At 42.9% G+C, this 135,000-nt stretch overlaps 10 protein-coding genes across 13 annotated transcripts in view; 1 reads left to right on the forward strand and 9 right to left on the reverse strand.

Moving 5' to 3' along the window:
* LOC311359789 (ERC protein 2-like) overlaps nt 1-7,409 on the reverse strand; it is a gene marked incomplete at its 5' end in the record, with an annotated part of 131,118 nt that extends 123,709 nt beyond the window's left edge. The window contains 3 exons of the mRNA XM_084479828.1: nt 1,700-2,584; nt 2,844-2,867; nt 6,477-7,409. Of these exons, the coding sequence (XP_084335954.1) occupies nt 1,700-2,584; nt 2,844-2,867; nt 6,477-7,409 (1,842 nt within the window). The remainder of the gene's footprint in view (nt 1-1,699; nt 2,585-2,843; nt 2,868-6,476) is intronic.
* Nucleotides 7,410-10,030: 2,621 nt separating this feature from the next.
* On the reverse strand, nt 10,031-14,332 carry LOC311360025 (toll-like receptor 9). Its single transcript, XM_084480103.1, has 3 exons — nt 14,287-14,332; nt 10,581-13,520; nt 10,031-10,457 (listed from the first exon to the last, which is right to left on the reverse strand). The coding sequence occupies exons 1-3, from the start codon at nt 14,287-14,289 to the stop codon at nt 10,251-10,253; spliced, it is 3,150 nt and encodes a 1,049-aa protein (XP_084336229.1). The 5' UTR covers nt 14,290-14,332; the 3' UTR covers nt 10,031-10,250.
* Nucleotides 14,333-28,073: 13,741 nt separating this feature from the next.
* LOC311360026 (toll-like receptor 9) lies at nt 28,074-29,527 on the reverse strand (the record flags this gene model as incomplete). Its single annotated transcript, XM_084480104.1, has 2 exons — nt 28,074-28,798; nt 28,922-29,527. Coding segments are annotated over 2 exons (813 nt in total), but the record flags the coding sequence as incomplete, so codon positions are not given.
* LOC311359791 (toll-like receptor 9) lies at nt 29,396-31,327 on the reverse strand. The gene is made up of 3 exons (XM_084479829.1): nt 30,625-31,327; nt 29,879-30,372; nt 29,396-29,534 (listed from the first exon to the last, which is right to left on the reverse strand). The coding sequence occupies exons 1-3, from the start codon at nt 31,280-31,282 to the stop codon at nt 29,529-29,531; spliced, it is 1,158 nt and encodes a 385-aa protein (XP_084335955.1). The 5' UTR covers nt 31,283-31,327; the 3' UTR covers nt 29,396-29,528.
* Nucleotides 31,328-34,548: 3,221 nt separating this feature from the next.
* On the reverse strand, nt 34,549-38,695 carry LOC311359194 (toll-like receptor 9; the record flags this gene model as incomplete). Of its 2 annotated transcripts, XM_084479176.1 has the most annotated exons (5): nt 38,656-38,695; nt 38,478-38,538; nt 38,206-38,289; nt 34,879-37,830; nt 34,549-34,755 (listed from the first exon to the last, which is right to left on the reverse strand). In XM_084479176.1, exons 1-5 carry the CDS (start codon nt 38,667-38,669, stop codon nt 34,549-34,551), a joined length of 3,318 nt encoding a protein of 1,105 aa, XP_084335302.1. In that variant the 5' UTR covers nt 38,670-38,695. The 2 variants fall into 2 exon arrangements, with proteins under 2 accessions (XP_084335302.1, XP_084335303.1); XM_084479177.1 differs by lacking the exons at nt 38,206-38,289; nt 38,656-38,695 and having other exon boundaries at nt 38,478-38,493.
* Nucleotides 38,696-40,106: 1,411 nt separating this feature from the next.
* On the reverse strand, nt 40,107-45,238 carry LOC311359193 (toll-like receptor 9; the record flags this gene model as incomplete). Its single annotated transcript, XM_084479175.1, is given in 6 exon segments — nt 40,107-40,711; nt 40,831-43,776; nt 44,393-44,411; nt 44,413-44,451; nt 44,627-44,654; nt 45,133-45,238. Coding segments are annotated over 6 exon segments (3,345 nt in total). The 3' UTR covers nt 40,107-40,504.
* A 283-nt stretch (nt 45,239-45,521) lies between these two features.
* Nucleotides 45,522-55,449, reverse strand: LOC311359088 (acylamino-acid-releasing enzyme-like). Of its 2 annotated transcripts, XM_084479042.1 has the most exons (23): nt 55,140-55,449; nt 54,553-54,682; nt 54,301-54,427; nt 54,109-54,196; nt 53,829-53,904; nt 53,607-53,698; nt 53,351-53,428; nt 53,085-53,222; nt 52,877-52,968; nt 52,740-52,780; nt 52,406-52,527; nt 52,186-52,246; nt 51,962-52,059; nt 51,792-51,843; nt 51,520-51,608; nt 51,145-51,283; nt 49,392-49,475; nt 49,103-49,183; nt 48,797-48,885; nt 48,296-48,486; nt 47,846-47,948; nt 46,074-46,180; nt 45,522-45,963 (listed from the first exon to the last, which is right to left on the reverse strand). In XM_084479042.1, the coding sequence occupies exons 1-23, from the start codon at nt 55,149-55,151 to the stop codon at nt 45,858-45,860; spliced, it is 2,196 nt and encodes a 731-aa protein (XP_084335168.1). In that variant the 5' UTR covers nt 55,152-55,449; the 3' UTR covers nt 45,522-45,857. The 2 variants fall into 2 exon arrangements, with proteins under 2 accessions (XP_084335168.1, XP_084335167.1); XM_084479041.1 differs by lacking the exon at nt 55,140-55,449 and having other exon boundaries at nt 54,553-54,775.
* A 331-nt stretch (nt 55,450-55,780) lies between these two features.
* On the forward strand, nt 55,781-60,374 carry capza1b (capping actin protein of muscle Z-line subunit alpha 1b). Its single transcript, XM_084480287.1, has 10 exons — nt 55,781-55,877; nt 56,722-56,785; nt 56,900-56,951; nt 57,090-57,153; nt 57,229-57,435; nt 57,761-57,840; nt 58,003-58,081; nt 58,250-58,321; nt 58,476-58,538; nt 58,929-60,374. Exons 1-10 carry the CDS (start codon nt 55,839-55,841, stop codon nt 59,067-59,069), a joined length of 861 nt encoding a protein of 286 aa, XP_084336413.1. The 5' UTR covers nt 55,781-55,838; the 3' UTR covers nt 59,070-60,374.
* A 212-nt stretch (nt 60,375-60,586) lies between these two features.
* Nucleotides 60,587-76,835, reverse strand: cttnbp2nlb (CTTNBP2 N-terminal like b). Its single transcript, XM_084480171.1, has 5 exons — nt 76,247-76,835; nt 73,945-74,052; nt 64,730-64,990; nt 64,115-64,222; nt 60,587-62,924 (listed from the first exon to the last, which is right to left on the reverse strand). Exons 1-5 carry the CDS (start codon nt 76,250-76,252, stop codon nt 61,575-61,577), a joined length of 1,833 nt encoding a protein of 610 aa, XP_084336297.1. The 5' UTR covers nt 76,253-76,835; the 3' UTR covers nt 60,587-61,574.
* A 256-nt stretch (nt 76,836-77,091) lies between these two features.
* On the reverse strand, nt 77,092-80,670 carry LOC311360083 (cytochrome P450 3A30-like). 2 transcript variants are annotated; one of them, XM_084480173.1, is made up of 13 exons: nt 80,532-80,670; nt 79,865-79,958; nt 79,720-79,772; nt 79,473-79,572; nt 79,234-79,347; nt 79,020-79,108; nt 78,667-78,815; nt 78,443-78,570; nt 78,251-78,329; nt 78,007-78,167; nt 77,676-77,902; nt 77,398-77,560; nt 77,092-77,303 (listed from the first exon to the last, which is right to left on the reverse strand). In XM_084480173.1, exons 1-13 carry the CDS (start codon nt 80,600-80,602, stop codon nt 77,223-77,225), a joined length of 1,509 nt encoding a protein of 502 aa, XP_084336299.1. In that variant the 5' UTR covers nt 80,603-80,670; the 3' UTR covers nt 77,092-77,222. The 2 variants fall into 2 exon arrangements, with proteins under 2 accessions (XP_084336299.1, XP_084336298.1); XM_084480172.1 differs by having other exon boundaries at nt 78,251-78,338.
* Nucleotides 80,671-135,000: the final 54,330 nt, after the last annotated feature.

Here is a 135,000-nt window from a genome sequence, read left to right on the forward strand (position 1 = left end):
CACACACACACACACACACACACACACACACACACACACACACACACACACACACACACACACACACACACACTTCTACCTCAAGAGCAAAAGGGGAAGAGAGGAAGTGATCCAAGAACAACAGTCCCGTCTCTCCTCTCAATCACGGCGGTCCGTGTTTTTCCTCATTAATCATATCATTAATATTCAGACAAACAAACTCTTGTTTTTCTACCTTACAAAAACACTCTCTGTCTATGCCTCTCTCTCTCGCTCTCTCTCGCTCTCTCTCTCGACGCACCTGGGACCGTGGTCCTCCCTCCCTCTCGCCCCCCTCTAGCACACACAGAGTCTTGAGCCGTCGGACAGGTTAAAAATAGCATGACACAGAGAGAGAGAGAAAAAAAAGTGTGAGGAGGCGTGTACTCACCTCTTACACACACACAGCTAGACGAGGTCCCGCATAGTGTGTGCACACACACACACACACACACACACACGCACAAACCTACCCTTGATTAGTGGAGCTCGCATTCCGATTCAGCATGGACTAGAGCACCTAAAGTCCACCTCTGATAGAATCACCACGGCAACCAAACAATCCTAACAGGTGGATTTCCCATCAGCCACCTGGAGCAGGGAGTCGGTGTCCTTGCGGGGAAAGCTAAGCCGCGCAGGACCCAGATGTGCACGCACACCACACACAAACACACACATACACACACCACGCACACACAAGAACACACTCTCTCTCTCACACACACACACACACACAAATGATTCTGATAGGAAAAAGCATGCATACAAAAAACACATTGGCACCCAAACAAGATTGACAAAAACATTTGCACATGCACACACAGACACTCACACACACACACACACACACACACACACACACACACACACACACACACACACACACACACACACACACACACACACACACACACACACACACACACACACACATGCAAATGAAGGGCTAAGAAGATTTAGGAGTTAAAAATAAACTGGGCTGGACTGCTGTGCAAAGAGCAACCCGTTCTGAGCCGTTGTGTCAGAGGAACACTTGGCTTAACAGTCAGCAGTATAGCACACTGAAACTGTGATTAGTTAAATTCATGAATTAACTAATACACAAACAATAGATACACAGACAGACCAACAGAAAGAAAGATATTCTGAGATTAAAGAAAATGTTTTCTCCACACCCACCAACATCATATTGTGATACTATTCATATATATATATATATATATATATATATATATATATGGGGATAATATATCTCCTACAATAGAACAAGTGAAAAATTACACTCATTCACACAGACAGCTGAAGTGTAAAGCTGAACATGGGATTAGAGTTTTCACTGTTAATCTGGTCCATTGATAATACCTGCTGAGCTGGTTTGTCTCTCACACACTGCTTAACCCCCCCCCCACACACACACACACACACACACACACACACACACACACACACACACACACACACAAACATACACACACAGAAAAACAGACGGGCAGAGAGACACACATGCACACAAATGCACAGAAACCCAGACACACAGCACTGCAAACATTTAAGTGCTGCCCTTAAGTGTTCCTTTGTGAACGTCTTAAGAGCCAGACCAATGTTGAATTCACACAAAACGTCCCCCATGAACAAACTGATCAACACGAATGAACCAAGAACCCCAGCTTGAGCAACCCACCTCTCTGACGTGCAGGTTCTCGATATGGGCCTGGGCGTCTTGCGTTGCCATGGTGATGATCCCGGGCTGGGGCGCCCGGCCCCCTTGCCCCCCCTGACCCTGCAGCATCTCCAGCAGCCTCTGGATGCTCTCATCCCGCGCGCCCAGCGTGTTCTTCTGCACCTCGATCCGCACCTCCATCTCCTCCATGGTCCTCCTCAGCAGCGACAGCTCCTTGGCCTTGCGCTCGTGCTCCGTCTGCAGCCGCTGGAAGCCCTCCTCGGCCGCGGCGGTGGCGGGATCCAGCGGGGGCGGGGAGGCGAAGCCGTCGCACCCCGGCACCAGGCAGGGGCTGCGGGGGGCCGGCTGCCTCTGCGGGGTGCCGCCGCCGCCGCTGCTGCTGCGCCGCCCCGGGGCCGGACAGCCGCCGCCGTCGTAGTGCGTGTGCTGGCCGTGGCCGCTGCTCTGCCCGCGACGCAGGCTGTGGTTCTGGGTGCCCTGCGTGGGTCCGTCCGCATCGGCAAGGCAGGACCCGGGGCTGTGGATGATGATGTCTGCTTGCTGATTCTGCTGCTGTGTCCTGGGGCTGTAGGCGTTGGACGGACTGTGGGCCCGGGGGCTGAGGGACCGGGGGCTGTGGGCCCGGGGGCTGTGTCCAGGCAGGGGGCTGAGGAGAGAGCTGGAGCCCAGGCCGGAGCTCGGCCTGGGGCTGTGGCCTGGGCTGGAGGCTCCTCTGGGGTCCTGTTCCGCCTGGAGGTCCCTGTAGCAGTTGCTCTGTTGCTGCTGCTGTTGATGGTGCTGTTGTTGTTGTTGTTGTAGTTGTTGTTGTTGTTGTTGCAATCGGCTGTTCATCTCCCGGTGAGCTCGGAGCTCCTCCTGCAGTTCCTGCACTGTTAACGGAAGCTGCTGCTGAGATAGACGACAGAATGATCAGAAATCCCTCCTTTCCTCACATTTCCAAAATTACATTTTAATTGTGTTTTAGACAAATTCAGTGCATATGTATACACATATTTGACCAACCTCTATCCCTTATTCATTCTGTTTATCTTTGTTTTTGAATTATTTTAAAGGTGTGTAGAAAGTTGATTATTATTTATTATAATTATAGACACATACAGGTGGAAATTCAAGAATACCAAGTTTTGAGGTAAGAGCTACACACCTTGCTTCTTCTGGGTTCCCCAGGCTTCAGAGAGTGTTGTGATGAATAGATATAATAAAGGTAAAACACAAACATAAAGAAAAACTGTATTATTTATAAATATTCAGTGTTGTTATGATCACCCTCCACAAGGGGGCAGCAATTGCTGTTTAAGATCCAGGAGTAGGACTGAAAGGATTTGAGCTGAAGATGGCAGACATTTAACACGATATACTGTAAAAAGTTGAAGTATGCAATGCATATAGAAAGAGAATAGCCTATTGCAATGAAAATGTCTATATTTATATAATAATATAATCATTAGAACATTGAATCCTCAAATATTGCCTTAGTAAACTGCAACTGTGTTTAGTTTTAAACAAAGCATTTAACGCTAGTAGTAACATCATCTATTGCAGATATACAAAATGCACATAAAAATATATACAAAAATGTGGCAGGTCTTCAACTGGCAGATAGAAACGCACCGGTCCAGTACTTGAAACCATGGAGACCACATTCTCTTTAAGGTGTGAGGTTAGAATAAGAAATCAGAAGAATAAAAAAGAACAAGTTGAAAGCAACACAAAATCAAACCCCCCCCCACATCAGAGACGATGCAAACGGGCGACTCCCAACGCCGCGGCCTCAACATCAGACAACAAAGGGGAACGCCAAGGACTCAAGGGTCGGGATTTTGGGAAGGAAGTAAGAAGGAATAACATACACATATAATCAATGCAAAAAGCTGCCGCTGATTACATATAGATCAGCCCTGGCGGAACACACACACACACACACACACACACACACACACACACACACACACACACACACACACACACACACACACACACACACACACACACACACACGTACACCCAGACGCGTTAAAACACAGCCTAAACAAACAGATGGCGAGGGGAGCAAGCCCTGGTCACTGGCTGCTAAAGGAGAAGGTGACATTGCTTATGGTAATGGCGGTATGATACGGTGTCAAGATGCCTCTCCCAGCCTGGCTGTGTCAGAGGTAGAAAAAAAAACACACAGAGGGAGGAGAGTGTGAGGAGGGAAGGTAGGGAATAATAATTTAAAGAGAGGGAGCGGGGCGATGCCTTGAGGCACAAACATAAGGTCAGCAGTATCTGATAAGAAAGAAATAGATGTCCCCAATGGTATGGGACATGACTGCCGTCTCTGTGAGGATGAAATGGTGCCTTGAGACAGTGGTATATACTCAAATGGGGATGGAGCTGAGGATGGTATTTGTACCAGTTTAAGGATCAATCGATAATGGGTTGGCATGGGCTAACGCTGCTGTCGACCAGAGTGGAGTGATGAGCTGCTGTGTGCGTGCGTGCGTGCGTGCGTGTGTGTGCGTGCGTGTCATTGAAGAACAGACAGAGACAGAGCAGCAGGGGGGATGGAAAGAGATGAGTAAGAGAGAGAAGGAGAGAAAAACAGAGAAAAACCGAAAGATTGACAGGGACAGAGAAAGAGAGAGAGAGAGGGAGAGAGAGAGGGAGTGGGATGGGGCAGAGAGAGGGCTAGGGAAAATGGGAACAAGGGAGAAGAAAAATGGGAACAAACACTGAAGAACTAATGGACTATATGGTCTCATGGCCTTGAGAGGAAGAAGCCAAAGGCGGCCAGCCCAGTGGAGGATAAGCTGGGACAAGTCTGCTAGGCTGGCAGATAACCTTTACTTTGCTTCCCCCCCCCGCTTTTTGTACTGTGGACATAAGGCGCTCAATGAATGGAACAACACTTTTGATTTAAGACTCTCTAGCCAACTCCATAACCTGAGGCTCGCAGCACGGACAATGCTGCTAAAATGTATGTATGTGAAAGTGTGTGTGTGTGTGTGTGTGTGTGTGTGTGTGTGTGTGTGTGTGTGTGTGTGTGTGTGTGTGTGTGTGCGCGTTTCAGGGTTGTGTGTGTGTTGTGCGTGGGTGCGTGCTTGCGTGCCTGTGTTCAATTTTGAGGTCGTAAGTTTGTTATGAACAGCACTCAAAGGAAACAACTGATGTAACAGTATCATCAAACTCACAATACTTTCAAGGGTTATCTGGCTTGTCTTTGGTGGCGCAGAATTTATGGTTGTCCAAAAAACACATTCAACAAGCAGTGTCATTTATCTGTATTAGACACAGACATGCTATGAGATACTTTTTTACTAAAACATCTGTGTTAAGCCATAGGGAGGGAGATGACTTTAAAAAAGCTTCTCACGTGTGTTTTTTCTTCTGCCAAGGAACACTCAACACAAATATTTGGGGAAAATGTATGACAGGACAATTGATCTCATGGATGGATTCCTCCTTGACCAAGGCATTTGGACTGTTCTGTGTCTTAAGGGGGCAGCATACTTCAAAATAAGTGGATTTTATTTGAGCTGGCCAAGGCCATTACTTTGCAGACAATCTTGTTTTATACTCAATGCAGTTTCGGTTTGGTCACCAAACTTCCTTAGTTAATCCGATCACAGCACATCACATGCGCCTTGCTCTGACTTATCACACATTGACACATTGAATGACACATTCACAGCAATACGAGAATATTCAACCTGTGTAATACTGTGCACCTAACACGTACGCACAAACAGCCCAGCCATGAGGGAGAAGTGAAACTTCCCTAAAATGGAATCATGCTGACAGCCTGAGAAAAGGAACGATATGCAGATTTGATTAATGTGTGTGTATGTGTGTGTGTGTGTGTGTGTGTGTGTGTGCATGCGTGCAAGTGTGTGCGTGTGTGTGTGAGCATGTGTGCATGTGTGCGTGTATGCGTGTGTGTGTGTGTGTGCGTGTGTGAGCATGTCTGTGTGTGTGTTGCGGGGGGTTGGGAGGGGGCGTATTTTTGAATTCAACTCTCTCAATGAGGAATATACTTTTCTCAGTGGAGCAATAAAGATATATACAATTTTACCTGGAAAATTAGAGACAACACTTAAGACTAAATGGAGTCAGACAGACATATAGGCAGAAAAGCAGGCAGAAAGGGGAGAGACAGATGGAGCGAGCGAGCAAACGTGGGAGCGAGACATAGCGATGACAATATGTCTACACACACCAAATGAAAAACATCCATATGCTTGCCAAGCGAGCATACGAGCCTGGGTGACACAAAGCTTCAGAGGAGCTGTGAACATTGATAGAGTCTGGGTACCACCAAAAACGCCCAACGGTACGTAGGCATTCTAGTTGCTATCTGTGTTTCCATGGGAACATCAGTTATTTTATCAAAGCGCCACAGAAGACTTTACCTGAACACACCCTTGGAGACACAACTAATGAACAGATGAAAATGGATTCTGGCTTTGATTGACCTGATTTACACTTCAGACAGATATTATTATTATAAGTAATAGTACGTTATTGTTGTTTTTATTTGGTCATCTATCAAACAATGTATATCTTTTTGAGAAAACAATCAAATATTACAAATATACGTATTTATAACACCTACTATATGGTTGGATGCTTACCACTTTTTGTCGTGTTGCATTGTATGCAATGACAATAACATTGAATTTAACCTGTTTTGTCATTGATATTTAGTATTTAACTTGTAAAGGGCATGAGGTGTAAAGGAATATATGGTTTTTTAAACCATATTGTATTTCTGTCAGACATGGGCCATTGTGCTCACCTGCCAGTCCTCTTGGTTATCTCGGTACTGGTCCTTGGGCATCGAGTCCCTCACACCTTCCTCCCGCCTGACCCCCCTGTCTCTCTTCATCTCAGTGGCCCAAAAGTTGACACTGTTCACTGTGCCGGATTTCCTCCTCCCATCTCTCCCAACGTCCATCTCTCTCCGAAGCTGCTCGTTCTCCTTCTGAAGTTCTCGGAGCTGGGCCTGCATATCCAGCGTGGACCCTTCTCCGTCCCCCAAACTGTCCTGTGCTAGCTGATGTCTACTCGACTGGCCTCTCAGGCTAGCAGGGCCTCCTGGATGCGGGTGATGGTTCTCGTTTCCATAGGGGTCTGATGGTGGAGGGATCCCGGAGAAAGTGATGTTGGGGCTGCTGCCTGTCGCAGTAGAGCGCCCGGTGTACGAGGCCCGACCGGTGCTCCTGCCCAAAGTCATGGTGCCTTTTGGGAACCCCCCTGAGGGCTCCAGCACGTCATGGTCACTGGGGTACGGGGTGCCTTTGGGGTAACTCCCTGAGGGCTCCAGGGCATCATGATCGCTGGGGTACATGGTGCCAGATGTCGCGTAGGCAGCGCTGACCGACTGGATGTTCTCCATGGAAAATGTTTTACCGCCCGGGGCTGTGGCCGAATTGGAGGCTCTCCTTGCGTCGGACGCTGCTGCCCCTCTGGGTTTGGGTTTTGACCCGGTCCTCGCCGAGGGCCCTGGTCTAGCGGCTGGTTTAGTGGCCGGAGAAGGCCCCCCACCGGACACCGAGCCCGGCTCCAGCCCCGAGCGGCAGCCCGGGGTAGAGATGGACCCCTCCTTAGACTTGCTCTGCTTGGAAGACCTAGTGAAGCGTGAGGCAGTGCTTCCATCGCTGTGACCCGCGGTCTTTGATGCGGCAGATAACTTGCTCTGGGCGGGCTTAGCTCGGATGTTTAAAGGCATCGTTGATTGGGACAAAACTACTGTAGATCATGGGGTCATTTCCCTTCATTGGGGAAACATTGTTTTGCTTTGTTTCTTAATGAAGGCCACCTCTTGGCCTCTTAGATTTCACCTGCCCATCAGTGCAGCTAGGATTGCAGAACTCAGAGGCAGGTTGTTAGTTTGAGGAGATTGCATGAGGGATCAGTATTGGATCTTCAGAGGTTCTCGAAGAACAACGTGACACTCACAATGCCGTATTTCCAGGCGGACGCTACGCCATTCATCTCAGTAAAAAACAAGAGCATTGTTCTTTCTAGATAGGACAGACAAGGACACATGCTGAAGGAAAGGACATAAAGATAATAACAGAGTCAATAGCAAATTTCATAAGGGACAGTGTGAAACACAACATTTCCTCTGGTCCAGAATGTATCCCTGCATGGCTGCAATTCATATATTTCACAGTAAATGCAAGAGCTTAAGTTTATATATTCAGTTATTAACATATCCACATCAAAGAAATGTATCGGGAGTATTTGTCCCCAACATAGACATGCATTTTTTTATCACAACTATTAGTTTAAATGGTTCTCTGTTATTGATTCAATCAAGTGTAATGATGTGGTCTTGATATAAGTCGTTGCTATATGACTGGTAGGCGGTAGGCCTATTTATTTTTATTTTTATTTATTTTTTTATTTTAAGTCTGGAATGCAAACCCTTTCAGCACCATGGACAGCACATCATCTCTATGCACAGGTTCACATACCTCGCAATACAAATGGTCGGAAAGATAACTTATATTTACATTTAATTTAAGGCAACTATTAACGTAATGCACAATTATTAATTGTATACATCTGTGTAGGTAGGCGTGTATTGGCCAGGAATGTTGAATTGGCACTAAGTAAAAAAAATCTCAAAACTTTGTAATGAATTATAGACTAATCCGAAAACCAGAACACTAATTATAACAATGCTTAAACATGCCTATACAAGCGTAGATACCAAAATAGTCAAATTCAGTGGTCCAGACCGTAGGGACTGGTTGCAGAGTGGATGCAAATCCAATTCATAATCCCTCCTCTAATCTAAGAGGATAGGGTGCAGTACGCTGTCGCTGAATGGGATGCAACTGAGAGAATGGTCAAATGTACTTGTCAATCATACCCGAGCTGCCAATCCTTTATCCATCATTGTATGAGACAATGAATTAAGCCTTGCGACGGAAAAAGAAGGAAATCTACTATATCTATTCTAGTGAAAGCCATGACTCATATCGCCTATAGAGAGGCTACTGTGAAAATTATGTAGGGCCTTTTTTAGATGATGTTAGAAATATAGAATATATATAAACATATATATACATTTCTGAAAATGCTTCGACTCCTCTTAGGTCGTCATGAAGTATGCGTAATTTATTCGTAATGCATATTTGACGTCAGTTAAACAAATAGGCAATTTAGTGGCGGGAAGCGAAAGTTTACGCATAGCATATCCGTAAAATTGCCTAAATGAGTGTGAAATAAACTTATTCACGTGTGTATATATATGACATATAATTGGCAAAACGCTACATTGCATTTTGGACGAAGAATAACCGCGTCCTCCTCCGATATGATTTGGCCGTCAGTTTTTGGTGTAAGTTGATACCAACACAACTAAATGATCGTATGGCGTTTGTGTGTCAAGCAAGATTTACTCTGCAAGAACTATGGACTTTCACTATGAAGCACCGATAAACTAGACATGACATCCTATTTTTCGGGAAAAGGGGAGTGGTTGACGGCGTGCATGCAGACGCCATGCAGCCAGAAGCCAAATAACTCTACTATGACCATGGCTCGAGAGGGGATTAGTTGTTGTCATATGCACACGACTGCATGAGTTAGTGCATTACATAAGAATTAGGCTACCGCACGGAATAACACAGTTGCACTGATTTGAATGGCAAAGTTATTGCAAAAAAAACACATTTACACGAGCTACCTTACGGGACAGGAGACGCTCCATCTCTCCCCATCACTGTGGAAGTCCGGCTCGTACCCATTGCAACGTTGGCGTCATATCACCAACTGCTCAGCTTCTTCCTGTGACCTGTGTCCTGCTAGCGTTGCCGCGTGAGCGCGCACCCTGTCCAATGCGCGCCGCGCACAGGGTCGTTTCCACGACGAGGAAGCCATTATTGGGTTGTCTCTCTTTAACATTTGATCGCAAACAATAATCGATCATTTCATATGTATTAAAATTGTTTTCTAGAAACAACACTCACTTTTTTAACAATTCATTGCATGAAATACAATGTCTACAGGATAAACATACCTTTTTCAAATATTCTACAAGGCATTCAACAGGTCTAAATAGCTTTTATGTTCCTCAGAAGGAGTCGGCAGAAGTGCATTTTTTGGATAGGCCTATTGCCATAAATATCCTTGGCCTAGAGATTTTGGATCACATCGTTAAATAAGGAGATTGGAATACTATAATACTAAAACATATTCTAACCCTAGTCTTGTATTCTTACCAAAATAGTTAAGATAGGCTATAATCAGTTCTCAGCATCCATGTATGTTCCATCATTTAATGTGATACATATCATGCATTGCAATGAATCATCTCAATGGAAGCATAGCAAGTCCTACGTGTGTTTTACATGTTTACATTAGAAAGCGTCACATGACGTTATTGTACACCCTTCAATGCTAAATGAGAAGGGATACATACCTTATATTTAACATCTCACAAGATTCACATAAATTATTGAACAGTCTATATTGAATATTAATTTGGCCTATATATACACATTTTCATCACATTTTTTGAGAAACAGTAGTTGCTATTTTGTTGAAACAGTTGGATTTATATGAAACTTTCACTAATGTTGTTGTCATATAATTGAAGATTGTCTGATGACAGTGCTGTCCTCATTTGGTTCCAGAATAGGGGTTGGGCCTGTGGGTTTCTAGGCCAGGATATCACTGACTTCCTGCACAACCTCGTCCTTAGTTGGAGGTACTTCAGCTTGGGATACATCTTGTCCAGCAGTATGAGAACGGCTACGTCCACCTTGTTAAGATGAAATCAAAGAGAGATTTATAACAACTTGCCACAATATAATGATGACAGGAATGCTAATGAATGTAAACAAATTAATTAAAGCATTTCCTAAACATTTATTTCATTGTATACCTTCTCATCCAGAAGCCTCTGCTGAACCATGAAAAAGGTCTGCCTTATTACACCGTTGACCGTTGCTTCACCAACGCCATTTCTTGTGCCGTTGGACAGCACAAACACTGTCTTTTCGCTGCTATGGACAGCATTGTGGAGGTTTTCAATGCAGGAAAGCCCAGGGATCCAGTCCCTCTCTTCTAAACAGAGAGAGAATCTTCTGTAGCCAGAGCTCTCCAAACGGACAACCAACTCATTGTAAACCCAGTCTCTCACGGCCTGGTTGTTTGTGTCAAATACCACGAAAGCATCATAGTGTTTTGGCGAGCAACTGGCAGAAGGATGCAGGTAGCCCTTACATCCTGCCCATAGGATCTGTAGGCAGTACCACACATCCCAGCCATACAGATGTCTTAACAGGGGCAGAGCAATAAATGCACATGTGAAGAGTGTACTTAAGAGGAAGGCCAAGCCACCATAGATCTCCTGACAGGAACGCTGGTCAATGGTCAGCACACTTTGACCCTGCAGGGACTCTGGGAATCCACAGTGGACAGCAGTGGTCATGTAAGGAATACGTGTGTTGCTGGTCCGCAGAAATCCCTCCAATTCTGAATTGTAACATTCACAGCTGAAAGGGTTATTATGTAGGGTAAGCAACTGAACAGAAGTGCCATTTATCAGCTGGAATGGGATTGACTGATGGTTCAACACTTTGAGAAAGTTGTCATTGAGATAGAGACACTGCAAAACGTTGGCTCGACTGAAGAACTTATCAGAAAGATTGCTTATCTGATTGTTACTGAGGTCCAAGACGGAAAGATTTTGTGGAAAATCTGTAACACTATTAGGTAGAGATGAAAGGTGATTTCCACTGAGATTTAGATGGTTAAGTTTGCCGAGACATGTGAGGTTCAGCCATGGAAAAGTAATGAGGTAATTATTGCTAATGCTGATGGCCTGAATGCTCACTGGTAGGTTACAGAGGATCCGTTGTTCGAATGAATGTAGCATGTTCTGAGAGATGTCCAAGTAGATTAATTTCTTGAGGTCCTGGAAGAAATGAATGTAGGTCTGGCCCTCTTTACCCCACATTGTATCTAGGTGATTCCCAGAAAAGTACATATACTTCACAGAGTTGCTGCTCAGTCGTGGAGTAATTCGCATTCCAATGCCATTATTTGCAAGATTTAAAACTTCCAGATTTTTGAGACTGCCGAACTCAAGACGATGACCCATGCCCATCATACGAAAGTGATACTCGTTGTGACTGAGGTCCAGTACCTTCAGAGTCTTGTTCAACTCACTGAATGCCTCTCTATAATATAGGTCAATTCTATTGTATGACATATCTAAGTAAACTAAGCTTTTCAAGTGACTGAAAAGTCTTCCTCTTAAAGCCTGGCTTGCATAATTGTAAGACATGTTTAAACACACAACCTTTTCCATACCATTGAAAACATCTTCGTGAAGGAAAATAACATTATTTTGAGAAAGATCAATTGTCAAGTTATTTCGGCAGAATTTCTGGTTGAAATACCACATTTCAAACACAACATTGTTAGGTGTTCTACAAGTCTCATTTTCAGTCTCAGTTTGATACATGTGTGCTGATACTAGTATCATGGGTGAATCAGAATAATCTTTAAAAACATTTGAATCCTGAGAGCCTTTTTCTAAAGATGACACATTGCAAGGGAGATAACTCAGTGTGTTCTGGGAGAGGTCTAATCTGGTGAGGGAAGGCAACATTCCCAGAGTACTCATATTGAAATAGCTGAGGAAATTCATGCGCATCTCCAGCTTTTTAAGTTGTTTAAGTCTGGACAGAACCACAAGGCTTTGTTCTGAAATTGTGCGGAAAAAGTTCCCGCTTAACAAAAGGGTTTTTAGATTTGAGACATTGCCCAGATGTGGTGAAAGGATCAGCTCAGGGAATATCCTTAGTGGTTGAAAGTTATAGATGAGGCTGATCCATGTTAACTGCTTTAGCTCTGTAAAGAAGGTACCATTACGGATGGTGTGGGCCAGGAAGTTGTCGGAGAGATCTAACCTCCCCAAATTTGTCAAAGGGAGAAAAAGACCCTTTGGAATATTGTTCAAAGAGTTTCCTCTCAAGATCAGATATCTAATAGAGCTGTTTTTTGCATAGAATGAGTTTGGGTGAAGCTGTAGGGAGGCATTGTTAGGGCAAGGTATACAACGTCGGGCTGCGTGGTCACAACGCTGACAATTCCATTCCAGATTTAGTTCCTCCAGGTTAGGGAAATGGGCGAATGCCCCTTCTGGAATCTCAGGTATTGTATTCTCTTTCAAGTCCAGAGCAATAAGTGACGCTGGCAACCTTTGTGGTAGTGATGTCAAATTGTTGTATCCCAGGGTTAGATTTTTTAAATGTGATAGCTCCTTGTAAACATCCTCATGGATGTTAAGTGGCTGGTAACAAGGGTTTTCATAATAACAGTTCATTGTGAGGAGAAGCTGCTCTAGATGTGGAGTTCCAAAAGGGATGATGATGTTGAAAATGCGGTTACACTCGAGATCCAGGACCTTAAGGCTTTCAGGTAACCAGGGTAACGTGGTAAGGCTGTTTCCAGCCAGATATAGATAAGTGAGGTTGTGCAGACTCTTGAAGGCATCCTTGTCTATTCTGACTCCACAGGGGAGGTCGTTTGTATTTTCAGAACTTCTAGGATCACAATTCCACGTCATTTTCAGAGTGATAAGATTTGGAATGCCAGAGAATTTATGCTGTCTCACTTCCCGTATCTTGGTGTGACTTAGGTCGAGAAACGTGACATTCATTGAAGTAAAAAAAGGGATGTCGTCGAGCGGCCTGTGAGTGCAGTATACCTCAGTACCGTTTTCATTATTGTCACATGGGAAAAACAGGGGGGTTCTTCCTCTCAATGAAGGGAGTTGGCTCAGTAATAGAAAAATCACTTTCTGAAAGATACCCTGAAAAGAAAAATGGGAAATAAGTTATAAATTGACTATTTCATCAGTGACTTCATTCTTGACTGGCGGTTTTGTATTGTATAAATAAGTAAAAAGAGCAGTATAATCAGTTATGGTCATTTTTCTATGTGACTTTCCAAAGGTGTAAAGAGAGGGTTACGTATGGAAAGCCATTTTCATAATTAATCGAAGTGCATTCCTATCATAATTTTAGACTAGTAAACATGTAATTACGGATATCAACAATTAGCATTATGACTAGAAACAATGCAATTGCAGGTATCCACAAATGTATTGTGGATATCTGTTAACGGTAATTTAATATACTTTTCTGGATATCCAAAAACAATAATATAATATATGAACATTAATAAGGGCCAAATAAGGCATAGGCTACAATCATTGTATTGTACACTTTATACACTGCATCTCCTCCTCAATCATCATTTATAATTTATATCTAATTGTTATATTGGTTAGTTTAATAGGCTACAGCAAATACATATATTAATATATTTAGCACCTTCAATTAGTGTATTTGGCTATGTGTGAATGCTCAGTTCAGATTGCATTTCGCTCTGCAAATTTTTTAGTGAGATGTAAATTAGGGTTACGCAATTTCAGCACAGGGAATTATCTTCCATTCTTTTTGTTAGGGTTATAGTCTTTGGCGTTCGAATCAGGTAAAAAAAAAAATCCTATATCATTAGCTTGGCATAATACAATTTGATAGATTAACAGTGAAAACAAAATATAAATTACATACCATTATTTCTTCTGGACTGATCTTAAAGCAGAGTCTGAGCTGTGTGACCGTGATAACAGCTATGCAGAAGTGAAACATGCTGGTTATGTCCTGCTATGTTACTCAGATTCCCTTTGAACCGCAATGGTGTGTGAAAAAAGGGAAGAGCACCCTGGGTTATTCAATGCAATTTATGGAAGATTATGGATGGGGAAGTTATCCCAAGATTATTTCCAAAAATAGGAAAGAGTGATGTCCAAGTTGGACATCACTCTTTCCTGAAAAACAGCGTCTTATTTCACCTCCAGGGTACCCTGATATCGTAGCCATTTATATGCATGATATCCACTGCTTTTATCTGTCTTAATCTAGACGTTCATGAAACCATCCGACTCTGTATCCACTTTGGGGAGTACTTGTTGCCCAAGTATAGACTACCGGCTACCTGACAAGTAGGGGAAACACAGAATTGAAATTAGCAGGCAAGCAATACATTAGAATCTGATATTTCTTCTCGTTATTTACTGAATTAAAAGTAGGCTACATGTTTTCCAATATGTTTGTTATCAACGAGGTTGTTACGAAGTCATTTGTAGCACATCTGTCAAAATGTATTGTGGCGAGCAGCAGCACGTCATAAAACTCTTGCGCCCCATACACCACTCGAGAGTTGCCTTTATTTGAACACACGCATTACACACAAAAACACATGGCTCAACAGATCGCCATGACCATCACACTGACGGTGTCGGACTAAATAACTAAATAAACTACAGCAACACTAACACACCCACAGAGACAAACCCCACACAATGTCTCTGCTGCAAAGGACTTAGGAGGGCGCCAGAGGTCCAACTTGCGATTGCTCCAAACCCCCCCAGGATCCGTTGCGGCACCCTGGACACGGCGACCACGCCCACGGTCGCCACCGTATGTTTTTATTCTTCCTACGTGTTTACGATCTTTATTCATTCATTGCACCGCGGCCGAACTGACAGCTGTCCGCTGGAACAAGCTGATCGTATTTTATACCTATAGGCTAATCTACATTTCAGTTGCAAAATCTGGGGATAACTATAACATTGATCATGGTAGGCCTATCGCAATTATAGACCTAGTGCATTTCATTACCCCACACAAATAAATTCGAAAAATAGCAAAAAATAAGTATCCCTTCTCTATAATGCATACTGAAGGAAGAATATACATGAATAGATTCTTCTTTCCTAGACAAGTTTATAGGGAGACACACATTTTGTCAGACCTGCCAAAATATGTATCCCCTACTTAAAACGGACACTGTCTGTCCTACCATCAAGTGCTTTATTTTACACATAATTCAGATCATTAATAATAACTATTGATAATATAAACATGTTTCCTCTTTCCTAGCCAAAATAATAGGGGAACACACATTTTATCAGACTACTTTCGACCTGCCAAAATATGTATCCCCTACTCAAAATGAACACTCTGTCCTACCATCAAGTGCTACCATCAACACGTTTCCTCTTCACCAGTAGTTAAGCCTTTTGAATCAGTAGTTAAGCTTTTTGAATCAGCAGTTAAGCTTTTTGAACCATTCGTTCAGCAGTAGTTAGCGGCTTGGAACGGCTAATCACACCACACCTGGTGGCATGTCATGGGACCTTTAAGCTTTTTGAATCAGTAGTTAAGCTTTTTTAATCAGTAGTGAAGCTTTTTGAGTTAAGCTTGTACCCTCTACTTAAAATGAACACTCTGTCCTACCATCAAGTGCTTTATTTTACACATACTTTCGATCATTAATAATAACTATTGAGAATATAAACATTTAAAGTTTCCTCTTTACTAGCCAAAGTAATAGGGGGGCACCAGTAGTTAAGACCATAATAGGTCCCATTTAAATACTGAATGATTCAAAAAGCTTAACTACTGGTGAATGAATGATTCAAAAAGCTTAACTACTGGTGAACGAATGGTTTGCGAAAGAGTAACAACTCAGTATGATGCATGACTTTGCATGAAGGTTGAAAGTACATAGGCCTACTGACAAAATGTTTGTCCCCTATAGCATTGGCTAGGAAAGAGGAAACATGTTTATATTTTCAATAGTTATTATTAATGATCTGAAGTTGTAGGGGATACAAGCTTAACTCAAAAAGCTTAACTACTGATTTAAAAAGCTTAACTACTGCTGAACGAATGGTTTGAAAAGCTTAACTACTGATTCAAAAAGCTTAACTACTGGTGTTCCCCTATTACTTTGGCTAGGAAAGAGGAGGAAACATGTTTATATTTTCAATAGTTATTAATGATCTGAAGTATGTGTAAAATAAAGCACTTGATGGCAGGACAGGGAGTGCTCATTTTAAGTAGGGGATACATATTTTGGCAGGTCGAAAGTAGGCCTATACAGTCTGACAAAATGTGTGTCCCCCTATAACATGTCTAGGAGAGAATAATCTATTCATGTATATTCTTCCTTCAGTGTGCATTATAGAGAAGGGATACTTATTTTTGCTATATTTCGAATTTATTTGTGTGGGGTAAAGAAATGCATTATAATTGCGATACCTACCTACCATGATCAATGTTATAGTTATATATCCGCAGATTTTGCAACTGAAATGTGGATTAGTCTATAGGAATAAAATACGATCAGCTGGTTCCAGCGGACAGCTGTCAGTTCAGCCGCAGTGCAATGAATGAATAAAGATCGTAAACACGTAGGAAGAATAAAAACATACATTTTGACAGATGTGCTATAAATGACAATTTTTATCGGGGGTAACTACATTGGCATGACACCGGCGCTTCCCCCCCCTCCCTTTTTTTCATGAATGAATACGAATACGGTTTGTTTGTAGGCCTACTGTGTATTAACGTAGATATTACACATTTTTGTGTGAGACCGGGTTGCCATGTGGGCAATCTGAGCACGTGCCCGGGGCCCCTGAGCATGAATGGCCCTCTGCGATGGGAGAAAAAGACGACACATCTAGGGCATAAATCTTGATAATTATCCAATCATTTGGATGATTATCAGTTTTAATCTTTATTCCATCCATTCCATTTGTTGTACACCTACAAATGTGCTTGGCTCTTGTATTGGACATTTCCATAAAATCCAAGACATATTGATCTGGGAACCCTTATTTATTATCCATAGTAACCATTTCACTGTTTACACCACGCATATTGCCCTTGAGGGGAACTGGGAACGCCTCGGCTGACTCAGACGCAGCAATACCACGAGCTACATCCTGAGATGGCCGAAAGGAGTAGTGAGTAGCGCTTCAACCTTTGTATATGCTTGTAGTGTTGTGTGGCCTCCCTGCTGAGACTTTTACGTTTATTTAGAGTTGCGTTGTCAATACAGTTCTAAGAATTTCCACCACTCTGGTCAAACAGTTTTTGCCAGCTTTTAACTAGGCAGCGATTTTTTTTTAGAGATTTAAGAAAAACATGAACATTTAACATTAGTTAGTGGCAGGGTAGGCTACTTTGTAACCCACTCACTGACTGTGTGGACTGTGAATGATTCTATGTTAAGTGATCTTTTGGAGACCAATGACTTTTTTTTTTTCAATGACAATGGCTCAGCATCTGCTCCCAAACAGCAGGATCAGGCAGACAAACATTTTCCATGCACCTGCACATATAGACAATGAAATCAGGGTTTCAACCAAGAACCTTCTTGCTGTGAAGAAACATTGCTAACCACTGCGCCACTGTGCCACCAAAAAGTTATACTTGAAAATATACATACTAGAGGCTAAAAGTCTACTTGAGAACATACATATATTCATAGGGTTTAATTAATATTAAACAATGCCGAGAGCATTTGGACTCCTCCATGTTATTATTGCAGTTTTTTAGCCACATTAATATCTTGTACATACTGGCTGTGCAGGTTGCTAGGTAACGAGGTGATGTTGTCCTGGCCATAGCTTATAGAGCCTTGATAGTTCACCAGGATGAAACTCAAGTCTTTACAAACCGCTTTAACAAACCTCCCGTAAGTAAGACTCCAACACTTATTTGTACCGAAATCTATACTTTAACTGTTAACAGGTAGGACTAATAATAATCGAAACAGGTATTTTTAGACATTTGTTATACTTGAAAATATACATACTAGAGGCTAAAAGTCTACTTGAGAACATACATATATTCATAGGGTTTAATTAATATTAAACAATGCCGAGAGCATTTGGACTCCTCCATGTTATTATTGCAGTTTTTTAGCCACATTAATATCTTGTACATACTGGCTGTGCAGGTTGCTAGGTAACGAGGTGATGTTGTCCTGGCCATAGCTTATAGAGCCTTGATAGTTCACCAGGATGAAACGCAAGTCTTTACAAACCGCTTTAACAAACCTCCCGTAAGTAAGACTCCAACACTTATTTGTACCGAAATCTATACTTTAACTGTTAACAGGTAGGACTAATAATAATCGAAACAGGTATTTTTAGACATTTGTGCTCCAAAAGTAAATGAATCTGTACAGTAACGTGTCCAGCTCCACAGGTAAGTGCTTAACTAACTAGAGATCATTGTCACTCCACTCTTGGTGTCATTAACTAATGATAAGAAATAAACCAATAAAGGAATACTATATCTATGAATATATATATATATATATATATATATATATATATATATATATATACAACTTAGAATGGCGATCATTACATCATCTAATTTCATGATAAAGGCTATTATTGCCCACGAGGCATTCTACAAAATACCATACAATGTATTACAATGTATCTCTAAATATAATATTTATTATTAGTTATTAGTTAGTAAGTACATTTTCAGTGAGCATGAAACACACATCTTCTCCTCAAGAAGTAAAAGAGCAAAGGCCATCCCACATAGTACAAACGAGTTGAGGAGCCACAATCACTGAATGGAGCTGAATAGTAAAAAAATTTATACAAAAGCTATTCATCTCCATGCAAGTTCAAACATGAGCAGCAGATACAGATTTGTGTTAAATTATTTATTTTCCAAAGAATATCTACAACAGAACAATCCAGGCATCATAAAGGACGAGTATATACTCCAGTATTTCTGAAAAAAATGATGTTGGTATTTTTTTTTTACAATTACGGTTTATAATGTTTGCCATATCTACAAGCAGAGCGAAGTCCCATCCTACTTTGACAAACTGTTAATACAATTTGATAAAAAATACCAATACACAGTATGCATACATCTTGAGATAAGGCAAACTGAATAAATAGACTGTGTGTGTAAAGTGAAATGGTCCCCAAAACATGTAGCCATATGCTTGACTATCATGTAGTACAAAAAATAAAAATTTCACCTTAATATCATGAAATTGACACAAATGATTGAACACAGTTGGATTACATTTGAATTTATTTTCACCATTTAGATTTTAAATGCAGCCCTTCTTTTCCTTGAAGAGATTAGTTTCAGTTGAGTCAGTGGAACCTCCTTAAATAATATATCTTCAGTATTATCTGTATAATTGTATAAAAGTGACAATAAATATTGTCAAAATGTTTTTAAATTGTTCTTCCTATATTGATCTGACAGTCAGTTGTTGATTACATGCAGACGTTGATACAACTACTAGGCTACTTCAATATACACTGAATCATAACGCAAGTTAGACATTATGATGTTCTGGACCTTTGCTTGAGGACATTTTCTCTAACTGGACCTATTTGAATTTTAGTTTAATACCCCTGTCCTAGACCATCAAGTTTGCATTTATTTTTGTTTATTTATTTGTTGTATGTTGCCTCTGTGAAGCGCTTTGAGTGCGAGAAAAGCGCTATACAAGTCCAATTTATTATTATTATTATTATTATTATTATTATTATTATTATTATTATTATCTCTACTGGACTGATGTTGAAGTGGAGACACAACTGTTGGTCCTGACAGCTCTGCAGAAGTGAAAGACGATGGTTTGGTCACGTTACCAAGATTCCTCATTACATTGACTATTACAGCATATTAATGATTATTTGTAAAAATGTATTATTTTGTTTTGAACATTTTGAACATTTTGTTTATTCAATGCAATTTATGGAAGCTTGTGGCCAAAGGCCATTGCTAAGAATTAAGACAATGTAGAGAAATTAAGAGAGCATACAACTTTAATATCATAGATAGTTTATAAGACATGTATTTATCAGAAATAGGTTCTTTCTTACTTAGCATTCTGGTGAAGACTGAGAAAGCAAAGACAGTTATTGCGTTCAGTTAAAATAAAATGAGGTAATTTAGGTACTAGATTAGTTTTCTGATATTTAGATCACACACAGATCAATTTACCATACAAGCATTTAACCAAAATCTGAAATTCCTTCTCATTACTGATTCCTTTGACAGGGATGTGAACTGCAGCCTGCTTGAGTTTGTGCATTCAAAGGACTGCACTGCGAGCTCTGTTGCTTGAGACATTAAAATCATACTAATACACAACTAATGTTAGCTCTAATCATAAGAGTAATCATTAAAGTACAAATCAAAAAGAAGTCATTGTTATCTACAAAGCTGAAGGTTGTAGCTTCAAACATTTTTGATGTAGTTAACGCTTTAGATGTAGTTATCTCCCCCCCACACAAAAATGCTGATCAGGAAAGAAATACTGCATTGCCTCACTGTAGCTAGTGTAATGTAGTTATTAAGTGTAATGATACGAAAGCGATCATCTAATGAAGTCTAATAAACTGTTGCTGTCTCTGTATATCTTTAGTCATACATAATAGTAAAACAAAATTGAAAAAAATGTATGGATCCCTACGCACAAGGAGATTCCGCAGAAGTTTATTTTTGCTTTGCTTCCCCCGAAAGGTTTATTTTATATACAATTAGTTTGTACAATCATGACAAATGAATACTACTTTAAATGTTTTTGAAGTGTGAATGTATCAATGAAGTAGAAGGAAGACGAAAAAGATTTTCAAAGACTACTAAAACGGTCAACATGAGGTTGACCATAGACAACCTACAGAAAGGAGCAAATGCAGAATGACAGAATGAGTAAGATAGAAACATCTGGTTTCTGTTTGAACACTTGCCTGCTGTGTGTACAAGCCTAAAGGCACACGTTTCTCTCTCCATCACACTGGAAATGGAGAAGTTTGGATGGGAATTAACTTCCTTCAACTTAACAATGACAAAACAGAAGTCATTATTTTTGGCCCTTCCAAATCTAAGGCCCCTCTCACGCCCAACCTAAGTATTCTCTCCCCCTACATCAAACCCCACACCAGAAACCTGGGTGTCATCTTTGACTCAGACTTTAACAAGCAAATTGCTGCTGTAGTCAAGAGCAGTTTTTACCAGCTCTGAGTCATTGCTAAGATGAAACCCCATTTAACATTTCACAATCTGGAAAAAGTAATCCACGCTTTCATCACATCACGGCTGAATTACTGCAACTCCCTTTACCTAGGACTCCCTCAATCACTCCTCTCTCGCCTTCAGCTGGTCCAGAACTTCGCAGCAAGGCTGCTGACTGGATCCAGAAAGCAGGATCATATTACCCCCATCCTAGCATCCCTCCACTGGTTGCCCATCCACCACGGAATTGATTTTAAAACCCTACTTATGGTTTTTAAAGCCCTAAATGGTCTGGCCCCGCCCTACATTACAGAGCTCAGCCATCACTGCTCAGCTCCCAGGTCCCTTAGATCATGTAGCATGGGTCTCCTGCACGTTCCACGCACTAGATTAAAACTTTTGCTGTGGCTGCACCGCTCCTTCCGTCATCATTTAAAAAAAAAAAAGGCTCAAAACACACCTCTTCTCCCTGGCCTTTCCTCCCCTTTTATGTTGTTATTTTTATGTTTTTCATATAATATAAAGTGGTCTGTGTTCTTTTATATGCCTTTGTTTGCACCATGTACGGCCCTTTGGCCAGTGAAAACTGTTTTCAAATGTGCCTTATAAATAAATTTTTCTTAGTAAGTGAAACCACCCAAGTTTTATATATAATAAGTATGGGATAATGTAAAGCGAGCCAGTCATCATTGTGAAATAAACCCAGACAGGACGATGCAGGATCTTGAAGCCCCCTAAAGGAGTTTAGTCCAGTGGTTTAGTCTAGATTTTGTAGTGGGTACTGGGTATACTCTCCTGGAACCGTCACCTTATCGTGGTGGAGAGGTTTGCGTGTCCCTGTGAACCTGAGGGCTGTGTTGTCTGGAGCCATGTGCTCCTGGTAGGGTCTTCCATGGCAGAGTGGTCTCAGGTGAGGGGCCAGACTAAGAATGGTTCACAAAGACCCCATGAAAGAACAAGAAAGAGGACGAGAGACCCTGCCTGGAGGAAGCCCGGGGCCCCCGTCTGGAGCCAGGCCCAGACGGAGGGCTCGCCGGCGAGTGCCTGGTGGCCGGGTTTGCCACGGAGCCCGGCCGGGCTCAGCCCGAACAAGCTACGTGGCACCCCCCTCCTCTTCGCCCTGTGGGCCCACCACCTGCAGGGAGACCCGCTGGGGTCGGGTGCGCTGCCACATGGGTGGCAGTGAAAGTCAGGGGTCCCGACGGACCAGACCCGAGCGGCAGAAGCTCGCTCTGGGGACGTGGAACGTCACCTCACTGTGGGGAAAGGAACCGGAGCTTGTGAGGGAGGTGGAGCGCTACCAGTTAGATCTGGTGGGGCTTACCTCTACGCACAGTCTCAGCTCTGGTACCGTACTCCTGGATAGGGGTTGGACTCTATTCTTCTCTGGAGTTGCCCAGGGCGTGAGGCGCAGAGCGGGTGTGGGGATACTCATAAATCCCCGGCTGAGCGCCGCGGTGTTGGAGTTTACCCCGGTGGACGAGAGGGTCGCCTCCCTACGCCTAAGGGTGGTGGGGGGGAAAACTCTGACTGTTGTTTGTGCGTATGCACCGAACAGCAGTTCAGAGTACTCTGCCTTCTTGGAGACCCTGAATGGAGTCCTGTATGGGGCTCCGGTAGGGGACTCCGTAGTTCTGCTGGGAGACTTCAACGCCCACGTGGGCAACGATGGAGACACCTGGAGAGGCGTGGTGGGGAGGAACAGCCTCCCTGATCTAAACCCGAGTGGTCGTTTGTTACTGGACTTCTGTGCTAGTCATGGATTGTCCATAACGAACACCATGTTTGAACATAAGGGTGCTCATAAGTGTACCTGGTACAGAGTACCCTAGGCCGAAGATCGATGATCGATTTTGTGATCGTGTCAGCTGATCTGAGGCCTTATGTTTTGGACACTCGGGTGAAGAGAGGGGCGGAACTGTCAACCGACCACCATCTGGTGGTGAGTTGGATCAGGGAATGGGGGAAGATTCTGGACAGACCTGGTAAGCCCAAACGGGTAGTGCGGGTGAATTGGGAACGTCTGGAGGAGGCCCCCGTCCTAGAGATCTTCAACTCACACCTCCGGCAGAGCTTTTCTAGCATTCCTGTGGAGGTTTGGGGCATTGAGCCGGAGTGGGCGGTGTTCAAATGTTTGTGATATTCATGGACAGGATATCGAGGCGTAGTCGTGGTGGAGAGGGGTTGCAGTTCGGTGAGCTGAGGATCTCAACACTGCTCTTTGCAGATGAAGTGGTCCTGATGGCATCATCGGCCTGTGACCTTCAGCACTCACTGGATCGGCTGGCAGCCCAGTGTGCAGCGGCTGGGATGAGGATCAGCACCACTAAATCTGAGGCCATGACTCTTGTTATGATATTTTTGTCCAGGAAAGGCAGCCGAGACAGGATCGCTTTTAACTCACTTTATTTGGTTAAGGTTTTGGTCTATTGTCTATCGTCTATGAAACAAAAGGAGGGGAATGGTATATAACACGCGCAGAGCATCTCTAAGCTTGGCATCTAAGATACGCCGCCGAGAGATTCTGCCCGCCTCTGTTCAGCTGTTGCTTTTTATAAACAGGTAAAAGTAAACTTCTTCTATGGCTCTAAAAACTTCCTCTGTGAACTTCCTCTTCTTCTATGGCTCTAAAAACTTCTCTCTCTAAACACTTCCTCTGTGTGTCCGTTGCTGCCCCTATGTGTAAATGTTGTAACTTTGTTAAATGTGCTCAGTACTGCCCTCTGAGGTTGTGTTAGAGTATTACTGGCTAATTTGTTAAATGTGCTCAGTACTGCCCTCTGAGGTTGTGTGAGAGTATTACTGCCTAATTTGTCAAATGTGCTCAGTGCTGCCCTCTGGCGATTGTGAGGGGAAATTACCTCTAAACTATGCTCGGTGCTGCTTTATGTGGCTATGTGAGAGTATTACAGCTAAAATGTATCACAAGGGAATATTACAACTAAAATATGTCACACTCTTAGCAGGAAACCGGTGGATTGCCTTCTCCGGGTAGGAAATGAGTCCTTAGCCCAAGTGAAGGAGTTCAAGTACCTCAGGGTCTTGTTCGCGAGTGAGGGTTCGATGGAGCGTGAGATTGGTCAGAGAATCGGAGCAGCGGGGGCGGTATTGCGTTTGCTTTACCGCACCGTTGTGACGAAAAGAGAGCTGAGCCGCAAGGCAAAGCTCTCGATCTACCGGTCGATCTTCGTTCCTATCCTCACCTATGGTCATGAGGGATGGGTGATGACCAAAAGGACCCAGGACTAGGTGGAGAGATAATATCTCAACACTGGCCTGGGAACGCCTCGGGATCCCCCCGTCAGAGCTGGTCAATGTGGCCCGGGAAAGGGAAGTCTGGGGCCCCCTGCTTGAGCTGCTGCCCCCGCGACCCGACCCCGGATAAGCGGATGACGATGAGGATGAGCGGGGTACTGGGTATACTGTGATAATTCCCTCCTAGCTCTTCCACACACATCCTATAAACACAGCCACACTCACTGTCGCATACAGTAGCCTACAACCACTATAAGTAATTGAAATTATTGAACACTCGTCATCAGTTTCTAGGACAATAAACAGTCAAATTAAAATCACCATTAGGCACTAGCATCAAATAATAATAAATAAATAACTGTTGTCTATATAAAGACTGTACTACTTTATGTAACCGGCCTGGCCTCAGTACTAATGTGCAAAGGAGACGACGGGATACTTGAGTCTTTTGCACAGGACAATTATTGCTTCTGCTGCATCCTCTGTTCAGAGTTTTAGAAACAAGAAAAAACAGTTGGGAATTTGTCAGAAACAATTACTCCAAATCATTAGTCTCCAACACTGGTTTACAGAGCCTCTAACCCATAGTTTCTGGTGGACAGACTCTGACGCTTCATTATTGCTGGACAGTCTGACGGTTCCTCATTGGTGGACAGCCTCCAACAGTTCCTCATTGGTGGACAGCCTCCAACAGTTCCTCATTGGTGGACAGCCTCCAACAGTTCCTCATTGGTGGACAGCCTCCAACAGTTCCTCATTGGTAGACAGCCTCCAACAGTTCCTCATTGGTAGACAGCCTCCAACAGTTTGTGATCCTCTCCTAGCTTGGGGATGGCCGCCCTGGGCCAGGTCACAGGCACTACTGGTGCAGGTGCTGGGGCCGGTGCATGTGGAGGTGCCAGTGCTGGAGCTGGATCAGGAGCTGGTTCAGCTGCATCTGGACACTCATCCAGCGCTGCTTCTGCTTGAACGCCGGTTCAACAGACAGCCTCTGCTCCATTCTGTGGCAGCTTCGACTTCGTCCTCACTGTCCACCGATTCCTCGTCTTCCCCCTCGTCTCTCCAGTTTCTCAGATGACGTCACGATCCCACCACTACCACCAAATGTGAGGAGCGATGTGGTCACCCCACTTTGGAAAAAAGAGTGAAGTTTAATTTCCTTCAAACAAAAATGCAAAAATAAATAAACATAAATAAAACCACGGTTCAAAATATGAATGAAAGTTTAAAAAATAGCTTTTAGCAATTTAGCCTAGGTTAGCATAATCATAGCTTAAATTAACATATGGTTCCTCGTACTGGCCTCGCATCAAGCCAGCACCTACCTTGACCCATAGATACAGAACACTAGATGTCTTACGGCGGAGTCTAGAACGTCATCACAGGTGGCCATCTTGTCACAGGAAAGCTTTCTGGTGGTACCTGAGGTCAGTGATCTGCACAAATGCTAATACTCTTATCACGCTGAAATCTTGATGGATTTACAAACGGTTTGGTTTCTTACAAACTACTACTATTTGTAAAGGGAAATCTTGTACCTATTTTAGATTATTCTTTTTTTTAGAACATAACATAATTATTCATAAGTATGCAGTGTCATAACTACATCTCTGACATTTAGAACAAACCAAACCGTTTGAAAATCGTAAAAAGTACATGTACCACTACCAACACATGTTATGGGTGAGTGAGCTAACTGTGGCAAGATGGCCCCCAGTGTGGACGTTCGACTCCATTGCCCAGCAGAGCAGACGAGACATCTAGTGTTATTTATTTATTTTTTTATATATATATATATATATATATATATGCCTTGCCCTACCAACACAAAATGAGACACCCCCTAAATAAGCAAAGCAATTAGTCCCAGGTGGAACAATCAAAGCCAGTCGGGCCATACCATGTACATGGGGGAACATTTCATGGCCAAGGCTAGATAGACTAAGATACTGCCCCCTACTGCGACGGAAGTACAAATATGACAATTGCCTGGAATGGGAGAGACAGTGAGAAGGGTTTTCACTTTCTCACAGTACTGTAGCGCTTCTGAATGGCATCGCGATTAAAACATGTTCTCCTCAAACTCTTCTTTAACTTGTGAGCATAACTTGGGAGCATATACCATTGTTTAATAATATTCTGGCTCATAGTAAGTATACCTTGGATGTTGACAACATTTAGCCTAATAATCTTCTAAACTTCTATACAGATTATGAATGGGTTTTTCAGTACCAGAATCACATTGTTACGCTCTGTACTACTACTTAGTATGGCATTCATTGCATTATCTAATTTCATGATGAGGCTTTTATTAATGACTATACTTTTTACACAAATACATATAGATAGATAGATAGATAGATAGATAGATAGATAGATAGATAGATAGATAGATAGAGGAGAGAAGCTGTGTTGTGTTAAACATACGAAAAGCATCTGTTTTGGCACTGCAATAGTGGAACGAGCTTCCTTTCGTTGTCAGTTCTGCAGAGTCGCTCACCAGCTTCCGCAAGAGACTCAAGACTCACTTGTTCGTAGTTCAACTGGACACTGGATAGCCCCTTCCCTTACCCCCCACTGCCCCTTCTCTTCTCTTACTCACCTAAAAACACCCCTCTTACACACTTATTGTATGTTGTAAACTTGTATGTCCTGGCACTTAAAAATAGTACTTAGCATTGTGTAGCGTCTTATCCTAGCTATCTTTGTTGTATACGAGGGATGGGTTAACATAGCAATCGTAAGTGCATGGCACTTGTTTCTATGAACATCTTTACTGTACAGACTGCAATATAGTGTTGTTCCTCTTTCTTCTGACAAATGTACTAAGTAAGTACATTGTCATAAAGTCAAAAAAAATAAGCGATAAAAGTAGTGTCTGCTTAATGTCCTAAATGTAAATAACAAAATGACGACTGCTTCAGTGGGTTTTGCTATTAGATATGCTATTATATCTAAAACTTTTTCCACCAAACTCACAAGAGCAGCTGAGACAAATTTGATTTTCATGATTGTTTAACAAAAAGTTACCAAAATAAAATGCAAAAAAACCCAAAAAGAAATAATGCAAATGAAGGACAAGGAAATACCCCAGTATGTCTACATGAATTACAATTCACAAAGTCCTTTTAATTTTTACAGTCATGGTTACTCTTACGCCATAAGTCCCAACCCAAATTGACAAACACTTTTATTAAAAAAACTAGATTAAAATACCAATCCACAGTATGCATACATCTTTAGATACAATAAACTGTGTCTGAACTGAAAAGGTCCCCAAAACATGTAGCCTTCTCTAGATCAGCACAAGAATGCATGTCAAGTTTAAAATCGTTTAATTGTATATCATGAGTTTCACAATGGTTTGATTAATCTTAATGGCAGCATAGCAAGTACATTGCCCAACAGTAGTTGTGTGTTCTTACATTAAAACGCTACATGAACAAGGATGCAAATGAGCAGGAACAGGAACCGTAAAAAGTAAACCGTTATTCAGCCTCTATATACACACGCACATTTCATCACATTTTTGAAACTTAAAACTTAAAAAAACTTAAAAAACTTAGTGAAACTTAAAAAAAAAGGATTATGCCAATTATATAAAACTTTTACTTATGCTATCTTTAACATCTGACAAGGTTCACATCAATTGTTGAACAGCGGTGATCTTCATTGAAAAGTAATTTGGCAAATTTACACACATTTTCAGAGAGACAGTAGTTGTTACTTTGTTACTTTGTATAACGAGTGGAATTTACATGAAACTTTCTCTAATGTTGTTGTCATATAATTGAAGATTGTCTGATGACAGTGCTGTCCTCATTTGGTTCCAGAATAGGGGTTGGGCCTGTGGGTTTCTAGGCCAGGACATCACTGACTTCCTGCACAACCTCGTCCTTAGTTGGAGGTATTTCAGCTTGGGAAACATCTTGTCCAGCAGTATGAGAACGGCTACGTCCACCTTGTTGAGATGAAATTAAAGAGAGATTTATAACAACTTGCCACAATATAACGATGACAGGAATGCAAATTAATGTAAACAAATAAATTGCAGCATTTTATAAACATTTATTTCATTGTATACCTTCTCATCCAGAAGCCTCTGCTGAACCATGAAAAAGGTCTGCCATATCACACCGTTGACCGATGCACCACCAACGCCATTTCTTGTGCCATTTGACAGCACAAACACTGTCTTCTCGCTGCTATGGACAGCATGGTGGAGGTTTTCAATGCAGGAAAGCCCAGGGATCCAGTCCCTCTCCTCTAAACAGAGAGAGAATCTTCTGTAGCCTGAGCTCTCCAAACGGACAACCAACTCATTGTAAACCCAGTCTCTCACGGCCTGGTTGTTTGTGTCAAATACCACGAAAGCATCATAGTGTTTTGGCGAGCAACTGGCAGAAGGATGCAGGTAGCCCTTACATCCTGCCCATAGGATCTTTAGGCAGTACCACACATCCCAGCCATACAGATGTCTTAATAGTGGCAGAGCAATAGATGCACATGTGAATAGTGTATTTATGAGGAAGGCAAAGTGACCATAGAACTCCTGACAGGAACGCTTGTCGACGGTCAGCACACTTTGACCTTGCAGGGACTCTGGGAATCCACATTGGACAGCAGTGATTAGGTGAGGAATACGTGTGTTGCTGGTCCGCAGAAATTCATCCAATCCAGAGTTGTGACAGTCACAGCTGAAAGGGTTATTATGCAGTGTAAGCAATTGACAAGTAGTGCCATTTGTCAGCAGAGGTGGGAGTGACTGAGGGTTCAACACTTTGAGAAAGTTGGTATTGAGATAGAGAAACTGCAAAACGTTGGCACCACTAAAGAACTTTTCAGGAAGAGACGTAATGTGGTTGCCACTGAGGTCCAACAGAGTTAGGGTTAGTGGTGGAAACTCTGCAGTACTGTTAGGCAGAAATGAAAGGTGATTTCCACTGAGATTTAGATGTGTTAGATTTCCGAGACATGTGAGGTTCCATGGAAAATAGAAAAGGTAATTATTGCTAATGCTGAATGCTGCCTGAATGCTTACTGGTAGATTACAGAGGATCTGTTGTTCGAATGAACGTAGCCGGTTCTGAGAGATGTCCAAGTAGATTAATTTCTTGAGGTCCTGGAAGAAATGAATATAGGTCTGGCCCTCTAGATCCCACATTATATCTAGGCGATTCCCAGAAAAGTACATATACTTCACAGAGTTGCTGCTCAGTCGTGGAGTAATTCGCATTCCAATGCCATTATTTGCAAGATTCAAAACTTCCAGATTAGTGAGACTGTGAATAAACTCAAGGCGATGACCCATTCCCTTCATACGAAAGTGATACTCGTTGTGACTGAGGTCCAGTACTTTCAGAGTCCTGTTCAACTCACTGAATGCATCTGAATAATATAGGTCAATTCTATTGAATGACATATCTAGATAAGCTATGCTTTTCAAGCGGCTGAAAAGACTTCCATTTAAAGCCTGGCTTGCGTAATTGTAAGACAGGTTTAAACACACAACATTTTCCATACCATTGAAAACATCTTCATAAAGGAAAATAACATTATTTTGAGAAAGATCAATTGTCAAGTTATTTCGGCAGAATTTCTGGTTGAAATACCACATTTCAAATATGAAATTGTTAGGTATTCTACAAGTGTCATTTTCAGTCTCAGTTTGATACATGTGTCCTGATACTCGTAGCATGGGTGAATCAGAATAATCTTTGAACGCATTTGAATCCTGAGAGCCTTTTTCTAAAGAGTACCCAGATGACACATAGCAAAGGAGATAACTCAGTGAGTTCTGGGAGAGGTCTAATCTGGTGAGGGAAGGCAACATTCTCAGAGTGCTCATGTTGTACTTGCTGATGAAATTCATGCGCATCTCCAGCGTCTTTAGTTTTTGAAGTTTGGACAGCACACCAAGGCTTTTTACTGAAACATTGCTGAAAAAATTCCCGCTTAACAGAAGGGTTTCTAGATTTGAGACATTTCCCAGATGTGGTGAAAGGTTCAGCTCAGAGAATGTCTTATTTGGGTGATAGTTATAGATGAGGCTGATCCATGTTAACTGCTTTAGCTCTGTAAAGAAGGTACCATTACGGATGGTGTAGGCCAGGTAGTTGTCGGAGAGATCCAAACTCTTCAAATTTGTCAAAGGGAGAAAAAGATCTTCTGGAATGTTTTTCAAAGAGTTTCCCCTCAAGCTTAGAAAACAAATGGAGCTGTTTATAATATTGAATGAGTTAGGGTGAAGCTGTAGGGAGGCATTGTTAGGACAAGGAAAACAAGGGCGGGCTGCGTGGTCACAACGCTGACAATTCCATTCCAGATTTAGATGCTCCAGGTTGGAAAAATTTGCAAATGCCCCTTCTGGAATCTCAGTTATTGTATTCTCTTTCAAGTCCAGTGTCATAAGCGAAGCTGGCAATCCTAGTGGTATTGATGTCATATTGTTGTATCCCAGGGTTAGATTTTTTAGATGCGATAGCTCCTTGTAAACCTCTTCATGGATGTAAAATGACTGGTGGCAAGGGTTTTCATAATAACAGTTTCTTGTAAGGAAGAGCTGCTCTAGATGTGGAGTTCCAAAACGGATGATGATGTTGAAAATGCAGTTACTCTCGAGATCCAGGACCTTAAGGCTTTCAGGTAACCAGGGTAACGTGGTAAGGCTGTTTCCTGCCAGATATAGATAAGTGAGGTTGTGCAGACTCCTGAAGGCATCCTTGTGTATTTCGACTCGACAGGTTTTACTAGTTCTCAGGTTTTTTGGATCACAATTCCCCGTCATTTTCAGAGTGATAAGATTTGGAATGCCAGAGAATTTATGCTGTCTCACTTCCCGTATCTTGGTGTGACTTAGGTCGAGAAACGTGACATTCATTGAAGTAAAAAAAGGGATGTTATCGAGCGGCCTGTGAGTGCAGTATACCTCAGTACCGTTTTCATTATTGTCACATGGGGAAAACAGGGGGGTTCTTCCTCTCAATGAAGGAAGTTGGCTCAGTAATAGAAAAATCACTTTCTGAAAGATACCCTGAAAAGAACAATGGGAAATAAGTTATAAATTTACTTTTTCATCAGGTACTGTAATCAAAGTGACAATGACAGTGATAATTTCTCCTAGGAAGGATGACGTTTAGGATATCTGAAATATAAATTGTTGATAGGATTTTGGTAACCTGAAAATTTCATTTATTACCAGGAAGAATTGAATCACATATCTGCAAAAATATCTAGCTATTAAATGTTCAAATGGCTGGCCTAGGCACTAGACGAGATACAGTAACTCAATGTATACATCATGTCCTCTAATCCTAAACATTTACATATTTTTGTATTATAATAATATTCCTAGAAACAATAAAATGCTTTCATCCTCATATGCCAAACACACACCACAACAATTTAGATTTGTTTTTAATTTAGAGCTCACTTTCAAATGACATTCTATATTTAATCCCTGCGTGGTACACTCCACACGTGGTCCGTTGTTTAGGTATGACGAATTACCCGCAATATTTCTAGAGGACTAAAATGTACATTTTCAGTCTAGCGCGAGTCAGAGCCATCAATATAAAGAATACAATGAATGTATAACGGTTTTAAATGATCCTAGGCTCCTTTGACGATGTCCAGACAGATTGAATCTGAAATAATCACATCTTTTATCATTTCCGATAAGAGAACCTTTGGAACCAGGATTTGTTTCTGATTTTTCAAGAGTAATATAGGTGTTGACAATTTAATTTCAGCAAATTCATGTCCTTATTGTTTAGATATCTGATTTTATAGATTGCAGGTTTATATCTTACTGTTTAATAGGCAATAGCATATTCTATTATACATTTAGCACCTTAAAATACTATAGTTGGAATCAAATAAAAACAAATTGTGTTAAACTTTAGATATGTGTGAATGCTCCTTCTATCCTCAATTTGTGATATATTCTATACTATTTGTCTAAGAGTAGTCTACCAGAAGCAAGTCAAAATTCCTGTAGCGTTAACTTGGCATAATACAATTTGAGAGATCAATAGTGGAAACATATTAGGAAATATCATAAATGACCTACCATTATCTCTACCGAACTGATGTCTAAGCGGAGACAAAACTGTTGGGCATGACAGCTCTGCAGAAGTGAAACACGATGGTTTGGTCAAGTGACCAAGATTGTGTAGTGTACACTTTGTAGTGCTACACTTTGTGTGCTCTCTGCTTTCTATCTTCATTTTGGAGTAAAGAAGTGTATGCAGGGTTTAAAGGGGAAGGTCAGGTTTCAGGTTTCTAATCTCCAACCTTTACTTCCTCGCAGATTAGCTTTACCTGCCTATTCACCATTCAATCTTTTTTCTCTGTTCTCTTTTAAAGATCGGATGAGGTGGGCCCCATACATACCTTCGCTTTGGGCCCCCAATTTGCTAAATCCGCCACTGCATGTGACCTCCCTTTTCCGTGACCTCCACTGTAGTTGCTTGCATCAGATTCGAGACAATGGTACTAGCCTACAAGGCGTCAATTGAACTGCACCTGCCTCCCTCCAAGCGTTGGTCAGACCACACACCCCAGCTCAACTGCTCCGCTCAGATATCTCAACTTGACGCCTGGTACCTTCATCGCTAAGAGCAGCCAAAAGTTGAACAACAAAGTCTCTGTTTTGGCACCACAATGGTGGAACGAGCTCCCTGCCAATGTCAGGACCACAGAGTCGCTCACCAGCTTCCGCGAGAGACTCAAGACTCATTTGTTCACTCATGAGTTCACCTGGATTCTGCATTGCCTCCTACCTTACCCCCCACTGCCCCTTCTCTTCCCTTACTCTCCTAAAAGAAAACCTCTTACAAACTCATTGTATGTTGTAAGTCATGGCACTTAATGTACGCACTTATTGTATGTTGTTGTACGCCCTGGCACATAAAAATAGTACTTAGCATTGTGTAGCGTCTTATCCTAGCTATCTTTGTTGTATACGGGGAATTGGTTAACATAGCAATTGTAAGTGCTTGGCACTTGTTTCTATGAATGCACTGTAATGTACTGACTAAGTAAGTACATTGTAAGTCGCTTTGGATAAAAGCATCTGCAAAATGTCCTAAATGTAAATGTAAGCCACACAGCGGCAATCACAGAATGAGGACCGCCTGAGTTGGTTTTACAATTAAATATGAACACTTTTTCCTCCAACTCTATTCTATGCACGTATAAACTCACAAGAGCAGCAGATACAGATTTGAATTTAATGATTGTTTAACAAAAAGTTGAAAAGTTTCATTGCATACACATTAGTTTCATGAAGGTTTGATTTATCTAAATGGCAGCATAGCCAGTACATTGTCCAACAGTAGTTATGTGTTTTTACATTAAAACGCTACATGAACAAGGATACACATGAACAGGAACAGGAACAATAATCTCAAATTTAACACAAATTATTGAAAGGATGTGTTCCACATTGAAATGTTATTCAGCCTCTATATACACACATTTCATCACATTTTTGAGAAACAGTAGATGTTAGTTTGTTAAACTAGAGACAAAAAAAAAAGATTATGTTAATTATATAGAACTTTGACTTATGGTATCTTTAACATCTCACAAGGTTCACATCAATTAATGAACAGCAGTGGTTTTCAATGAAAAGTAATTTGGCCTATTTACACACATTTTCAGAGAGACAGTAGTTGTAACTTTGTTACTTTGTATAACAACTGGAATTTATATGAAACTTTCACTAATGTTGTTGTCATATAATTGAATATTGTCTGATGACAGTGCTGTCCTCATTTGGTTCCAGAATAGGGGTTGGGCCTGTGGGTTTCTAGGCCAGGACATCACTGACTTCCTGCACAACCTCGTCCTTAGTTGGAGGTACTTCAGCTTGGGATACATCTTGTCCAGCAGTATGAGAACGGCTACGTCCACCTTGTTGAGATTAAATTAAAGAGAGATTTATAACAACTTGCCACAATATAATGATGATAGGAATGCTAATGAATGTAAACAAATAACTTTAAGCATTTTGTAAATATTTATTTCAGTGTATACCTTCTCATCCAGAAGCCTCTGCTGAACCATGAAAAAGGTCTGCCGTATCACACCGTTGACCGTTGCTTCACCAACGCCATTTCTTGTGCCGTTGGACAGCACAAACACTGTCTTTTCGCTGCTATGGACAGCATGGTGGAGGTTTTCAATACAGGAAAGCCCAGGGATCCAGTCCCTCTCTTCTAAACAGAGAGAGAATCTTCTGTAGCCTGAGCTCTCCAAACGGACAACCAACTCATTGTAAACCCAGTCTCTCACGGCCTGGTTGTTTGTGTCAAATACCACGAAAGCATCATAGTGTTTTGGCGAGCAACTGGCAGAAGGATGCAGGTAGCCCTTACATCCTGCCCATAGGATCTGTAGGCAGTACCACACATCCCAGCCATACAGATGTCTTAGCAGTGGCAGAGCAATAAATGCACATGTGAAGAGTGTACTTAAGAGGAAGGCCAAGCCACCATAGATCTCCTGACAGGAATGCTGGTCAACGGTCAGCACACTTTGACCCTGCAGGGACTCTGGGAATTCACATTGGACAGCAGTGGTCAGGTGAGGAATACGTGTGTTGCTGGTCCGCAGAAATACCTCCAATCCAGAGTTGTAACAGTCACAGCTGAAAGGGTTGTCATGCAGGGTAAGCAATTGTAAAGAAGTACCATTTGTCATTAGAGGTGGGAGTGACTGAAGGTTCAACACTACGAGACGGTTGGTATTGAGATAGAGACACTGCAAAGCTTTGGCTTGACTTAAGAATTGATCAGGAAGATGGGTAATCTTGTTGCTACTGAGATCCAAGAGGTACAAATCTGGTGGAAACTCTGTAACACTGTCAGGCAAAAATGAAAGGTGATTTCCACTGAGATTGAGATGACTAAGATTTCCAAGACATGTGAGGCTCGGCCATGGAAAATAATGAAGGTAATTATTGCTGATGGTGAGGGCCTGTAGGCTCACTGGTAGATTACAGAGAATATGTTGTTCGACTGAATGTAGCCGGTTCTGTGAGATGTCCAAGTAGATTAATTTACTAAGGTCCTGGAAGAAATGAATGTAGGTCTGGCCCTCTGTATTCCACATTGGACCTAGGTGATTCCCTGAAAAGTACATATACTTCACAGAGTCGCTGCTCAGTCTTGGGTCTATTTGTATCCCAATGCCATTATTTGCCAGATTTAAGACTTCCAGATTAGTGAGACATTGAATTAACTTTAAACGATGACCCATTCCCGTCATGCGAAAGTGATACTCATTGTGACTGAGGTCCAGTACCTTCAGAGTCTTGTTCAACTCACTGAATGCCTCTCTATAATATAGGTCAATTCTATTGTATGACATATCTAAGTAAACTAAGCTTTTCAAGCGACTGAAAAGTTTTCCTTTTAATGCCTGACTGGCGTAATTGTAAGACAGGTTTAAACACACAACATTTTCCATACCATCGAAAACATCTTCATGAAGGAAAATAACATTATTTTGAGAAAGATTAATTGTCAAGTTATTTCGGCAGAATTTCTGGTTGAAATGCCACATTTCCAATACGATATTGTTAGGTGTTATACATGTGTCACTTTCACTCTCAGTATAAGACCCATGTGCTGATAATGGTAGCATGGGTGAATCAGATAAATATTTGAAAACCTTTGGATCCTGACAACCTTGTTCTAAAGAGTACGCAGATGACACATTGCAAGGGAGATAACTCAGTATGTTCTGGGAGAGGTCTAATCTGGTGAGGGAGGGCAACATTCCCAGAGTACTCATATTGTAATAGAAGAGAAAATTCTTGCGCATCTCCAGTGTCTTCAGTTTCTGAAGTTGGGACAGAACCACAAGGCTTTTTTCAGAAACTGTGCTGAAAAAGTTCCCGCTGAGAAGTAGGGTTTTTAGATTGGAGACATTGCCCAGGTGTGGTGAAAGGATCAGGTCATGAAATGTCTTCAGTGGTTGAAAGTTATAGATGAGGCTGATCCATGTTAACTGCTTTAGCTCTGTAAAGAAGGTACCATTACGGATGGTGTAGGCCAGGTAGTTACTGGAGAGATCCAACCTTTTCAAGTTTGTCAAAGGGAGAAAAAGACCTTCTGGAATATTGTTCAAAGAGTTTCCCTTCAAGCTCAGATAAACAAGGGAGCTGTTGATTGCATAAAAAGAGTTTGGGTGTAGCTGTAGGGAGGCATTGTTAGGGCAAGGAAAACAAGGGTGGGCTGCATGGTCACAACGCTGACAATTCCATTCCAGATTTAAATACTCTAGGTTTGGGAGCATGGCAAATGCCCCTTCTGGAATCTCCGTTATTGTATTCAGCTTCAAGTCCAAACTTGTAAGAGAAGCTGGCAATCCGAGTGGTATTGATGTTATATTGTTGTTTCCCAAGGTTAGATTATTTAAATGTGATAGCTCTTTGTAAACATCCTCATGGATGTAAAATGGCTGGTAACAAGGGTTTTCATAATAACAGTTCATTGTGAGGAGGAGCTGCTCTAGATGTGGAGTTCCAAAAGGGATGATGATGTTGAAAATGCAGTTACTCTCGAGATCCAGGACCTTAATGCTTTCAGGTAACCAGGGTAACGTGGTAAGGCTGTTTCCTTCCAGATATAGATAAGTGAGGTTGTGCAGACTCCTGAAGGCATCATACTGTATATTGACATGACAGGAGAGGGCAATCCTAGTTCTCAAAGTTTTTGGAGCACAATTCCACCTCATTTTCAGAGTGAGAAGATTTGGGATGCCAGAGAAAACATGCTGTTTCACTTCCCGTATCTTCGTGTGACTTAGGTCAAGCAACGTTACATTTAGTGAAGTAAAAATTGGGATGTCATTGAGTGGCCGGTGGGTGCAGTATACCTCAGTACCGTTTTCATTATTGTCACATGGAAAAAACTGTGGGGTTCTTCCTCCCAATAAGGGAAGTTGGCTCAGTAACAGAAGAACAACTTTTAGAAATATGTCCTAAAAAAGAGGGAAAATGGGAAATTTGTTATTATTTGACTTTTCAATCAGGTACTCCAAATATATATTCTTGACTGGGAGTTTGTTTATCATATACGTAAGTTAAAAGAGTAGAGCAATCTGGTATGTCCATTTAATATGCCACGTTCCTTAAAAGTGTGTAAAGCATGGCAATTGCATGATAAACGGGTTTCAAAATATAGTTAAAATCACGTCCTGCAATCTTAAAGATTTGATTACATTCCGGGAACATAATATGTAATAATAATATTCCTAGAAAACAATACCATTCTTCTTTTATAACATCATCCTAATTTGCCAAACTCACATTAAAAGACTTACATTTTAATAAAATCACATCACAGAGCAGCTCACCTTGAAATTATGTCCATTCAATTGTTTTGCGGTGCAGCACACAGGGGATGGGTATTTACCACAGGGTCTCAAATCACAAGATTTCTATATTAATAAAAATAAAACAAGGATTTGTTTTAGATTTTTCTGATTATACTAGGCCTGGAGTTTCCCTAGTCTTTCATGTTTGAATCTGGTCAATAGTCTTATATTGTGAGCTTGGCATAATAAAATGTGTTACTAAGAAATAGATCAACAGTGAAAACATTTTATAAATATTAGAAATTACCTACCATGATTTCTACTTGACTGATCATTGGTCGGAGACGCAGCCATATGATGGGCATAAAAGCTCTGAAGAAGTAAAACAGAATAGGTTGGTAATGCCCCCAAGAATAGTTTCTGTTCCTGACAATCACCAGGTGTGTTCTGTCACACTAAAATAATAAATTTAATAATTTCTGTTCTTACATGCATGTAAACATCCTACACGTCGTCCCTTCAATGGGAAACTCTGAAGAAGTAAAACAGAATAGGTTGGTAATGTCCCCACAAATAGTTTCTGTTCCTGACAATCACCAGGTGTGTTCTGTCATACTAAAATAAATAATTAAATAATTTCTGTTCTTACATGCATGTAAACATCCTACACGTCGTCCCTTCAATGGGAAACTTGCACGGTCGGGGAGACAGTCTTCACTATAGTTGTATCCTCTTTCCACCATACACCTGCATGTATTATAATGAAGTCACACACACAAAGGATCATCAGTACCTAGCTTGGACATGGTTTTCCAAGTCACACACACACTGTGTGTGTGTGTGTGTGTCTCTGCAGGTGTGCAGAGAAGTATAGCGATGCTCATTCTGACTTTTATCTGTTTATGAAGGTATATTTGAATAGTTATACACTTAAACCTGTTAAAATCCAGTATTGTCTGAGTTTTGTCATGTACCGACTGGCTTTGTGAAGCCTGTGTTAGCATGTGCTTGCAGTATTATTAAATAGACCATTCTAACAAATTTATGATATCAGCCATGAAGCCACTTGCTTACTGTTATTAGATAGAAGGCTAACAGGCTATAACTTAGTTTAAACTTTAAAGTGCTCCCAGTTACAACAGATCGTAACAGCTCTGTCGGACATGTAATTTCTCAAAGTGGTACAATGTATTAGTGGGTGTGGATTTTATTGCTCAAAAAACATGATCTTGGTTGAGAGGAAAACAGCCCGAGCATCTGCTACAAGCGTGGATGTAGCTATATGCAGTGACGGACTGGACGGTCTGGCATTTGGGCAGATGCCAGAAGGGCCGCGGCTTCTCGTGGGCCGTTTGCCCCCCCCATATACATACACACACACACACACACACACACACACACACACACACACACACACACACACACACACACACACACACACACAGAGACAGAGAGAGACAGACAGACAGACAGACAGACAGACGGTTCTCTGCCTTGTGTATGAAAAGTGCCAGTGGCGGAGCCACCCCTGGTGGCCGTGGCCGCCATCGCGTTCGCTCCTCCCCGTCGACAATCGCGTTACCCCCCCCCCCCCCCCCCCCCCGACTAGGAGGGTATAGGCCGTTTTATGCTAGCTCTGGGATGGCAATCCCTTCAGACCAATGGACAGGACATCTGCTATATATACGTATATGCTTGATTCATGTATTACTCCCAATTGACTACAGCAGTAAGCTATAATCCCTTCTCTATATATCAGCACACTAATGTACGTGAAATGTTCCACCATTTAATATTATTCACATTGAATTTCAATAAATACGTTTCAATGAAACATCTTACTGGTAGCGCAGCCAGTATATTGTCCAAAATGATGTGTTCTACATTAAAAACGTTCACATTACATTGTTGTGATACACCCTTCAAATTGAACAGGGACACAAACTGAAGCTAAACATCTCAAAGGTTTCACAGATTAACAGATTCACAGATTAAAGGGCCATGTCATGCCACCCAGTGGACTGTAACAAACGTTGCTCATCTATCCTTCATATAGCTGGGTGACATCACAAGCGGGCGTGTCCACCCAGATATATGAAGCATAGATGAGTAACGTTTGCTACAGTCCACTGGGTAGGCTGGTAGACTGTTCTATCCAGCTAGATCTAAGTGGACACGCCCACTTGTGATGTCACTATGGCACAGGGTAGGAATGATTTTCAAACAGCTTGTACCAGCTAATCACACCCACACCTGGTGGCATGACATTAGCCCTTTAAATGACAAAGTAAGTTGTTTATAGTTTACAATATGCAATTTAGAAAAAGGATTAGGGAAACTATATAAAACTTTCACTAATGTTGTTGTCATATAATTGAAGATTGTCTGATGACAGTGCTGCCCTCATTTCGTTCCAGAATAGGGGTTGGGCCTGTGGGTTTCTAGGCCAGGATATCACGGACTTCCTGCACAACCTCGTCCTTAGTTGGAGGTACTTCAGCTTGGGATACATCTTGTCCAGCAGTATGAGAACGGCTACGTCCACCTTGTTGAGATGAAATCAAAGAGATTCATAACAACATGCCAACAATATAATGATGATAGGAATGCTAATGAATGTAAACAAAAATAGAAGCATTTATAAACATTTATTTAATTGTATACCTTCTCATCCAGAAGCCTCTGCTGAACCATGAAAAAGGTCTGCCGTATCACACCGTTGACCGTTGCTTCACCAATGCCATTTCTTGTGCCGTTGGACAGCACAAACACTGTCTTTTCGCTGCTATGGACAGCATTGTGGAGATTTTCAATGCAGGAAAGCCCAGGGATCCAGTCCCTCTCCTCTAAACAGAGAGAGAATCTTCTGTAGCCTGAGCTCTCCAAACGGACAACCAACTCATTGTAAACCCAGTCTCTCACGGCCTGGTTGTTTGTGTCAAACACCACAAAAGCATCATAGTGTTTTGGCGAGCAACTGGCAGGAGGATGCAGGTAGCCCTTACATCCTGCCCATAGGATCTGTAGGCAGTACCACACATCCCAGCCATACAGATGTCTTAACAGCGGCAGAGCAATAAATGCACATGTGATGATCGTACATAAGAGGAAGGCCAAGCCACCATAGATCTGACAGTTACTATGGTCCACTGTCAGCACACTCTTTCCCTGCAGGGACTCTGGGAATTCACATCGGACAGCAGTAGTCAAGTAAAGAATACGTGTGGTGCTGGTCCGCAGAAATTCCCCCAATCCAGAATTGTAACAGTCACAGCTGAAGTGGTTATTATGTAGAGTAAGCAACTGATGAGAAGTGCCATTTTTCAGCAGGGGTGGGAGTGACTGAAGGTTCAACACTTTGAGACGGTTGGTATTGAGATAGAGACACTGCAAAGCTTTGGCTTGACTAAAGAACTGATCAGGAAGATGGCTTATCCAGTTGTTACTGAGGTCCAAGAGGGAAAGTTCTGGTGGAAACTCTGTTACACTTCCAGGCAAATATGAAAGGTGATTTCCACTGAGATGGAGATGACTAAGATTTCCAAGACAAGTAAGGCTCGGCCATGGAAAATAATGAAGGTAATTATTGCTGATGGTGAGGGCCTGTAGGCTCCCTGGTAGATTACAGAGGATCTGTTTTTCGACTGAATGTAGCCGGTTCTGTGAGATGTCCAAGTAGATTAATTTCCTGAGATCCTGGAAGAAATGTACGTAGGTCTGGCCATCCCCTTCCCACATTATATCTAGGCGATTCCCAGAGAAGTACATATACTTCACAGAGTTGCTGCTCAGTCTCGGATCTATTCGCCCACTAATGTCATTATTTGCAAGATTTAAGACTTCCATATTAGAGAGACTGTGAATAAACTCAATACGATGACCCATTCCCCTCATACGAAAGTGATACTCATTGTGACTGAGGTCCAGTACCTTCAGAGTCTTGTTCAACTCACTGAATGCATCTCTATAATATAGGTCAATTCTATTGTATGACATATCTAAGTAAACTAAGCTTTTCAAACGACTGAAAAGTCTACCTCTTAAAGCCTGGCTTGCATAATTGTAAGACAGGTTTAAACACACAATATTTTCCATACCATCGAAAACATCTTCATGAAGGAAAATAACATTATTTTGAGAAAGATCAATTGTGAATTTATTTCGGCAGAATTTCTTGTTGAAATGCCACATTTCAAATATTGTACTGTTAGTTCTACAGGTGTCACTTTCAGTCTCACTTTGATACATGTCTGCTGATACTGGTAGCATGGGTAAATCTGAATAATCTTCGAAAGCATTTGAATCTTGAGAGCCTTTTTCCAAAGAGTATCCATGTGACACATTGTAAGGGAGATAACTTAGAATGTTCTGGGACAGGTCTAATCTGGTGAGGGAAGGCAATATTCCCAGAGTACTCATGTTGAAATAGCTGATGAAATTCATGCGCATCTCCAGCATCTTAAGTTGTTTAAGTCGGGACAGAACCACAATGCTTTGTTCTGAAATTGTGCCGAAAAAGTATCCGCTGAGAAGTAGAGTTTCTAGATTTGATACATTGCCCAGGTGTGGTGAAAGGATCAGATCATGAAATTTCGTTAGTGGTTGAAAGTTATAGATGAGGCTGATCCATGTTAACTGCTTTAGCTCTGTAAAGAAGGTACCATTACGGATGGTGTAGGCCAGGTAGTTGTCGGAGAGATCCAACCTCTTCAAATTTGTCAAAGGGAGAAAAATACCCTCTGGAATATTGTTCAAAGAGTTTCCCTTCAAGCTCAGATAAACAACAGAGCTGTTGATCGCATAAAAGGAGTTTGGGTGTAGCTTTAGGGAGGCATTGTTAGGGCAAGGAAAACAAGGGTGGGCTGCATGGTCACAACGCTGACAATTCCATCCCAGATTTAAATGTTCCAAGTTGGGAAGCATGGCAAATGCCCCTTCTGGAATCTCAGTTATTGTATTCTCTTTCAAGTCCAGTGACATAAGTGAAGCTGGTAATCCTAGTGGTACTGATGTCAAATTGTTGTATCCCAGGGTTAGATTTTTTAGATGTGATAGCTCCTTGTAAACATCCTCATGGATGTAAAATGGCTGGTAACAAGGGTTTTCATAATAACAGTTCATTGTGAGGAAGAGCTGCTCTAGATGTGGAGTTCCAAAAGGGATGATGATGTTGAAAATGCAGTTACTCTGGAGATCCAGGACCTTTATGCTTTCAGGTAACCAGGGTAACGTGGTAAGGCTGTTTCCTTCCAGATATAGATAAGTGAGGTTGTGGAGACTCCTTAAGGCATCCTTGTGTATTTTGACTCTACAGTAGACGGTTTTATTAGTTCTTAGGTTTTTTGGATCACAATTCCACCTAATTTTCAGAGTGATAAGGTTTTGGATACCAGAGAATTTATGTTGTCCGACTTCCCGTATCTTGGTGTGACTTAGGTCGAGAAACGTTACATTCATTGAAGTAAAGAAAGGGATGTCATTGAGTGGCCTGTGTGCACAGTACACCTTTGTAGCAATTTCATTATTGTCACATGGGAAAAACGGGGGAATACTTGCTCTCAATAAAGGAAGTTGGCTCAGTAATAGAAGAACAACTTTTTGAAAGATATCCTGAAAGAGAAAATGGGATACAAGTTATTATTGGACTTTTCCATCAGTTACTCCAAAGATAAATTGTTGACTGGCAGTTTTGTATTGTATAGGTAAGTTAACAGAGCAGTGTAATCGGTTATGTCCGGCTTACTTTCTTAGTGTGTAAAGCCGGGCACGTAACACCAGCACAGAGAATGTTATTTCCACACTATGTGCTCTTATCCTAAAATCTTCAACATACATATTCCTAAAAGATAATATTTCTGGAAACAATTAAATGCTTTGGCATTACATCATTCTAATATGCAAAGCTCACATAGACTTTTAAACCTTGCCAAAATTCTGCCTGACGAGAGCAGCTCACTGTCTAATGAGTCTTAAGTCAATTTCTGCGCAGAAAAGCACACACTAGTCGATTGTCGAGGTAGGACAGGGAATAACCAGAGAGAATAAGCCTCACGTCACAAGATTTCTATAGGACAAAAAAATCTAGTTCGATTATTTGCGTACTGATGCCAAGGCTAATGTGTGCCTACTATGGCGGCAGCATTATGACAAGTGAGCTTGGCATAATACAATGTGTTACTATGATAAGATCAACAGTGGAAATTGTAAAATATCTGAATTGACTTACCATCATTTGCATTGGCCTGATTCAAGCAGGGACGCAGGTGTTTGAGGAGCATGAACGCTCTGCAGAAGTGAAACAGCCAAGATTAGGTTAGTACTTTTTGTTTGAGCATCAGTAACTCAGTGGTTGTACTAATGGTACTAGTGGTTTTTGTACTAAAAATAAAACTAATTTGGACATCTACGACACAATCACAGATTATGAGTTAATGCAGAATACAAAGAGTTGTTAACCTACCCCAAATTAACACTAGCTGGAGATAGATCTAGGGAGAACAATGAAAGGTCATTTGCAGAAGTAATATCCACACAATAAAAAAAATGAATAATAATCCACATGCAATAACTGTATTGAAGAATAAACAGTTCTGAATAAAATGATGAAATAATTTAAAAGGATTTCTTCCAAAACTTTGAAGTTAGTTAGTGTGGACTGTATTTCTGAATGTGCATGTATCACTAGGCTAATCACTGTCATAGTTGTAGATGCCAGTCTTGCCGCCTTTGTAGGTCCAGAACAGACAACATACACACTTAACCAACCCATCTTTTGGCCATGAGTTTGTAACATTTTTAACAAACTGCTGCATCTTTCTCCACCCCATGCAGCCATGAGAAAATGTTTAAGCATTTTGGTTTGTTAGTATGAGTTAGAATGACTGCAGATCATCAAATTAAAGAAAGTTAAGTTAAATAATTCTAAAATATGATGAATGCTAGGCAAAAAAAAATTGCATCTCTTACCTGAAGAGCTTTTGGTCATAAAATCCACAATGTTGCTCACAGAGAAATTACACCTAACCTGTGAGATCAAAAAGGAAATGGGAGTGTACGATATTGATGACATCATCACAGCTCTTGATTGTCAATTCGACCAGTGTTAGTAACCTGAACTAACCTGACTACGATCTACCCTTTAAGTCCATGCACAGAAAATACAAATGCAGTCACAACTAGGGATGCAATAAAAGCAGGAAATAAAGGGTACACAAAATTAAAAAATAAAATAAAATAAGAAATAAACCTAAAGGCAAGGGAATAAAAATGATTTTAGTTTCTGCATAATGTATTATTTATGAACCCAAGGACAAAATTAAGAGAGCCAATTAGGAGAAAATAAGAGAACACACAACTTTAATATTAAATAGTTTATTTTAACATCAATTTAATATAACATTTTGAACTCGTTGTGGGGAAGACGGAGCAAACCAAAACTAATACGTTTTTACATTCAGTTAAAGTTATGGAGTCAAAATTAATTTTCTGACACATATAATGGAATTTGCCATTAATTAAGGATGGGTAGTAAATCCCAGATGTAAAAATAAAAAAAATCATTTGGCTTGGACCTCACTTTATCCTGAGAAGCATAGCGTCTTATTGTATGTCCAGGGTACCCTGATACCATAAACAGTTATAGGCCTGATACCCACTGGTTTGTATCCATCTTAGTCTTGCTTCAGGCTGCTTCATCTGCACAGGTGCTGTATCAACCACAGAGCGACGTTCATGAAACCATCAGACTCTGCATCCACTTTGGAGAGAGAGTGGTTGTTGCCCGGGTACCAAAACAACCTGACAAGTGGGGGGAACACAGAGGTCAAATGACTATCCAAGCATTGAACGGCAGGTTGTTTTACTACTGGCGCTACTGGCTACTGGTCCGCTGTTCGCCCAATACTTACTGGACAGGGAGCTGCTGTGCCTTCAGAGCCCGATAGTACTCAATGCCCTGCTTGTTGGGGACACGCTTGTCTTCTTCCCCCAGCATAAGCAACACTGGTGTCCTCACCTGGGGAAGATTTAAAACAACCCATGTGATGCAATACTTGCCGACTACTGATGGACCAGTGTGACTGCTCGCAATAGACTGGCTAAGTCATGCCCACCTTGTGTGTCACATTTAGACCTTAGTAACTGACAAAGTCGTGTGCAGGTCAACTTATTTAAAATAATTGAGACTGACAGAAAGCAACTGTAGTATGCTGGTACCCATGCACATGAAAAACTCAAGAGTCGCTTAAACAGTAGCTGCTTTCACATTTCACACTTATTCACACTTGATGCCCGATATGCGGAGATCGGTGTCGCTCAGTCATCAGTAGAATCTCCGGCTGCTTAAGGGGGGTGGGCTTGCAAGGGGCGGGATATGACGTAGGGTTGAGGTTCGCAAGAGGCGGGATCGGGTTTGTTTTACCGCAGACAGCGCGCAGGCAGAACGGGCAGAACTCATCGCGATCATCTTAAATGTTGCTGCAGCGATGCATCATATATTCCGTTGCATCCACAACATCCGCATCGGTCGATCGTTACAGACAAATAGAAGAAACGACAGACAAGAAAGGCGTCGCAAACGACTGCGTTACCGGAGGAAGAGGGCGTCTTTTTTGGCTTCATTTCACATCAATCAAACACTGGGACAAATGTAGTTGATTTCTGTGTTTACAGAAATCAAGTGTGTGTGCGAGAATGGCAGTGTGTGTGTGTATGTGTGTGTTAGTGGACGAGCGAGGAGAGCGAGCGGTAGCGTGTGTCAGTTTAGTGAAGTAATGAACGAGTCTGCTTTATTCTGACCATATTCAAACCTATAAGCAGACCCACTGCTGTTACCCCCGAGAGAATGTTCCTCCTGTGCTCCTCGACTACGGTTTGGGAGCCGACAGCAGGAAAGATGTAACATAATGATAAAAAAACATTTTCTATATACGCGTGCAGCCGTGAACTCATGTATTGTAATTTATTGTATGATGTTGTACTTGAGGGTTACGATAAGACCTATCATTTAGCGTTCACCACGAATGACTGCCACATTAAAATATGCAGTGCCACATTAAAATATTTTTTAAACCATTCAGCGAACAAAGGGCAATAGGCTGATTATCGATTAGGGTGCGGGTGCCACTTAATGACATGCAAACGTAGACCGAAGCGTCATCAACATGCCCACTCAACTGGTGTGAAATGCCAACATCCTACTGCTCATTCACATATAAGGTAATTAGCATTTCCTCCGGAGAACATACTACCTCGGGGGTAGTATTTTTTCAGGAGGTCCAACGTCAGGATATGTCATTCACATATACGGCACCTCCGTAGAATAGATGGAGAATAGACGGATGCACGTCCATATGTGAAGCAGCTAGTGTCATCAAAGTAACTACTTCCGCTTTGGCTCCTTATTTGAGCCATACTTTGAGCCAGTTAACTAATGTTGACTGGCCTTACAATGTATTTTACCCATGCCATTGACATCCATTAAATATTTCTTGTTGTGGGAATTTACATTTAAATTAAACAAACCCTGCCAGGTACATTTCATGGAGATTTGGATCCATATCATAACTTATTTTTAATGTAGCTCCATTTATTCCCATATGACTTTTTCAGTTTATACAGTTCAAAAGTAATGCATAAGGGAGGGAGGGGGGGCTCAGCCTCTCTCCTCTATTAAACTGACCTTTGCAATGTGTTTAATAGGAGACTTGCTCAGCATCTTCTCCCAAACGGCAGCGTCAGGCAGACAGTCTGCACTGTAGTCGTAACCGCTCTCCACCATACACCTGCACGTATTTACAATGAAGTCATACACACAGGATCAGCAGCCACTAGCTTGCAAAGGGTTTTCCCACACACACACACACACACACACACACACACACACACACACACACACACACACACACACACACACACACACACACACACACACACACACACACACACACACACACACACACACACACACAGCTTGCTTAAGCCCAGATGTGCAGAGAAGTATAGAAACCGTCCTCCCTAAAAAACAGGTACTACCCCACCTGGGGAATACCAGTTCTAATGCAAGATGTTTTCAGTAGTGAAACACCTCACATGTAAATTGTGTGTCTTAAACAAACATATAATGAATTACCAGTCTGGTATGTCTGTGCTGCCGATCATGGAGGCCAGGTTGGTCACAGGGTTGCGTGCCACGCAGGCCTTGTAGAACCCTGGGTACTGGCCAATGAGATGACAGGCCAAGAAACCACCGTGGGAGCCCCCAGAAAGAGCGACCTTCTGCTCGTCAAACTCCCCGTCTTTCAGCACGCTCTCTACTGCAAACTGGTGTGAAAATAGAAATGTGTTTTAAACACAGGAGAAAGCCAGCTGGGGTGGATGAGCACAAAAGCACATGAGTAAAACCAGAACATTAACATTTAGATTGAGTCTTAAAAAACGAAAGGCTAGCCACATTTATTTAAAATCATCGTATGGTATGATTATGAATCAGTGGAAGTAGTCTCACAAAAACGACTTAAATACATCCATAGAGTTTAAATAATATTAAATAATGCAGAGAGCATTGGAACCCTCAATGTTATTGTAAACGTGCGTGTCATATTTAACGTGGGTGTTTTTAGTAAGTTCTCACATGAACATCTTGTACATCCTGGCTGCCCACGTTGCCAGGTAACGAGAGGACGTTGTCCTGGCCGTAGCCAATGGAGCCTCGATAGTTCACTGGAAGAAAGCGACAAATATTAGACATCTTTTCGCTGATATTACAGCAAGAAGACTGGAATATTCGTTCCAGTCAATGGAACTATGGTTTGTTATTTTTGAGTATCTCATTTCACAAATAGGAATAAAGGCTATTATGAATGACTATAATTAATCATAATATAAATATATATACACACCGTATAAATATTTTTTTCCCATGAGCACTTCTACTCACCAAGTAGCACAGCAAAGCCCATCCGACATAGCACCGACGGTGAGAGAAGCCACTCAGCCACGATCACTGAATGAGGACCGCCTGAGTGGGGAAACACCATTCACCATTTTTTATGAAAAGCACTTTGTCTACACAATTACAAACTTACAGGAGCAGCAGATACTAATGTGCGTTTACTGAATGTTTAACAAAGATCCTAAAAACCAAAACACAATGCACGGATCACAAAAGAGGAGGACATTCCCCAGTACATTAAATGAGCTGATGCCTCCGACTGATGATGACCCACCGTGGGGGATGACGACCAGAGGCAGCTTCACTCCCTCCTCGGCCTCCTTTGGTTTGATCAGCAAGGCTTCAAAGTCCAAGCCCGCTAAAAAACATCAAAACAAAATGTCTTAGCCAGAAGATATGCTGTTACGTAGGCAAGGGTATACATATTCCCTTCAAAAGATAACTCTGGGATGACTCAAACACAGAGAAGTAGAGATCACTCACTGCATTCAGCTCAACTTCTTCCTCAAGGTCCTTCTTTTTTACTTATATGCTATAGCACCTATATGTGCAACAAATCTCAGACGTCTGTATGGACTTATTTACGAGCAATATTGCAATTTGTACCATGGCCTGGGTGAGTAGTCAATTTGGATTGGCTGGAGTGGTGCTGATTAACTTTCGTTAACGGCACGGCTATGACGAGGTCGTATAAGTAACATCATGGCCTAAGTCTCATCACCACTCCAATGAATGAATGCTCAACATTTTATCAACCTCACATCAGCTGTCCAGCATCCTGTGAGGTTTAATAACTCTGTTAACTCATAACATACAAGCAGTTAACAAAATTAGCTAAATAAAGACCTCCCCTTCAAAATACCAACAATTAACATAACAATTTAAAATCATCACCCTCAAAAGTTATGTTCCTCCTCTGGCGTTCTACTGGGCCACTGACATGGAGGTACTAGGTCTCAATTGCATGGGAGATTTGCAAACGCAGTTGCTAAATATTAAATAATAAAACCGCCAGTGCTTCCAGAGGAAGAACGTGTTGACTGGCAATGTTGCTAGTTCAGTGTCGCGGTGTCCCTGAGCAAGACCCCCAACCCTAACTGCTACCAACAAGCTGGCTGTTGCCTTGCATGTTTGACACTCCGTCAGTGTGTGAATGTGTGTAGGATGGGTGAACGTGAGGCAAAAATCGTAAAACACTTTGAGTGGCCACTGTTGGCACTTTGAGTGGCACTGGTTAGAAAAGCGCTATATAAATGCAGTCCATTTACCATTTAACCATTATGTTCTAATCTTGTTTAGAGACTACGTCTGTGTTCCATATGAATGTTTAACTGATTGCACTCTAGGCATAAGTTAGACCCATATATTTATCTGTTCTGATCATTTGTGTTTCCAGGAACACAAATGACTGAATCACCAACAATATGAATCAACACCCTTCTATTTGAATGATTAGCAAGTGGCCATGTTATAAGTGGGACATCCCAGAAGCGCCAGACTGGAAAGAGGAAGCACATCACATTGTAGGAAGCATGTCACGTGTAGATGACCCACCAAGGACATGGGGGTAATTCTATTTGGCATATTTGAACTTCAACACCGTTTTCACAATTTCAAGCATGTCCAATCAATTTTGAGAATCAGATGTGGTGTGTCATAGCTAACCAGGCAGCTCCCAGTGTTGTGTCACCATAGCAATGCACACAGTGATAGACTCTTAACACATTAATATAGAGCGTACAAAGTAATAACTGTGTACACACTAATATAGAGTGCACAAAGTAATATACTGTGTACACACTAATATAGAGTGCACACGGCAATATATATATAAAAATATATAATGTTGAGAAAATAATTTCAGGTGCTTCAATCTTTTTGGTCTTCAATCTTTTTTGGTAACACAACATGCACTTGCAGACCAAAACATTTACTTGAATATATGATATCACCAAAAGGTAGGAAAAACACCAGAGCTAGGAGTCAATGAGTGGGAATTGGTTCAATAAGTGGGAATTGGTTCTCACGGTATTGGCTGTTGTCTTGATCCGCGGGAGGGCTGAGGGTCAGGATCTGCCAGCTAATGTCTTTCTGAGGCTGGGATTCCTCCAGAGTAACCCAAGAAACATCCTCTTGGGAGTCCTTGGCTGGCAAGAAGCCTACACTCTGAACACAGGAAATTACATAGCCTATAGCAATCCCCATCACAGTTGAAGAACAACTTGCATGTTGGTACACCTGGTTAATTCATGTGAGAATAACAGGTTTTTGTAACGCAACGTGCACACCCAGACCAAAAAAACTCCACTAACCTTTACACATCTTAAATAAAACAAGATAACAAATCAAATAGAATTCACTTTAATAACGGAAACTATTCTTAACTATAGGGTTAAACCTACCAGACTGGGGGGACAGTTTGGCGAGGAGAAGCTGACTACCATCAGATCTCTCACTATGTTCAGGATACACCAGTTGCTGATGTCGAACTCTGAAGTGCAATACAGAATAGCATGTTGGACCCAGTGCCCCAACAGCGCCATGTTTCTCACAAAACACACTAATATGGCAATCAAGCCACTTTTGAGACAGAAATATGCTATCAGTTAACAGAACTTTGAGTTCCAGGCAGAGTATGATGATTCAAGCGTTTCAGAGGTGTCAGTTGACTCACTGGCTGTCAGAGAAGTGATGCCTCCTGTGGTGATATCCACAACAAGCAGGTCCTACAAGGTATAAAAAACCCAAAACATAACAAACCAACAACAGATATGCTTGGTTCATTTGCAATTAAAATAACACACGTTTTCTCTTCTCCGAGATTACACTGGTTGCCGCTTTTACCTTGCGGCTTCGCTGGGGACAGGCAACGAGGACGCGCTGACTGTCAGCCGACCAGCACTGTGGAGACAGTTGGGAGCTATATATACCAGTGAAGCCATCTGTAGACAAACGGGTTGTTCGGATAGTCAGAACAACCCGATAGATAGAACAGACAGGACAGGCAGAACCATTAGGTGTAGTAGGGATCAATAAAAGCATTGCATGGCTTGTTAAATGTCCCTCACCCTCTCCAGGTCTCTTCACTACATCCACCACCACTGAGGACCTCTTGGTGTACCAGTCATACTGCAAACCAAACAGCACACATTGTGGAATGTATTCATATATGGCAGGGAAGAAATAATTGTTATGCTACCATCATCCGTTTATAAAGACAGCCCTTTGGTCTGTCATCTGATAGGAGTTCAGGTGCGTTGCCTCCACAAGGGGGCATGTGTGTCTTACCATGCACAACCTGCTGCACTGCATGTGGGGTCCAAAGATGCCACACTCTAAGTAGACGATCCTACACTGGTCTGGACTGAGCCTGGGGGAGCACACCGCACTGTCGCCAGATGACAACTGTTCTGAAGGAGACAATGCACACGCACAGACAAGACAGACAGACAGACAGACAGACAGACAGACAGACAGACAGACAGACAGACAGACAGACAGACAGACAGACACACACACACACACCCAAGGAGACACAGACAGACAGTATGGACAACAGTCTACTCAGGCCTATATCAGGACAAAAGGGGCTAACTGAGAAGTGAAACGGAGAAGCACTCACCGCACATCCCACCAGTTAGGTCCACATAAAACAAAGAGGACCTGAGAGTACAGAAAATTACAAAAGTTTAATTTTCTACAAAGCCCACAGACACAATGGCTGCTTATATCACTAGTATTATAATCATGTGTTCTCACAGTCTGTTGGGACAGTATTTCAGGCCAAGTCTGAAGGGCTCGTGCCGCCAGCCAACAAAGACCACACCTGTATCCCCCGGAGCCCAAAAGGCCTGGGGAAGGAGAAAGGGAGAGTGGTGATGTTGATGTGCACTGTGATTAATATAGAAGCAACATTCATGAATAATATTCCGGACATGCTCTTGGATCAGCACTGTAGTAAGTGAACCTGTCCGGGCGAGATGTCCTCAGGCACGCCATCCAGCACAGAGACGTTGTTCCCTTCAATGTCCAACACACAGAGAACCGGGCAGCTCTTGCCAACCAGCGCCTCCCCCCAGTCTTCATAAAAGACAAACTGCTTCCCCTAGAGGAGCAGCAGGGAAAGCACATCCTGAATACACTGTAATCATGTGATCTAAGAGTGTCACACTCACCAGACAATGGAGGAAAATGAGGGTGTGGTTTTGTCAGCATGACTTGCAAGAGACCCACCTTAGTTTTCTCCTTGCTCTCCAGTTTTGTGCCCATCTCATCCTCATCCCCTGTAGAGGACGACTCAAGAGACTCTGTCTACAAACATACATATTAAAGATTTCAAATAAAGAATCAATTGTAAATTAAAGAAAACATATGCACTATTGATTTACTCCAGTGGTCATTAGTGGCCTAATATTTCTAAAATAATATAACATGATAATAATTACTTTGTTAAAGTACTGAAGGGTGTACCCCAATGGTGCTTACAGACCTGAAAGAATGATTCAGCCTTGGGCCTCTTCCTTTCAGCCACATAGAGGAGATGGGTCTCGGAGTGAGACCACACCAGGCAACCAAATTGGTCTATGGAGACACATTACAGTAGAGGGGGAACTGAAAGGCGAATATATCTTCTGTAGGTTTGTTTCTGTAGGTCAGCCGTAAAGAACATAAAAAAAAATATAGAAAACAAATGTTTCAAGAGATCTCTTACCATCCCCATAAACCTTGCCATGTTTTTTCAGTGCAGTCAAGTCAATGCTCTTGGCCTTAATGTTCTTACTCCAGATCTGATAGGGCACATAGTGGCAGAGGGCAGAGGTGAGCGGCACCTCTACTTTTGTTTCACATATTAGCTGCTTTCACACATACACACATACATGTCGTCATAAAAAATGACAGCAAAAACAGGCAGGGGGCATCAAAAGTTTCAGAGGGAAGTTCAATAGAAATAAAGAGAATGACATTGGTGCCAAGAACGGACATCTTCTTACCTCCAGAAACTGTTTCTCCTCTCCTTTGACTGAACATTCTCTCACCACTGCCTTCATCTCTCCAGATGGAGAATCTTTACTCAGCACCCTTAGCAGGACAAGCACATTAGAGTTCACATTAAGGTGGAACTGCATTGAGTGGGAACTGTTCAATTAGGCAATTAGGAATTAGGAACTGTAAATATAACGTACTCTCCCTTGATTTCAGTGCAGTTTCCTGAAGGTCCAGAGTATACGACCGACTTGTCATCATGGAAAACAATGTACTGTTTGCAAAACGTAACATTCTCATTCCTCTCCAGGTCACGCTGGCTCCACTCTATAGAAGACCATGCATAACTATGTTAATGTTTACCTAAAATAATATAATATAATAATTGCCTATAATAATACGATAATAATGTCCTATACTATTGGTTACATACAAATACATGACACGCATACCTGTGTAAATGTTACTGTACTTCCCACCATACTGGGACGTGATTACAGGTCCCACGTCTGCTCTACATAGAGCAGGGAACAGGCTGAGCTCTCTGTAGAGTTTGGAGATCTCCTCTGGGCTGGTTATCACCTGACAACACGCAGCAGAGGAACTCACATGGCGGCTCATTGACAACAAATGCCTTACAAAAAACAATGACCTATTCATAGTGGACTGGGGCACGGCAGTAGGCTAACAGTCAAGCTACTCTTTGCTAATAGTTTGTTGATGGCTAGCAAGCCGTTATCGGCTAGGTGAACTAACTAGTCAGGGATAATGTCATAGATTTCCTATTCACGTTATGGTTTCTTCAGGCTTGACCAGGGACTTCCTGCAGCCGTCCGATCAACACACTTTACGGCTTACGTAGCTACACCATGGGACGCTAACTATTAACAAGCAAGTTTTACAGGATGATATGAAGTAACAACGTTCGCTCATATTCTGTTCGCTCTCTGAATTTCTTCGTTCATGACCTTCTGAGAGATGACTATTTGTTTATTAGCTAAATCCACATTTAATAACATCCATATGTACTGTCACTTACCTGTGACGCCATGGTTGTAAGTGTTAAGTGTTTTTGTTGCCAGTGTGTGCACTGTGCAGACGGCGGCCGTTGTCTACGTGCAGCTACTATGGTTGTCCACTAGTTGTCCTAGCGTTATTTCTACGGACATAGATATATACGCATAGACGGCGCATTGACTGTTTCGACTAATGTCGATAAGTCAATGTCGCCGCCATATTTGAGAGGAAAGACATGCCTATATTACAGTACACACGTAAACGGTGGAGCTGTAATTTTTGAATGAAAAGCACGATAATGTTAACAAATGACAACCGAATGACTAATGTTACCCCGCCTTTACTTCATTTGTTTACAGGTCAGTCTTGCCCTCTCAAATATGGCGGCGACGTTGACGTACGATCAAAGGCCAATGCGCCGTCTATGTATTTACATATCTACAGCCTCGGGCATAGAGTGAGCTGCGCCAACATCTAGCGTTTGGCGCCCTCTGTTGCTTTTTAATTAATATATATATATTTTTTAAAATGTAACTGTCTTTAACTGTGTTTTTCCAGTCTGCACATTCAAATACGTTGTCATGAAGCAACAACATCGGCGAGATAAATAGGCTGGCAGTCCTTTTATAATAACCTTTCTGTGTTTAGCTACAGCGTGAACAAGCAGCGCCGCGGCACCAGACTGCCTGTCGGCCGGTGGGTGGGGTCACAAAGAGCCAAGATGGCGGACTTTGAGGAGCCGCTGTCAGATGAGGAGAAGGTTTTAACACTATTTTATTACTCGCACTACATTTCATGCTTCATGTATTATTTGTATTCTAAAATAAATGACAGGGGATGTTGTTGGTAGATAGCATCCCCACTATCCTTCGCGTTACTAACAGGTGAACGTATTGTTGTCAGCTAGCGTTAGCTCGCCGCTAGCGTCTTCCATCTACAGAATAAAGCATGTAGATGGCTATACGGCTTAATCAAGGAACTGCTTTCCACACCTCTTCTTAGGATTGAACCCTCTCGTATGCACATATGTTTATGCATTATGCCACCCCCGATATAACCTAGTTATATGCAACGTTAACTTTGAGCCAGCTACCGTTAGGACTGTATAACGCGGTTTAGTGGGTCAAACGGATCGGTTGCAGTTTGAAGGTTTGATCACCAAACTTGGCCTCGGCTCTTGAAACAGCTGACTGTGATACCCCAAATATAGACGTATTACAAGTAGAGATAGAGCTGAGCTACAGCTCATTTATGTAAAACACAGTTGTGCGAGGTCTAACCTACCCTGTTTGAAGTCTAACCTACCTTAAAACTGTTATTTTTTCTGTTTATCAAGATAAGCAGTCGAACTTACACTCACACACTGTCCTGTGCAGTCTGTATCAAGTTATCTAGTCTAACCTTCCTTAACACACAGTTCTGTGAAGTCTGAATCAACAGAACTAGTCTCCCTTCATTGACCCCTAGTTATTGCATACATTTCCAGTAATTGTATGACGTTATAGCTTTTGTGAGTGAGAGTTAAATGCCAAAAAAGAGCTGGAAATTATTATTGCACATTCAGTTATCTTATTTTTGTATCCTATGTTTCAACTCCTTCATAGGTCCGAATTGCAGCAAACTTTGTAACTCATGCCCCTCCAGGAGAGTTCAATGAAGTCTTCAACGGTGAGAGCCTACTGTTCTGTAATTCATTCATTATTGTTAGGATCATACCATCTTAGACTTGTGACAGAAAAGCAAGGCAATGCTTGAGGGTATTTCTTTCTTCTGTGTTGACAGATGTCCGGCTTCTCCTCAACAACGACAACCTGCTCAGGGAGGGAGCGTCCCAGTAAGTATTGCTCACTTAGCATTGGCTGTCTCGTTATTTTACTCTGTTGGTTTCAGAGCCCTCAGAGTCGGTGGGACACATTATTTTTCATCCTCTCAGTCAGGCCTAATGGACAGTATTAAATTACTATTTCCACAGCTCCTTTGCCCAGTACAATATGGATCAGTTCACCCCTGCCAAACTAGAGGGCTACGATGAACCGGTAGGTTTCTTCCTTCTAAATAAATCAGTATCTTAGAGCGACCGGTCTCAACCATCTCCTGTCATCTCTTTCAAGGTTCTGATCACCGAACACGGCGACTTGGGTCAGGGGCGTTTCTTGGACCCCCGTAACAATCTGTCATTTCGCTTTGACCATCTGAGGAAAGAGGTGAGCGATGTGCAGCCGTGTGAGGACGAGACGGCCCTGAGAAGCTGGAGAGATGCCTGTGATTCAGCCCTGTGTGCCTACGTCAAAGAACACTACCCTAGTGGAGTGTGCACGGTAACTCATGCACCGATACACGTGCACTTCATGCTGTTAGGATATGGTATTAGGAGATGGGTGGTTGCAATTTCACAAAAGCTGCAGTTGATGGTAAAACCTATGAAAAAAAAGGTTGGAAATATGTTTGAAATTAACACTTATTATTGCAATTAATTTCCACAAGAGATGATAATCTTGCTTTTCTCTATTCTAAAGTATGCTTAAAAATAATAGTGTGTAATTTCCATTGTTCCTATAATTTTGACATTGTATTTAATTCGTAGTGCTCAGCTCTATTTAGATTGTGGAGGATGTTAAAGCAATTATTATTTTTGTTCTCTAGGTTTATGGGAAAACTGTTGATGGCCAGCAAACAATCATTGCTTGCATCGAGGGTCATCAGTTTCAACCTAAAAACTTTTGGTATTGTGTTCTTCCTCTTTATCCTGGGCAATTGATATGCATCCAATATAACACTTAACTATATTCACCTTTTGGTTCTTCCATTTATATTTGCATGATTACAATCAGTGGTGTGTTTCATTATTGTAAAGTAAGAGGTCCTTGTGGATGCTTTTGACACAGGAACGGGCGCTGTAGGTCAGAATGGAAGCTCACCCTCGGTCAGTCCACGGCCCATGTGGTGGGAGTGCTGAAAATCCAGGTGATTTTAACAAACTCTCGTGTGCTTATAGTATTGGTGCTTCAAAATAACAATGCCAATTTTTGTCCATTGCAATTGTAATCCCCATTGCTGATAATTTCATCTCCAGCCTTGTTTTAAGTGAAAAGGTAAAAAAAATAATAATAATAATTGTTCCCCTCCCGCTAGGTGCACTACTATGAAGATGGTAATGTGCAGTTGGTTAGCCACAAGGAAGTGGAAGACTCAATCCCTGTTACTGTGAGTTGATGATTCACACATGCACCTGCAGACCTGCATAAGGAATGTGTTTTTATTTAGTAATGAATGATGGCTACTTTTTTGTGGGCTCTAACCGCGTACTGGAATTCCTCTGTTGGTATGATTCATTTTTATTTTTTTTTTCACTTTTAAGAATGAAAACCAGACCGCTAAGGAATTTGTTGACATCATTGAGAATGCTGAAAATGATTACCAGGTGAGCGAACTATTTGAAGAATGCCTTCAGGTTTTTCATTCTTTACTACTGTATTGGTAATCTGTGTAGACATTCTTTTGTCCTATCTGTGCCGTTATCTTAAAGGATGTCAGTGGGGAAATACTAAGAATTCCCCACTGACATCCACTGACAATACCAAGAATGGCATTGGACACTGATTGTGTCTTAAAAGCCCAGTGTTATCAGACCAAAAGAGAAGCAGAATGCAGTGGTGATGAAACTTGTGAAGGGGCTTTTTTATTTATCTGGTGACTGGTGAGGACTCAAATTGGGCGGATTCAGAACTTGCATTTGAGAGTCAACCGTGCTTGCATGAAATGTCTGTGCTACTTATAAAGACCTTGTATTACCGTCTCCTCCTGCCTCCAGACCGCGATCAGTGAGAATTACCAGACCATGTCGGACACCACCTTCAAGGCCCTGCGCCGCCAGCTGCCGGTCACGCGCACCAAGATCGACTGGAACAAGATCCTGAGCTACAAGATCGGCAAGGAGATGCAGAACGCTTAGCGCAATGAAGGCAGGCTCTGGCCCGAGAGATGGGACACTCTCCTGGGCCACAGTGCATCGAGACATGTTCAAGGACTAACCAAAGCAAATATACATCAGTATGGGGCAAGGAATACATGAAAAACACACAAAAAAAAATCAATGTTAATCACAAGATTTTCAGACTGTTTGGCACAGGTATCCATCTATTGTAAGGGAACTGTGGTTTTGGATAACATCAGTGTTTTTGGAGAAGGTTCTGTGCATCTATGTGGAAGGGGAGACGACTAGAGTCAGCGTAAAGGGAGTGGCTCGGGACTGCTACATAAAAAAAAGAAAGATGATTCTCTGATTGAAGGGAATCAGAATAATCTGCCAAGAATTAGATCGTCAACAGTTGCTCATGTTACAAAAGCATAATTAGAAAGTATCTTACAGGGCAGCTGTTAATTGTAAGCACAAACTCCTGTTACCACAGTTTGTTATTTTGAACAGGAATTATTATCAAAGTGTATTTATTATTGAAAAAACTAACTGAGGAATGGGAAAGCTTGTTGTTTGACATGAAAATTTGAAACTGTCTTTGAGAATCTCAACCTGTCCTAAACCTCCTATCGTGGCATAATGGAGATGGATCAGTGAGACAGTGTTTATCAAATTGACACTATTCTGATGGATTTATAGAATTTTCTTTCATCTGTAGCAGGCAGACCTTTAGCAAAGCTCTCTCCCTGCACGGCAGGGTCAGTGTTTGTTGGCATCCGCAGGGGGCAGAGGAAGGGTTTCTACATGTGTTGCGTGTCGTACTTCTCTGCCCTATGCATATTCCATCCATGGCTGCAAACACTGTGAGGGCTGAAGTGCAGTGAAGGCTCCTCTGCCTCCAATCCACCATCCATGTGCTTCTCTCTCTCTCATACCTTGGCAGTGTAACCTTTATTGCTGCAAAGCTTTTCCTTTGTTGAAGGGAAACATTTACCAAGATTTATTTGCCAAAATCTCTTTCCTATGGTAAAGAACTCCATAATCCCTCCCATGTATGCAAATCTATATTTTAATACACTGGCTTCTGTTTTGAGTCTTAAAATATCCCACTGCAAACTGTGTTTAACCAATAAGCGTTTCTTGTGTAAATCTATGCCAAGTGAACATGCAGCTTTACCATGTATGGTGAAAGGCCAGATCAACGGTTAAAAATGTGTTACATTTTAGCTGTATATGCTGTGTTCAACCCTCACACTATATAGTAAGCTGTGTGCCGAGCAGTCACAAAGTTAAATACTGTACCTCCCCATTCTGTTCAGCAAATAAATGGATCGATCATGATGGGCTGTTCTCGATTGTCATTTTCTGTTTGTAATATTTACTTCATCACAAGTTGACGTACTCAAGCAAATAAATGTCCTCTGCTTATAGCTGGTCATCCCAACATAAACTGAAATATTACAGTTCATCACAGTTGGAGTTCAGATTTACTGGACAACAGTATTTTACATATTTTATTTAATTATAGTAAATAGAACAATAGATTAAAGAAGTGTTTGAAATAGGCAATTGTCGAGGTGGTGTTTGATAGAAACTACAGAAATCTGTGGATTATTCAAACGGCATATAAAAGGGGGTTGGTCCCTTTGGTTTAAAGGAAGAACAATATCCCTGAATACCAAAATGACATATTTACATTACATTTAAAAGCATAGTGCAAAGTGCAAAAGATTCAGTGTATTCATGACTAATGCGGTTGAAATTAAACAGGGCATACACATGAATTCATGCCGTTAATTACATTACGAGAATTCTGTGAACTAAATTATTTACAGGGAAGTGTTCATAATGTTGTGTTGTAATGACCCATTTCCGCCAAATTGCATTAAGGCCATTACAATAAACAAAACAAAATCTAAGTTACATGTCAGTAGTAACTTAAAAGCAGTAGTAGTTGTATAAAAAAATATGAGCTAACGTAGGCTACATCTACAGCACATTTCCTATGCTCATCTTTTATTGTACAGTGAACACTAATAAGATTCTGAATTAGAAGAACGGTGTCAATCAGAACCACCATTACTAATAAAGCCAGATCGATTTAGAAATCCAGTTTAAGATTCTCTTCCTGCAGGTTTTAGGCTTGGTCATACAGTTAATAAACACTTCAATTTCATAGGGGTGAGCAACAAATATATTGCAAGGTTTGATAGAAGAAACAGAAATGAAAGAATGCAATCACACATTGTCATAAAATAATCCAGAAAATAACTAATTTGAAGTAGTATAAAAAGCACTTTTTCGATTCTTGAGTAAACCAAAATAGAACATTTAGCAGAAAGTATAGCATTCAAATCCATTCAAACCAACCCAATTAAGTTGAGTTGTTAACGTAGACGACCATCAGTGTAACTGAGCAGGCCTGGAGCGCCATGAAACAAACAAACACATCTTTTAGTAGATTAAGAGGTTCCTTTAGGGACTTGAATCGGGTCCTAATCATACTGAACAAATGCCTATTGGTCTTGAAGGTGCAGTGCTTCAGCTGCTGGACGAAAATACCAAGTCCGGCTCTTTGGATCCTTCCGGCCCGTTGCCGTTCGGCCCACAGTTACCCGTCAGCTCTGGGAAGACGCTGCCCCGGGCGCAAGGGCCGGGGGAGCCGGGGGTCGGACTCATCCCCGGCCTCTTAGGAGGGATGGGCGGCGGGTAAGTCCTCTCTGAGCGCGGGGTGAGGGGCGAGCGGATCCCTGGGGAAAGTGGCCCCGACGACGGGGACCGTCCTCCGCTGGGCGAGCCGGCCAGGTTGCGGTAGTCCGTCCCGAACGGGGAGCTGCTGATCGGGGCCAGCTTGACCCCGGCCTGCTGGCTGGTGAAGCGGGACAGCACCTGGGTGACGGTGTTGCGCGCCAGCTGCTTGGCGCTGCTGTTCTCCGGCGGGGGCGGGACGGGCGTGGTGGTCGGAGACAGGTCCCGGGGCGACAGCGGGGCCGAGCCGCTCAGCTGCTGCTGCTGCTCCAGCTCCGCCTGGCTCTGGAACTTGTGTCGGGCCGCCTGGAAGCGCTGGGTGACGCTGGCCTGGTAGGGGGACTGGTGGGGGGGCTGGTGGAAGCCCGGGCTGCCCAGACGCTTGGCCAGCACGGGGGAGGATATGGGGGAGGAGGAGAGGGAGGAGGACGCCGTGCTGGAGGGCGAGTGTGGGACGAGGTGAGGCGAAGGGGGCAGAGGCGAGTGCGGAGCCACCGCGACGCCGTTCTCCACCGCCGCTCCGTTCTCCGACGGTTTCCCCTCTGGGGGACACTCTGCGTCTTTGGGAGCACGGTGGCCGTTGACCTTTGACACCTGGACGGTTTGGGAAGAGACGCTCGGCGCTCCGTCGGGCTCCGTCTGAACGGCGGCGCAGACCGCCGGCGCCTTGGGCGCAGGCCGCTTGACCTCCCCCGCCGCCTCCTTCCCGCCGTCCTCCCCCTCGTCGCCTCCCTCTCCTCCTCCGCGGCCCGGCGCGTCCAGGCGTCTCCTCGGCTCCTCCAGCTGTCTCTCCAGCGCGCCGCTCCGCTCCTCCTCCTTCCGCAGCGCCGCCCTCATCCGCTCCCGCTCGGCGTCGCACCGGGCCGTCTCGCTCTCCGCCCGGGCCTCCAGCCGGGCCGCCCGGGCCCGCTCGCCCTCCAGCGCTCCCCGGAGGCTCTCCAGCGTCACGCTCGCCTCCTGGAGCCGGGCGTGCAGCTCCGACACCCTCTGCGCCTCCTCCTGCGCCCGGCCGTTGGCCTTCTGCAGCTCGGCGCTCAGGGCGGTGGAGAGCCGCTGCTGCTGGGACAGGGACTCCTCGGCCCAGCCGGCCGCCTCCGCCCGCTCCCTCTCCAGGCTCTGCACCGCGGCGCGCTCCGCCTCCAGCTGGAGGGCGACAGGCAGAGGGCGTCAGGGACCAGGGCGCCGACGGTTGTGTGCTCATAGTGAACGGTGATGATTAAGCAGAATAAACGGGTTCAAAGTGGCGATTTATCCATTACTTACCACAGGGGGGCGACAGAGCCCTTATTTACAATGCCTGACAGGCGCCGATCATACATGAATAAATCTTTGATACAAATGATTGAGTAGAGTCGAGATGTTGTGTGTATATAGTGTGTATATGTGGGCCAAAGTCTATCCCTGGAAAGAGTCTTGGCTGTATACAAGATATTTGTTCAAGGCTCTTTTAAAGGCGGTGTTCCTTCTGTCTTGGACACACCCAAATGTATCCAGCCTGGACTCAAACATGTTGTTCCTGCGTAAGCCTGTGTGATTACTTTTACCACCCAGTGAGTTAGTAGCTCTAAAAATTCTGATGAGGAGGCAAATGTAGTACAAAAGATGCACATGTAGTACAAAAGATTTGGATGTGATGAATGACTAAACAGAACCTACTGCTGGCTTACTGTGCAATATAAAAAACTGAGGCAGGAAGGCTGACTCTTTTTTAGAAGAACAGGGACCCTCAGGAAGTCATGTGGGGGACAGTAAGGGTGTGTGTGATGGTGTGTGTGTGTTGGTCATTATCCAAGGCTTTCCTGTGTCCATTAAGCCCTATGGCTGCTGGTCAAATGAACAATGGTGTCTTCCCCTCCTGTTTCCTTTGGAAGTGGTGGGTTGCATGTTGGAATTGGGACTGCATGTTGCTGTGTGTGTGTGTGTGTGTGTGTGTGTGTGTGTGTGTGTGTGTGTGTCTTTTTATGTGTGTGTGTGTGTGTGTGTGTGTGTGTGTGTGTGTGTGTATGTGAGCAGCGTTTGAGCGATGCGAGCCAGATCCGTCCTGCTGACTTCGACAAAGAGGTCCAGCATGTTGCTCTGTTCAGCCACTGGGTCTTAAATCAAATTAAAGCAGCAATGTGTGAAAGGGGAACAGGGAAGACAGGTGGTGGAGGGACACAGAACCGGACAACAGGGGCCCCGAGTCTATTCCACACAGATGTGCGCTTCTGCCAGCGAGAATGTCGTCGCTTTTTCCCCTCGTCTCCTTTTTTTTTTTTACGACGTTGCGTATCCGTCAACTCTCGCTGCCGATTCCAAGTGCATCCTGCATTGATTCTCACCAACACACGCACCTGCTGAAGCAGCTTGTCCCGCTCGCTCCGCAACGCTGTGCCGACATCTTCACTCTGTGCCAAGTCGTGGGCGTGGCGACGCTTCTCCCCCTCCAGGTCTGATATCACCTGTTAGTCACACCGACCCATCAATCAATCACATCAAAGAGATTCACTTTCCACGGCACACTTTTTTTTTTTCTCTGCATTCATGAACCAGTGTGGCCTGCTTTAAACCTTGGCCTGCTTGACACAGAACGAGTTTGCGTTCTCACAGGGCTCGACTGGAAACAAGGCTTCTCTTTAACACACCGGAAGCTTTGGCTCAATGACGCTCTGTTCACAATCTCAGCCTTGTGGCCTATTTCCCAGAGATAGGCATGTGTGGACATTGTCTGATGTGTAAACAATACGACCGTGGCTTACAAAGAAGCGCACGCAAACGTTGAACAGGTCCCCGGGGAGGAAACAAAGAGCTGGGCTGGGCACTGGGTGGTTGCGTTAATCATCTATCCTTCTCCTTGTTCCCTCCTCCCATTTGCCCAACCCCACTATGAAGCCATAACGACTGGCTGCAGGGCAGAGGGCGCTGCGATAAAAGGGAATGAGGCTGATCAATACGTTGATGTGTTTTACCCTCCTGTGTCGCATCTCCGCCGCAGCCAGCTGCCCCATCATCCTCTCCTGCATCCTCTTGCAGTGCGCCATGACCAGCTTGAGCACGGCCCGCGGGTTGGGTCCCACCGCCCCCGCCCGGGGCCGCCCGTGGCGCCCGTGGGGCTGGGTCTGGGCCTCCTGGCGCTCCGCCCCCTCGTTGTCCCTCTGCAGGGCCAGGAAGGGGTCGCTGAGGTCGTACTGGCCGTAGCGATCCTGGATGAAGGAGTCCCTGTGCTGCGCCTGAAATGCACACAGACCCCAAAACATGGGTTTCTAATCGGCGACGATTTTTGAAGGACGGACAGACAAACAGACAGATAGGCAAAGAGACGGATAGTCAGGCAGAGAGACAGACAGACTGACTGAGGCATGAAGACGTATACATTAAGACTAGCTCGGGGCTGCTGCTAAAGGAGGAAGCGAATGTCAGCTACGTTTGGGGTGGAGGCTCTCTCTGTCCCGCGGGGAGAACAAGAGGAGCTCTCCTCTGGGAGCATGTATAATCTTGACCATTTAGCTGCAGGTGTGTTTGTGTAGCAGTGGGTGTGGGTTTCCAAAGATGCCATTTGCCATTTGATGAGGTTCATTTTTCACACTGCTTTAAAAATCGCAAAAATCCCAACCATAAAAAATAACAATAATCTGAAAAACAGAGAAAAAAAATCATATTTAGCACTCTGAAACATACATGGATTCACGTAAAATTTAGTGTGTGTATGTATGTATGTTTGCGCGTGTGTATATGCGCGTGTGTGTCTGTGTATGTCTATGCATATGTGTGTGTGTGTGTGTGTGTGTGTGCGTGATAAAGACATTGTCAGTGCAAGCACAAGCAGATGGTTTCCTTGCATCCTAAACACAAACATGCGACCCCAGGCCGTCCAACCCCCGCTCGGGGCAGATGTTCACCCCTCTCTGGGGATACAACAGGGGGACATACAAGGGGTTTGAGGCACACACACACACACACACATTACACAGAATCCGCAATGCTGGAATGATGCAAATAAATCACTAGTAGTTTTAAAGGTGTTGACTTCAAAGACACCATTGCTGCCTCCGTTGCAAACTCCCCAAAAGTTTTACCCAGAATGTTTGTTGAAACCCATTTGTAAAGGAATGAGGAGAACTGGAAGGTAACACGATAGGACCTAGCTGACCTTGCCCTGCGGCCTGGATCTGTCAGCAGCGGATCTCATTTGTGCCGTGATGGACATGCAGGCCTGAGGAATGCACAGGCTCAGCTGGCACACACTCTGTCTCTGCCTGGCTGCCATGGAGGTAGATGGCCGTGGAGACGTAAACAGGAGCAGTGAATAGGCTGCCAAGACCCCTTGCACGGGGCACTGCTTTTCTACTGCCACACATCATCACCTTCACCACCATCATCATCCCCACTATCTCATCATCATCACCATCATCATCATCATCACCATAATTTCAGCATCATCACCCCGATGATCACCATCGCCCTCTTTATCTCTTCTTCATCATCATCATCATCATCACCACCACCACCATTCCCATCAACATCGTCATCACCATCATAATCACCATTGTCATCATATTCCTCATCCCCATTGTCCTCATTTCTCAGATAAATGTAACTTATCATACACTCACTTTCTGTCTACACGTAAATATACGTGCAGCTTGCATTTTTATGAAAAAATCATGAATACAAACACACACACACACACACACACACACACGTCTCTTGGGGCATTATTATGGAGCCTTACAATCGAGTCCCTCCTTGCACTGAACAAAGAAGCTGGCCCTGTGAGTGAGGAGATTACAGGGCTCACACAAAGACACCGTCTCCATTCCTTAGGCCTCTTGCATTGTCTGCATGCCTGACCCAGTGTGAGAGCGAGCACTGGTCTGTGTTTGTGTGCGTTTGTCTTTCTCCATAGGTTCCTTTTTTTTTTTCTCCCTAAAGACGGGGTGTATGGGAAGGTGAAGCCTGTTGTGAGGATACATTAGTCAGTGTGCGTTTTGGTGCTTGTGGGTGTGTGTGTGTTTAAGGCCTTGACCCTGGAAATCTGGACATTTTGTTTTGGTTTTCAGGTTCAATGAATGGCTGCATGGAGATTTTAATAAGAGGTTAAACGGACCAAAGCGAGAGAGAAAGGCAAGAGAGAAAGGCCTGTCCAGTGTGTGTGTGTGTGTGTGTGTGTGTGTGCGTGCATGCGTGCGTGTGTGCGTGTATGTGTTTCTTGCAGCCTTGGCCTAAGGCTGGGTCCCACAGTCTCCTGGGCCTGGCTCTGGTTCTAATGACAGAGTGTGCAGTCCTCTAAAAAAAGGCACAGCAAACACATCCTCTCTGGAAGGCTCCCCTATCCTCTCGTCAACGGATGACTGATTACTGTGCAACATATGCAGTCAGCAAATAAACCAGTGCAGATATGTATTTATCCTGTATCATCCAGGGTACGCAGATTCAAAGGCTCCTTTGCATTTTAACCAACAGACCTTCCCGACTTTGCTTTCCATGGGGTCGACCTAATAAACTGTGTTTTGTTGTCACTGTGTCATGGAGATTTCTTGAAACGTTTTCTATTTCTTTCAGCCAAATCAGTTGGCCCCCAGAGGCCGCTTAAGACCCTTTGTTTAGTTAAAGTGTTTTTTTTACTCCATTTTAGCTGTTGTCTGGGGGGAGAGACAACCTGACAGAATGACTCAGTCAGTAAAACCCATTCAGAGAGATTTGTTCGATGTAGCCGCCATGTCCGGTCTTGTCCTCCTGTGTGTGTGTGTGTGTGTGTGTGTGTGTGTGTGTGTGTGTGTGTGTGTGTGTGGGGGGGGGGGGGGGGGGGTTCGGTTACCTTAGTGCGATTCTGAAAAGGGCCAGCAAGTTATCTTGTAACAGAAGTCATTTTCCCAGACTAATCAATATTGTTTGGATAGAAAGGGGTAGATAACATAAAAACATCATAAATGGGCCGATTGATTTGTGTGTAAGTTTGAGTGTACTGTGTGAACGAGAGACTGAAAGAGCCACACAAAGAGACAGAGAGGGAGACATAGAAAGACAGAGAGCCCGAGAGCGCGAGAGAGAGAGGGAGAGACATAGAGACTCTGGTGTGTCCCTCCACACTCTCCTTGAACGTAGGGTATTTGGCATGAACAGCTGGCTCAGGGGTACGTGGGAACAGTCTGCAGCCCTAGTGAACTAATCCACCTCTGGGTAGAGAGTACATAGAGACAGACTGGTCCACATGACCAGGCCTGTCAGAGCTGAAAATGCTTTTTCTATTGAACCAGACCTGATTGTGTTACACTCATCTTGCCCACATCCACAGGCGAGGGCATTGAATGACCCTTTTTCAAGTTACACTGCTCAGTCAGTGAGTTTAAAACACATAAGAAAGGTCTTTGTAGCAACAATAACAGGCCTTTTCTAGTTCAGAAAGCACTCACTTGTGTGGGCTAAAGGAGACCTGCCCATCTCAATGGGTTGTGCATAAAGGAAAAGCAGTCCAGTTACTATTTAGTAGGGCTGCTCGATTATGGAAAAAATCATAATCACGATTATTTTGGTCAATATTGAAATCTCGATTATTCAAACGATTATTTTTGAGTTTGAAAACATGATGCATTTATTCATAATTTCTCAAAAAAAAAACACTTTGTAAATGAGAATGCTAAAATTGAAACTGGGGATGGAACCTAGCACCTTTCGGCTGAGATTCAACCCCTTTAGCCCCTACGTTGTCTTTCCCCCCAGGTACCAGTCATGCCCAGATGTTTTCACATTGGAATAAGTTCCGTGCTATAGATGCCCCTCTCTGCCGCTCTCCCTATCTGTCGGGGTGTCTAAGAGCTCTGAGAGTTGAATAGTGCAATAATACTCCAGGCAATACATACTAGAGTGATGCCCATGACTCCCAAGCTGTTTCCTGTTTACAGAAAGCTGCCATGACTGAAGAGAGTTTCCAATCAGCCAGATTCCATTCAGCAGAAGTGGTAGAATGGCTACAGGACCCGCTCTATGCCGTTTGAGTTGCTTCCTGACCCAGAGAACAAGAGGCCACAGTGATGAACTTAAAGTAAAAAACGTAAAAAAAAGAGTAAAAAAATAGAACACAAACTGTGCATATTCTGAGAATTGTGCTTAGGGCCATGCCCCCTTGCCAAATAAACTCACTAAGATCTCACGCTAATCTTGCCCTGGCATTTCCTGCCAGTAACAACAAAACCCTTCTATTCATCTGCCACTTATTTCAAAAGGCAAGCCCTACATGGCGACTAATTCCGAACTCGTCACTCCACTATAAAAGCTTCACCAACAGAACCAATTGAAGCCACCCATTCCTTAGCACTGTCGTGGCTAAGCTTAGGAATATATACTATGTCTGCAGTCTGCGCACTGTGGGGACCTGAAAACTGGAAGGACACAATCCTAACGATTAGCCCCATGACCACTGTTGTTAAGAGAGTCTGGGGAGGGTGTGGTCACACCCTGCCCATGAAATATGTCTCAATGATGACGGAAATTGTACGGTACATTGTTGTCTTAAGATCCTCATCAGGCACTACCTCACAGGACTTTAATCAAATGAATGTTGCATGCTTCACCTTAAAAAGCGCAGTGTAACCGTGAACATTGACTTTGGATATGGCTACTGGTTGCAAGGATTGTGTGGAATGATTTCAGAATCATTCAAACAAAGAAATCTCAGGACAGTTTTCGATGTGGCTTGCGGCATATGTCCAGGGAACACAAACTTTACATTGTAAACATTGTAAAACATTGACGCATAAAGGTGTGCGTTTGTGTGAATTGCTGCCTTAGGCCTACATGTTCCTTACAACTTCCTAAATGGCACAAGTATGACAGGGTTGGTAGAGATAAGGAGTCTGTAAGCATACATCAATGTTCTCAGCTTACTGTCAGAGTGGCGGACACCACACCCTCCACCCACACTAAGCCATGACACCGCATAGATAAGAGGACAGACACCAAAGACTTACCGGTCAGTCCTCTGGCAGTACCTTCCAAGCAATGCTAAATGCAACCGTTAGTGTGTCTGTTAGCCTGGCGGTGTTAGCATGGCGGGTGGCGTACTAATGGCAACCATGCTTACTGTTAGCGTGGTGGGTGCTTAGAGTAACCACGCTTACTGACTGTTAGCCTGGCGGTGTTAGCATGGCTGGTGGTGTGCTAACGGTAACCACGTTACTGTAAGCATGGCCAGTGCTAACTGTAGCCATGCTTGTTAACATGGCGGGTGGCCTGTTAACGGTAACAATGCCCATCTAAGCATGGCGGGTGCTAGCAATTACCATGCTTACTTGCATCGCAAGTGCTTAAAGTGATCATGCTTACTGCTAGGAACCCGCCATGGAACATTTAAATCTGCTGTAGGTAAGATCGGAGAGTTGTGAAGAGAGAGAACACGAAAGAGCAGAGTGGATTTTGAAGCTAACCGAAAAAATCAAAAAACAAGTCCTTCCTCTCTGCCTCCTCCCTCCCTAAGTTTATCATCTGTTGAAAAGGGCTGCATTTCACGCACCTGCGATGGATAAGCAGGATGGATTCCCCAAGCGAATCAGGGAAGAGATGATTTGTAAAGATGAGCCGGGAGCAGTCTAAAATCGAAATTGGCTCATTATAGACTGGATAAAAATGGCTAATACAAAGACAGGTGCAGGCAACCCGAACAGATATAATCACAGTGCATATCAATCACTGATAGCTGATGGCGGTCTATATAATATCTAACAAATTACACTCAAATAAATCGATTAAATCTTACCTCCAGCAACTTTATGCCAGCACTCTGTTAGTACAACCAGCCAGTAAGTCAACCATGTAGTACAGCAGCTCCATTTTTAACAGCTTAAATGTCTGCAGTGATTTATTAGCAATAACATTTGGATAGGATGGTGCTGAAATGGAGTTAAGAATCTGGTAATTATAATTATTACAAAATAAAATTGATATGGTATGTCTCCAACTAGTCAGCGCAACACAAATATAAACATTGTCAGTGAGTTGAATTAATTTCACATAATTAAAGTGTTATCTTTGCTGATGGATGGATAAGGCAGTGTCCTGGTTTCACCTGACTTCAATCATTCCACTGCTTTATTTGCTCAGAGCAAATAGCAGGTTATGGGCGGAGCTTCCGGCAGTCCCGACTCCCAGGCTTGACCCCAAAATCTCTAGCCAGCATCACAGAGGAATGGTCCATTACTTGGCCAGAATAAGATCCCAGAATCCCTAGCCAGAATCTCAGAGGAGTGGTCCCTTACTCAGCCAGAATAAGACCCCAGAATCCCTAGCCAGCATCATAGAGGTGTGGTCACCTTACTCAGCCAGAATACGACCCCAAAATCCCTAGCCAGCACCACAGAGGTGTGGTCACCTTACTCGGCCAGAATAAACATTGCACCATGTGACGTGTTGTGGTGCAGTGTGTCTGACCATGATGGATATGTGTGTGTGCTCCCTGATCGAAAGCTAAAGGTCAACGCTGCATGTTGTGCTCGCTGATGCTTCAGGGTGTGTATGGGACAGCGTTGTGTTACAGACTGAATGTGTCTGTCACAAATTAAATTTGCAGATCGGGACTATATATGGCCATACTGGGCCAAATACTGCTGTCATAGCAGCACAAATATGCCATCTTATCTGAACAGAACAGAACAAACTGCTCAAGCTATTGTTTATGGAGTATGGAAACATGCCAGGTTAAAAATAGACTGAACCATTGAGTGTTACATCAGATGGAAAACGAAGCAGGCGTTCCACATTTCAACCGCATAGTGCGAATGCATGTTCCTCGGTTGTTAACTACACTTGACTAAGAAGTATGTTTAAGAGCAACCTATCAATTTATTTCTCCACTTCACTCATTGCTCAGTGCCAAGCACGCATTGACAAGGCTTTCTATTCCCGAATGAGAGAAGGAAGTCAGACAACTGATAAAGAGAGAGTGAGAGTGTATACCGCCTCTATCCTTATTCATTTATCATCTCATCATTCACACACGATTCTAGGGGTTCAGTGAATTATAAAGGCAAAAGTGTAGTCACTTTTAGTTAAAGAATCATGACAAGAATTGTTGACCAGGACAATTATGAACCAGAAGGTGGAGATCTAGAGTTTGTAGATATTGTAGCAGTACCCCACACACGCAACCACAAACAACCACACAACCAAACACACACACACACACACACACACACACACACACACACACACACACATACATACACACAAACACACACACCCCAGATAGGAATATGTTGGAATGCTGCACCTGTATGAGGTCATTCTCAGAAATATCCGCAGTGATTGCAGCAATCTGATACCCAACGGATGACTATTTGTGTAGTAAGGACACAATGGGATCATAAAGTTGAGGAGACGTCTGCCCTTAATCGTTACCATCTAATAAGTAACCAGACATTGTGCAAAGGGATTGGTCAATGTGCACTGGAAGTGCCATGCCGCCGAGGAGGTTTGGTTAAGAGACCGTTCCACATGGCTGAATGGTGTCGTCCCTAGCAACCTCTAGGCATCCAAAGTGCAGTGCCCTGGGAGGATACAGTATGTATAACAAAACATGTTTTGCTCAGGGATTTTGGGGGGTTGTTATTCCATACATCTGTTCTATTCTAATTCAACCACTTACTTGGCTTGCCTGGCAATTTTTTTCAGGTGTTATGTTTAAAACTTACTCATTTGGACATGTGTCTAAATGAGAGCCAGTTTAGATGTGACCGAGATAGGCCCCATTCAAATATAACCAATGTTCTTTACACGTGACATGTCGATCCCATGCCAGCTGCTTCTTGATATATGGGTCTCCCCAGGAGTTTAATTATATGTGGAGGAGGGGCATGGGAAGAAAAAGGTCTCCCTTTTTTTTCACATTGGTTGAAGACGAGAAAATAAAATTTAGTGATAAGAGAAAATGCAACTGGACCAAAACAACAGCATTGTGTGGCATACCAAGGCCAGAATAGAGAAGCAAAGCAGAAAGAAAGTAAGGACCGTGGAGAGCAAGCAAATACACGACTAGGATCACAGCATGTCTCAAATGTCATATTGAGATTATTTACAGATATTACTATGGGAATAGGACCGGGCATGAGGCAATAGAATTGATTAAATCTTCAAACGACAATGGTATCATGGAAGGGCACCGCCTCTCCCTATTAGAGGAAAATCCAAATACGGAGCGACAGTAATCACCCAGTCCCCCGGCCCAGTGGGGGCAAGGGAAGTTAGTGATTGGGGTTTAAAAGTCTGTGCATCCTCCTCCCTGTAAACATCGTGTGTGTGTGCGTGTGTGTGTGTGTGTGTGTGTGTGTGTGTGTGTGTGTGTGTGTGTGTGTGTGTGTGTGTGTGTGTGTGTGTGTGTGTGTGTGTGTGTGTGTGTGTGTGGACACACTAGAAGTCAGACAGTTTGTCCCCGTGGGCAATTGTGTGGCACTCCTAAGTGCACTGCGTAGTGAGTTTTGGGTCAAGTACTGAATGAGTCAGATCTGGACGGCCGCCATTATTGATGCGTCTGAGCACGGCATGGTTGAACTGTTTTTCCCGAAGCCCTGAATGACGTCAGTTTTCACTTGAAGCTCAACTTCACTCTAAACCTAATCATCCCAGACAGGGAACCACTAAGTTCTCTGAGGGACGCAAACAGGGCTTAATAGGGATAGGTTAGTCTTGCCATCCCCTTGAAAGCCAAATAGCATAACATTGCAATCATTTTCTCCCAAACACAGAGCAAAGGGTACATATGATTACTCTACGTCTCAAGAGTGTTATGTGTTTGAATGAAAAATAAAAGGCTTTAAGGTCATGTTTATAGCCGTGACCGGCCCGGGTCACCAGAATGCCTTCCATTGTCTTTGCTGACAGTGTTTCCTCACCTTCCTGTTCCCGACATTTTTAACATATGAGCTCATGCATACTGCATGTCATTCTTCTTTGTTGCTCATTCTGTAGCTAACCTTATGGGTTTGAGAACTTCAAGTTTGCATACTGCTATCAAATAACAAATGTGTTCAAACAAAGTTATTTCTACAATATTGTACAACTTTTACTCATGGACGGAATAAGATGTCACAAACATAGAAAGGGGATGTTCACAGAGATGGTGCTTGTTTTGTATGTGAGAGCATGTCTATGCATGGCTTCATGTCCTGTATGTTTTGGGGCGTAGGGAGCCACCTACCCTGAGGGCATGGACCACCACATCCTGGGCCTCCAACTCTCCTTCCAGGATGCTCAGGAGGGTGAGGAGCTCCGCCCTGCTCAGAGCCTCCACGTTCATTGTCTCCTCCTGCACACCAGAGTCAGAAACAGACATTCAACTGGTCATTCAACACAAGAGGGACTTACTGAAAAGAGAGCCAGTCAACAAACATGTCTATCAACCAACAGATTGCGAGAAAGGGAAGATTTGAATCTGTTTTGCCATAATATCACACTTCAACGTGCAATACATAACAAATGACACTGTAATGAAGCTCTCGTTTACAAAACTTTACATGTAATTATTACATGATAATAATGACCTGATGTGTAGATGCTGATTTAATTAATTAATTGATGATTAATGAATTGCTAATTAAAGATACTATCATGGTTTCTCCCATTTAAAACATAATAAAGGTTATATAAATAAATATCATAAATGTGCTTTTAAACCCCCCTATGAATGCAGCCCTCTGCCATACAGCACTCAGGCAGTGACTGTGGACGGGCGTCCAGAGAGAGTGTGTTTTTAATGAACGGAGGAGTGGGGCCATTGTGGGATGGACGGTACAGCTGCCCCCTGGGGTGCCATCTGTGGCCTTTCAGGGAGTCTGCGCTCTGGGTTATAAACAGGAAGTCATTAGCATATCTGAACGTAAGGTCCCCCGGGACAAGACTGGGATGGTTGTCTGCCTCAAATCCGTGGTGTCCTCCTGACCCACCCTGTGTGCTGTGGTTTGCGCTCTGATCTGAATACTAAGGACTTCTTAACCCCTGGCTCTTAACATCTCTCGTACCATGTGTCTCAGGCCTCTGGAGGACGCATGGTCCAGACAAATCACAGCTTGCAAAACAGTAAGCTCCCTTTTTGCACATACATTGGCTCTTTACGTCATTATCACTTTTTAAATCTCTTTCCCTTTCAAATTACCAAGTTTGTTGTGTGGCAAAAGACAAAAGTGGGAAGATGAACCCAGAAACACAAAGTAATGATGCTGCAAAAATGTGGTTAGCATCCATCATGTACATGTATAATACACAGGTCAATCAAACACATATCTCGCTATAATTGTATTCAAAAATATATTTTATTGAGAAAACTCTTGAGAAGATTTACTTATATATAGGCTGTATGCTACAGACTGGGAAATATTACTGATAATTCACTCTAGATCATTCTCAGAGCTGCTTCTTCTCTTCAATGACAAGGATGATGACATAGAAGTGCCAAGAATACTTGTTGGTGCCAGACATCTAGAAAGGTCTCTTCTTTGGAAATCCGCAAGGAACGGTCATCTTGTTATCACCATATATTTAGGAGTGAGTGACTCATGCCATAAACATTCAGTACTTACAGATGTATTATGTTGGATTTATTTGTGGTTAAGCCAATAACTTGGACCTTTGGGTGAATCTTGTAATTTGGAGGTAGATATAGTCAGATATACATTGAACTGGCATCACAGCTGAAACTATATGCAGGAGAAATAAAAGGATAGCCTATTCACACTGGGCTTCTCTGGAAACTAAGAAAATGAAATTGACATTCCTGGGATGCAAACACCACAGGAATCTGATCACACTTTACCCAACTGGTATGCACTGTGTGTGTGTGTGTGTGTGTGTGTGTGTGTGTGTGTGTGTGTGTGTGTGTGTGTGTGTGTGTGTGTGTGTGTGTGTGTCGTTTTCGGTCTATTTTGTCCATCTCTCTAAGCCATGTTGCAATGACTTTTTAACATGGCTTTTGTCCTCTTAAAATAGTAAGAGTTAATATGCGTTCAGATGGGATTGCACCATGCATCTAAGTCTCGATCAAAGTGGCTGTTCAGTGGGATTCACCTGCCACCTTAGTAGGCTACAATTTACTTTCATAAAGTAGTCATTCTGAATGAGCAGGAACACAATTAAGCTATAGAACAGAACAATTGCTTGAAATTGATTTTAGGCCCACATCAATCTAGCCTAATAGCCCATTAATGAAGTCACACCCACAAAGATGTTAATAGATCAACGTGCACCTGGAAGCTAAATCATTCACACAGCAATATGGCCTGACCAAAAAACTCGTTTGGCACATTTAGACCGTATTACGTATTTATAAACGTTGAAGACATTTCGCTGTGCCAAAGTTTAACACGCCGACAAAGATTGGTGCAAGACAGGAGACGCACGCGTACAATTTGATGACATACTTTGACATTTTTCTTTGTTATTACATGATCATAGTGTGGTATATTCCACAGCAACGAGTGTATAGATAGCCTTCAAAATAAACATACCTTCATGCGCTATAGCTGCATCAAGTTTCCAAATCCCAAAAACGAGGCTCCACCACCACTTATGTGAATTAAGGCAACTCCGGTAGCACAATCAGTGCTCTCGACTCGCGAGGATAGTACGCACAACAGCCATCCATCGACAAGATAGACAGCCTATCCTTGGAGATTTCTGCAACAATGTGACCAATAGCACGCAAACCTTTGGAAGGGGGGCGGAGAGTGGGCGTTGCTGTTCCCCGAGGGCGAAACCCCTTTGTTTTGGATGTTCGGGATCGGTTCTCATCGCGTTAATTCAGCTAGTGTCTCTAGCTTAGCATATAGCCCAGATATAGCATACGTGTATTATTTGCTTCCCCGCTGTGTTTCATGTTTTTTATTCTCGATCGGACCATTAATGGTGTTTCTGTATTTACTCATAGATTGCCTGTTCGAATGATAACACGTTTGTTGGAACACTAAGCAAGCATCACGTCTGAATGGATTTAGCCTTCATCTCCATCTATTGGCCAACAGTCACTAGCACAGCTCTTTTTCTTTTCTGTATCACTACGATATTCTTTAGTAGGCCTATAACCGAGAGCTTGTTTTGCATGGAAACCTAAATCATTTAATGTGTTTTTGATCATAAAAGTTTCAATTTTAAATACTTACTTTACTACTATGTTTTTGTAGGCTACTTGATTTATATTATAATTCTAATAACTTCCAAATTATAGCGCTGACTAACGTTTCTATATTTATTATATTACCAAAAGGTTGGATAGTAATACATGCTATGATAATGTGTTTTTGTTTTCCTCTTTAGTTAACATCACAAATATCATTAAAAGCAGACTTTGCTAAACTCTTAATCCACAGTAATTGTATATTATATTGTGCAAAGATTATAACATTATAGCATTCAAGCATTCATTATATGATCCTTTTTCATTGATTTGTACATGATGCAAAGGTATTTTAGAATGAAATGAGACACTTAATATTCTCTAGGAACAAGCTTCAGTTTGACTGGATTCTTGGGTCCGGGGAAGCCATCCGTCCCTATTTCAATAGGAACCTGTTTAAGGCCAAACAAACGGGTTGAGCATTACAAAAAAATATCAAAAAACGAAGCAAAAAATCTCACTATTTCATGAATGTCAGCGTCTTACATTAGTCTCCTTGCAGGTGACAAAGCTGAAGTTCTGAAGAATCTCCACCATGCACAACTTCATCATCAAGAGAGCAAACCGCATGCCCACACAATTCCTTGGCCCAACTCCAAATGGAAGAAAGGAGTAAGGATCTATGGTTTCTCTGTTTTCTTTGCTAAATCTGCAAAGGAAAGTGCAACAATTAAAACAAACAGGCATACTAGGACAGTGTAATGGCTATTAGGACCATGTTTGATCAAAACCTATCCTACTGAGGGATTGGTATTGCAGCTTACCTTTCAGGCCTGAAGGCCTCAGGCTCTGGCCACAGAGCTGGATCCCGGTGAAGGACATACACGGGGACTACGATGGCAGTTCCTTTCGGGATTATGACACCGTTTATCTCCACGGAGGCCTTTGCAATCCTTTCCAATCGATTGCCGAGAGGGAAGAGCCGCTGTGACTCATTGAGTACCATATCAAGGTACTCCATCTGCATCAGCGGTTCGTACGTTGGCCTGCTCTGGAGGTTTGGATAAAAAGGTCCTTCAATAGCTCACATGCACATGTTGGCTGTGAACATGAATGGAAGAAGTGGGTGCAAAAGGATAAAAATGTATTGTTTACCTTGTTTTCAAAGGTTTCATCAATCTCATTTTGCAAGGCTGTTTGGACTTCAGGGTTGGTTGCCAGGTTGTGGGCTAGAAAGCATAGGGTGTTGCTGCTGGTCAGGTAGCCAGCGAAGATGAAGATCATGGCTTGGGATAGAATCTCGTGATCGTTCAGCCCTGCAACCCAAAGAGCATGTTCCCAAACACCAACTTTCACACTGGGCCAACTGATTTCAATGGACACCGATTCTGTTTTGTACCTTTCTCTGGGGTCCCTTCTTCGTTGATATTCTCAGTCGTCTGGGAGTCCACCATTAACTGCATGAAGTCCACTCGATTCTGTTTGTCCTCAACAGATCAAATATTTAGATACATGCCACACAGATTGTGATTGAAGGAATGCCCATAAAAATATGGATCATTGAGGAACATTTTATATATTAGGCAATTACATTGTGTGTATTCTTTTTCCGATCATCTTTGATTTTTTTCAAAGAGCTGTAGAAAAATGTGAGGACATCAGCAGGAAAAAATGACATGTCCAACTTATCAAACACTGGTCCCAGGAAAGGAAACAGGACTTTGAGGGAGAGGAAAAACAGAGACAAGAGATTATTATGAAGAATAATAGTAACGATAAAGTAGTAATAAATTGTTAGGCTGAGGTTTTACCTACCTGTAAGCAAAAGCAGTGGGTTTAGAAGGTTGAAGTTCATCATCTTCTTGATGTTAGTCACAAACGGATCAGAGGGTTGATTTAATGAATCAATATCAACACTGAAGGCAGTGCTGGTGACCACATCCATACTGAACGGTCCAAATATTCTACAAAAAATAAAAAATGTAAAATAGCAAACATACTACACCAAACATAATGATTAAAATACATACAAATATGAAGATCATTCAACTGACTACAATGAAGGACCTCTGAAATGCACCCGGTTTGTGTTTTATATTTAAAAACATATTTGGAGTCCACCTTACTACTTATATCAAACCCAGCCCCCAACCATCTATACTACTCACTCCTGCACATCGATGACCTCATCAGCAGCAGCTTTCTGACGAAGATTCTCCACCACATTATTTGAGTACTTTAACATAATTGGATACATCTGTCAAAGAAATTATAATAATAATTAAACATAAACACAACATTTTCCAAATATCGCTGAATGGTAGCCTCATGAATATATGCCAATATATTCATGGTCATGTTATGTGCGTGAATGCGCCATGCCTCTTTCAGACGCCCGCTGGTAAACGATGGAGACAGAGCACTACGGACTCTTTTCCACGCCTCATCCTCGAGGACTGACACTGCATCCTTCATGGGGCCGTTCAAGCCAAAGTCCTGAAGACAGAATAACACACACCCACACCCACCCACACACACACACACACACACACACACACACGGTCAGTGTAAAATTCCTTGAAAGTAGGAAGTCAGGATGATGGAATCTTAGGTGTTCTCACTCGTCTGTTGGTGAACGTAGAGTAGCACTCCTTAACCAGGATGGTTTTGATCATAGCCGTGTCCATCACACCCATCACAGGCTGCCGGCCGTCGTAGAATCTAACATATGGCACAAACATCCCCCCAGTTACAGTACTTCCCTGCACAGTGTACACATATTGTATGTTAATAACTATATGTTGATAATATAGAATACAAACAAATACCATTTTGTGCATGCTGTACAAGACATACAGACACACTTACCCCCATATCTTGCCATACTTCTGGAAGCATTCCATGTCAAAGACGTGTATACCCTATGGCATTAAAACAGAGAGGCAATTAATTAAACACACAGAGTGATGGTGGGATGACTGGTTTAGTGTCATTTCAGTGTTACATCGCTCACCCTTCTGTACTCCAAAAATGTACCGATAAAGGGCCATGGTTTGGGTCCATGGATGCCTAGCTTCTTAAAGAATCCATAGGGTGCATATCCATACCTATGGGGTTGAAGAAAAAACGAAACATGAGAATTTATGATCTCAATTTATGTATACATTTATAAAAACCCTCCTTTAACAGTGTTGGTTATTTTTTTTATCCATAATATATACAAAACAAATTGCGTGTGTGGAAAAAAAGAGTGAGATACTGAGAGTTTGAGAGAGAGAGAGAGAGAGCGAGAGAGAGAGAGAGAGAGAGAGAGAGAGAGAGAGAGAGAGAGAGAGAGAGAGAGAGAGAGAGAGAGAATAAGGTCTCTAATAAGGTATGAACTAAATAAAAAAGTTGATAAAAATCAACTAGGCTACGCACGTAGTGTTGTTACATAACACTGTTATGTTAGCACTGTTACATAACAGTGTTGCTCAATCATGATGTTATCGATCAGATATTCTAATTCAAAGTAGTGCTAAAGTAGTGCAATTCAACTTTTAAATACAATTTAAAGTTGAATTGTGAGAATAATAATCCAACATGTACACTTATAACAACATTGTAACCGCTGGTGTCACACGATGAGTTTAAGTTTTTCTTTGCGTAAACGGCAACGCAAACATTAGGAAGCAACTTACAGTGCGAGGAGGGCAATGCAAATACAAATCAAGGTCCAGCTCTCGGCGGAGAGAAAAGGTAAGAAGCCCATGTTGACGACTGTGACTAACTTCGATCAAGTGCACTAACTTTCTCTTGTTGTCCTAGCTGTCCTTTATACTTGTAATTTGAGGGCGGGACATAACCATATATGGAATGTTCTGCATTTCTTCCTTTCCTATCTTCATGTCGAATTGAAAATTGTCTTGATAAGGGTATCTTTTCGAGTTGACCTAACGTTTGACGATATTTTTGTTGGATTTGGTCTTCAAAATACTTTGATTGTAATTCATAGACTTGGTTATATCAGTTGAGACACAAACCGTGCCTTATTGGTCTAATAATGGCCGGACTAAATGGTATACTTTTGTGTTTTGGGGAACAATTATTTTATTTAATTATCAGTAGGCCTATCAAACTTTGGCATCCACCTGTTTAAATTTATCCATATGAAAAATGGGACATACGTATATATACTTACAGACCACACAATTGGTCTTATTGTTGTAGGTTAAGCAAATGTGCAGGTCCCAACTGTACAACAGCAAATGTAACATTTGTGACCACTGACCACCCCACTGACCACCACCCCTTGAATCTAGCATTTTTAACATTTCATATATATAATTAATATTATTTTTTATTTATAGCCTAAAATAATCCTATTTTAGAAATATTTTTTAAAGACATCAAAACCTGTCCTCTAGAAAGTTTTGGACGTAACATAAGCAGGTATGCTGTGAATGAACAGAGTGGTTTTTCCGGTTTCCCGGCTTGTTTATGGCCTGCATGTATAATGGTTACACACCCATTCTCTCTGAGCTTGTGTGTTAAATGTTATTCTTTATAGTTTCCATTCTCAACAGGTTTTTGGAGGCATCAGACACGTAACTGTTTTGTAATCTCCTAATCGTATGCAGATTGAGGTTGGGGAACTATATTTGGGCTAAACTTTCTAATGTGACCTTCTGAAGTTTAGAAGTTTCATAAAGCATTCTGGATGGGCAGTGTGTTCTCCAGATGTTGTCTGAAGAGTATTCATTGACCCACTAATGATGCTTATGCTCCCTCTGATCAGCTCGGTGCTTCACGTCACCTGTGTAATTAGCGGGGACACCTGCCTGTCACAAAGCCAGAATGGGTGAAAGGGACCCAGCCATCTGCTTGGAGATGCTTGGTGTGTGTGTGTGTGTGTGTGTGTGTGTGTGTGTGTGTGTGTGTGTGTGTGTGTGTGTGTGTGTGTGTGTGTGTGTGTGTGTGTGTGACAACAAAAACAGTTACAAACAGTGTATATCTCTTTATTGTATCTTAATTTTGTTGCAACATTGAGGGTTTACACATGTTAGCTTGATCCATGACGTGCTTGAACCACCAGACATAATGTCTTTAGAATGTAAGCCTTTGGACCCATGCTGCTAGTTGTAGGCTAAAGGGCTTTTATGAAATCAGCTGGCTATTCAAGGTCTGCTAATATTTCCGGTCAGGCAAGAATTCAATGTGGCAAACTTTGAAAGCAAAGGATGTGACACATGCATGATGCAACACATCCAAGCGACTAGTGACTTCCAGAGATTCTGGAAGTTCTTATTTCCCCTCCGCTGCCTGGTTGCTACTTGTTTGGCATGAAGCATAGTGACGGTCACTGTGCGTATGTGGGTGTGCTCCATAGATGGATGCATAAAGGTTAGGTTTCTACCTTGCGTGTCCATGCAAGCAGTAAAACGTTGAGTCAGAAGACGCAGATAAGCTAGAGTCAGCTAATAGTGATGGCTCAAAGTTCCATTTTGTGTGCATTTCCACACCTTATCTCCAGGCAAATTTAAAGTTGTAATTATTATTTACAATTAATGATAGGGACCGTGACTTATTTAAAAACATCCCAGACTGAATAGCCTACAGACATAATGTTTATAGCCTACTGACATGGTTTAATAATAATATTAAGGGGAGGAGGTAGGCCTATGTGTTGCTTGTCTATTTGGTATGCTGAGTGATGTGTCATACCTTTCCCGTTAAAACATAGTTTAACAAAATGAAGTTAACGTTATATGCTAAATATATTATCAATGGGCTCTTTCGCACCCGTTTTATGCCAGTAGGGGGCAGTGTACGGTAACATTAATGAAAGTTAAATCAAGGCAGAGAATGAATTGCCTGAACTATAACGTTCACTTTAAAAATGGCAATAATTCTTCAACATTTGGATCATAATTTGTCCAGATGAAAAAAGCAATGCAATGCAATTTCTTACTTTATAATTTATCAGAGTACTTCTAGCCGAGTATTAGTGTACTAGTGAGGTTGGGACAGTTATTTCAATTATTTTGCCCAAACTGTCTGGTAACACATAACCAATCACTCTGGAGATCAACGGGAGGGAGATAGCAAGAAGGGACCTGGAAACGTAGCTCTGTAGATGAAAAGACGGTAGCTGTGGGATTGCGGGACTTATAATGCAGCTACAGTGTGTTTGTATCCAGCCGGTGCCCGCTTCCCACCTTCACTACTCCAACCCACCACGATCCCCACTACCACAATTACCCCCACTACCATTACCACCACCAACCCCACCCCCACCATTACCACCCACACGACCACCACCACCATTATGCTCCACCCACCACCACAACAATGCTCCACCAACCACCATCAAATACAGCCCCAAGGATCACGGTGGAGATGTGGTTATTTCCTGGCCAGGCTACTGCAAAGTCACACAACCGCAGACTGGCAACTGAAGTCTGTCCTTCTGAACCGCCTGTACTTACACAGAGATGAGTGTTGTTGTAGTGTAGGCATAGCTTGGGATGTCAGAGAGAGAGAGAAGGACAGAGAGAGAGAGAGAGAGAGAGAGAGAGAGAGAGAGAGAGAGAAGAAATGTATGTATTGTATTGTATACGTTTTTTGGACAGACTGAAATAGAGGGAGAAAAGGCATTCATGGAAAGAGAAGAGTTTGTATTCATATTTTTTTTTATCAGGGAGGGATGTGTATGCACCACATGCACACATGTACACCCACAAACTGTTATACACACAGTGCACAGTGATTTATGTGACTTGATTTTATCTCTACCCGCACTATCACCTTTATCCACTGCATATGCATCAGAATCTGTCCAGTATAGAGAAATGGACTGAAGCAGATGTTTTTAATGCTTTTTTAAGGAATATCATTTTTCAATTGGTGAAAACATGCAAAGAGGGCATGATTGAAACTTTTTCAGATCTTTCAGATCTTTCCAGATCTCATCTCTCTACAGCAAGGCCTGTATAACTCTGAACCGAGCCAACTGCTTCTTTAAGGGCTACAACTTAGAGACGTTCTATCTTCTGCGTATGTACAACCCACTCAAAAATCAAAATTGGTACTCACTTAAAAACAGTCCAATCAGTCGTTTTGCACATCGCCATCTCTTGCCAGCAGCTTAAGAGTAATTACTAACTATGACGATGATACGTCTTCCACCCAACCCTGTGCAGTTCCACTGATTAAGCACACTCGTAGCGGTGAACACAGATTGTAAAGAGCCACAAAGTACATCAAAGTAAGTGCCTCATTCAAGGAGAATGAAATACCTTATCTTTATTAAACCCATGGAGGATAATGATACTTTTGTAGGAAATGTCATGATCACAAGAAGGTCACACACACACGCACGCACACACACACACAAAAATACACATGATTGTGGTTTGCTTTGCACGTGGTAAACAACCACAAATTGTGATTTTGAGATGAAAAGCAAAGCAGTGTAAAGGGGTTTAATAAAGAAACGTCGGACTGTAAGGAAGATGTAAGGAAGAAGGAAGAAGTCATGAAGTTTAATCAGTGCTCAGTGTGGCAGTTTGGAAGACAGACAGCTGGCTCACAGTGCCCTTCACTATCTTCCCTCCATGTGACACCGACTCAGTCCCTGTAGGGTCAACACAGGGACTATCAGAAAAATGTCTCTCTGTCACTTCGGGAGCCTTCATTCATTTCGGAAACGCTCTCGCCCTCAATCCCCACCACCTGGGCCGTTTATTGAGCTGCTAAATCCAATCAAACCAATATCTCTTCTTTCTTCCTCTATCTCTCTCTCTCTCTCTCTGTATCCTCTCTCTCTCTCCTCCCTCTCATCTCACACCCTCTTCGTGCCAATTAGATATGATTTGCAGCGTGACCATGCTTTAACGAGATGTTATAGCTGTTCATAAGCTTTTGGTTTCGCCTGGAAAGAAGAGATAGCTATAGACACAATCAGGTACAGGCCCACTGAAAACATATAGCGGCCTTATCTTGGAGTCCAATGAATTGTGGATAAGATGTTTTGAAGATTTTTTTCTTAAAGCGGTTGCAACTAACTTGATAATAAGGTAAATAAAAGGTAAAGAAATAAATGTATACATTTACTAATGTAACCTCATCAACTATACCAAAGTAACTGTTTATTGCCTTCTAACATAATTGACAGCCACGGTATGCATGGCTCATCTTTGGTTTTGAAGTTGTTTAATATATGAGACTGTTTGTTAAACCACTAGAATGGAATAGGAAGTGTGTTAGTGTGTGTGTGTGTGTGTTTGTGTGAGAATGTGAGTCACATACACTCACACACACACACGCACACATGCACACATGCACGCATGCACGCACACACACACACGCACACACACACATACATACAATCCACATGTAATTATTCAGATGCTCTGATCATGTGTGTGGATCATATATGTACAGTATGTGTGTACACTCTATGTACCGTACACACACACACACACACATACACACACACACACACACACACACACACACACACAGAAAAGTCCTTCAAAAGTCAAATGCAACAGGTCCCATGCTGCAAATGACAGAAAAGCTCAAATCTGGGTGAAAGTGGCTTTTTCTTTTCCTTCCACTTTATTTAACCAATTCATGTTGCTGGAAGCTGAAAAATTCACTCAGCACTATTATACAGTCAAAAGTGTGTGTAAAGGTTTTATAACAACACCGTATAGGCCACTGTAGTAATTCACTTCTGAAAGCTTCACCCACTCGCACCTTTTTCTCAATGAGTTTTCTTCAGTAGAATATCTCCAGGCCTAACTCCACCCCATGCCATTTCAGTTTTCCAACAAGGCTGTCTGCAGCTGAGACTACCTGCTTGCAAACACAGAAACACACACACACACACACACACACACACATACACACACACATACAAACACACGTGCAGGGACCGACACACATGCAAACATTAATGTTTAATGTCAATATTTAGATAGTGATATATGGAGGTTAAAAGACTAACAATAAATCTTTATAATGGGGTGATGAAGTAGGTTGATGCATCCCCTGGCTTCCCAATCAGAATAGTTCCTGTGGTCAAAGGTCATTTGATAATTTAAATGGTTCCTGAACCAATTGAGCCCGTTAGTTTCCCAGACTTGAAAGGAAATACGTCTGGTTGCAGAGTTTTGCCTAGCTGAAAAGTGTTAATAGAGAACAAACTTAAAAGGCACCCCCCATATGTGTGTCCTGCCAGACCGACAACAAATATGGCTCCATAACAGACCCTAGCTATCTGGAAAAATATACAATATTTAGATTTTTTGCAAACAACACAGTGACAACTCAAGCCTCGATCTCTTTATTATTTCATGCTAAAGTATCCATCTGTCTGTCGTGTCAGTCTTGTCTGTCTGTCTGAACAGTGAAGCCCTATACAGTGTATGTGTGTTCCTGGAGCAGCTGTTTATGTAGTCCAGTAGCGTTGCTCTGTTGTTTCTCTCAGCTCCCCTCCCTTGCATCACTCAAGAGCTGTCCCTGTAGGTACAAACAGCACTGCATGCAACATACAGTGCAGGGATTAGTATTTATTATTCTGTCCTCTGCTTATTAAACCAATACATTACTCATATCTGCAGACACTCACTGACTTGACAGCAATTACACACAACACACACACACACACACACACACACACACACACACACACACACACACACACACACACACACACACACACACACACACACACACATATGTGCACACACACACACACACACACACACACATGCACACATGCACACACGTATATATATGCCTTTTTATATCACTTGCCACAGACAGTAGCGGTGCTAGTAACGGTTTGAACGTTTTTATTGGCTAGATTCTACTTTGATCTCATTTGGTTGTCAAACTCAGCTCAAAGGAAAAACCAAATCAGTTCTAATACAATATCCAAATGTATATTGTCTCTATCCTTGGTTCAGGGCATGGATACCCTACAATTCAAAAATAATATGTGAATGACCAAGGGCCATGATAATGCAATTATCTTCAGAAATCAGCTATTTAAAATTGGGGCAACGTGGGCATTTTGAAAGGTCATGAGAGAGAGAGAGAGAGAGAGAGAGAGAGAGATGTCTATTGAAACACTGGAAAGACCCCTCTTCGGAAGATAAATGCTTGAGAGAAAAAGTAAAAAAATAATCAATAAAAGACAGGAAAGGGAAAGATTGATAGTGTGGTAAGGATTTAATTTGTTCAGTTCCACTCCACCTCTTACCATGACTAATATGCTTTCTGTAGTGAGGCTAGAAAGGCTTTCAGTATAGATGTACTGTAAGCTTGCACTGGGATACGTACAAGATGAAAGAACCATGTGCGGTGTGACTTAAGGCCATCAGGATGAGCCCAGCGGGATGCACAGATGAAAGATCTACAGTTTCAGCTCTCCCATAATATTAGCTAACAAACTCTATACACCCTTTCCCATACAAAATAGTACAGTTTATTCACTCCAACAACCAGTTTTCCCATTCAAGAGGTAAAGCAACATGAACAGAAACTAAAGAGGATTTAAATGAAAGCCAACTTACCGCATTGCCTTATGTTCTAAAACGCCCATATACTGTATATGGTTTACATACTATATGTTTCTTACTACTGAATCATGAATGGATGTTGCCTGCAGCCTGTTCTCTGCTATGAGTCTATAGTGGTCACAAAGAGAAGCAGAGGGAGGGAGATGATGTGCACAATCTGCTCACCTTCTCCACCCCTATTATTAATAATTTTTGTATTCATGTTTATACAATGGTAACATACTGAACACAATTCCAAAAATGAGACTATAATTCCATCATAGGTTGCTTTTTATACATAACTGACTTATAATTCAAATATAGTTTGATTCCCCGACGGCGTCGTATGAATCTGCCCGATGTGAACAGATTTTGTTTGTTCTTTTGTTTCATGGCAGACTATACATGGAATGTGTGGAGACCATGCACAGCCAATCAGAATACATATTCAATTTGACATCCTACATGTCTGGGCCCGAGCCGCTTGGCTCAACATGCTTGACATGATTGTTTTTTCAGGAGTGAATGGAGTGGCATCTCCAAATCTCAATTGATGATCAAATCATCTTGATGAATAAGCAAGTTACCAGGAGAACACCTACTTCCATTATACAAATACGCATCTTTAAGAACACATGTACCAATCTCCAGACCTTCAAAACTATTTTAAACACACAAATGAATACACACTTGATATCGATTTGAGTTTACTTAAGTGAATCTAAAGTGAGCTGTTCTCGCTAATATTTCACAAACATTGTTCTGAAAACAAAAAAATAGTCACTTTTAAAAAACATTTAGTTGATTTTAACCTCCATATGCCACAAGTCATGACCATGTCATCATGTCACAATACATGGGACGCAGAGAGCTGAATCAACAGGAAACAACATTGTCAGCACAACTGAGGAATATGAACACACAACGATTAATTGCTTCATTGGCATTACAGAAACATATCCTCGACAGCCTTGCTTTGGATTCTGATGTCCTGTCTCTTTCAATCTAAACAGAAACCTGCCAAGCTTTGGCTAGTATAATTTCAGTTCATTTTGTTGAAGGCTCTCTCACAATTCACCTTCATATTCAGCCGTGGTTAACCTGACTGACAGCTGTTCCATAATCAAAGCAGAAGCATCACCGTCCTGTGTGTATAGATAATCATTCAACTGTTTAGTTAAATACCTTGGCACAATCTGAAATCAAATACTTAATTTGTGTTTGGGATGATTGTATCCTCTCTGGAAGGTAAAAGTATAATACCATATTTGGCATTCAATATTTATTTAGTGTACCTTGGCGGAATCATACTAAATTTATATACCTCACTCACAAATAATTGTTTTCTATTAGACTTGATTACAGTCGTTTATCTTTGCTTCATTTACCATATGGTCTTCATGGCCCATATGGCCAATCAGAGGCTGTTTTGCTTCTGATAATCAATGAAAGGATAATGTTTCTGCAAAATGATGAAAATGAGCAGCTCTAAAAGCAAGCAGCTATAGGTGCATTTTAACGTAACTTATGCATGGTGATGTTGTGCCAAGCATTTGCTATTAAAAAAGACACTTCACATTTAGAAAATCTGATCTTAGAATTTAAGAAAAACACATTTGTACATTTAACTCTTAACATTTAACTGTGTATTTCCGAATTGTAGAGTTTGTTTCTAACAAACTGTGTAAAACTTAGACCGTCCTGCTAACATCTGTTTAGTTTAGTTATGATGCCACAAAATGGAGAATAAATTATGAAACATTTCTTGTGAAACCTAAAATTCAATGCTAATCCGCATTGCAGAACAGTAAAAACACTTGAAAACACGACCACCTGTGCATAGTAAAACGCTTGAATCATTATTAACAACCATAATGATGATGATGCCCTCCCACTCTGAGAGAGTACATCTAACAGGCCATTAGCAAAAGGCAGCCTGAATATGATTTCCTACTGTTGTGTCTCCAGCTGCTCTAGAGGCAGTATCTTTAAATGTAAACATATACAGTTTAACACATTTACTTGAGCAAATGAACATAGAAAACCTATTGTTTTCCACTGTTGGCAATTTAAGTGTATATATATATATATGTATATATACAGTATGTGTGTGTTTTTTTTTTTTTTTTACTATATACATTTGAGTTGGAGAACAGAGCCCAAAAGCCATTCCAACCGTTGGGAGGATATATTCTGCTCGATTAGCGCTCACAGGCCAACTCTAACACCCTGTCCCTTATCCCCCAAATGGCCAATGTGGTTTCATTTAATTTCAGGGTTAGCCAAGTACACTACCGGGAAGGAGAAATTGAAATTGCAAATTAAACTTTGGCCTCGCTGTGTGAACAGCTACAGGTTCAACATGTGAAAATCTTCCACAGAGCTTATTCAATACATCATGCATCATGTCCGGCAGCCCTTCCATTTACACTAAGCTTGGAATTCACATTATGTCAGAGAGATGTCTGCTATGGTTTTGCTAAAAGACCCATGTGGTAGACTGTCTGTTGGCAAAGTACATTACTTGTTTGATAGCCAACACTTAAAATGTAACAAATGTAAGGAGAATAATGCACTTATGGTGATTGTTAGAAAGAGGCTGTGTGTGTGTGTGTGTGTGTGTGTGTGTGTGTGTGTGTGTGTGTGTGTGTGTTTGTGTGTGTGTGTGTGTGTGTGTGTGTGTGTGTGTGTGTGTATGTGTTTGTGTGCGTGTGTGTGTGTGTGTGTGCGTATGTGTGTGTACCTTGAGAGAGAAATATATCTCTACAGTATTTTTTGAAACAGACATTTTCCAAATTCAACACACATATTTTCCAATGTACCTGAATATAAATTGTCTATATAATATTATATATATAAACAGAAATCAATATTTTTCATCATTTCTTCATTTGTACTTATACTATCGTTTCAAATGCATTTTATTGCTTTCATCTGTTTTTTTTAATGTATTTCATCTACCCTTCTATTTGTGTACAAAAGCATGAAAGAAACCCCATTCCAATGCACTGTGTTGCCTCTGGAAAATAAAACCTCTTGAATCTTGAATCCTGAAGATAGCCAACCCTGACTTGTCAGCAAGGTATACAGTCTTGTGGAGCAGCGTCCCTACACCCCTTCCTCCACTAACAAGTTCAGACAGCAGCAGGCAGTGGGAACAGCCCTTAGCGGCAGGAGTACACAAAAGTTGTACACAGCAAACAACAACACCACCACTGGATACCTAGTGTAATGGTCCGGAAAGGTCAATCGCTTTTAACAGGTAACATGTTTACCAATTCTTAAATGTCAGCTCATTAGTTCAAGCGTATACCTTGAAAGAAAAATACCACAATAGAGTTAATAAAATGTTGTGTATTTTTTTAATAATTTAATTACATTTAATTCTGGAGTGAACGGTCCTCATTTCTATAGCGCTTTTATCCAAAGCGCTTTACAGTGTTGACTGACATTCACCCATTCATGCACACACCAACGGCGAAGTCAACCACGCAGGGCGACAGCGAGCTCGTCAGGAGCAATTAGGGTGAGGCGTCTTTCGCTCAGGGGCACCACGACACTCAGCTAAGAGGAGCCGGGGATCGAACAAGCAACCTTGCGGTTACCAGCCAACCCGCTCTACCTCCTGAGCTAATGCCGCTCCCTGTACCCTGTAATGTGGGGATTATGAATATTTCAATAATTACCACACCACAGAATTGTCTTTAATCAAATTAAGAAATAAGCAAATAAGGAAGAAAGCATTAGTTTTGCATCGTGTTCCCAGAGGAATTTCTATGGAGGAGGGGCGGAGGTAAAGGAGACTGTGCTTGCTCTCATAATATTTTTAACAGCATTAATCTGGATCGTCGGTGCAGCGATGTGAGAAACTGAACTCCAAACGTCCCAGGTGTTATGCAATTATGTCACTGCTGTATCTTATTTTTTATTATTTGTGACAAGAAACCTGTCTAGGCTAGAATGCAAGACAATGAAACACTGCTATGAATGTCTTAATAAGTGTTTACGTTTGAGTCTGTGTGCGCGTTTATGTGTCCTTTAAAAGAGATGAAGATGAAGCGATGCACTTCAAAGAAAGTGACAGAGTGAGGGACTAGATATACAAAAATAATGTTAAGAGTACATTGCCGGTGTGACATTGCCGGTGATGACAGAAAAGGTCCCCTAATACACGCACCGACAGAGCTAATCAAAACAGGGTTTTATTTTTTCGTTTGTCATAGAGCTCTGTATGTGATATTATGAGATATTGAGTACCGCACATGAAGACTTTGTTGATAGATGTGTGGGAAGCAAGAAGCTGCTGCTGTATCTCACCATGCTGTTCACAAGCTCAGAGCCTGCCTTCAACAGTATGCAGTAAAGTGACTTTATTGGCAAGAATGTCGTGAGCGGGTAGTTGGGGGGGGGGGGGGGATGGAGAACCCAAATAACTACTTTAGGTTAGGTTCTGGAATCAGATAGTAGGGAGGAGAGGCTGAGATGGAGGGTGTGATTGAAGAATGCCATGAGAGACAGGTAGTAAAGGGGGGGTTAAATACAGGTGGTCTTTGGTCGGTAGGTGGAGTAAGTGGGCATCTCTTTCTCCCAAATGCACGCAAACAACATTGCATACTCACAGTTGTAGATTTTTATGTTAACGTATATATAAAAGAGCACCATCACAGCATCTTTCTCGCTCTCTTTCTCTCTCTCTCTCTCTCTCTCTCTCTCTCTCTCTATCTATCTCTCTCTCTCTCTCTCTCTCTCTCTCTCTCTCTCTCTCTCTCTCTTACGCTCCATCTGTCTCTCTGCATGCATGACACAGGGTGTAAAGGATGTGTCAGCAACACTTATTGTTTGCCCTAAAGATCCAAAGATATAATGATCTTATGTTTCCAAAATGTATTTATTGTATTCTGGCTTGTTTGTGTGTGTATGTGTGTGTATGTGTGTGTGAGTGCTTGTATGTGTTAAAACATTGAAAATTTAGTGGTGGAGCAAATACATGCCTTATATCATAAAATATTTTACAAGAAAATAGACATGAGTTTGACCTTTACACTGCAAGCTTGAGTCTGTAAATATTCTCCTCATCTTCTGAGAATAAGTCCTCCAATATGTTTGTCAATAACCTATTATAATAAAAACGATTAGGAGGAGCCTGTGATCAGCAGCCCTTTATGATTCTATAGGGCTGGAGCCAATAGCGCTCTGTTATAGAGTCAAACATCCTCGGCTGTAATGGATTCTGTTCCATCAACATGATTATTCTCAGGCACAAGTACTCCCTCCATGCTGGCAACTTCTGTCAATCCAGTTGGGGGGGATAACTCAAAGGCACTGCTAAATTTAGCTCTGACATAGAATTAGAGAGACATTCTGTAGTATAATGGTGGCGGCTGAGTGGTTACTAAGCAACTGGTGCTAGGCAACCTTGTTGGTAAGCATTGATGATGCTTTGGAGAGGTTGGGGGCTGAATGTGGGAGGGGTCTTTTCAAAATCTAAAAAGGAAAAGGAAAGAACAAAAACCCCCTCTTTGGTTTTTGAATAATCAGGATGCTTGCAGAGGCTGTTCAGTGGAACTGGGCTAAACATCGATGCCAGAAATAGAAACGCAAGATCCAAAAATAACAGTGTTTCTTTCCCTTCAGAAATAGCCGTAGTGCGCTGCGTTGCCAGTATGACAGTATGACAGAGCAGGCTTCTAGGAGGACAGACAGTGTGATAATGAGTGATCATATCACGACACTCCCTTCAAACAGCTGCCCTCAAGTAACGACATTCGTTATTATTCTCTCTGGAATGGATGATGGCATCAATTACCATCACAGAGCTGAGGCAGAGATTGACTGCCTTGCTGCATGTTGATGCCAGGCCAGGCTACGGATCTATTGGCATTAGCAGTTCCTCTGCAGGCAGGGCACCAAATGCATGCATTTGCATAATAATGTGCGTATATGTGTGTATATTCAGGTGTTTTGAGTGTGTGTGTGTGTGTGTGTGTGTGTGTGTGTGTGTGTGTGTGTGTGTGTGTGTGTGTTGTATGAGGACATATGCATGCATGCATGCTTGCACACACACGCATGTTATACTGTTGTTTCTTATAAATTTAAATTAAGACAGTAATAGAGTAAGAGAAAGACAGTGTGAACCATGTAGCAGGATGGGGCTGGTTGTTGGGGTATCCTGCGAGAGCCCGTAAATAAAGGATTGATCATTCGGCCATTTCCACTCTCTCAGAACAATTCATGAATGCATTGAATGTAATGATTGGTTATAGCCAAGGTTATCATTGTATGAATGAGGAGGCAGAACGTGCAAACTTTATGTTTTCAATATTTATGTACAATATGCCTACATAGTGTGAACGTTTACACATGACAGGTTAATGAATCATGAATGAAAAAGTAATATCCTGTGAAATACTACTAATGTGTATTTTAGATGAGAAAATAAATTGATAATCAGTGTAGTGTGACCAGTACTATAGCAAGGGACCATCTCCTGACGTCTTAACAGCCCTTTAAATATGAACCTCCCATTCATCACATACAAGAAGGCCGCAAAATGGAAGACACAACATAAGAAGGACAAAGTACCACTAATGAAGAGGGTGAAAGTGCCCAGAAAGTGTGTATCTAATCCAGTCTGTGTTCTGACAGACACACACACACACACACACACACACACACACACACACACACACACACACACACACACACACACACAAACATATACTGTCAAAATAAAGTGTATGACACAGACACACACAAAGCGTTATGGAGTGTGTTGTAAGGTAAAAGTCTTTTATGTGGGATTAGTTGACTGTCGGCTGTGAAATAGCCTATTTCCAGCATGGCGGATGGAAGGTTAAGGAATTGTGGGCTTTGACAATTTCAGGTGTGTAAGTGTGTATGTGCTTGTGGTGTGAGCTTGTGTGTGTGTGTGTGTGTGTGTGTGAGAGTGTGTGTATGTGTGTGTGTTTGCTTGTTATTGTGTGTGGCCTCTAGATATGGCAACAAAGAAAGTCAACTAAAGTGGGGACTACACTTATAGAGGATGCTGATTCACATTTATTTTGTTACTCACCATTTTACTACTATTTCGTCATGTAGCACACACTTTTATCCTACGTGACTTAGAGAGAATTCAGATACGTGATTCAGGACCAGCAATGTGGCTTTGCCCCGGGAATACGCCAACAAGTTGACTGTGGACATTGGGGTTTGAACCCAGAACCTTTCATCTGGGAAACACAGCCCAAGTCCTTACCTTCATCACACACGGACAGATGATGATGGACTCTGGGATTAATTAGGACCTTATAGATCACCATGTAACTGGTGCTTCTTTCCAAAACTCATAACTCTCTTTTGGACCCCTTATTGTGAGTATCTGTGAGGGGGGAGATGGATAGAGATTCAGGAAGTATGCTACTCTAAAAAAGCATTAGTGCAATGCTTTGAATGTTGAAATATACTTTTGCAGAAACTCACTCCATTCAAGCCACAGAAATACATTAATAAATAAACAGATGAAGAAATGAAGAAATAAATAATGCTGGCTTTGATGTCCGTTGTACAATAAATACCATCTTTACACATTGTGGTGATTTTCCACTGTATTTTCAATGGAACAATAACAAAAGCTGTCCATGCCATTAGCGCTCTACTCAAGCAAATCACACCAACTGCATAGGACCTCAAAGAAGCCTGAACATCAAAGCAGCATCCACATTATGACAGTTCATCCCTTCTGGCATCCCTCAGTTCGGCATGTGATGTATTTACACCGTTCTTTCCCCATTCAGAGCAGTGCTGTTTTGGTGAGGCGCTTTTTCCTGTACGTGAAAGGATGTTTACTGAGCGTTTCCAGAGCTCTATTCATCCCCATTAGCCTGTTGGGACGATCCTTCCCTGCCAGTAAAAAAAAATCACCACATGCTGCTTTTGTACTTTCTCTATTGTGTTTCCCACCACACACAATGCGGCATGCACCATGCACATGAAGGAATGGAAGGCAGGAGTCCCTATCTCACATAGAACACTCACACACACACACACACATACTCAAGGAGACACACACACACACACACACACACACACACACTAAGAAACACACACACACACACACACACAATCATGCACACACAATCACAGACACACTCTGAAACACAGATTTTTTTTTGGACTGAAAGAGTGTTTTTATTTGATTTCCCCGTGGGCAACAGTGTGATACAATAAATCAAAGGCTTTAATAGCTTTTTCTACCTAACACACACACACACACACACACACTGCACACATACACACACACACACACACACACAAATAATTCATTTCACAACAGTCAAAAGTGCATGAGACCCACAAAGAGACTTGCTAACAAAGCCCATGCACGCTGAGAAGCTTTAGGCACACGAACGGTAGTACATACAAACGTGCAGAAACGCACGCACACACACACCAATGAGTCTATTCCCACAACATTCTCTTCCAATATCGATTTAAGTCCTTGAAGGGACATAATAAGCGATCGCTGGGATTGACAATTGGCCGAGTCATTCACAATGGGATGCAGAGACACGTGTCAGAGTGCTAGATTGTGGTGGTCTAAACATCACGACTCATCACGCACAAACATAAACACAATCACTTAAACACACGCACATGCACACATGCACAAATGACCAGACACACAAACGCACACGCACACACACACACACACACACACACACACACACACACACACACACACACACGCATGCATACCAATTTATGTGCATACATGACAAACTGATCTGGGTATAACCCTGTTGTGTCATGGAGACAGCGGTATGTGCGGGGCCGTCACTGGATATGATGCATGAAATACAGCATTGAAACATCTCCTGTGTCACCCAACACAGCATCAAAGTGCTCTATATGTAATGTAGATATTCCAGCATTTTATTTATATTTTGAATGTGCTGTCGATCCAACAGCACACACTAGAATAGATTACGCTGATGCTAACATAATGACCTTACTTAATGACTGTAAATGTGACAGTCGATATCAAATTGCATTGAAACTTGAGCTGAAGGATTTTACGTATGTTTTTTGAACTGTTCATTTTAGATATTTATCCTATCCATGAATAATTTTATTTTGATATCATTTTTGGGGGACTTTCTACAATGGGATGTGCGTTTGCACATTATGTTCAGACATCAATCGCATTCAGTGCTCTGTGACGGCCATTTGCATGCCAGTTAAGATCGCTAGGGCTGTGGGCACATTGACCCGACACAATAAAAACATACCCATATATTTGTATTAATTGGAAGGGGCACCCATCCGGGAGAGGCTACACTGTTAACAAACACTGCCTGCCATGACCATGAACTGCACCTCACAGAGCATCGACAGGCAAACAACCTTCACACAGCTTATTGCATTAGTAGTATTATTCCCCTGGGAAAGTATTCTCTCTCTTGTGCTATTGAGTGTATGCTGGCCGCTGATCATTGGATTCGGGTAATGTCAGAGTGGATGTGTTCCGTTCCAGAGGTTCCACTGAGGTTGACAGTGTTCCCATTTACCGGCCGTGTTCTGTTTTGTGTCACGGTTACGCAACGTTATTGTCTGTACGGCTCGGTGTATCGGACTGGAATTAATATCTGTCTACGGGGAAAAGGTTTGGTAAATATTCATGATAAAAAATCGGAGTGTGAACTCTTTTTTTTGAGTTTATTAGTCGACGAATGAATGTGAAAATCCCTCCTTGAGCTGTTGAGCTCCGTGAGGGTTGATGGACAGGAGGACTCTTTGTGTTTGCTCACCTCTGCGTGTGTTGTTGACTACTTGAAAGGCACCGCGGCTTTGTCTTTCTCAAGCGGCTCTTCATGGCTACAACAAAATTCAAAAATATTTTTGAACAAAACCTTTCATCGTGGAGAGAAAATAATGAGGTGGAGATGGTGCAAGTAGAATGGAATTAATCAAAACGCTCGTTCTGAATCATTCTGCCGCAGTAACCGTACATTCATCACGTATTTTTATGTCTGCACAGCGACACCGTCGAACAAAGACCACAAAGCAATGGAGTCACAGACAGAATAGCACCATCCGAAACCTGCATTTTTTGTCGTCAAGCTGACGACCCACATTTAGGTGAGAAGCCAGACTAGAAAAAGCCTCCAGTCTCATAAACCAGACGCATCATCTCCGTTGCCGTCATTTCAACCCTTCTATTTTTGCATTTCCAAACGGTGTCTGTGCTGAAGCCCCAACAGCAGGATCACCTTAAACCCCCCTGACTCATATCCCCGGGGGGCTTTCGGCGCGCGGCCCAGCGATCTCTCCCTGGTGGGGATGTTTGTTAAAACCTTGGTGATGTCACCCAAAAGTCAAGTGTCCAGCTGTGGCGGGGCCTGTGTGGCTGCAGGCCGACTGCTGCTCCGCAGGTAGCCAGGGCAACCGTCTGCATCGGCGGGGGCTGCCGGTGGCTGCTGAGCCCTTGGTGGTGTGGCGCAGAGTCCCTCTCGATGGCGTCCTCGGGTCCAACGCGACGGTTCTCCCGGTGAACCGCTCCCTGTAGCGGCACCCGCGGCAGGATAATAATAAATATAGTAAATAAATTTGATTTATATAGTGCCTTTCAAACTCAAGGACGCTTTATAATGTGGGCAGGAACATAGAACACAAAATAACTTAATCAAAAATAACACGAGGAGACGAGCAGACAAACAAGGTCACGGCAGTAGGCAAGTTTGAAGAGGTGAGTTTTGAGGAGAGTTTTGAAGCTTCCTTGATGAACTCAAACTCAAAGTCGAAATCATTGGAAAACAATGTTTTTATATGAATATGATAGAAAACACAGATTAACGTGAAGGTGAAATACAGAAAAAGGGGGGGCAGCCTGTTGTAGAGGCCCGGGTGTTTGAATCCCATCCAAAAGCACCCCCCATGACCCCAGGTCGACCGTCCTTGAGCAAGATGCATGAGCCCTATCTGTTTGGGAAGGACATGATTCCAGACACTTTGGACCGGAGCGCCTGCCCAAGGGCTGCATAGTTATTGAGTTATGGTTGAATGTGAAAGAGTCACTGTGAAAGTAACAGGAGATAGATATTGAAGCAGAAATAGATCTGATACGTCTAGCCAGCAGAACAGTTGTCTTAAAATAATGACTTCCTCCATGATGTTTGGATGTCAGCGCCTCTCTTTGCTTACCGAGCGAGAGCAACAATTGACATCACTGTTGCGCCAATAATCCAATTAGCACTACAGGCTTTCTTTTTACTGAATAATTGGAAATGTGCTATCAAGGCTTTCAGATATAAGCAGGCATGAACTATTGCAGGAGCTAAAAATAATATTACAAGACATACATAGAGCAATTTAGGAAATGTTTGAAGCAATATTTAGTCATTCAAGCATTGTTTGATTGTTTCCTTGAGGATTATTTGGTATTCAAAGATGCCTTTGCTCTGTTGACATTTTCATGAATTGCCAAATGCCAGGACATTTCTTTTCATGGATATCAGTCTGAAACACAGTACTACATGAGTCATGCTAGACAGCCAATATTACATGATTTGGTTACAGCAATACCCTGTGCACCATGCTGTAAGATAAGATACCACTTTATTAATCCTCTGAGAGAACTGCACACACTTGTGACCAAACCAATATGAGGTATGCAAGGATATCTTCTTTTTATTTCCTCTTAACACTTAAAGAGAGAAGAGGGCTCTCATGAATAGTTATTTATGGTGGGCTGCGTGGATGCATATGCGGGCGTGTATGTGCATGTGTTTGTGCATATGCCCCTGTGTGTGTGTGTGTGTGTGTGTATGTGTGTGTGTGTTTGAGTCTATAATAATGACATGATCTAAGGCAGGATCCATCGATCTCCTATCTTCTAAGATTGATATACTTTTTTTTTTCAGGTATTCAATGCATGGATGCATGGTGTATAGATTCAAGATTCAAGAAGTGTAATGTATACAGGATTGTGTTAAAAACAAGTGTTTACAATAAAAATAAGCAACACTATTTGCAATGGGGTAGATATGAATATTGTATCTATAAAATACATCAAAAAGTTGGAAAATATATAAATATGACTGACTATATAAGTGTGTGTTTGTATGTGTGTACCTGTGTGAGCGTGTAAGTGTGTGTGTGTGTGTGTGTGTGTGTGTGTGTGTGTGTGTGCATAAGAGGGTCATTGTGTGGAACTTGGGTGCCCCGGTGACATCAGAGTTCACAGTCCCGATGGCCTGAGGAAAGAAACTCTGTCTCTCCGATGCTGCGTCACTGCGGAGTCCCATGCCTGTCCGTTATATGACGATCATGATCCTAAAGGCTCTGGTACTCTCTGCAGTGCAGAACCCTCCCATTCTGCCAAACCAGGCAGTGATGCTTCCGGTCACGATGCTCTCTGCAGCTCCAGAAGAGAAGGACTGGAGGATCTGCTAGGACCCCAGAAGTCGCTGCCTTGCCTTTTTGAGTGACTGTGTGTGTTGACCATGTCAGATAGTGATGTGCACCCCTGGGAGTTTATAACTGCTCACCTTCTCCCTGGTAGTGCCATTGATCCACGGTGGTGGCCAGGGTGCCATTTGTTGGGGGGGATGGGAGGGATCATCCCCCTCCTCTGGTTTAATTTTTTTTTCATGTCTTTTTAGTTTGCATTAAAGATTAATGTTACTGTTCGAAATGTAGGCTAATAGGGCCTACCATTCACTTAAAAAAATAATTAGGCCTGGTGATTGCCATGATTAAAACAAATCTCACCCTGCGTACAGCCAATGTCGGTGTGCTCTCCTGAAGCCCGCCATCGGCTCCCTGGTTTTGAGGACATTCATGAGGAGGCTGTGGTCTTGGTGCCAGAGTGACAGGTCAGGGACTGCATTCTGGTAGGCCAGGTATACCGTTGTCCTCCGGTAACCCAGAACAACAATGCTTTGTGTCTTTAATGGCGTTCATGGTGATCCTTGTATCAACTCTCTGGTAATGCAATACTGTGGCGTAGATCTGCACCGCATTGGTGACACGGGCATATCCAGTGCCAGATGGGCTACCTGCATTGGCACTCACACATCCGCAGGCACGCACACACCTACGCACACACACACACACACACACACACATGCACACACGCGCACAGAAATGAACGCAGCCATACTAACGCTTGCGCCTACACACACAGAAATGATCACACAAAAACACACATATAATCACAGCACATATCTTTGCAAATGCCACTTAGTTGTCTAGTATTTTGGTGTAATACCATTAACAAATACCAGTTACATGTCTAGTATTCTGGTATTACCATTTGTTAAAGCTCATAGCTGGCAGGGGGTCAAATACACACTGATGTTTACCTCTCTCTCCCTCTCTCTCACCTCTCTTTCTATTTCCACCTCTCTCTTTCTCTCTCTCTCTAGCTGCTTCTCATCCCCCTACACACATGCACACACACACACACACACACACACACACACACACACACACACCGCAAACATCTGCCTACACACACACACACACACACACACACACACCGCAAACATCTGCCTACACACACAGACACCCACACACACTGACACCCACACCCACACCCACCCCCCCACACCCACACCCGCACCCACCCACACAAACAAACACACCCACACCCACCCCCCCACACCCACACCCGCCCCCACACACACAAACAAACACGCACACACACACACACACACACACACACACACACACACCTCCATTAGCGCATTGCAGACATTGGCTGCTGTGTGAGAAAACTTGGCGGCGGCCTTTCGCAGTTGAGTGAAACCTCTTCTTATTTTTTAAATCTAGGTTACTGGCGCGCATTGAATATCATCCGCTTCTTCCCTCTCTCTCTCTCTCTCTCTCTCTCCCTCTCTCTCTTTCTTTCTCTCTCCCTCTTGCTCTCTCTCTCCCTCCCTCTCTCTCTTTCTTTCTCTCTCCCTCTCTCTCCCTCTCTCTCCCTCCCTCTCTCTCTCACTCTCTCCCTCTCTCTCTCCCTCTCTCCCTCCCTCTCTCTCTCATGTGGGAGGTTGACACAGTGGTTTGAAGCCGAGGGTGGGTAGACATTACACGCCTCTCTGTGTGGCCCCCTTTGATACGTGTCTCCGCGTGGCACTGACACGTCCCCGGGCCCCGGTGATGTCTCCCCCCCCCCCACCCCCCCCCCCCTCCAACGCTCCCTCCCTCCCCCCCTCGCTCTCCCCGCCTCGCCGCCGCCGACGCTCCACGCGCTCCACAGTTTGCTTCGTGTTGTTTGTGTGTTTGTGTGTGACGACCTGTGATGCTGCGCGTTGCCGTGGCGGTGGGCTCTCTTCTCTCCGCCGAACGACGCCCTCCACGCAGGCTTCATCTCTGACATGCAGCCAGCCAGAGCCCCACGCTACGGCGGTCGTGACGACGGGCCCACTAGGACTGTGTGGGAACCCTCTCATGAAGAGGCTCTTGGTTTCTGCAGCCCTCTGCACTCGGTATGGGGTCTGTAGGAAGAGGGCCACTGAGAAGCGTGAATGAAGCCATTGATGTAGTTAGGTGACGAATGGCAGTTATTTTAGTTGTTCGTCAGCTATGTCTTCAATAGAAGTATAAATGTATATATACATCCTTAGAAATGTATATATATAAGGATGATACTAATATTGAAAATAAAATACAACAAATATATAGGAAGGGAACGAAGGCATGGAGCAAAGGCACCATGAAGCAAATGCAGGGAAATACATATACATACATACATATATATATATATGTATTTCCCTGCATTTGGTTCATGGTGCCTTTGCACCACCAATATATATATATATATATATATATATATATATATTGGTTTGTTGAGCTTCAATCACTTATTTTTCATCCAGTCAGTGTGTAACAACCCTGGGGGGCAGATTCTGAAATGCTAATGTTGTTTACCTGGCAAATCAATCTCTTGTGAGGGGGACCATGGCCAATCTGTTTGCGTTGATCTTTCCTCAAGCCCTCGGAGACTCGTGCACCAGCATCATTTACTGCCGGCGATGAAGAGTGTGATTACGGCTTTAGAGGAAGATTTCATCCCTTCCCCCCCCCCGAACCCCTCAACCCCCCTCCGCTCCTCTTCGGGTGCACGGTGTTGTATGAGAGCAGTCATTGGATGTGCTTTTTGGTTGTTTGTACTTTGGTTGTACGGTCTGAAAAACACAACCCTGTTTTATTTCCAGAAACACAATGTTGAAATTTATTTTGGTCCGCTTGAACCAAGGCTATGTTCTCTTGACTAAATGCATATGGGCTACTTATGTAATGTAAAGGAAGAATCTGGGTCACACGGCCAAGATAAAGCTGTTCTTATGCACATAGTCCCAATCCTGAGTGAAAGCAGGGTGTTAGTTGCTGAAGCAATACTGTTTTAATGAATCACACAAAGCCTCTCTCTCTCTCTCTCTCTCTCTCTCTCTCTCTCTCTCTCTCTCTCTCTCTCTCTCTCTCTCTCTCTCTCACTCTCTCTCTCTGTCTCCCAAACTCTCTCCCTATAAGTAACCCTGATCCAACAGAGAGAAAGTGTGTTTGCTAGTTTTAAATTCCCCAACTCATGACCGATCCTGCCCACCGAGCGTCTCTGCAGACTGGAACAACCTCCGCGGATAACAGCCACAGGTGCACATCTGCAATTCAGGCACGACAGTTGCTCCAAGGCTGTGGTCTGCGCCAGAGGGGTGGTGACATGGAGGGTGATGCTTACGTCTGCAGCACAGATGGCTGTGTGACATAAATACCGGAATGCCGCATAACACCTCAGCAACGACGGACGTATGCAGAGTACACGGACGCTGACACAGAAAGTTATTTAACGTTATTTTCCGAACTTCCGAGATAAGCACTATCATGAGGTCATGGAGGTGATTCTACTGCTGGAGAGAGTGTGCTCAGCAACGCCACTCAACCAGCTCAATGCTAAATGCTAATGGCCCTCATTGAGGTCACGACCTTGGGGATGACACACACGTCTTCTTTGTGTGTGTTTGTTTTTGCGGGCTTTGTATGCTAAATGGATTGGATGTGAGTGCGCGCTCACGTGTTAATCTCTTGTGCGCCAGAGATAATATGTCTGACACAATGCACCGCAGCCCGTGGCGTGTACTAAACGCCAGGATTATGTCCTCACCGACGTGTTACAAGTTATTACACTTTCTCCCCCAACTTATCACTGTCCTCTGCCCTGGAAGTCATTTAACACGGCAGGCACAGGTGTCTTTGGCTCTCTCCCGCTCTCTCTGACTCTCTCTCTCTGGCTCTCTCTCTCTTTCTCTCTCTCTCCATCTCTCTCTCTCCCCCTCACTCTCTCTCTTCTCTCTTGATCTCTCTGCTGTGTTTTCGATGTCCTTGCATGTATCAATGACATCCTCAACAACCCCTCTCTCGCTCACCTGTCCCCTACCCTCCCTCCCTCCCCTCCCTCCCCTCCCTCCCCTCCCTCCCTCCCCTCCCTTCTTCCCCCCCATCCCTACCTGCCCCCCCCCCCCCCCATCCCTCCCCCTCCTCCCCCCCTCCCTCCCGTCCTCTGATTTATGAGAGCTCTCTTGCTCTGTCATTACAGTCTCCAGAAGGGAGCACTGATAGACCGATATGTCACAGCTGTCTCAAAGGCGTCGCGTCCCCGTGTCCACAGGCGCGGTGAATATTATGTTGTGTCAGAAAATATAGCCAGCAGGAGACCTCATTTAGAGATAAATAATAACAATAAAATACAATGAAATAAGGAACATTCAGAGTTATTACTTTTTGTGGCCGGTTTCAGGTTGGTTTGATTTGTTGTTGTTGTTGCTGTGGAGGGGGTTGGGAGTCGGTTGGGTCCCACGGCTTGATGTTCCCTCTCTGTCTCTCTCTATCTGTGTGCTCGTCTTCAGTTCACTGCAGTCCCACACTAACATATGGTGCCTATCATCTGTCCCAAGGGTGAATTCCCATCTCTTTGATGTTCAGTAACAACCCTCAAAACAACGTAATATAACTGTTCTGCTTTGACTGCATTGCATTTAAAATGCAATTTGGTTTTGTGCAGTCCTCAGTTCTTGCTTTCTTTGGCTGTGATTTTGGACTCTCTTGTCCTCTTTCTCCCTCTCTCTCTCTCTCTCTCGCTCTCTCTCTCTCTCTCTCTCTCTCTCTCTCTCTCTCTCTCTCTCTCTCTCTCTTTCTATCTCTCTTACTCTCTCTCACTGTCACTCACTCTCTCTGTTAACATTTCTTGCTCTTCATCCCGGCCTCCTTCTCTCCCATTGTCCTTTGCCATTTGTATTTCCATCATGTAAAACATCCAATGAAAACGCAATAGTGGCTGCACCTCTGACTGAACAGCCAGGTCTGGGATTCTGCTGGGCAGCTTCAATCAGCAGCAACCCTGGGCATGGCACGGTAATGGTTGCAGACAGAGGCTTATAACCAGACACAGACACGGCAGCATATGTTTACAGACTTGGAAAGATTACACACACATATATACAGAGATAAATACAAAACCCTCCCTATGAATATCCTGTGTGTGTGTGTGTGTGTGTGTGTGTATGTGCGTGTGTGTTTGTGTCTATGTGCCTGGTTCTGTCTGCTTCCTTGCTTGTGTGTGCTTGTGTGTGCATGCGTGCGTATGCGTGTGTGTGTGTGTGTGTGTGTGTGCGTGTGTGTGTGTGTGTGTGCGTGTGTGTGTGTGTGTGTGTGTGTGTGTGTGTGCGTGTGCGTGTGTGTTTGTGTCTATGTGCCTGGTTCTGTCTGCTTCCTTGCTCTTGTGTGTGTGTGTGTGTGTGTGTGTGTGTGTGTGTGCGCATGCGTGCGTGTGTGTATGTGTGTGTGCATGTGTGTGATGCATGTGCGTGTGTGCGATGCGTGTGCGCGTGCTTGCTTCAGTGCTAGCCTTTATATGCCAAGCATTGTGTGCCCGGGGGGTCATTACAGGAGATTTATTGCAGCTTTTTGTCTGTAATTCAGCTCCAAGTTTACTCTAATCCGTTGCTCTTTGTTACCCTAAAGCCTAGTTGTGCCTCTCTCTCCTTGTGATCACAGACGTCCTCTTCTGAATGTAACTGGTGACATGGTCATTCAACTAAGAACAAATGTTCTTTTTCAGGCCCACTGTTTTTCTGGGAGGTTAATATCGGTTAGCGTGGCACTGGGGGGCACACTAACCAAGATTACTTTACGTGTGCGCGGGCTAACTCAGGCGAGAGCGCCCAAAACCACAATGGCTCTGCAGAATGCAGCACCGCCGGCACTGATGAAATATTTAAACCTCTTACGAATCATTGGCCGGACTGGGGGGAGAGAAACAGGTTGATGGTCTAGACTCATCCTACTTGAAAGGATACGAGCCTGCGTCTACACAGCTGTCAAACACAGACGTCAAACACGTTCACGCACACATGAAAGTATAGACATAGACACACGCCAACACCAATGCTAACAGGCATTCACACACACACACACACACACACACACACACACACACACACACACATACACACACACACACACACACACACACACACACACACACACACACACACACACACACCAACACACATTCACACACTCACTCTCTCACAGACACATACACACAATCACACACAAACACACACACAAACACAAACACATCCATCCACCAATGGCGACAGACACAACCGTTGTCAACGTTTAATGCACTCTCCCCTCCCACGGCGCTATCAGCTGTCAGCGATAAGGTCTGTGATGTTTCCATACCTTTCCTTGTCCCTTGCATTCACCCCCCCACCCACCCCCCCCCCCCCCCCCCGCCCCCCCCCCCCCCAAGCAGAGACACAATGGCTCAGGAGATGGAGCCAGCGATACCCAGGCACCTCTATTCAGCCTCTGTTGGGCCGCTCAAAGGCCGCTCAAAGACTCTTTCATGTGTAACTCTACGCCCCGGTGTGAAACGCACAGACCCTTTGACCGCATGTTTCCGTCGACGCAGAAAAGGAAGACGACGCAGCCCTTCGCCCTCGGGGCTCGATGCCAGCCTTTCGGTTTGGTCTCCTCAGCTCACCCACCTCTGATGCTAAGTGGCTGGGTGAGATAGGGTAATTGATCTGTCAAAAGCCCCATGCCAGAAGGGGGGAGGTGTGTGGAGAAAGCAGGACTGTCAGTCTGAGTTTGCGCCGGGGAAAGAACAGCCCCTTAGAGTGCATGTCTCCAGTTTGAGACGGAATTCGAACGTTAGGATATTACAGGAAAAAGCGTTTTGGTGCTGAGAGTTCTAGCAGGTGGTGAGGAGTTGTTATCCCCATGGCTACGAGCCACGGCAACTTTGCTATTCTTATGTTTTAAAGTAGTAAAGGTCAAAGATCACAGAGTATGGCCATTATAATGAGTCCCACCGTGACATGATATAAGTGTCCGGCAGGCTCAACTATCTCTGGGACGCAGTCATCCAACATTAACTGCATACACCTGTTTTTCTGTATTACACTATTATTTTTTGATAAAGTGAAAGTGACATAGATGACTATGTTGAAGATCAAAGAAAACTACATTTTAGGTTTACTGGTCCCTTTAAGAGAAATGAGGCCAGTGTTATCTGAAACAGCAGACAGGGCATTGATCAGGAGGACAGGCTGATCAGTACTGGTGACTCTCTGGTCCACGATATGAGAGCAAATCTGTTTCAACCCTCCGTTCTGTAAAGCTGAATATTTATAGGCAGTAAAACTAACGGTTATAATTATTCAAGTCCACCATTTCACATTATGTGGCCTAATGGGGTGTACTATATTACTGTTCGAGTTTGTGTTGTGGAGTGCATAGAGTGAATTATATTGTGTGCTAAAAATAACGATAAACACCTAAATTGCAAACCTTTAATCCCTCAAATTATATTTTTTCTTTTGCAAAATGGTTTTGCACCTTCTTATGAAATGCACTTAAAGAATAAAAAAATAAAAAGAGATTATATTGTGTTTGATGGATTTCTAAGCAAAGGTGATAAGCAATCTATACAGGAGATTGGTGCTGCATATATTAGTGAGAGAAGGGGGCGTGATAAGCGTTAGTGATTTGAATATAGATAGGGCTATACATGATTGATACACATAACACAATAACCGGATGGAATAGGAGACACACCCTCAAAGCTGACGATAGACGTTATTTATATCCGAAAAAATTGCCCAGAGAATATACTTTTCAACCTCTTCTATTTCACTTGGGATTCCCCAGGGTCGGCTGGGTTGGGCATTGTGAAGAAGTGTTGATGAATATGGCGACTGAGCGACCTGTTTGTTCCCTTGTCTGTGCACGTTTTTTCATTGGGTTACGTGTTCACTTTGGTCTATGGTCTCTCCCTCTCTGTCCCTCTCTCAGTCACTCCTTCGCCCTCTGACTTCCCCATCCCTGTGAGATTCTTTACCAGTTGATGCCTATTCTCATGCGGATCAAACAACGTGACAACAGATCCAACACGAGTTTGGATCTCCCTCCGTCCACGCTCATGGCGTGCCACGGCTCCAGGTCACCGCAGAGCGCAGATCAACCGACGGTCTCGACGGAACAACAAAGCAGCCGCATGCTGGCGTTAATTGATTCCCTTATCTGTGTGTTATCTGATTCCAGCCGTACTCCTCATCCTCGTCTCTTCCTCCTCTCCCTGCTCCTTGGGTTAGCTTATCTCTCTCCTCAGGCACCGGGGGTGGGGGGTGGGTAATGTGTCATGGGTGATGTTAAAAATCATGCCATTTCCGTAGCTAGGGGTAGGGGGAGGCGTTGAGAGCTTAAATGGTCCACTCAGCCTCCCCTTTCCCCCGTTTATTCTACTGAATTTCAGAACAAGTTGAGCCAATCTAGGTGCAAGGACAGTTCCCTCCAAAATAGGAGTGATGGCAAGTCATGGTCCAGGCAGAGAAGGTAATTATGGGGTCCGGGTTACAGCAGCCAGTTGGCAGCAGGTGGGTCTCTGGGAACACCTGAGCCCTTTCATGTAATTAGCTCCACATTGAGCAAGGTTAAAGGAAAAGAGGACTCTGTCGGCATGAAGGACTCTTGACATAATGTCCGTTCTAATGCAGTTTTCTAAGCACGTCTGTTTGTGTGTGTGTGTGTGTGTGTGTGTGGTTATATGACTTGGAGTGACCTTGAATCCTGGTCGGACAAATAAACAATTTATAAAAGAGTCTGTTGTGTTTGATCTGACATTTGTATCCTCTTCCGTATACTCACTCCAAGCATGAAAGCCTTCACAAACATGGATATGAAAACATAACAGAACTCCATCCGTCGATCTGTATATGCTTTTAATATTATCAATACAGAATAAAAATATATATTGTATTTTATTTGTATGGCTATTCTCTCCGGCAATTATTTTCAATCAATTCAGGATGAAAAAATATTAGTATTTTTTTGCAACCGTAGAGTTGCACCCTAGTGAATGTTCTGGAAATGTCTCAAGCTAAATAATTTCTTGTCTGTTTAGTTTACCCCTTTTATGCAGCTGTGGGAGCTGAGCAGGTGCAGGATAAAGTGGGAGGGAAACATAGGATGGGAGAGAGAGAGAGAGAGAGAGAGAGAGAGAGAAAGAGAGAGAGAGAGAAAGAGGGAATGAGGCCAGCCAACTTTAAATATATCTAAGTACCCTCTCTCTATTTAGAATATTTAATCATCCAAGATTTGTTAGGAACCAAAATTGTGTTAAGAAACAAACAAATGATGCAAGATGAATTTTATTATTCAGTTCTGTCCCTGGGTTTTAGATGATGAATAAGAATTTTCCATTGATGGATATTTCTACTAGATTAACATCCTAGCGAAGGTGAAGCCTTATTTCTGAATTGCTTTATACACTATTATGCGTTCGCTATTCAGCAAATCAGGTCCACTCTAAAATGGAACACATTTGGGCCAGACAAGGGATGTAAAAATGTCACGGTGATAGGCTGGGGGGGAGAGAGAGAAAGGGCAGAGAAAGGAGACGGAGAGACCGTGTGAGAGAGAGAGAAAGAGAGAGAGAGAGAGAGAGAGAGAGAGAGAGAGAGATTGGGGGGTACTACAGGTGAAGTCAGACCAGCCAAGAAAAAGGCATCTTTCGGACGTGGGAATCCGAACAGAAGGATATTATGTTAAATGACAATCAAAAATATCAGCGGGCTGAGGTGTCTGTCTCTATATATATATATATATATATATATATGTGCGTGTGTGTGTGTGTTTGTGCGTGCGTGCGTCCTTGTGTGTTTGTGTATGTGTATGTGTGTGTGTGTGTGTGTGTGTGTGTGTGTGTGCGTGCATTGCGAAGGGGGCGGGGTGGGGGGTGGGGGGGATGGGGGGGGGGTTGGTGGGTTGGGAGACCAGACTTTCATTTAGGGTGATGAAGTGATTTAATATCCACAGTGTCTAGGCCACTCCGTTCAGCGGTGCCAGGAACAATTACCGTCATTAATAAATGATAAATGCCAGACGGGCGGAGCGGCCATCTTTCCAGTCCGTAGTCAGACTGCAGTGGCGACGGACACGCTGGCTTCTTTGTCTGGGGTTTGGGCGATGAGAGGGAGAAGGCACAGAGTTTGAGACAACGCCGGGGGAGGCAACAACCTAATTCATTTAGCATAATGATTGCCACAGAAGTATAGTGGCGGTGAGAGTGCAGGTTTTTAGGGCCAATGATATTAGAACAACAATCGATCCAGTTAGCATTGATGTTTGGCTGTTAAAGCCCTCGGGTGCTTATGAACCATTTAGCCTGGATGGCTTCACACACGGAAATGAATTAGCTAAATGAACCAGCTTATGCAAATATGCACGATTAAGTTTTTAGCGCCTGGCGTATTTCACTGAAGATGAAGTGATAACTTGACGACAGCGAGGATGATGTCACTTTGATACGATAGCGTATCTATGTCTGAGCTGCCTTACAGACAGCGCCGTACGTCAACACTGCAGAATGCAGGGATGAACATTTCATTGGGTCTACATTTATCCTTCCGGCTCCACATTGTTTTCTTCAGCAACAATACCCCACAATATAACAATATAGGCTGTTACCGTCCGCCGGGCTGTACGGGATGTGCGGTCTTGCGTTACGATTGCTTCCCTCTCTCTGAATGCAGACACAGAGCCGCTGAGGTGTGACCTGTGATTAGGGGCGAGGTATGCGTGAGACCGCTACATTCATACCCTGAGACTAACACAATGAATTTCTGGACGGCAGACAATAACCTGTTGCTTGTGTCAGCAATGTATATTTTATATCTGACGTCCTGGTACCCCCAAACACAATGTTCCCTTCTCTCCTCTCGCCTTGCCTCGCTCTCCTTCAGCGGTGACCTCTGCTCTCTCGCCCATCCCGACCCCACCTCCAGTTATGATGTCTCAGCTCCTACATTCCCACAATGTCACACTTCAACCTTTCATTGTCCTTCTACTGCCCCCATTCTCTCTTATTTTCTACAGTTCAATAGTGTAATATTGACGTAGAAGTACAGTAAAAAACCATGGAACCAAAAGTATACTCCCCTGTGCCGCTGGTATTGTGTATGTCCCCATGCAGGTGACATCACTGCAACTCAAGTGTTCCTGTCATATGAGTATGTGCTGTTTCATTTTGATTACCGCAGGCCTCCCTGTTGGAGCGACCAGGCAATGTTCCGGCGCCCTCTGTACGATGAATGAGTGTGTACAGCATGTGTGTATGTGTGCGCCAGGGAGCGAGTGGCAATATACTTCTGGCCTCTACACATCAGCGCTTCACTAAATGATGGTGTTTTGCTTCGATGGTTGCCCGGGTAATTGCTTTGACTCAGAGTTTAGCTCACAGGAAAGAACAGCAATTAACTGAACGGCACAACTCAGGAGACACCTGCACTACCCGTTTCAGCAATGCCTTTTGCTCTGAAATGATTAGGATTTGTCAATATACTGTAGGTATATCGCAATCAAAAGAATGTGTACGCAAGCGCAGGTCGTGACATCGAAACGACAAGGGTGTCCATGACAACCACGGGCTGAAAACATCTTCTGTACCAGACCTTCAAGTCCCTAGACGTCCATTCAAGGAGAAACGTCATTGGTTCGGAAATAATAAGTGTTAAACGTTGTCGCACAACAAGTCAAAACACGGAATTACATCACACGTAGGTGTTAGAATTGTGTGTTTGTGCGTGCATACGTGTGTGTGTGTGTGTGTGTGTGCGTGCGTGCGTGCGTGCGTGCGTGTGTGTGTGTGTGTGTCTGTGGAGAGTAGAGGCTGTGATATGTTGAGTCAAAGTGACTGCAAGGCACATCTGGCCATCTCTGCCAACTCCCTCATCCCTCATTGGAAACAAGGCTCTCTAGACTCAGGGAACACAATTAGTCCATTGAATCCATAAATGTCTTGGCCCGTCCCGTCTCACACAATCTGCTGGTTAATGAGAGCTGCCAAAACACGTGCTCACTCAAAGCCAATCTCTCTTGCTGGGAGTTGTGTACACACAGATAAGGAAGCACGATTACATGTGCAACTATGCAGGCAAGCACACAACACACACACACACACACACACACACACACACACACACACACTAACACTCACCGAGAGAGTTGGTGCGCACACACACACATGAATTTACACATGCAAGAACACACAGACTTTGCGCACAGACAACGGGCACACACATAGACCTACCCACACAACCACATTTAAATGCTTTTATTTGGATCCACGCACATAACCATCCACACACACACACAAGACACACTTACTCCACATAATCACCACACACACCAACCCTGACTGCACTCTAAGAAATACATTACCCAAAATGATTTGATGTTTAGTCCCCACTGTGATTATTATTGTTTTGGTGCCATTTTCACAAGAGAAAATGTGGCTTTTAAATATGTGCATTTGAATGTTTGATCCACTTGGACTACTTTTCTGAAATATTCAAGCTTTGGTTGAGTATCTTTGGGAAACTTGTTTGAGGAACTGTAGTAAAAGTTGCTGCATCACTGTTAAAAGTGTACTCCATTCTCCTTCATGGACCATGTCCCCTTTTCGTCTGTTCCATCAATCTATAAATGAGGTCTTACGAGGCCTAGTTTAGTAATCACCTTTTATGTCAGCTTCTTATATTTTCCCGTTCAAACATATTCTTTACACTCGTTTCTCATTTTAATTGGCCACCAGCGGGACATATTTTGAAAACTACTTTTCAGAACTAGCTTTGAACCAGCTCCAACTAGCTTGTTACGGATGTTTGATTTTTTATGTCCATATCCTTCCCCGCAGTCTGATGATTAATACATGGCCCCCCACCGTGATGGCTGATTGTACACGCCCCCCCCATCTGCTGATGTCCAAGGTGTCGGCCCTGCCCCTGTTATCCTGTTATTTAACCCCGGTTAGCCGCCCACATCTCTGCTGAATGTGTCCCAGGCTGCACATACTATTACTCTATAACAAGAACATCACTTTTATGGTCGTCTGGTTTAATATAGCTTTCGGCAACAGTGTTAGCCTTGTTCAGTGCAGTTCACCGCAAGTCACAGACTGGCCACAAATGGGCAGGATTTATTGCAGATCATTCTGGTTGGGACGTTGTATAGGGGGAGTGCTGTGCAGCAGATACTTGGGGGGGGTAAAAACGCTGTAAAGTCACTGAAAGGGATTCTTATTTCACTTTGGAGACATTTGCATAACGCTCATCGCTCGACTAAACTCAAACTTTGTACAACAAAGTGAAGTGGGGACCAGGAGAAAGTTTGATCTAAGCAGTTGAAAGATGAATCCTGTGGAGACATCTTTACACCAAAAAAAAAAAAAAAACTCTTTGACAAGGTAATGAATCCCCCCCTTTTTTGTACTCTGTGAGGTAAATTATAAAGTACAACCCTGTTAGTCTGGGGAGATAAAATAGGCTTTGTTGTCCAGATGTTATATTGGTCCTCCGCATCATATGCAGTCGCTCCCTAGTGACTCTTTGGATGTTTCTTTCATGCTGTCCTTACAGTTGGGCCGCGTCGACTGTCGTTTTTCTCTCGGCGCACATACAAACCCGTAGGGAGTCTGTGGCGGTATTCATCGATGGGAAAACTCATCCAACATGAATGAGGGAGCTGCATTGACATTCTCTCAACACGTTCTCTATTATCAAGGTAGCGGTAGTCAGCAATACTTAGCTACTGCACACACACGCACACACACACACACACACACACACACACACACACACACACACACACACACACACACACATACATGCACACATAAATACACACCCACACACACATGCACACATAAACACACACACACACACACACACACACACACACACACACACACACACACACACACACACTTATATTCCGTCCATATCGGCTGCTTTTGTTTTTGTGTATGTGTATGTGTGAGCGTACATGTACATGTATGTCGCTGTACGCACTGACTGTCCTAGCCAATTATTTTATTATTCAGGGACATAACGTTGAGTGACAGTGGGTCTCCTTGGTGATATCTGCCTGTGACTGCATCACTCAACAATGATTAGTCCATCAAACCAACACTTCACCAAAGTTCACGATTCGTGTTTCACACGAATCCCGTTTTAATTTCCCCGTGGTATACAATCAGCCCCTCCGTGGGGACGTCTGACGGACCAAAACAACACGGCTGCTGTGTTTGTGCTCCAGTAAAATAGATTTACATAGCTGACTTTATATGGCTGTGTGTATAAACCGAGGCCCGTCCCCTTTGTGGAGAGTGGCAGGCAGATTGATATCAGCCCACAATGCACCACACTCTGTTGTGGCTCTGAATGCAGGGACGGGTTCCAGTGCCGGCGATGAATATTCACCAGCATGCTGTGGTCCAGGAAGGCCGAGCTGGCTCTCTCGTTCCAGCCCGGAGGTTTGTTTTTGGCACTCGTCTCCACCCTGCGGCTGTTCTTGTTTTGAGAAAATAATGGCAGGCGGTGGGAACATAACAAAAAAACAATCAAATCCCTCTCAAAAATTGCATGTTATGAATGGCAGAAGGAATCATTGTGCTTTGCAACGTATGACAGAGTGAGAGTGGCGTGACACAACAATGTGTCATTCTTTTGTAACACCTCGGGTGATTGTGTATTACATATCTGCTGTTTGTCTGCAAATGGATCTCTAGTGAAGGATTAGGCAGCAGTCCCTAATCCTGTTGTGGGCTGTTAGCACACTGGAGAATCTACAAACCAAACTCCAATACAGTTGCTACAGTTTGCCACACGTACCACACAACTCAGCTAGCCCCGTTGGGTTCTTCCGTTCGACCGAGTTTGAAAAACGCTACATGTATTTCATTTATTTGTTCACTGTGGATGTTTCCACTTGCTCCCTTGACCTAACACAATATCCAGGTGGGGGGAAAGGTGTGGGGGGATGGATTCAATCTCACCCCTACTCTAGAGACATACTTACTGTGAAATGAGAACACACATAACAAAAGGCTTTCCCATAAAGGAGGTACCCTTTTATTTGTTATTAGATTCCACTTTGTGGCTTTGTAAGCATTTTTTGCTGCTGCGTGTGGCCTTGTGCGCACACATAGGAACATCATGCATAGATACACGCAGGGGACCCACTCGCCTTATGGCCTAATGTTGGACTGGTTAACCGAGGCCCTAATTGGGCCAGGGTGGAAGAGTGTGAATACATGGGTCACATCTAAATATCGGTTTGTTCTTGACTTTAGGGCCTCTTATGAATAACTAATGATACTGGAAGTAGTACTTCCAAATCCACTAGTGAGAGAAGTAGCCTTGTGTCGCAAACGATCAAATTGCAGTCCAAATCCAAAAGTTAAGCTACTTTGAAGGAGTCCTATCTGGCTAAACTTAATTATTCGGCTGTACTCTCGCCACTACCCCCAATCAAACACAGCGCATTAATTGACTCTGACACATCTCATTCTGTGATAGCACCCAATCAGAATTAATTAGAACAAAAAAGGACTATAAAGGTTGACGCGGCCTGGTCCAGCACTGCTGATGATGTGATTTAAAATCTAAATTCAAGGTTAACATTTAAGATACAGTTACCAGGGACACATGCTGTCTATAATTGTCAATTTTGTAGTTCCAACTTAGTGAAACCTAATGGAAGTGGAATGAGACGGAGGAAACAGAATGAAGTGGAGTCTCCCTAGATTCCATATTTGGATAAGGGTCGGTTAGCTAAAGGTGACTGAGTGTTCACAGGCAATACAGATGGTAGTTGATTAATTAAATTGAGTTGGAAAGCCACTCAGGGACAACATGGAACCAAAAAAACTGCACATGAAGTATAACATAGGAGGATTTAGAAAGTATTTATTTGCTTGCTTTATATCTTTATATCACTTGCACGTTATCAGATTGACGGATTATAATTACTTTTGTCCCCTTTGTATACTACAAAGTAGTATATACTACTTGTATACTATATTTGAATACTCTCACCTTATCAACAAGGACACATGCTGCTCACACCAACTCTCTATGAAAACCAAATATAAATCGAATACTTGCAATTTCAGGAATTATTGTATCATCTATCCATTTATAATTTAGTGTTTTTTTTTTCGTCAGCCTGTTGCTTTGACAGGAAACAGGGTGTAAAGTACAGGAAACATGATGCAAATGACAGGAACCAGGTTGCAACTCACAGGAAGTAAATAATCAATACATGCTTGGCTCTCCTTCCGGGCTGTAAAAGATGGGGGATATGTTTGATGGTGTTTATCTGCTTGATTAGTTTGTTAGGCCTCAAAAAGCAATGAATGTAAGTTTGCTTTTTTATTCACTTATTTTATTGTTGTCTATGGATTGGTATTGTTTATACCAATCCATAGACAAAAGATAGATAAATATGTCCAAGTTTGTATTAGTTTGTTGACTTGCTTCGCATTACGTGGATTTAATGTCTCTTCATTTTGTTGTACAATCAAGTATTACGTTTTCTTGCAGATTGACCCTAATATCCATATGAGTCACGTGAAAGACTTTGTGTGACATATTCGATGTACTTTCCATCTGCGTATTGGGGAATTTAAATGTGCTTTGGAAATCTCCCAGCAGGCGCCAGGGGCTGATAAGGAAGACAGACAGATAGGCCCATCTAAAGGATATGGGAAGGAAAAGCAGAAGGTTTCCTCTGTGAACAACTTCAATAAAGTAATCTATAACTGTTTCCCCGCAGGTCCGTTGGCACTGTGCTTGACCCGCACCACACATGACTGTAATAGTCAGGATAATCCTCAACAGTCAGGCTCCACATAAAGACATATGGTGCGGAGATCGCTGCATAAATGCTGATCAAATGGTGCGCAGGATGCCATTACTCTGGGAAGTTTGTTTTGCAATGAAGGAACCGTTCACTCCAGACTACAGAGTTATTCTCCCAGCCGATCTTCTCTGTCGTCGCCCCTCCTCTGAGATGAGGATGAATCTTAATGCGCTCCCCCAGCCAGCCTCACTTTAGCGTCTGTATTCTGTCATTTTTTTTCTCCCAAATATATTTTGATTCCCCAAACATGTTGAATATACCATGAGACTGGTGCTACAGTTTGACGATAGCATAATTGCACAGATTTAATGTTCTTTAAGATTAATGAGATATTAATGTATTCATGCGAAATAAATCATAACTCTCGGAGTTGGGAGACATATGATTTGAATTATCAATTTGTCATGGCTGCCTGAAATATGCAGCCTAAAGCCAGAATTATCCCATGCGCGCAGTGCACAGAAGGCAACCTGTTCACAGCAGAAGTGGCTGCTTCGCTGCTGCTTTTTGTATGCAGAATTTAGAGACAACGAGTAAGGCAAATATATGAGGCTGTGATAAATACCTATTATTTAGCATAGACTCATACAAAAACACACACACTCACACACACCTATAGGCACGATAATGCACTGTATTACAATTATTGGCTTCATGTTGTCTTTTCACAAAGGCATTTTACAAAGTCAAATTGATGTAGCTCTGGGACAGGCCCGCTATCTAATGAGGGGAACTCATTTGAATACTTGAGTGCTTCACTTGCTTAGCAATCTACTGGCGCTAGTTATTAAGAAGGGAACACATGGGGAAACAGTGCATCCCAAGGTAGAGCGCTGCGTAAACCAAGCTTTTGCTAATTGGGTTAGCCATGTTCATCGAATACAAATACAGAACACTGTTGACGGCTTTGAAACGTCAACGTGAGGCCCACCGCTGGCCCATGCACGTTGATTGTGGTTTTGGTTTTACGACGTCAAGTAATGGGCTAATCAAGGGGAATTCACTGGGAGGGTTTCTATTGAATTCCAATTCTACTGGGCTACTGTTTCTACGCCCCCGCACAATGAGAAGAAATGGTTGAATTGGCTGAAGATCATTGTGCAAGGTGTAAGTTCAATTGATCTCCATCACCAACACAGAGAGCCGTCCATGCGTTAAATTGATTGTAGATTAAATTATTTAAAAATGCCTTTTTATTCAAACCCAGAATCCATACTCGAGAAAGACCCAGTGACTTTTAATTTGGTTTTCATAACAAGCTTCATCTAGCTGCTTGAAAGGTGACAATCAGTAATATATTTTAAATGCACACTACGCATACCCCGGAAATCTGACACCTCCTAACTATTGCACTCTATTCCGTTTTTTTCGGACTCTCCCGTCACAGCTGAAAATAGTGTCCTGTCACACTTCACTAACACCCTTTATAAGCAGCCTAACCTCTCTGTACTCCTTCAGCACCTCATGCTGCCTCAGCCCAACGCCCTGCCGATGCATGACCTCTGACCTTTGGCTGGTCTCTGCGTAGCAGCTGAGTCAAGACCCCCCCGGTTCACTGGGCTTCCAGAATGCTCCGCAGTGACTTTCCTCGTCAGCCCCTCTCTCAGCCTCGCCGTACGGCGCACATATTCTTGTTTAAAGCCTGCTTGTTTTTGTGCTGGTTTGTTTGTTCATATTTGGCTCAACTCTATCAAAAAATACAGAACATCTCAAAATATGTTGCAGCATTTTGTTTTGATTGGACAATGTGCTGGAAGACGGAGGAGGAGGAATAACAGTGGGCCGTTTTCCTGCCGTCAGGATCACATTCTCTCCTGCAGTAGAGATGAGTTAGAAATACTAAATGCATAAGCTATTCAATAGGGTTTGACAAAAGTCTGCTATATCTGTTTGGTGAGCTAAAGACTGCTTAGATAGTAAACGCAACACACACAAGCCTCGATCAATATCCTTAGAATTCATTTATTTCCTTAGCGTCTCATTGCCTCCAACAACATTATAATTTTTTCTGGAAGCAGGGAAACAGAGCGATGAAGGAAGAGAAGAACAAGTGGAACAAGACGTTAATAAAAGATAAGGGGGGAGGGGGGGTAGAAGCTGGTAATAATAGACAATTTCGGAAAACCAAAGTGTTTCCTCACTGCTACAAGACACAACATTGTGCTGAATAATATCTTCTGGATTTCCCTTGAACACTTACACACGGCCGCACACACACGCACGCACCAACCAAGACACACGCTCACTGAAGCACATAAGCAAACAGACACAAGCGAGGGCACACACACACACACACACACACACACACACACACACACACACACACACACACACACACACACACACACACACACACACAAACACACACACACACACACACACACACACACACACACACACACACACACACACACGTACACATGCACACAAACACACACACACACACACACACACACACACACACACACACACACACACACACACACACACCACAACAAGCCACCTGCTACTGATGATCTTGGCCCTAATTCAATGGGTGTTGATTTTGGACCAAAGCCAGCTCACAGCTCAGAGCAGGTATCCCATGACATTGTCAGATGACTCTTAACCGATGGAGGGATCTGTACAGGGACAATGCACAATGGACACTCTCTGCTGTGGCAGATCAATAGCTTTATATGATTGATCAAACTCTTCTTCATGCCCTCCAGCTCAACCTCTTGTCCATCAGCTGTATAATACCTGAGGGTATCAGGAGTCTGAGGAGAAGGTATGTACTAGCGCCTTCACCTTATGTCTCATTGTCACAAATATGAAGAAATATCACATTTCTAGTATCTAATATCCATAAAATCCCCTGATGTCAGGCCGGTGCTGGCTTCTTCTACCAATACGTATGTCACTGTTCCTTCCACAGAGCTTTCAGCGTTTTATGTTGTGTTCAACATTCAACATTGATGTTGTGCTAGTCATGATCGCATTCTCCGACATTTTCTTCTCAGCAGTGCAGAGCACCAACCCTAACTAAAACACATGGTTAGGGATCGCTTGGTGGAGCTCTATGGTTATAGCAGTTACCTTTGTGTAAATTGAATGGAACATCTGTGTTCTATTAATATCCTCTTTCACATGCATATTTGATGTGTTTTTTTCTCAAATCAGCTTTGGTGAGTCATTTAGTCATACATTTGGATGTCACTACATACCTTGGCAAATCAGGTTCCATTTCCTGCTCAAATTACGTCTCATGTTTAATTCATTGGCGATACACACATTCTAATTTGACCATGCTAAATTATTCAACCGAGAAATGATTGAAACCTGGTGGAAAAAAAAACATTTGTGATTTTATCAATTCTTGACTTATTTATACACAAATGATTGAAACCTGGTGGAAAAAAAAAACATGTGTGATTTTATCAATTCTTGACTTATTTATACACAAATGATTGAAACCCGGTGGAAAAAAAAACATTTGTGATTTTATCAATTCTTATTTATACACACAGATGGTATGGAAACATCGAATGAGGTTAAATCCACTAAGACAATCGTTTATATGGCTATAGAGTGAGTTATTCAACATTTATTGCCGTCATAGTTCCACAGGCAGACACACAATTTACAACAAATCTTTTATGATTGAATTGTAAAAAAGCGTGAACATATGCACATTTAGTGCACATCTGCTGCTGTGGTGAACGCCGTTCAACCAAATATTGTTGGTGGAGGGATTTGAACCAGTAATATAAAGCTGCCTTCATTTAACATTGCCAATTGTTATGTTGAGGGAACTTCTTAAATATAATTATTTAACAATAATCAATATTGTGTTTTTATGCACTATTATTGCACATGTTGAATGCTATATGTGCTCTGCTTAGTTTTTTAGTGCATGTCCAGTTCAGTGAAAATTCTTTCTCAAAAGCCTCTACTTAAGCCGCACTCTACTCTATTATTTTTCATTTGCCAGATAAAGCGATTATGTTTCTGATATAACTGTGATAACTCTGGCCTACTCTCTCTAAAATATGATTTGAATATAGAGTGAGATACAATGTTGACAATCAATGTTGCTATTGATCAATATACATTCCACAAAAAACACATTACACACACCACGCACAATCACACAATACAACAGACATGCACACAGCTGTAGAACCATTCCCTGGCGACACATTACAAGTGATTAAAACCACGATACGCCCAAACACCACCATGGGTCAAGCAGCTTCCAAACGTAATGCACATGTCCCGTTGGTGGAGATATAATGTACAAAACACAAAACACATATATGTACAATGTACAATACTGGGAGAGGGATTCAACAAGGTCCTTGGGTCCTTCTGTATGTACCACAGTAACCATCATCATCCTCACCATCATCATCATCATCACCATCATCATCATCATCACCATGGAGATAACAATAATGTTACCATAGCAGCCCCCTCATTTTACTTTGACCAGGAACGTGGTCACCAACTAACTTAAACCTATCTCTTTACTTGAAAGATCACTGTTCACTTATTGAAGGTGTGCTGGGCATGCATCAGCTAGTATAAGTGTCTGGTGTCAGTTGAAAAGCCACCATGTTGTATGCCATCGAATGCACTGGCCAGCTCATTGCACATGACGTCCCAATGACGTTAATGGATGATCTAATTGATTAGTATCGTTCAGGGAAGGATAAAGATGATTTTCTACCACTACCGAACGATGAGAGTGTGGATAATGACCCACCATGAGTCATCTGCACATTGCATCAATAACTTATTTTAGATCAGCCCAGACGCAGTGTCATGGAAATTCATTCAATCATAACTATAATACACAATTATAAACCTTACATTAACCTTGTTTATATAATTACTAGTCAATCTAAAATGAACTATTTACATTCTCCTTGGACTTTAAGATACCACCCTTCCTCTCTCTAACTAAGAGAGGTCAAGGTAGTTCAGATTTGCATTCCCACTGGAGCCACTGAGTCTGATACTGAGGCCAGGCCAATCAGACATGTCCACTTCCCCCATAGTGTATTACAAATTAACTTGGCCTCTCCCGCCAATCCTAAATGCTCCAGAATGGTCACTCCCACTTACCTTTGTTAACTGTATATTCCCTACCCACAACCCACGGAAATATAAACAAACAGTAAAACAATAATAAAAACAAAACAAAATAAATCGTGGAAAAGAAACATATATTGCAATAATAGATGGTTTAAAATTAAGTGGGATTATTACGATTCTGACCTTAACGGGTCAAAGGCAGAGGACATGCTGGTGCTAACCCAATGAGGGGCTGCTGAGAGATTGCCGACATGAGAGCTGTATCGCATTGACGTGTGCGGCAGGGAGTGTTGATCAATGTGTTGCCTGTGATCCTCTGGAACTAGAGTAAACAAAGATGGCTGAAATTCACTGGGGAAATCACTGGCTGGGCCATCACTCATATCTTTCTCACTCAGCGATCACTGTCTGCAACATTACGCGTGTGTATTAGTCTTTGTGTGTGTGTGGTTGTTCCTATGTGTTTAGTGTTTGCAACAGGTGATTAAGTTCAAAGTTGCGTATAGTTGAACTTGATCAAAAAGCCTCGTTAAACAGGGAACCCAGAGGAGCTCTCAACAACTGTGCTGTGTTTTTGATAGCGAGCGCAAGGGAGAGAAGGAACTTCAGTTAATAGCCTATTACCTCTCTAACTATACGCTCCGTTAGTCAGCACCACTGGCTGTTGTGACTGCTAAACTCTGCACCGCTCCGCCCCAAAATCACACATTTCTGCTCCAGTTATTAGTCAACACCGATACTTCAAAGATATTCAGGTGGATGCTCACAAAGGCCCAACACATCACCCATGTCCAGCAACCTGCTTTGATCTGAGAGGCTCGAAAGGCTTTAGTTCTGCTATACTGCTTATAGATCCAGCTACAAGAAGCATGAGGTACCGTTGGTGAAGCCGTGGATCTGCTCGGTAAGATGTGCCAACACAGTGCTATACAAAGACATACACAGTACAGGCACAGACACACACACATGTATGCACACACACACACACACACACACACACACACACACACACACACACACACACACACACACACACATACACACACACACACACACACACACACACACACACACACACACATACACATAAACATACAAGGGCACACACACACACACACACACACACACACACACACACACATAAACATGCAAGGGCACACACACACACACACACACAAAGATATGTGTGTGTAACAACAAGATAACAACAAGATCAAACTGAGATTTACTCGAATGCAATATATGAACATTGTGACCTGATTTTAATTGGCCGATAGCAATGTCTTAGGTGACACACTAGCTCATAATACAGGGGTATGGTAGTGAGGATTAATTATAAAATGCGTAGAGAAAGGTTATAAAGATATGGCCGGTGGTTGTAATGGGAAATATAATTATGTTCCGTGTCCCAAATGACATGATAATAATCAGATTTCCTTTTAAAATGATTGACTGTTGTGCCCTGAATATGTAACTTCTTGTTATTGAAGGATATGGCGTGGTGTGGCGTGGCGTGGTGTGTGTGTTCACACGTGTGTGTGTGTGTGTGTGTGTGTGTGTGTGTGTGTGTGCGTGTGTGAGTGTGTGAGTGTGTGTGGGTGTGTGCGTGTGTGAGAGTGTGTGTGTGTGTGTGGTGTGTGTGTGTGTGTGTGTGTGTGTGTGTGTGTGTGTGTGTGTGTGTGTGCGTGTGTGTACGTGTGTGTGTGTGTGTGTGTGTGTGTGTGTGTGTGTGTGTGTGTGTGTGTGTGTGTGTGTTAGATGGTGACGGATGCCTTATCTCTTTAGAAAGTCAAACCAATGTCACAGGCAGGGTATTGTGATAGATCCCAGCACAAATCTTGTAAGCCATTAGATTATTTGGGTGAGTACCTATCTGCGCCCGATGTGATTTGGCCTGCCCTATAGTGGGATAGAGGAGAGGTGACCGAGGACAGGGGACCAGCGGGCCGACGGGACTAATGAGTTGAAATGAAAAAAAGTCCATCTCTGATCCGGGGGACAGCTGTGTTCGCATGGTACCCAGACACCGGGGGGGATAAACAGTACTATGGGATGGTATCTCCTATTGTCTTTGTCTGAGGACAGCTATGCATGAGCAAAGCCCCGGCAGATGGAAAACACCTGATGGTTTTTAAAATGAAGATCCCCCTCTGGCAGATTGTGTCCTACTCATTAAGGTAATAGAGTATTGATTAGGGAGAAGATGTTCTTTGTGACTGTGATCATTGTCTGTCGTGCTGTGACCAAATAATTAACATATGATACAAGCATTCTCAAACAACATTGATAATAATATCATTCTATGAGTATTATAATTATTATGCGCACGTATTGTAGGAAGAGCTAAAACACATGACAGACATATCTATTCATTATCTTTTAGGCAGCACATTTATAATTCATAGGTAATCTCCTTCCCTCTCAATCTCTCTCTCTATCACTCTCTTTTATTTACTTTCTTTCTATCCCTCTCTCTCTCTCTCTCTCTCTCTCTCTTTCTTTCTCCCTTGGAGATATATATATAGGCCTACATGAATATATAAATGGACAATATATATATATATATATATATATATATATATATATATATATATATATATATATATATAGTGCTCTTTCGCTCAGAGCACAGACAAGCTTCAGCATGTGAAGAACTAATTAAAACATTTTTAGAATGTGTACAATGTGAGCGTTTCCTGAAGGTCTGAAGCTTTTCAAACCACCACAATAGCCGCCTCAGTGTCTCCTACTGGCAGACATGCCATTCTAAGCTGTCTTCCTCACTCGATAATGAAACCCAACGGCTCTGGACAAATGCTGTTGTTCAGCATTGGAACAGGGGAAAAAAGAATCATATCCAGTGGTAAAATGAATCAAAAAAAATACCCTGGTTATAACTAATATTATAATACACTTTATTTATAAAATCCCCTGAAAAGCAGGGCATGCAAAGTCAGTGGAATAACATAAGACAGAACAGACAACTCAATTAAAATAAAGAGGGCACACACACCAAAGATCCATTTAAGTAGGACGTGGAGAGAAGCAGAGACGGAGCAGAAGGGAGAAGAGCGAAAGCGAGAGGTGGAGCGATGCCGAAACACCCAAGTCCATCACCCATCAGCCTGCCCCCCTCAGCCCCCCCCCAGCCCCCCTCTCAGCCCCCCCCAGCCCCCTCCAGCCCCCCTCAGCCCCCTCCAGCACCCCCCAGCCCCCCTCAGCCCCCCCCAGCCCCCCTCAGCACCGCTACAGTCTGCATCCTGACCGGCACTTTCAAAGGTAAAAAGGTGGACCTGAACTAAAGGTATTCAATGTGTTTTAGTGGCCATCTATTGACCATAATGTATTGTTTCTCCCATGTTGTGTGGAGGTCTAAATAAGAGCTGGACTCAACCTCGTCCTGTGATAACATTAAGCTGATGCCTTCTCGTTCACTGCTGCTATGTATTGTGTCCTATCTCTAAAAGAGCAAATCTCTGGGTGACAAGATGTGGGACAGATTTGTGAGTAGGAAAATATCTATTTATAGTTATAAACAAATATAATTATATCGTTCTTTGATAAATGCCTTTATCAAAGAACACAAGTTTGTAGAGAGAAAGTTTTGAAGAACAAGCACTGGGTTGCTGTGGCAAGCTGAACAACATATTTGACAAAGACAAAAGCTTTGTGTCCTCGCCCTAAGTCGCCCTATTCTTCATTTGTTTCTTTCTTCTGGGTTGGATTAGCTCAAGGGTTCTTGTCTTGATGTTACTTTTGTTCTCTGTCTTTAAACTTTTCTGTCTACTTTTCAGGACTCATTCTTCCCTCCCTCCCTCCCTCCCTCCCTCCCTCCCTCCCTCACTCCCTTTCTTCCTTCCTTTCCTCTTTCCTTCCTTCATCTCTTCCTCCCTTCCTACCTTCCTTCCCTCGGTTCCTACCTTCCTCCTTCGTATCTCCTTTCCATCCTTGCTCCTTCCATCCCTCCCTCTCCACCCTCAATTTCACTGACTCTCAACCAGTCCTACTTTTGGCCATGGTTATATTAACATTCCACCGGCCTGGTCCTCGTTGCTCCCTCTGGGCCCTTCTACTGGGGGTGATTCTCCTCCTAGGGTTGACAGTATTGGGTCAGATGAATGTTGGTGAAGCCTGTTACCAGCTGGGGGAAGTGACAGATAGAGCTGGTGTTTCCTTAATATGCCACCACAGGCAACACTGCCAACTGGTGCCAACAGGCAAAGTAATGGAAAGCTGGATACTTCTTCTCCCAGCGCAGAACCTCATGCCCTGCAGCTCAGGATGCATCTCACCATATTTCATGCTGCACCTCCCCCCCCCACCCACACACACACACACATGCACACACACACACACACACACACACACACACACACACACACACACACACACTCACACTCACACTCACACACATGCACACACACATGCACACACACTCACACACACACTCACGCACGCACACACACACACACACACACACACACACACACACACACACACACACATACACATACACACAAGCATGCATTCACACAAATTACATTAACACAAAGTGTTCAGGGGGCTTTTTGGGGCCTTTGACCTGCAATCCGGAACCTTTTTAGTGGTGTTTCTATAAAGTTTAAACGCAGTCACGTAAGACGTAAGTGAATACATGTGGAGTGTCGCAGAATGGTAAGTGTTCACCCTTGGCTTTGGCTTCCACACCACTAAGACAATACACCCTACACAATGCTACACATTTGCAGACAGAGAGCAGTTTGATTTGTAACACCATCTCAACGGTAGTTGAGATGGCAGTAGTGGTTTCTGGGTAGATCTCTGAAATACAGGCACTGTACACATTTTGTTTATGATCTCCTAATAAGGTCGGCTGATTAAAACAAGGGCTCTTGGTCGTTACACAGAACAATGTGGGGTTTAAGACCTCTTGAAGGAGACCGTGGAATGAAAAGTATTTCCCAATAATTCAAGTACAAAGATTGGCTGAAGTACATCCTCGCCAAGTGTGTGTGTCTCAGCGGAGAATCAGGCACAAGTGTGCAGTGGGAATATGGATAGAGCACTTCTTTAATTAATGCTGCACTTGGAACAGTATTGTGTCTTTCATGAGTCTTGTGGCAGTAGGCTGTGCTGCACAATCGTTATGGAAGATCCCCAACGGTCGTCAAATAATCCCAACGTTTTATCGAATAATGCGATGGGGATTAATTATACTCTAACTGTATTCTCTTCACAAAGGGTTGGACGGTTGTTAAAAGACTAGCATTTTTGGGTACTCAAACTGCACTGTTAAGCTATGGATCATTACTGTGGCAAAAATTCACCTGGGTGATGATTGTAGTACATTGGCTTGGACAACAGAAAATAACCCTAACCCAAACTAACTAACTAACTAACTAACCCTAACCCAATACATAGAGCGGTTTGTCTAACAAATTTGTATAACAATTGACAAAATCTTTTAGGAAAATTTGGTTTGTTTTACACAGCCAGACTAACAATATTTCAAAAATGATAGACGCTTGTGGGGAGTTCATATCCGCGATGCGGAAAACCATTTGAATTTGACAGGAGCAATTCACCAAGAAAAAAAACCCACGTTATCTTAATACAACTGCGTTGGAGGAACACACACACACACACACACACACAAACACACACAGACACACACGCACACACACACACACGCACACACAGAACCCCCCCACTGGAAGACAAGCTTTGGGAGATGACTTTTTATTCATGCACCACTGACCCACGGGGTCTGCAGCTCCAGTGGCCTCACCATTACACCAGCAGGGCCATCCGACACGTGCTCCAGTACTGAAGAGGTGTCACAGGAAGAGAGGGATGGTAGAGAGCCACGGTGGTGGTGTGCCGGGGGAGGCGTCATCGTGACTCCACTCCAGACCTAATTTGCATTCAGTGCCAATAGCACCACCCTTCTAATGATGTACTCCACTGGTATCAAACTCACGTCCCAGTGAATCTCATTTGTCTCTGAATAACATGGCGCTCATGGTGTGCCTCATGGTCTGAAATGTTTAACAGTTTACGGAAATGCAATTGTGCCATCCTGTGATGTAGCGTGAGGGAAAATCCCGACAACATCACGAGCGCAGTCATCCAATGATGGTTGATTTAAATGATGTAAACATATGAAATGTAATTTACTACCATATCAAAATTACATGATAAAGAGAATTCTAAAGGGAATCAGTTTTAATTAACTTGTGTATTAGGTATTCCACCCATGCATAATCCCACGGTTGTTATTGTTGTCAATTAAGTATATTTGTAGGCCTATTATGAAATTTGTTTACCGCTGTTGGTTTAAAATTGATTGAAGTTGACATTTAAATTATGTAATTTGCTGTGGATTATTCAATAATTACAATCAGAAACCACTAACAGCAGTGTTAATATAGCGTTTAATTGCATTGTTTAATTATCATTATGCAGTTAGGTTGGAGTTTAGTGACAAAGACAACCCTAACCCGGTGGTCCAGTAATTGCCCATTCATGTTGAGGAGAATTTAAATTCTCACTACGTCAAGTTTGAATACCTAATTAAATGTGGTTATCTTTTCAAAGTGGTTATCTTTTCATCGACGACAATATGTATTACATTGTTGTTGTGTTCTGTTATCATATTGAAGTCTATTTGTACCATCACCGAGTTCTAATCACACCGACCATATTGCTTTTAAAACGACACACTTTCATTTGACCTTATTGCTGATCATACACTGTCCTTTACACCCTAAACCCTAGAGTATGCAGTGACATCAATCTGGAAATCCTGTTGGATACATGACTGTGGAAGCGGTGTGTGTGTGTGTATGTATGTGTGTGATCTCTCCTGAGATCCTCCCAGTTGGAAATGGCACCAGGCTAAGGGCTGAGAGAGATGTTGTAAAGGGGTGTGACGTAAAAGCTCAGTGCTTTCCAGGACCCGAAGCGAAGCTTTGCTCTGTTAAAGGTCACATCCTGTGTGTGTGTGTCTATATATGTGTATGTGAGAGTATGTGTGTGTGTGTGTGTGTGTGTGTGTGTGAGCATCGCCGCATGCCTGTGTGTTCAGACGGTTCAAAGGTCCACTGCTATTCGTGGTTCAGATATTTTTTAGCAGTGAGGCAAAGACGGGGATCCTTAATGCATACTGACACATGACCAGGGGCCTGAACATATATTTACAGTAGTGCAAATCACATGCTACCTCAGCACATGCTCTGCACGACCACCAGTGATTTATAAAGTCATCAGTACTTCATACATAGAGGGATGATCCATCTCCGTGTGTAAACAGCACTGCCATCGCGCAGATCGTTCGCTCACGGGATATTAGCCGTGTCCAATCCTACGGCGCAAATACACACCGGTGTGGTACTTCCATCACCAAGGTTACAGAACAACCATCAAATCGGTATCTGAAACACTGAACGTGACGAGACGTCCGTCAGTGTCCTGTGCGCTGAGTTAATGTCGTATTATTTCATCCCGTAAACTCCCCCTCCTAACCTAGTTAGGAGAGAATACACTTCGGGGAAGCATTGAGATTGCGGGCACCTCAATCAGTTGAAATCACATTCGATATAATGGCGTTACTATACAAGGTCAGTTGCACGTTCACCCTCTGTGGAGATGATTAAGCAGCCGGCCACGCTGTCCATGATTGTAATTTCGCTCTGTCCTCCACTGTCACCATTAGTGCACTCACTCCGCAACCTTCAGGCTAAACTTTTATTACCAGGCCCCTTTAAGACTGGGGCCGACCAGGTAGGCACAGACCCCTGGCCAGACGGCAATGACACGTCATTGCTTCTTTCTCTCTTTCTCTCTCTCTGAGAGCTCCAGACAGAACACAGTCTGGAGACTTATGTGGGCTGTGCGTGTTTGCGTGTGTCTGTGTGAGTGTATTTACAATGGGGAGGGTGTGAGGCTTGGGAAGGTATTTGTCCTTTTCAGAAGATGTCACATGTTTGTGGTGTACAGGAGTGGATTGTAATCATTTAGCTGGCAAACCACTCGAAAGGCAATTTTAACGTGTCGGGGATGGATGCTGCAGTTGGCACCACTGATGTACAGGTCTGAGTAAGTGGAATAAAACCACTTTTCTTAACCTTGAGACCCGAGCAGACATGCCAGGCTTCGTCTCAACATTTGTTCAAAAAAGTTTAAAGTTAGCACCACATGAAAAAAAAATGACAATAGATTCATGGAAGATTTATTAAATCCTCATATCTGTAGACGGCTGCAGGAATTTGTGGCCTCTATCAATGAGGTTGCAACCAACTGATTCCCCCCCCCCTCTCCCCCCAAAACAACTCCCCTGACCCTCCCCCTTTCCCGACATACCCGCTACCAAAGTAAATATAAAGGTCTTGTTCTAGGGTAACGCTGTATTCTGCTAGATGCCACTAGAGCCTGCACACTGCACCTTTAAATATATGTTTAAAGTACAAAATCAATACCAGTTGGAAATGTACAATATAACTTTTTAATTGGTTCACAACGTTTATTAAAAACTTTAATTTTAATTTGGTGGCATAATAAAGTTAATTATCTGTAAGAGGTTGGCATTCGACCCGAGATTCCTGGGACAAAACCCACATTGCTCTAAGCACAGATATGTAAATGTATTAAAAAAATAACTCACAAGCTGTTAACTTGATACCAGGCCTTTTATCTTTTCTCTCCGTTGGGGACAAAATGCAATTCTGCTTAGTTCCCATATTTCCTTTCCTTATTTCCTTCTCATTTTGCCTTGCCACTTTGAATTGTATAGCTAATTAGATGACCAGGTCCCCAAGGGAACATCTAAAATCATTCTCCAATTAATTTAACCATTAAAGGAAATGAGCCAACCAAGAAAACGCCCACTCACACATGTGACACAGAACAAGATCCACGGCGGTTCACTGCGTTTGTAACTCAAAAGCTAAGACTAGCTAAAAAAGAACACAAGTGTATCATGGAAATATGAAAACACTATACACACAACAAGGGGAGTGAATGTAGCATGCAGAGAGCCATTCATGAGTCAATCCTGTAGTGGATGCAGACATGGGACGTCAATGCAGCTTAAAGAGAGTGCATCTGACACCCCAGATTTATGCATCAAAAACTGTCAGCCACCACATGGGGTTACTGCCACAGTGCGAGCGGAACATAACCAGCCCTGGGGATTCTTGGCAAAACCAGGGGGTTATTTATTATGCAAGTCATCACTCATTTTGAATATTGCAGCATGGAATTGATACGGAAGAATGCAGAAAATGAGCATGAGGTGGAAAAACTATGACAAAGATGTCCGTGACTAATGTTCTCTATTCAAATGCGGACGGGAGTTAGGGGCCTGATCGATAGGGCTCCAGGCTTTGAAGGCAGGACAGTGGACTCCACGTCCCTGTCCCTCCCTGGGTGCACCTCCTCCTGCCCTCTGCTCCCCCCTCGGCTTCCCGGGAGCAGAGCTGCCTTCATTATCACCTTATTAGGGGTGAGCAGCTCAAATAACACAGCCCTGTGGCTGTGGATATTTGCAACTCTCTCTGTCTCTCTCGCTCTCTCCCGTCTCTCGTTCTCGCTCTCTCTCTCTTGTCTCTTGTCATCTTTGTCCTTCTCTCTCCATTCTGATTCCCTTTTTTTTACCGTCACACACTTTTTTAAAATAGAGACACACAGTCGCACAATGGCACCCGCACACACAGACACATGCCGTCACACAAGTACATGCGCACATGCACACGCATGCATGTGCACACAAACATACACAAACACATACACACACACTGCTCTTTCTCTCTATCACACATGCACACACACACACACACACACACACACACTGTGCAAAACTGTGTAAAACTGTGCTTTGTATGCATTGTAAGAGACATGTCCTGGTCGGACCAATATGGTAGACCAACAGACCAACTCTAATGGGATGACATTCCCTCAACTGCCTTATTATTATGGGACCACAGGCACAAGGTCTTGTTTCGAATCAATTGTCGCATTATGCCACTATAAAATCCAATTGAGAGGTTTGTGTGTGTGTATATGTGTGTGTGTGTGTGTGTGTGTGTGTGTGTGTGTGTGTCTGTGTGTCTGTGTGTGTTGTGTGTTGAAACCCACACAGACAACGAGATGGGCAGCATACCCATGGATAAAACTACCAACATGTGAGTAATGTATTGACCACAAGCGTCCACATCATAATCGAATACACACAGATACACAGCAAGACTCTCTTACACACAGACACACACACGCGCACACACACACACACACACACACACACACACACACACACACACACACACACACACACACATTCACAAACACTCACATATACACACCAACTCACACAAACACACACACACGCTCTCACACATTCTCTCTATCAGTCAATGACAGCCAAATCCTTCCATCTCCCGTTGTCCCCCCAGATTAAACCTTCTTGCCCGCTAGTTGAAAACCCCCGGCCTCTCTCCGATCATTGCTGTTTGCAGTGTTTTTTGACAAAAGCCAGTGTATTTTTTTTTAGCTGTTGACACTTCTCTGATTGGCTAACCCCTAAGGCGTCTGCTGATGGTGATTACGCTGTGATTGTGCTGTAATTTCACAAGGAACCATGCCGGGAAAGATAACTACACCCGTGTGGACCGTAAGAAGAACGATTCCTTCCCCGAAAAGAAATCTGTATAAATTTGCAAAAAGTATAAAGACATATTCTTTTTTTTCTAAACCCCCAAGTTTAAAATAAATAATCTCCGGAATGGGGGAACACGTTCCAACCATAGCCGGCTTAGCTGAGTCTACTTAATGTGATAACGGCTGGATTGTGTAAAATGTAAAACAGTCCGGCGTATTCATGTGGATTAAACAATCATATCCGAGCACATGCAAACTGTGTGTAGCCACTGCATGTGTGTATTCATCATTTCCTTTTAAGCTTTGGATAGATATGTATATATATGTATATATATCTATAGATATACAGTATATATATCTATAGATATATAGATATATATATATGTGTATATACTGTGGAAAAACCCTAGCGCTTGTGGCAAGATTATTATTCCTACCAGGGGATCAGGAACTATGAGTTCAGCATACCTCTTAGCATACCTGAAGAGCTGGAGAGATTACAGAGAGGGAGGGGGGAGTGCACCAGGTTAACATCGTCCTGGACGTTCAGATGGGACTCATGGTTGTAGTGAAAGCTGAGCAGAAGATAAACTAAATAGAAGGAGAGGCAACGTGAAAAAAAACAACCACATGATGACATGCAGAAACAGTGTAGGGTGATGTATGTGGTGTGTAAGACTGTGTATGTGTGTGTGTGTGTGTGTGTGTGTGTGCGTGCATGCGTGCGTGTGTGTGTGTGTGCGTGTGTGTGAAGAAACACTACAGAAGACTTCCAGGCATGGTTGCACTCTCAGCCCATGAATAAAGAATCAGGCCTCCATCAGAAGTTCCTGTGGTTGGCCAAACCCACTGGGCTACAAAGCCCAGTCCCAGCTCTCCGTAGGAGGCTGTGGTGGTGGACGTGGAGGTGGTGGTGGGGTCGTCTCATCCATCATTCAAATATGGCTGGAGATGAACAAAGGGGAGAGAAGGGAGAGAGCTGCACAGGATGAAGGGATGCTGAGAGGAGGGGGCAAGAGTGCTGAGGTTGAGGAAGAAGAGGAGAAGGAAGTGAGAGGTAAGGAGTCAGTCAATCAGTAGTGGTCATTGTGTATTATCACCATGAAAATAGAAATGTCCGTACCTGAAATGTTAATAACCAATACAAAATATAGATTGCAGTGATTATAGTTTATTGAATTTAAGGCGTCACACAATCCATCGATCGTGTCATAATTACAGTCTGTATCAGGTGTCATCCAGCATTTATCTTGTTTGCGATGTAAGACAACCTGTGTAATTATACTTACTAATGCGTTCACCTTAAGGGGGTATGCACCATGGGTGATGATATAGAAAGGTGTCAGGTGGTCTTGACAGACTAAACCATTCAGTTAGGGGTTTTCACACATAATATGTATAAGCAGTGATTTGCAGTGACCACCAGCAGTTTATTGGTGTGTGTAAGTCAATTGTATTCATTATGGTAGCACTGCATGTACCTGATGAGAAGGTTTTTGTGGCTGTGGAAGGTGTATTTAAGTATTTCCATTATGAATGGTATTGCCATATAGGCGGGGTTAGCTGAAGCTCAAGCGTATATATACCAGGCACCAAGCATTTGGCAGTTAATAATTAGCCTATCTGCATGGTGGACATAATGCTCTGTCTTAGCAGAAGGGCCTTTTTGGGGTCAATTTATTTATACATGCAAGTCTTTTTATGTAAGTCTTTATCACTTTGTTAAGGTGCTGTTGCACCTTGTCAAATAAATGCTCTATAGGCTCATCAACTTTAGTCTCACATTAGCTCTTATTGACCTGGCCTGGTCTACATTACGACACACACACACACACACACACACACACACACAAACACACACACACACACACACACACACACACACACACACACACACACACACACACACACACACACACACACACACACACACACAGAAAGAGTGAGAGGTGCACACTAACACAGTGAGACACACAGGGACACACAGAGACAGATATAGAGCCAGAGAGCCAGAGGGAGAGCCATGGAGAGTGGGACAGCATGGATCAATTTCAGGGAAGGGAAGATTGAGAGAGAACCCCGCCAAGAGACAGGCGATGAGGGAGAGGATGAAGGACAGGGTAGTCAGTGAAGCAGAGGAGGCCAAGGTAAGGAGTAGAGTGCAGGGGAGCGCTGAGAGGAGTGATAATGGGTGGTGGGAGGGGAGAGGGAACAAATGCATTATCAATATTCACATAACAGATTAAGACCCACTGTGCTCCAAGGTCTTTCAAATGAAGAGCCAGCCAAAGCTGTCAAAAGAAATCGGTTTTCAACGAGCCCTTTCGTACGGTATACTTTATACTCGTAACCATTAAAAGTGACAGCATTTCTGAATGTATCCGTGAAGGTATATCGCTCAAGCTATAGCATAACCTGAAGCCTAACACCTTATTATTACCAATATGTTCTTTCACTTAAAAATAGTACTTAGCATTGTGTAGTGTCTCATTCTAGCTGTCTTGGTTGTATACGGGGTATAATGGGTTTACCTAGAAATTGAAAAGTGCTTCTATAAACAATTTACACTTTACTGTACCAACAGTGATATATTGTTGTT

Source organism: Micromesistius poutassou (assembly GCF_964030765.1).
Source record: "Micromesistius poutassou genome assembly, chromosome: 15".
Lineage (NCBI taxonomy): Eukaryota > Metazoa > Chordata > Actinopteri > Gadiformes > Gadidae > Micromesistius > Micromesistius poutassou.

What these genes read in the sequence shown, in the direction of transcription:
- LOC311359791 (XM_084479829.1), bottom strand. Translation starts at nt 31,282, where the DNA reads ATGACATCAATACCACTAGGATTGCCAGCTTCGCTTATGACACTGGAC. An exon ending in CCTCTCCCAGAACTCACTGA is followed by an intron (nt 30,373 to 30,624) that starts GTTATCTCCTTT and finishes TCCTTTATGAAG; the next exon opens with ATGTTTTCAATGGTATGGAA.
- capza1b (XM_084480287.1), top strand. Translation starts at nt 55,839, where the DNA reads ATGGCGGACTTTGAGGAGCCGCTGTCAGATGAGGAGAAG. An exon ending in CTCAGGGAGGGAGCGTCCCA is followed by an intron (nt 56,952 to 57,089) that starts GTAAGTATTGCT and finishes CTATTTCCACAG; the next exon opens with CTCCTTTGCCCAGTACAATA. An exon ending in TAGAGGGCTACGATGAACCG is followed by an intron (nt 57,154 to 57,228) that starts GTAGGTTTCTTC and finishes ATCTCTTTCAAG; the next exon opens with GTTCTGATCACCGAACACGG.
- LOC311360083 (XM_084480172.1), bottom strand. Translation starts at nt 80,602, where the DNA reads ATGGGCTTCTTACCTTTTCTCTCCGCCGAGAGCTGGACCTTGATTTGT. An exon ending in CCCACTGCTTTTGCTTACAG is followed by an intron (nt 78,571 to 78,666) that starts GTAGGTAAAACC and finishes TCTCCCTCAAAG; the next exon opens with TCCTGTTTCCTTTCCTGGGA. An exon ending in ATGAAACCTTTGAAAACAAG is followed by an intron (nt 77,903 to 78,006) that starts GTAAACAATACA and finishes CCAAACCTCCAG; the next exon opens with AGCAGGCCAACGTACGAACC.
- cttnbp2nlb (XM_084480171.1), bottom strand. An exon ending in TGGTGGTCCATGCCCTCAGG is followed by an intron (nt 64,991 to 73,944) that starts GTAGGTGGCTCC and finishes TGTGCATTTCAG; the next exon opens with GCGCAGCACAGGGACTCCTT. An exon ending in GGGACAAGCTGCTTCAGCAG is followed by an intron (nt 62,925 to 64,114) that starts GTGCGTGTGTTG and finishes GTCGCCCTCCAG; the next exon opens with CTGGAGGCGGAGCGCGCCGC.
- LOC311359088 (XM_084479041.1), bottom strand. Translation starts at nt 54,760, where the DNA reads ATGAATAGGTCATTGTTTTTTGTAAGGCATTTGTTGTCAATGAGCCGC. An exon ending in CCTAACTGGTGGGATGTGCG is followed by an intron (nt 52,528 to 52,739) that starts GTGAGTGCTTCT and finishes TGTCTCCTTCAG; the next exon opens with AACAGTTGTCATCTGGCGAC. An exon ending in AGGATGTACAAGATGTTCAT is followed by an intron (nt 48,487 to 48,796) that starts GTGAGAACTTAC and finishes TTTTCACACCAG; the next exon opens with TTTGCAGTAGAGAGCGTGCT.
- LOC311360025 (XM_084480103.1), bottom strand. An exon ending in AGAGGCTTCTGGATGAGAAG is followed by an intron (nt 10,458 to 10,580) that starts GTATACAATGAA and finishes CATCTTAACAAG; the next exon opens with GTGGACGTAGCCGTTCTCAT.